Genomic DNA, 144,179 nt, shown 5'->3' on the forward strand with positions numbered 1-144,179 from the left:
ACCACTCATGTACACATATATTCATACATAAATCAACTTTAAAAAAAAAAAAAGATGATTTGAAAAGCTGTCAATGCTTGACCACAATTGATTCTTAAATTTTTTCTTAAAGTACTGATTTTATGATTAATAGTCGTCAAGTATAGAAAAGGCTTAAGCATGTGCAGCATGTGTTCTAATCAACCAGTTGTCTCATCAATAAGGAATCCTCCTATGCAGGAATCTTAAGTACCTGACACTCTGATGGCCAAGCAATACTTCTGCTTCCAGAACTCACCCCTCCCGTCCAGGGCACCTCTCCTCAGTGTAGCATTACACACTGGCTGTTCCACAAGCTGGCCTACTGCAGCTATGCAAGGAGCCAGATAGCACATTTCACTTTATTAAACATTAAAGTACAAATGGATATTCCCTGTAAAAGAGGGCTGAAGGATACCACAGGAGCAGAAAGTGACACTCAGAAACAGAACCACACAACAGAGACCAACTTCACAAAAAGGGCTCAATATTGATTTCCAGAGAGGAACAGGGCATGGTCAACTCAAATTTGGTGATAACATCAGGATGAAGGACGCCTAGCTTCCCAATGCTTTGACCCCGGACAAAGATCTCTGCACACCGCCCAGGAAAGAATGCAGAACCTGAAACAGAGAGTGAGAGAAAAATCAATGTTTCTGCTGGGGGAGGGGTAAGTCAATAACCATTTAACATAAGGCCTACAAGTGTCCTTTTAAAAAGAACCGTTCTTCTTTAAGGCACTGGTGTGGCTTTGGAAGCGCAGCCTCGCACTTACTGTTACACCAAGAAACAAATATGCTCACAGAGGCTGAGCTGGAAGGAGGCTGCAGGAGTGTCATCAGAGTCTCGGGGAACTAAGTCCCAAAAAGGACACAAGGAAAAAAGTGAAACCAATGAGTCTGCATGGACAGAACATGAATAGAAACAGGCTCTCCTACATCAGTACTTGCTGGATAAGAAGTTTACTGGGGCTCCACTCACTCCTTACCATGCCGCACTTTACCTTACTACACAAGAAACCCACACTGAAATACCACAGCCACAGGGATATGCACATGTAATTACAGAATGCAACCTGTGTCCCTACCTGAAAGGGGCACCTAAGCAGGTTGGGTGCATCATCTGTAAAGTCCCAGTGAAGGCCCACCCAACTCCAGACCCACATCAGATCTACACCAGTCCTAGCTGATTCCTGCTTCACTTCAAGGCAGGCAGCGAGCTCTCTTCATCTGCTGCCAGAGCACTGCCCCCTCTCCCCCCCTAACCATTCTTGAGACTTAACCAGCAGCCTGGAGGCCCACCCACACCCTAGCCACTAAATTACTAGTGCCACAGGCTTATCAGCATGCTGGACTGCTGTAGTTTAAAAAACAATGCTGATTCATTTCTCTCAACACCCACTTGAAACGGGATCAGGCCCACAGCTCCTGAAGGATTCAAGCAAAATGTTTACTGGCTTGAACTATAAATACCAGCAGAGCTGGGCCTCGGCCTGCAGGCTGCCACTCTGAGTGAGTGCATAATTTATGGAGGAGCAAACTGCTGAGTCTCTAAGAGCTCCAAGGTCAGCATAATTGAGAACACAGGGCAGGATGGCTGGATAGGGGACTCTCCTACTGTTGAGTTGATACCACAGAGCCACAGACTGCCCAATCAATGTACTGAGATACTTGTTTCTATTCTCGGAAAAACATTTTTGTTATTCTTAACCCAAAAGCAACATGGCTGAAGTATTTTTCTTTCACATCTCATCAAGCAAGTGATTCTGCTCCACAGTCAAAGCAAGCCATCCAGTGAACACCATTTAAGTGTGCTGTTGGCTCTGTGCCCCAATCACATTCAGAAAAGGGGTGAGGAAAAGAATTCTATAAAACAACTCAGAAACCAAACTGGATAGATAGTAAAGAGCCTAGCTAGGATAGTAATTATGATTAAATCTGATAAAGATGGCACACCCTCATCCTGTGAAAATAAAAATATAACTTAAAAGACAACACTACCCATTACTAAAAACATAAAGACAAGACTGTCAATTACATCCCCACCAACAGGAAAAGCAAGGAGGGAGGAAGGGAGGATTGGCTGTCTTCAAGGCAGAATGAAAAGAACTTTTCAAATGACAAGCCAAGGAAGCTTTTATTGAGTGCACTCAGTGTCACCAGAACTGGGGTGTGCCCACACCCCAGCCCTCTCTGTAGACTGAGCGCTAAGGGAGCACACACATAGCACCTGGCAAGGATACTGGCCTGCTCTGAAAGGCCACCGGGAGAGGAAAAGCTCAAGACCTTCCTGACAGCCTTGCTGTACGAAAGCTTTCCTTTGATCTCTTTTCAATTCCAATTTGATTGGATTCATTTTTACTGAAGCATAAAACCAAACTATTTTAGAATCTAAGCCAGATGTGCTAGTTCTGACAATGTTGGCAAAATAAAGCCTAAGATAAAAAAAAAAATCAGAAATTTTTATTCATATAACATTTTGATTCAGCATTTTTTAGTAAAATTCAGTTATATTCTTCTTCAGTTACCATGTTTACCTTGCCTATAAATTTGGACCAAACTTTGCTTTAGTTCATTAATCAGCTAGTTATACCAGTAAACACAATTTTCTCTTTCCAGAGAAAAACAAAGAAAATTCCTATTCAACATGTTCCTATTTAACATGTTGCAAAGTAAAAGAGTATTAAAAATGATTAAAATGTCAAAAGTTCACACCTTCACATGGGCCCATCCAAAGTCACAGCTGCTGCCCAAAGGCTCTTCACTCACTTGCAAACAGCCCAATATGGGATCCCTGTGCTGATCACTCTAAAATCCAAACTGCATGCCTGGACTTGTGGTGACAACTTTACCTTTCACTGCCATTATTCATATTTTCATTTCTAATAAGCTCACATGATGGCATAAACGTCTATGAGGCTCCTATTTCCTGTTCAATTAGAGCAAGCTGAGGCTCTGTTCTCCAAATGTACAACCTGAGGAGCAGGTGGGCTTCCTGATATCAAGGGCAGGAAGAACTTTAAGAAACAAACACTCCTCTTGGCTGCTGTCACAGGTGAACTAAAAATTTGTGTGTGTGTGTGTGTGTGTGTGTGTGTGTGTAGGGGGGGTAGTAAATTTACAAGAACAGAAGCATTCTTAGTACTTATAAAGCAAACCAAACTCCACAGGCAGGACTGCCTCATTAACAACACAAGGCCTTCTAGATGAGAGTTGCTGTCAATGGAAAAGATCACAGCTCTAAGCTTAAAATTAATAAGAGAGTTTATTTTGGAGCATTTTGAGTGAACATAGATTTAGGTTACCCCAAATTCCATGTTTCGACGTAGATGCAGTTTCACAGGGTTTTTGTAGTTTTACAGAACAAAGTAATAAATCAAGGCAAGTTTAAAATACCTTGGTGGGTATACTAGAGGGGCAGATACACTGAGATTGCATGCTTTTCTATGGGCCTAAAATATTATCTGATGACATTCTTAGTTCACGGATGGGTGGAAACTAGGAGTCTGTTAATAGCTTCTATGAGGTTTTTATTTATTACCACGAGGTGTTTTTTCAGATAAACAGTGGGGCACTGAATAGCTGTTCCAGAAGGCTAAATATAGCACAAGCTAAAGTAACTAATTAGCCTCTGAACCTACGAAGTTCCAACCTCTCCACAGTACTGAAATTTCAATCAGTCTCTGCAGAAACTCCTTTTCAGAGGTTTTGTTTACAGCCAGACACAGTTTCCTTTCAGGAATTTTCATTCACAATGTCTGCTGTTGGCCAAATGAGGGTAGCTCAGCTTAGTACCCAGGATGTGACGCAATAGCTCCATCTGGAACTGATGCATCATAAAGTCTGTCTGAAAACACATGAAGTCACTTCTGAGGGCCACGCCTAGGCTTTCAGAAAGTCACACACAGACCTAAGCCAAAGCTGACTTTATCAAGTCACACTGGAGAAAAGACCACAAGCTGTCTACAGATAGAAGCTGCCCTCCGCCTTGTGGGTGGGAACTAGGATCAGACATTGTACCTTCGCTCTCTTCCACTGCATAAAAGCACCTAACAGTCCAGTGCACCAGCTCCCACCACATCTGCATGACCTCCTGGAGACGATAAACTCCAGGCTCTGCATTCATCTGGGACAGTTAGTGGCTTCTAAGGCAGAACATATTTTGGAAAAACGTTGCTCTCTATTGCAATACACGTGGAAGCCCAGACAAAAGAAACACTAGTTAGGCACAAAGATGAGCTTAATGTCCCAAACTTAGTGGGGTGTGAATAAAGCCCCTTAATTAAAGTCTTTGTGTCCTAGGGGTCATCCCTGGGCCCATAGTCGAGCACAGCACCCCGTCTTTAGCATGTTTTCTGGCTAACTGACCATCAAAGCGTTTGGGAGTACCTTCTCTTGCCCATTGCCAAACACTTTCACAGTTTCATTCTGCTCCATCTTTTTAGTACAATATTATAGCCTAGGGTTGGCAGAAGCTTTCCATACACTACTCGTTCCTTTAATTTCAAGAGGCGTCGGAAGTAGAAGCTTAAGGTGGTAACTGAGCAGGCCCCACATCTGAGAACACCGGAGGGTGTTATCAAGCATGAGGCTCTTAACCCTCTGCTCACACTGCCAGTGGCTAGAGCCAGGCCACTCGGAACAGCTTGGCATGCTCTGAAATATCAGCTGCTCATTCACCTTTACTCTTCCCTTTCTTAATATTGCCAATACATGTTTTGGGATTTTAACTCACAAGTGATTGTAACTGAGTACTTTATTACCCAAATCTAAAAAAAAGAGGAGGAGGAGAAGCAGCAGCAGCAGAACAACAACAAAAACAAAATTAACAGGGGCAGAGAACCTCAATAAAATACTATGTCATTGCTAAAAACAGAAATTATCCTCATTAGCTTTTCACCACATACATGTCCCCAAATTCAGGGATGAAATGGAAACTGTGTAACTATAGTACCAACTTAATATATCTTCAGTTTGTTCAAAATGACTGATGTTATCAAATGGGTGAAAGAAAAAAATGTTAATAGGCTAACTTTAGTGTTGGTACCTACCTAAACCCTTCTCAAAGGGTAAACTAAATAAGTAAACAAACCAACACAGTAAGTCCTACTCAGACAGACTCTCATTGTGTGTATGATTTCACTCTTATGGGGCCATTGTTCACAGGTTTTAAAACAAGCAGATTTTTGAGGACACAAGGGGAAAGAAGTTCATTAGAGGTAAAGCATTAATGTGTAAAAAGAAAGGCTTTAGGGTACTAAAGAACCAAAGCATCACAACCAAGATATGAACACAAAACCACCTTTTTTTATTTTCTGATCTCAGTGCACTTAAGAGAAAATGCCTCTGCAAAGACCATTTAATTTGTAAGAGGAGACTGAATAATTTCCAACTGGTAATATAAAACATCCATTTTCTCCCAGATGTATAATTCTTCACCTTGCATTTGAAGTGAATATTTATGGTACCTAAAGTCTATAAAGAGAGAGACCTAATCCTCTGAATTTAATGACCATCTTTCATCCCTTTCTGAAGATCAAAAGAAAGAAAAACCCCTTACACAACTTTACAGTGCTAATCCCAACACACCTGCAGATACCATTAACTCTTACGGGGACGCAGTAGGACTAGGGAGAATTGGAACCTATCAATCCATGGCTGTGGAGTTCCTGAGACCTTATTCTTACAAGAAGAAATCAGCAAAGCCCAGATGTCCTCGTCTCATAGAGAATGTCTTCAACACAGAACCATCTTTCGTCAGGCATGATGGTTCGCACCTGTCCTCTAGCACTCAGGACGCAAAAGACTGCCAGGCTGTGACTCCCACTGGACAGTGTCAGAGAAACACACCCCCTTTCACTCACTTTGATTCCATCACTTCTTAACAATTTAATTAACAGAGATCATGCTATGGAAACCTAAGACAGATTTTACAAGTCCAGCCCTCACCATGCAGCTCACATACATGCATTATTTCACAACCTAAAGGAAACCAGGACAGTGGCAAAGGCTTAAAGGTGATCCACCTAATTGCAATTTAAACTAGCCTCAAAATAAGTTGTATAAAATCAAGGGAGGTTTTAGCTGTAAGTTAACAAGGATTCACTTGAAAATTCCTTAAAAAATGCCATCATCTAACTCTTATTTCCACAAGTCATTTTCTAAATCTTTCCTTTTTATAAATACTTGCAGAGCATACTAAGAATAACAACTCAAAGACAAGATATGGATTGCCTGGACTTCCTGAGCCATCAGCTCCTTTTCTAGTTTTCTGCTTGACCTAGGACTGTTTATCAAGCCAAGCCTGAGCAATGCGTGATTTCCTGCACAGGCTCAGCGAGTGTGACAATACTTATGGTAGTGCTAGTAAAGCTAAGAGGAGAATGCAGAGTCTGTGAGACAGCCACAATTCCACACACAATCAACAGACCTGTGGCTAACTTAGAGCAAACACAACTTCAAACATGTAATTATAATAGGTATGTTAGGGCTTCAGAATCAGATTTCAGGTGACAGGGCATGTAGGAAAAAAAAAAAACTAAAAAAGAAAAGATATTCAAAACTGTGGGAGAAAGGTGCTGTATCCTCCTTTCTGCTCAACTACTTCTATCCCCAGTGAGAGTGAGTCAAGCCCTTTGAGCAACAGTATGTTACAGATGGGAAGAATAGAAGCACAAGGAGATTAGGAACCTTGCCCAAGGCAAGCAATAAAATAGGCTAGAGAGCAAGTCAAAGGTGAAGAAGGGCCAGCAAAACAGCCCTCCTGCATGGGGCCCACGGGTACATGAAGGCCTGCAGCATGATGCTTTTAAGCTGCTGGCCAAGCTGTCCACCACTTCATGTTTGCAAGCTTCCTCTGTTTTACAACAAACAAAATTTAAAGAAGGAATAGCGCAGACTGACAGTTTGTCACTTCTAACCTTAGCATATACCCAGATACACTCTGGGATGCTATTAATACAACAGAATACTGGCACTACCCACAGCATTCACTTGGGGAAACAAAATTACATTTAAAAATTATTTTTAAAATTTGTAAATGAGTGTTTTGTCTGCATATATGTTGGGACACCACATACATGCCTCAGAGGTCAGAGAAGTTACAGAGGGTTATGAGCTACCTTGTAGGTGCTAGGAATCAAACCCAGGTCCCCTACAAGAGCAGAGCACTTAACCATTGTGCTGTCTCTCCTGCCCTAGAATGACATTTTTAAAGGTCCACATATCAAAGCATTTTTAACGAATAAATTCTAGATTTTTAAAACAAGACTTGAATTATCTGGGCAGATAAATAAGTACCACAGTAACATCATGTAAAAGTCGGGGCAGGTAAAACAGGAGCAGGTGCATCAGAACCTACAGCAGAGGCTACTTCTGAACTGAACCACAGACCTTGTCATTAGAAACAACCTTGCAGACACCCCTGTCCATCCACTAGCTGACATGAGAGAAGAGAATCCTGAGGCAGGTAAACAGCAGCGTTGAGACTAGAATCCAGGTCCTAACCCCTGGCTGGGAGCTCTCTCACCCGGAGCCACTTTTTCTGGTGGCAGGCTGAAAATCTCTAAGTTCATTCAGGAGTGATTTAGCCACATCTTATTTTCCCAGTAAAATTATCTATGGTGCGGACAGCACACACACACACTTCCTCTCATCTTACAACAAAGAGACTAACAGAATCATTTTAATTCAACAGCACCTGTGGGGATTACTGGACACAGAGGACAGCTTGCAGGGCAGGCTCTCTACTGCTACCATGTGGTTCCTGGGGATGGACTGTAGGCTTTTCCACTGCCCCAAGCAACGTGTTACTATCTTCACAGTTAGCATTTACATCATCTTGGGATCTACTTCTCCAATGTTGTTTATAGTCAAATGTTTAAAGGCATTTTTGTCATGTTCCATTATGTTTACATGCCGTAGTTTGCCAAATACTTTATATTAAGTACTATATATTCAGTTCTTTATATTAAGTTTTTATTTACTATTTTAAGTAGGCTTCTGTAAACATGTAACACTCGTCTTTTAGTTTCCCAAAAGTAGCAGAATACAAGTAAAAGAAAAAAATCAAAACAAAAGATGAATCCACTCCCCCCAAATGCACAATATACATTTCTAAATTTAAACAAAGCAGAATATGAATTAATATATTCTTAAATATCAGAGTAAAAGCAGTTACAAAAATTCTACAATGTAGTTTGTTAAAAAAATATGGAAAAAAATTAAAAAAAAAAACACTTCTGAAGGTAGAGGCAGGAGGATCAGGAGTTTGAAGGCCAGCCTCATCTACTAGCAAGGCTGAGGCCACCCTGGGCTTCAAAGGCTATACAATACCCCATCTTGGAGTCTTTTAAAAACAATGTGGTGAAAAGTGATCTTTAACAACTTTCTAGCTCCCTAAATAAACTGTACCAGACACACTACTAGCTTCTGGCCGGTGAGATAACTAAAGCAATTCCTTTGGGTTCAAACTGAGCAAGGAGGAAACAAAACAGAAGTGCTGGAAACAGCCGAAGGACTTCCCTCTGCTGAGGGGAAATGGCAGAGGCAACATCAGGAGAATGCTGAAACAAAAGTCTTGCTCTCATCAACCCCCTGGATGAGGAGCTGGTCTGCTGGCAAAGTGCTCTGGAAAGGAGGTGACGAAGGCTAACCTGAGGACAGGCTGCCACCTGGATGCATCCTATTCTCGTGAATCTGCTACAGAACTCGCAGCACAGAAGAGATCCTCAGGTCAGCCTGTTAGCCCCCTTGGCTACAGTGTAAGCACTATTTCAGAGTCTTTCTAAATCTTATACTGGCTACATACTACATATGTGAAAAATCTGGCAGTCATAGATTAAATGTGTAACTTTGAAAAATAAGGTCCCTGCTCATAGTCCACTTTAATTATAGATAAATTTGCTTTTAACGCTGGGAAAGGTGACTTCCAGTGTTCTGAGATTTGGCTGATTGAGGAGACCATGATACTAACTCTGACATATATTTCAAAGTTTCTTAAAATACTTCACAAGAAAGAGGCTGAATACTGGAGGACTTCAGAAATGAACAAGGGGCCCCTGACAAGCTATGTAACATTGGGGATCTGTGCCCTTTACCCTGGTACGAGTCAGGTCTTTATTCTAATTTTTACCTACTTTCAGTATAATCATATTTCCTGTTGTACCTAACCAGTTTGACCTATGAAACAAGACCTATGAAAGTTATTTTATCTTTTAAATATACAAATTGAATGTGATCATTAGCTATTTTGTGATCATTAGAAATGTCTTCATAAATTTCAAAAGGTATTTATAACAAAACAAGGTAAGTTTTGAAAATTAATCAGTACAATTTAACAAAAGTCAGTAACAACTGCAAAACAGTAAGTACAAATAAGCTATGAAGCACTCTGTAAGAAAGATGGAAGCCTATCTTCACTACTGTGGTCAGATCAAATAGCAACTGTCTGGGAGCCTGGAATATGATGCTAAGGGGAGTAGGGGAACTCCTTTCTGGTCTCAGTGTGAGAACCTTTCCAGCTAAGAAAGTCAAATTCCAGAAGGAAAGACATGAATAACTTACTACATGATGTTTAAAAATCTACATAGCAAAAGCCATAAAATCAAAGAGTTAACAAATTAGGAAAGTACAGTATTTATCACAAATGGTTAACAATCATAAAGCATGAAAGGTTCCAGGACCAATGAGTCTAAAGAAATAAATGAACAAGAGCCTCAGAGAAAAGAAAATAAAAATGTACTACAAATGAGAAAATATGCTCACAATCGTTCAGACAAGGAAGAGAGGGGCAAGTGTCAGTGCAATGCCATTTCCCACCATGAGACTGAAAACAGACAGGAAAGAACAAGCAAACCATAGACCCTACAATTTTCCATAAGCAGGGTCCTTTCATCTCCTGCAGTGTTACAACTGGAGGTCTAACAGATGGATGTCTATCCATACCGAGTGTAATACTAGTGTACCCTTTGTCCCAATAACCTCATGCTTCTAGGAATTTCTTCCAAAAATATGCTGACAAGAGCACCAAATAACATGAGCACCGGTCTGCAGTGCTCTACTACTGACAAGCCAAAGTTTGCTGACAGAGAAGTGATCCAACTCTGGGGTTCCACACAAAGGAACAGTCCTCTTGGGCCAAAGGAAAAAGGCCCCACATGCTGCCTCTGTGTAGGCTGCTGCGACAAGAAGCCAATTACCCAGCAGTGCCCACAGCATTGCCCACAAAGTTGAGAAGGCAGAGAGTGTACGAGCATACACGTACATCTAAAAACAAACCAGAGAAGGAGGTCAGTGGTGCACACCTGTCATCCCAGCACCTGGGAGGTGAAGGCAAAGAGATCAAGGCCAGTTGTGGCTACACAGACGCCCTGTCTCAAAAGAGAGAACAAAAGCCCACAAAACACACCCATACACAAACACAAACACACAAGCCCACAGCCTCAGAAGGCTGCAAAGGAATGGCATCGAAGATGAAATTATCTGAATGTAGTTACTCAGTAGGTCAGAGTCTATAGATAAAAAGAAGTGACTGTAGCTCTTAAATTATTTTCAGCAGCCATACAGTTAATGATATTGGAATTCTCATTTTGAAACTCTGATGACATACACGGCCTGAGGAGCATAAGCAAACAACAACGGGTATGTGTTCAGAACCCCGCATTTCAGTGTAAACAAAGAGAACTATAAAGTCCATTATGTAAATATCCTCTCAAGTTCTGAATATGAACTGAAAACATTCCTGTTGAGGTGGAGATGTAGCTCAGTGGTAGAGCACTTGCCTAACAGGCAGGAAGTCCTAGGTTCAAGCCCCATCACTAAATGGCAAACAAAATAAAACAAGGAAAGTGTTTGATTTGAAAAAAAAAAAAAAAATCAGCACTAAAAAGAACAGGGTATTTTCTGAATCACCATAATCTTTGTCTACTACAAAGCACAAAAACACAGCTGCAAGCAGCAATGAACGTCCTTACTGAGCAGACTGTCATCTAACTCTGATTCCTCACTAAGAGAACCAGGATTCCTTGGACATATGGCTGACTTTAGTGCTGGGTAATGCAGACTCTATGGGAGAGCAGAGCATTTACACAGAAAGTGTAAATGCTGAAGAAGAGCATTTACACAGAAAGTGCTGATCTCAAAGAAGTTAAGAAGAAAGAGGGCCAGGTTCCCTCAGGTCTTCAAAGCTAAGCTGCACTTGACATAAATCTGACTCCGTGTTCAGTTTCTCTCATGTATTTTCACACAAGTAATACTGACATGGAACACAGCAGAATGGCAGTAGTTGTGTTGCAGAATTCAGTGATATGTGGCTATAATGGAAAAACTCTACCAAACTACCAAAGCTACACTGAGCTGCCCATGGTAGCACGGGTCAGTGATCCCAACTCTCAGGAAGCTGAGAAGGACAGCCTGGTCTACCCAGCAAGACTTTGTCTTGAAATACAAAACAAGACAAGAAAAAAGGCACAGTGAGAGGTAGCTTAAATGCACCCAGGGCGACTGTACTTCCTGTGTGTGTTGCTCATGTTTCCTCCTGAAGTCATTTGTGTGCAGCTTAGGCTTTGAGATCTAAACAAAAAAGTTCACATTTTAGCACTTAATTTAAAAGGTTCTGAATTTATCTTTGTCAAATGTTAAAAGCATAAAATTTTAATTATCTGTCAACTAGTTCAATTACTTTCTCATTTATTATCATGAAGACATTAATACTTTTATCAACTGCTAACTGACATATGTAACTTGACATACTACTATTTACATATGTAAATAAGTAACATTTAAAATTTTCAGAAGGGGTCTGAAGACATAGCTCAGTTGGAAGAGTCCTCGCCAACCATGCAGAACACTACATAAACAAACTATGGTGACACATGCCTGTAATCCTGGCACTCCAGAGGTTCTAGCAGAAGAATCAGGATTTTGGCAGTTAATTAGCTCAGCAGAGAACGGGTACTTATCACCAAGCCTAGTGACCTGAGTCTCATCCCCAGGACCCACACAGTGGAAAGAGAACTGATTGCTACAAGTTGTCCTCTGACCTCCAAAATATACACTATGGTATGTATGCCCCAGACCTCCCATAAAAAAACTAAATAAAAAAATGTAGTAAAATGAGCAATAGTTTAAGATTATCAGTCTTTGTAGCAAGTTCAAGGCTAATCTAGGCTATATGATACCTGTCTCAAAAAAGCAAAACCAAACCAACATTAAACAAAACAAAAACAGAGCCTAACTTTTTCAGCAGATATAAACCTAAAAGCAAACAGTTCTTAAATTAAACTTCCAAATTACAAGGTTAGCTTGGTATGGAATATTATCTATCCATGAAGAATGAAATTGAGTTTTTGCTAGAAAATGTATGAAACCTCATTTTAAGTGAAACAAGTCAGACTTAGTAAGAGGGATGCTGCATGTTTTCTCATACACAAAATCTAGCTTTTTAAAGATATAAGATCAAAGAGGTTTGCATACTGTGCATATATCAAATGTCAGAAGAAGTTATCCTATATTGTATAAATAACAAACACAATTTTAAAAGCTAAAATTTGTTTGGCCAATGTTAAGCTTCACTGAAAAATTAAAAGTATGTTTTATAGAGCACTTGCTTAGTATGTACAATGCTATAGGTTTGATCCTAGGGATGCATGTACCCACACACATGAAATTACTAAGTTTTATAGATTCTACATACACAGCTATACATATAGCACATGAGCAGTATGCGTGTGTGTGTGTGTGTGTATATATATATATATATATATATATATAAATAAAATATCTGTAGAAATAATATTTACTCAAAGGGCAATTAAGGGGAAAATGTCTGGCTGGTAACTAGAGAGGCTAGAAGGAATTCCTGAAGCAGAGAACTGCCTGCCATGAGGTTGGGGAGTCAGTCCTGGGTAGGTCTGAACAGACCACTTCCTTCTCTCAAGCTGGGGTATAGTCATTCTCTTCTTCATCTGTGGATAGAACCAGCTTCCTCCTGAGAGCCTAAGACATGTTCAAGGAAGGCTTTTAACATCTCCAAGAAGAACATGTCTGACAAAGGCCTGAGAGGAACCTCTCTGTTAACATAAAAAGGCTAAGTACCTCTGTGCCATCCACAGGAGCTGGCCTAAGCAGTGGGTAAATAAGTATCAGAACAGTGAACTAAGCCATTCAGAGTAAAATTTGTGACTATAACAATTTGAGAACAAAAACACATTGAAAGAAAGCTAAGTGCCCGTGAGTAGACCTTTACCTTATGCACAGGAGTGAAGTAGAAACAATGACCCCATATTCACAAGTAAGACAGGCTGAATGAATCACAAGGCAGGCTCTAGGGCTTCCAGGAGCCTGCCGCCTGCTGTCCTGGCCCCAGTCTTCCACCACATTGAAGCAAATGGACAGTGTTGGGAAGCCTCAGCCACAAGCCGTAGACTACTGCAGAACACGTTCTCTTTGCAGAGTCCTAAGGTCCTAAGCTCCCAAACTTTCTACCAAAGCCAAAGCCTTAGCAGAATAGTCTTTGCTGAGGGTACAGTGTGGCCGTGCTCGTTAGACGCCCTGCGTCATACTCCAGGATGCTCTGTGTAAGGCAAACCGTAAGCTGAACACCTTTACTTCAACAAGCTGTTCAACAGATACTTTCCCAACGAGTTTTCAAGCTCATATTACACTACGGCAGAGTGACAAGGGAAACAGCACCATCTCACCCACATATTTCAGCATCTGAGATCTTTCACAGGTGTCCTGAAAAGGGAATAAAGTCATGACCTCAGGTCAGGCCAATGATCACTAGGTGTGACTGTAACAGAAGGTACCTAATAACCAGGGTGAGTACATATGGTGTTGGGCTAAATGTGGTCATTACAAAGTCATTTTTCATTTCCTGAAATGAATGCTGAGCAGCATGAAAACCCAAGACTGTCAAAACTAAAGCTCTGAAACCTGTCTGTTCATCAAGGATCTTGTCTCAAGTTAAACTGAACTTTCTGTAGAACTTAAAAAAAAAAAAAAAAAAAAGCAAAACTGAACTAGGTAACAAGCTAAGTAGAAAAACCACAGGCTGGAGTCAATGTAGCCAGTCACAAACAAAGCCCACCACATTCTACAAGAAATTATTTTTGCCACTGATTTGCCCAGCAACCACATTACTGTTCTAAACACAAAAATGTTGAGAATTTTCCTTGCCCAGAAGTGGTTTTGTTAAAAGGCTAAGTGCATCTTAACATACATAATTTAGTTTGCAACAAACCACAGAAATGAAGGGAAAGAAGCCTGAAAAAAAAAAAAAAAACATATATTTGCTATAATGATCTGATCATATGCCTCTAAAACACTCTCTGCTGAACTTTTGAAACCTTTAAAAAATGTTCTGCAGTCTGCTAACAAGTTAAAGATTCTCCCCTTCCTTTACTTTCTTTTTTTTTTTCACTCAACTTGACCCCATTCTATCATCAACTTGACAGTCTACATCACTATCACTTTATGTCTTAAATTGCAAAGGTGCTCAGAAAATAAAAACTATGTGTTACTAGTGATCATGGGTTTCCCCTCTGGCTGCAGTTTCCTCATGCTGCTGCAGAAGTCCACAAGCTGTAGAAAGCTGCTGCCTTGCCATCAGTTCCCACTCAACACGTTCCTTGGGACCCATGTGATGATCAAATGAACTTCCAGCTTTCTCTCCCAATGGGTAGGGCCAAGTTCTCAGAGGAAGATTAAGGTCTACTCTACTTATTCTCCCAGCAAAGCAGCACAAAAGAAAGCACGCTAGCATGCATTAAGAGACAGAAAGACACAAGGCCCAACTGACATGAGAATCTCTACTAAACAGACTAAGCTAAAGTGTAACTGCAAAGCCACTAAGGATGTTTAATTATTAAAAAGGAAACCATATGCTGGAGTAATAGAAGACAGCTCAGTAATCAAAAATGGAATGAAATAATAGTTCTTATTTTGGTTCTACTTGCCCTACTCTGAAGATCTTTTCCATATATATATGCAAAATCACAGTAACCCTGAAGAAAAGGTACAGCTACAAACACTCCAACAACTAAATTCCTGTGTTGACAAAGTGTCTCAGGAGTCTAGAAAACAGGTTTTGGTTTTCGTTCCTTAGTTATGGTAGATGTACATACACATCACAACAAGAATGAATACTGGCTTTGTTGCTGACTTATTCTGACAAGCCATTTATTTAGACCTTGATTTTTCTGACCATAAAAAAGATAATTCTATTTGTCATTAGAGAATCAAAACAGACTGAGAAAATCCTATGAAAAATGAAGAATCATAATTTATAAATGATACTAATTGTCTTTGGTTTGATGTTTTTTACAAAAAGCATCCTAAGAGAAAAGTACCGAGGGACTAGGCACATACCCCAGAGTCTAGGGAGCCAGTTGTGGCCACTAATGGTGATGGGAAACTGATGGTGGAAAATGAAAGTAACTTCCCTACTCTTTGCAAGGAAAGCCAGTTAGACATATTAGATAATACTAATCCAGGCCACCCATGTGTAGAAGTTATGGCAAAGCTTTTTAAAGTCATAAAAATTTTAGCACTATGGTATTCTGAGAGCCAAATGTAGACTCAAAAGGAGAAATAAGTCTGAGCCCTTAAATACTTATATCAAATAAAAGAAGTAAGCTAGGTATGGTGGCTCCTGTACTCGGGAGGCAAAAGAAAGAGGATTGAAAATTGAATGCAAGCTTAGACTAAGCAGCCAGATCCTGCATCAAAAAAACATGGGCTGGGGGCATAGCTCAGGGGCAGCAGGATTGCTTAGACTGCCCAAGGCCCTGGCTACAATCTCTAGCACTGAAAAGAAAAGGAAAAAATAAAAATAAAAAAGGAACAATTATCCTAACCAAAAGAAACATAAAGATTTACAAGTAATTAAGAATCAATAGGCATGGTGCAGATACTTTTAATCCTAGATCCAGGAGGCAGAAGCAGGCCAATCTCTGTGAGTTCAAAGCCAGACTGGTCAACATAGTGAGTTCCAGGACAGCCAGAGTTACAGTGAGACTCTGTCTCAAAACAATGAAAAAAAGCCAAGCGGTAGTGGCAAATATGTTTAATCCCAGCAATCAGGAAGCAGGGGCAGGTGGATATCTGAGTTTGAGACCAGCCTTATCTACAGAGCTAGGTCCAGGGGGGAAAAAGGGGGTGAGGTGGAGAGATATAGTTATAACTTATGGATGTATTTTGTAATTTAAAAGCAACTCTGGGCCAAAATACCAGATACTTGCTATTAGGAAAATTAGATGCTAATAAATTCCCTATTGCTTTGAACTTTAATATCCACATGATTCAAATTATGTACGTTTGTAATTACAAAAATGTAATTTTTAAGATCAACACCTACTGTTTCTAATACAAGGCTCTAAGTGGTATGGACTAGAAAAATTTCCAAATACTGGATACTGCTGTTTTTATCTTCCAGTGGCTTCTTAAAACCAATCTTCTTGGACAGTCACAATGAAGTACTCGTTCTCACTGCTCCACAGTACACTGCAATGCCTTTCCATCATTTATTCACCACTGCTCCCAGCCTACTGACCCCCATTCACTGCTGCCACATTAATCCCACTGATGTACAGACCACTTATCAGTCACTTGTTTCAAAAGGAGCAGCAGCTTCAACACTTTCCCTCTAACTAGCTGACACCCTTGCCAGCATTCAAAACTCCTTCCACAGCTTGTAGCCAAAGGGCCATCTACTCCACACACACACACACACACACACACACACACACACAAACACACACACACGGTAGTACATGAGTAACCAGGCCCAACTCCTACAACTTGCCTCCCCTTAATTGCTTCACTTGTAAAGCCCAAATAGTACACTATACAGATGCAAAGACCCAGTTTCAGCAATGGAGTCTGTTATGCAAGCAAAACACATCTTCACTGGATTATATCCTATGAGAAACATATGAAAATGCCCTATTCCTTCTACTATTAAACATCACACTATTATTTGAGCAAATAACCCAACAGAGCTCTCTCTCTCTCTCTCTCTCCCTCAAAATGGTTTAAAATAAAAAAGAAAACATGCCACAATAAAAATAAATTAAAAAATGCAAAAAATCTCTCAGGATTAAGAAAAATAAATGTAAAATCCCCAAAATATTTCCTCTCCAAATCTCACTATACATAACCACTAGATAACACTTTCAAAATGAAAGTTCTGGTGGAAATTCCGGATACTGAATGCAGCCCTAGACACAGCAAGGTTAACAGGAGGCGTGAGTGGTAAGAAATACCTTGTTTCAATTGTTTCTAGGCTTCTTGTGAAAGAAAATAAATCTAGGTTCAAACTGCAGGAGAACAAACAGCAAAAGCCTCAGAAGCCCTGCCACAAGGAAAACCAGCGCATTAGGAGCGCACACGTGGCATTTAGTCAGCCTGAATTAAAGCCAGAGACTGGACTAGGCTTTTGGCAGTGGGTCCCACCTTGCTCCCTGATTAGCAAGTGAAGTTTGCACAATGGCATGAGTGCAAGCTGCACTTCAGGTCTTCGGAGCATGCAGTCTGAGCTCTCCCGGTCACCAGTGCTGGTGGCACAACACAGCCACAGGGATTACCACAGCTCAGCTACTGCAAAAGCGACACCGCACCGCAGCTCCTAACCACTGTGGAAAGCAATCTCTTGGGGTGCTGGAGGGAAAGGGAATGCTATTTTCTAGGAAATGCTAACAATTGAAATAAAGTTTCCTTCCCTTTACTGCCCACATTCTCTAAATCAAAAGCAAAATGAAATGAAACAGGACTTTATCAAAAACAGGATGTGGCCTTTCATCACATTTCAGCAACTCTGGCATCTTACCTGCTGATGCTTTGATCATGTAGCCCCCCTTTTCCTCACCGGGAGGCACATCAAGCAGCTGCATAATTCTGTCCAGCAGCCCATGAATGATCTCAAACCCAGGATTCTTGTTGTAATAAACAGCACAGAGATGCCTGCAGTTTTTTGCACCCACATCTAGAAAAGCAAAAACAATTGGTCATCATGTCACATTAGCCATTTATTTAAGCAACTTGACAAAGTTAACAGGAAGAGATAACAGATTATTTGACACACATAGTGAAACAGTCAGCCTCATAAATTCATGAAAGAAAATCAAACTTTTCAGCCACCGAATTCTCAAAGGTTTTTACTTTGATGGGGAGGCCTGACTAGCTCTTAGTGCTGGCCCAGGTCCAAAGGCTTCACTACAAAACCTGCTTGTAAAACTTGCTGTAAACACTCTAGCAAAAAGTACCAGTTGATGAGTTATATTCATGATACTACCCAAATAATAACACTAAAGACCAACAGGGGTTTCTGCAGAACTATGTTATTTCCAATAGAGAATGAGAAACACAGACAGGAATGAAGTGCAACATCACTGCTTCTCAGAGCACACTGGTGGCTGTGAGAATGTGTTCTGTGCAGGCTTACATTAATGAAAAGAGCAAACACAATAAGACAAGCAAAAAAGTGGGGATAGTGCTGTGCACTGAGCTGAGGAACTTGCTCTACACTTAGATCCCTTTTTAAAAAAGGAGGCCAACAAGTTAAGAAAGAGACCAAACTAAATTGTTATTAAAATAGCCTGCATAGGTTGGAAAACTGTGAAGCAAAGCAAAGAAGTAACTATCACCAAAGTTAGAGAGAGGTTGCCCCAGGACTGGGAAGGCACTGGAGCAGAAGCATCACATCAGACACTGCAGATCCCAGCAGCACTCCATCACTTAGCCAGGCTGTAGTTACAGTATGGTTTGCTTTATACTTTTCAAAAAGCTGGATGTTATATATGTGAGGCGTGTGTGTGTGTGTGTGTGTGTGTGTGTGTGTGTGTGTGTGTATGGTTATACATAGACACAATTAAAATCTGGAATGAGGGGGCTGGACAACTGACTCAGTAGTTAAGAGCACTTGTTGCTCTTGTAGAGGAAGAAGGTTTGATTCCTAGCACCCACACATATGTCAGTTTACAACCATCCATAACACCAGTTCCTGCCAATCTGACCCCATCTTCTGAACTCCAAAGGCACCAGGCATGCATGTGATGCACAGACATATATGTAAGCAAAATGCTCATACACATAAAACCTAAAAAATACTTTTTTTAAATGGAAGAAGTAAAACAAAGAATATGAATCAATCCCAAAGACATTATGCCAGGAGAAATAAGCTAGTCAATCGTGTAGGTCAAGCCTCCATGATTCCATATACGAGGTATTGAAAGCTTTTGCTTTTTGATATGATTGAAAACAGAACCATGTGTGTACAATGGAAGGACATTACTGTGAGCTATACTCTCACCCATACCTCACAGAAAAAGAAATGGGAGGGTGGCTGTCAGAGCTGATAGGAAGGAAAGTGGAGAAATGCCATTCATTGGTCACAGGATTACAGCCATGTATGATAAAAAAGTTCTAGTGATCTACACAGAATGCATAGAGGTGCTGCTGTGCTGTACATATAACAGCTTACTAAGAAGATAGCTTGTATCTGTGTTTTAAACCACCACAATAATTTGTTACCATGTGTAAAGAATCAGAACTATATAATTTAGCCATAATCAGAACCTCCATGCATGGGGGAAAGGACTCACAGAAACAGATTAATGTTAACTGGTTATGTTTGAATACAGTAATGTTTCTACTTTTGACTATTTCAAAATCTTTCAATGATTAATATATATTATAGTCTATAAAAATAAGACAAACTACAAGGGAGCGGCAGCGCACATCTTTAACCCCAGTACTCAGGAGGCATTGGCAGGACGGTCTCTGCGAGTTTGAGGGCAGCCTGGTCTACAGAACAAGTTCCAGGACAGTCAGGTCTACACAGAGAAACCTTGTCTCAATGGCCTGCCAAAAAAAAAAAAAAAAAAAAAAAAAGTAAGACCCACCACCTGAGATAAACCCCAGTGAATACCTGGATAATAAACCAGGATATAAACAGGGAGACACTACTCACAGATCAAACCTTCGCAAACTGTCAACGATTTTTAACAAGCAAAAGATTCTCAGAGGTACTATACTGAATGAAAGAGGCTAGCTGCAGAAGGCTCCATTCTTGCCATGGTGGAAAAAGCAGATTTTAAGTAACTCAGACTAGATGGTAGTTGTATAAAGTAAAATGTAGGAGAAATGTGACTAAAATGGGAAAATATGGAGGATTTTCAGGGTGATGCTGTTAGGGATTTCAGGGTGGTAGTTTAAAAAGTACATGGCAATTAAAGGAAGATTTAAAGTCAACAGCATCACTTAACTTTAAAACTAGCATATAACTTAAGTATGCCACGACCCTTAAACTAGAGACATAGAGCTCTAATACAAATTCTGAATGCATTTGGCCTCACTCTGCTTTTTAAATTAGTAGAAAAGAGAGAAGATAATGCCTATCTTGGGAAATAAAGTGAAAACGGCAAGCTGCTTCCTACGCCCGTGGACTGAACAAAAGCTGTGGAGGCACAGCTTTTCCATACGTAAGAGCTACTAGCCACGGCTGGCACAAATGGCTTTTTATCATCCAGATAGCCAAATAATGTGGCATTCATACTACTGGTAAGCTCTGATCAGGTACTGGTTACGTATCAGGCAACCACCGGTGCCATTTTTTAGCTCGAGACGTTATGCAGCAAGGATTACTACTGCTATGAAACAGACAGAGAAGCCAAACCTCAAGGCAGTTAAGTAAAGTTGCCCGAAGTCAAGCTAACTTGCTTGGGCTAATTGCTATCAACTCCACAGCTGTGAGGTCACAAACCAGGACTTGCTCAAGACTGACTAACCCCACCCTCTCTCCACCACCCTACAGTGTCCATCAAAGACTCAGAAGGGAAACAGTCTAGGGGTAAACTCATGCACGGCCACAGAGCGGCTTCGTACAGTCAAAGATGTGCATTCCTGAAACATTTTTGCTACAAAGAACAGATGTTTTACTTCTCCAAAGTTTTGTGATTTTTAAACTTTTCATTTAAGGCACTGAAATAAATTATTTTTTAAAATCTGGAATTTGTGTCCATCAACAGTATTTATGGAGGGTATATTCTGAGTAAACTTGTAACTAAATGTTCTCTCCATTTAACACTTCTTCATGCGTGCTGTGCTTGAGGCACACCAGTTTTCCTGAGACAGTAATGGTCAACGGCACTAGAGAGCTCACAAAAACTAAACACTTATTTTCTGGAAAAAGAAGTAAGCACATGGAAGCAACTACCATGCCAGGCCGGGAGCACAGAGTGGACCACATTCCAAGGCAACATAAGGGATGGCTGAGGATGATGTGCTCAGGATGGTGTGAGGCTGCTGTGCTGCTACCCCATGCCATTGTTTCTGTCTTCAAGGACCAAGAACTCTGCTATCTGAAGTCTATAATCAAAGGTGCAAGGGTAAGAATCAATATTAAAGTCAGGCAGGCATAAATGCCGGGTGAAACGGCAGCATGCATAAACGAAAATGAGAAGCCTAATTCTGCTGCAAAAATATGAACACACACACACACACACACACACACACACACACACACTGTCTTTCTCCTGAAGGGAAAAAAATTAAATGAAACAGAACTAAATTATCCCTTTCATACTACTGACTTGCTTCTGGGTATTCCTGCCATGTGGTACCCATTTGTTGGTGTCACATGCTTCCACTTTAACACACAGGCACGTATTGAAACTACTTTGTAGTTCCATATTCACTGTGAGAGAACAGGCCAAGAGTAAGGCCACCATTCAGAGAGCTTACCGATGCAAATGAGAAGCCGCTTTATTTTACTAACCTTTGCCTTGGACTACTTTTTCCTAATCTCCAAATTGTTTAAAGTACACCTTTCTGATAACAGTAAAATATCTAGATCACAATCAGAGGATATTTTTAAAGCAAACAATGTGCTTTGAGTGGTTATAGCAAAAACATTTACAGTTAAAAATAAAAATAAAAAATTAGTAGAGCTGGGGACATGGCTCAGCTGAGAGGGCTTGCCTAACTCTGCATGGTAGCACATGCCTGACTGAAGATCAGAAGCTCAAGGTTATCATTGGCTACACAGTGAGTTTGAAGCTATCCTAGGCGATGTGAGACCTTGTCTCCAAAAAGATAAAAATTACAATTACAGTTTATTTCATTTAAGAAAGGCTTCAGGATGTGTATAGCATATATGAGAAACAATAAGCTAATCTGTAGGTTTAATTCTGCAGTAGGCTTACGAAAGGGCACTGACTTTTAGGACTATGTATCAGCTCCTCACTTAGGTGTCTCCCCCCACCTCACCAATGCTTTTTTAACATTTACTAAGGGTACCACCCCCTCTGGATTTGTTTCTGTATATTTTTGTTAAAACATTCCTCACCCTCGATTCCCATCACCAAACAACAGAAAAATGGCCAGGTATGCTATAACTGTCATCTCCTATCCTTCTGCACAGAAAGGCCACATTACATCACAGGAAGTAAAGACTGCATGCCACAAAGTAAGAACTATTTAGATTTCATGCCAAAGCTAGGGTTTGTTGGAAATGCCTCAGTTCTTTATAACTCAGTTAACAGACCTCTTGTGTCATGCCATCAAACAATTCTGTTTTTTAAATGGGCCTGCCAAGTATGTCAGCCTAAATTATCCGTGTATTTTGCAGACTTCAAAGTACTGCCTGGAGAGAGCTGATCTAAACCACCCAAAGGAGGAGTGGATAGATGCAGCTCTGTGAGCTAAAAGTATACAACAAATGACTTTTTTTTTTTTTTTTAAGGAAAAGAAAAGGGAATGGTATATGCTGTCCCTAGCACATGACTCTTACATATACTCTAGGCTTTGGCACAGGCTCCCGAGCAGTGCAGATCCTGTTGCACCAATGATTAGAGGGGAATTAGTGGTTTCTGGTGATAATTTCACCCAGGGCACAGAGTCTTCTGTATGCTCACATGCACCCAGATGTTTAAATAAAGATGCTGTCAGAACAAAAGTGGATGGAGAGAACAAAAAAGCTTCTAGAATAATCAAGGTCTGATACTGTGCTCCGACTGGAGATATTACCAATCAGCCGGACTCAGAAAACCAGGCACATCACCTTCGCTTCTAAATCTACCCTATCCGGCAGTGTTTTTAACACTAGCACCCACAAAACCATAACTCAAGCTGCAAACCCGTCTCTTAAAGAATTGTAGCACACTCTAAATGGCTCACAAAAGTGCCAAGAAGCCCACGAAAACAAAGCACCTTGAAAAACCACAGCTAATGTGGAAACAAGAACCCTGATATACTCCTGATAGAACTGTAAGCTAGTACAGCAAAAATAAATAAAACACACACACAAAAAGACATGGAAACGGAAGACAGACTTGACCGGGAGATCAGCAGCAATGAGATAGGGACAAGAATTAGTGGTATGAAGATAACAAAAGCACATTACACACGCATGAAGATGGCATGAAAGTCAACAGGGTGCCTTTCATCCCAGCACTTAGGAGGCAAAGGCAGTCAGATTTGAGGACAGCCTGGTCTACATAGCAAGTTCCAACCAAGCCAGAGGTACTTATTTCAAGAAAAAGAAAGAAGACAACAAAATCGCATAGTGAAGTCTACTTTATAGGCCTAATTAATATATGCAATGTAGTAACATATGAAATGCATATTTATACGTATGTATATATAACTATATGGTGGCTCACGTGAACATTTACTCCTACCCCTCAGGAGGTAGAAGCAGGAAGTGAGTTTGAAGTCAGTCAAGGTCACACAGCACAACCTGTCTCAAAACCAACCAAAACTAAACAAAACAAAAAGTCAAAAATTGTAGAAAATAATTCACTAAATTATCAAATATTTAAATGTGTACACCTAGGGACTGGCACGTTGTTATTTCTAAAAATGTGTTTATACAAGGGAAAATTATACTAATTGCAAGACATACTTTAGGAAAGGTCTCATAACAATTCATCCTCATTGTGTTTCCATATGGTAAAATATTATGTAGCGGTTAAAGATGAGATCAAAAGTATTCATTCATATAGACTAGGCCAAGTGGAACCACATCTGTGCAAGCTATAAAACATCACCTTTCTCTACAGCTGCACACGGACGGATAAACTACAGCTGCAGACACACACAGCACCGGCAGTGAATTCTAGGTGTGGGATGAGGGAGAAGTTAAAGATCTTTTTTTAATCAAATAAAAAGAACAAAATTCTTACATCACCACACATTTTCATGAAAGCTTAAGAATATTATAAATAGATGTTCAATCATAAAAAAATCAACAACTTTCCTAAAATAGTTCTATATTGCAGCACTAAAGTAAACAATTTTCTTCTAAAATGATGATGAAAAGCCAAGAAACAAATGTGAAATGAAATCTCTAAAATTCTCAATGCATTCAGGGAAAAAAATTATATTTCTGAGGGTTGGCTTTTATTTAGTTAATATAAACCTGGAATGGATTTTTATCTATTAAAAAAATACAGAACTGGATGCATGACAAGGCACATTATACTCACGTTAGCAGATCTTAACTATGTGGAACCAAGCACACTAAAATAACTTTTTATATTAAAAATGATATATTTACACAGCTAAGATGCCATCTCATATGCGAAGGATGCTACTTCAAAAACTGTTAACGTCAGTCTCCTTACACCCATGTTTTTTGAATTATTAATTGGAAATTCTACATGCCAAAAATATGAAATGTTGAAATTAAATTAATCCAGACTGATGACATAAGCCCTCTTCAGAAAATCTCATTCCACATGTGGATGCTGAATAATATTCCATTATCTGAGGCTCCAGAATTGATGGACAATGTCTCAGAAGATAGGTATTCACAAGCCTATAATAAAATGCTTTTCTTGAGTCTTTATCAAGCACATAAGTATACCAAAATTTATAGAGACCCAATTCCTTATTTTATTCATTTATGTCTATTTTTTGTCATGCTGGGTATTGAACCCAAGGCCATATGCATACTCCAATACTGAATATTCTCTAGCACAAGTGAGATAAACACTAACAAACCCACACACAAAGACCAAACAATTATGTTCTATGGCAGCCATGGTGCTCTAGGGAGGAAGAAGAAACAAGAACTCTGAAACAGATCTTGCAATTAAAGGCTTAAAACCCAAATTCTTTTATTTCCACATCCATTTAGGAAGAGTAAGGAGAAACAGACCATCCTCTCTCAGAGACTTAGAGACTTGTCTGGGACAATGTGAAAGTTTGGGAACTATTTAACTGTAACCTGGAGGCAGGGGGGGATTGGAGTTCAAAGGAGCCGCTCTGGAGGACAGAGGAAGGTCTGCGCAAGTCAAAGCTCAGAGTGGTCATGCTTCAAGAAACCACCTTAGCCCCGTGTGAGTGTTCTAACCCACTCCACTCAGCATAGCAATGACTGAAGTTCTGAAATGCTGTTGCTGAAACCAAGTGTGGGACTCTAAGAGTTGGCCACAGATGCACGTCGGCTGATCTCACCCTGCTGATAGAAATCACCCAAAACCCTTCACTAAGCCAGGCTCATGCAGGTCCTTAGACTCTTGCTCCTTTAACCATCTTTGTCCCAGAGATCTGTTCTCTCTGCCATCTCAGTGAGATTCTAGGTATGCTGGTGGCTTCCATGAGCACTGAGAAAAGAACCCTGATTGCAGAATTCAATTGTGTTTAAAAAGTGGGAAGGCTGGATTGTGCAGAATGAGCTAGCTTTTCCAGGCAGGCAGTCTTTTGCTCATTCCTGTAGTTTTTCTAGCTTTTAAAAACATTTTATTTACAGTTTGGCTATTCCTGACATTGAAATGAATGAGCTATTAACGTCTGAAACCAACCAGTAACATACACAGCGGCCTTGCATGCTCTCACTGCTACCCTCCCTGCTACAAAACTGAAAAACTTACCCTACGGCGGAGTCTGTACTCAGTTTCTTGTTCCAAAAACACATGCCACTCTGTCCAACAAAAGGGATAAATCAGCTTCGTCCCCTGAGTCATGACTAATTTTTAAAAGTGTTACAGCAACTTCGGATCTTGAGGCTTAACAAATGTAGTGCTGGCGCAGCCTCAAACAGGCCGAATGTGGCTGATTTACAGTGGACGTCTTAATGCTTGGAAAGTGTGCCTGACTCAGTTTCAAAACTGGCAGCCAACAGCCTCATTCGTCATGATGGGCAGTGAGAGCAGCCCATGCTAGAATGAAATGTCCGAGTAGGTCAAGCAGGAAACTGGGCGCTGTCTTTTGTCTGCTCTCAGAGGAACTCAGGAAAACACGAAAATCCACAGAAGATTCCATTTTCATTTTTATTCTGGAAGCTATTTTTGCCAAGAAGATACTAATATGAGGTTTAGGAGTGCCAGGGTTTTCTCAAAATTGCTGGCATTTTCTGCATTCCCAGGGCATTTTGCACATTCCCTCCAAACGGAACATGGCTAAGCTGGGTGGGCCAGGGAGTTCTGCCAGTCTCTGCTTCCTAGCCTTGATATGACAGGCAAATGTTGCCACGCTTGGTTGTTCACGTGGGTGCTGAGGAGCGAAGTAGTTTCTTCGTTTCTATCACATAATGAATGAGACCACCTGTTGTGCTTGCCACACATCTCCACTCTCTTGAACCCCGTAATTTGGGGATTGCTCACTAAGGAGAATTTGGGGAAATTTAAAAAGTTTCACTTAAGAACACATGGCCAGCAGCAGTCATCACTTACTGTGTGGCTGACACTTCCCAAATGCAGTTTCATTGGAGCCTTACTACAACTAATAAAGTAAGTGGTGTCATTACCCCATTGTACAGATGAGAAAACAGCCACCGAGTTCAAAACCATGATTAAAACTCAAACCTTGTGGCTATAGTCTGCAGAACCTGACCTCCCTGCTGCCTCCCCTACAAATGCTGTAGACCCTTTCCTGTAGGCCAGATAACTAGGAGGGAGACAATATGCACTGATTTAGAATACTGCATCAGAAAAGGTTTTATTATGCAATAAGACCCAGGCCTACCTAAACAGAAAACATACTCCATCTTAACGAAAGGAAACAGTTTCCTGATTGTAGATTCAGTGAGCAATTTACTTCCCTTCGTTTTTCAAATGCTATTGATACAATAGAAAATGCTAAAGAAATAAGAACAAGCAAATGCAAGGCAATGGGTAAATGTTTTCAGACAAAAACAAACCATGGATGGTTTCAACTAAGACAGACACAACAGAGGTCGGCTATAGAGAAGTTCTCCCTGATGAGAAAAAGCACAACAGAAGTACAAATGTCTGAGCTAAAACAAACAACAACAAAATCCACCTCAGACACAAACACCTAGAGTTGAAACACAAACATGTATTATTCCATGGCCATAGCCAAACTTCGCAGCAAGTGTGGGACCCACAGCTGTCCCTCACTCTCACCTCCCAGACCGTGAGTACACCCAGGCCTGCAGAGCCATTAGGGAGCCCTGTCAGTTGCTGAAAAGGCCCAATGCTGAAAAAGCATTACAAAACTTTTGAGGAAACACAGCGTGATGACCTTACTCCTATACTTGTAATGATGAGCACACCACAGAGGATCAAGACAATATGAAGCTCAAAGAACAAATGTGGAAGGAAACAAAGAACTAGGTCAGCGTCAACCTACACTCTCAGTATCTACACCGGTGCAAAAACTGAGCAAATCCTCAAACTCTTTGCAGCTGACACTAAAAACTGTTTTCTACTTTTTAGTATAGATTTGCCACCTCAAGAAAATTCTCCAGACTACAGCCTGGAGTTAAGAACCACTCATAACCATAAGGACTGATGTATGAGATCAAAAGACCAATAAGGGCTGTCAGCAAAGTGGTCTCACTGAGGCACTGCTCACTCAGGGGCCACAGCACTTACAGGTCTAGACAATCAATTGAACCCGAGTTTGCATTAAAAAGACAGACTTCCAGAAACACCAGGCTTCCAAAACTCCTAAATTTGTATTTATTAAATAACCACGCACTCCAAGTGTTAGACCAAAACCCTGCTATACTATAATAAGTACTTTGAACTTAAGTACCTTAAAAGGAAAAACTGTAAAACACATTCACAATCACCATCACAAGTGCTGGGCAATCAAAGCCCGAACACAATGCCATACCACGAATATCACAGTGTATAGAAAAAATTTTTCCAAGTGCTATTATTATTCTGCTTCTGTTTCCTCCTCCTCCTCTTCTTCCTCTCTCCTTCTTCCCCATCCCCAGAGGGTTGGAACTGGGATGAGCTCAGGGAGCCATGCATGCCCATGTCATGAGCTACCACTGAACTATATTTCCTGCCCTCTATGGTGCTTTTTAAGGTGAAGCTTCAACAGGGCTCCTAATAATTACTAAATTCTTGATGAAAATATGTTTTCCATTCCAGGAAACAAAAGACACAGCAATCAAAGCCTAGGCTCTGCTAGGATGCAGATTCAAATAAGTTAGTCATTAAAAGAAATTTACTACGGGAAGGGGCCTGGGATATTTAATACCCTTAAATAGGATATTTGATAAGAAGTATGACAATGATTTTATTTAACAACAAACAACAGAGCTGTGGTGGGGTTTAGTTTTAGAATTACCAAATCAAGGGTGTGCTGACAATGATGTAGTAACTCAGATTTACCCTAAAATTCTATGAGGAGGGTGGTAGTAATTTGGAAGAAACATAGCTGTGAGTACAGATGTAAGCATGTTAGCTTCTCTAAACAGAGCTGAAATTCATACAAGAAAAAAATGCACTTGCAAATTGGAGGTGGCTCACTCTTACCTTTGCTAGAATCTTTCACTACAATATCGGAGATTTCAAACAGTTTGAGAGGAAGGGGCATCTTCCTGTTTGCTGCAATGGTCTTCAGAAGGCCAGGAAGGAGGGTAGTGCGCGCCACCTACAGGAAAGATGGGAATTCACACTGATGCAAGAACAACCAGCAAACCCAGTTAAACACAAAGCAAGACTGAGAATCTTACCCAGGGTCCTCCTTCTTACTTAGCTTCTTTAGGTGTACAGATTTTAGTATGTTTATCCTATATTGTATATCTAATATCCTCTTAGAAGTGAGTATATACCATGTGTCTTTCTGCTTCTGGGATAACTCACTCAGGATGATCTTTTCTAGATCCCACCATTTGCCTGCAAATTTCATGATTTCCTTGTTTTTAATTGCTAAGCAGTATTCCATTGTGTAAATGTACCACAATTTCTGTATACATTCCTCAACTGAGGGACATCTGGGTTGCTTCCAGATTCTGGCTATTATGAATACAGCTGCTATGAACATGGTTGAGCAAGTGTCCTTGTTGTGTACTTGAGCATCTTTTGCATAGGATAATCATACTCAAATCTGTATACCTCAAGAAGCTAAGCAAGGAGGAGGACCCTAGATAAGATGCTCAATCCTCATTCAGAAAGGCAAACGGGATAGACATAGGAAGAAGAAGAAAAGCAGAGAACAGGACAGGAGCCTACCACAGAGGGCCTCTGAAAGACTCTACCTAGAAGGGTATTAAAAGCAGATGCTGAAACTATTGGGAGAAGGGTATGGGAGGAAAAGAGGGAGGGAGGGCACGTTTGGGAGGGGATAAGAGAGGGAGATACAGTTGGGATACAAAACGAACAAACTGTAATAAATAAAAAATAAATTTAAAAAAAAGAACACAAAGCAGACCCAAGCCAACTCCCTGGTTTCAAAGGAAAACACTTTTAGAAATGGCTACACCTTAAATGTCCGAGTCATTTTAAATTTTCAAATCCAATTCACTAAAAGAGCTGAAAATATTCTCCATTCCAAATTAACAAAATAAATACCAATAAATATTATTAAAAATAAAGTGAGAAACAACTCAATGATTGGTTGCTTCATTATAGTTTTTAAAACTAAACTGGGTTTTCAAGGTTACATGTATGCAAATTTTTATAGCCTGTCTTCTTCCACAAAGTAATTTAAGTAGCCCAGGCTGGACTTCCAAATGCTCACATTCAGCCTATAACTGGTTCTTACATGCTTTGAGCTAGCTGGCTCAATTACTCTTACTGAATTTTCCACTGCATAATTAAATTTTTCTTACCAGTCTCAGCTTCTTCTCTTTCTCATCCATTTTTAGTAAATGTAAAATAAATACATAAATGGAGTTTTCTGATCCTGACATGGTTGAAAGGCATATAATCCCAGCACTTGGAAGGCTAGATAGTGAGATTGTGAGTTCAAGGCTAGCTTGAGCAACATCATTTAAGCCAGTCAGAGCTGTCTAGCTTCCAGCTCGCCACGGTGGCGCACATGGAATCCCAGCACTTGGGAAGCTGGGGATGAAGACTATCACAAGCTCATGATCAGTCTGGGATGTTTAGGGAGTACTGGGCCAGCAAGTCTCTCTCCCAAATAGAGCAGCAAAATGGTTTCCTTACATGTAGCTGCTAAACCTTCCTATCTCTCACACTCTAGTTCTCTCCTTTCTACCGAGGATGTGTTCCAAGATGCTGTAGTAATATCGGAAACCAAGCTCCATTCATATGTACCTATGATAACAGTGTACATGCTGGGCACAGTAAGAGACCAGTTGTGACTAACAACATACTGTAATGATAGCTAGTCAACACAATCTCTTTTCAAGATATCTTAGTGATCTCATTATATTATCTTTGGGATCTTGGATTTGTTTGTTTGTTTTTAACCCCATACATTAGAAATTTTTATCTTTTAAAGGAAGTATTTACTGTTTGACCTATCACCCATGTGAGGTCCAGGGATCAGACTGAGGTTGTCAAGCTTGCTGGAAAACAACCATTGAGCCAACTGCCAGCTCAAGCAACTACTTTTAAAGATAACTTTTCTCTAAGTAAATGTGCTGGTACATGTCTGTAATCCCAGCCCCTGGAGGTAGAAGCATGAGGATCAAGAATTTTCAAGGTCATCATCAGCTTCATAACAGATAAAGGCCTAAGCTAAATAAGCTTCTTAGTCAGGGTTTCTATTGCTCTAGTAAACACCATGACCAAAAGCAACTTGGGAAGGAAAGGGTTTATTTCATTTTAGAATTCCAGTTAATAGCCCATTGCTGAGGGAAATCAGAACAGGAACTCAAGCACAGCAGGAACCTGGAGGCAGGAGCTGAAGCAGAAGCCATTGATGGAGGAAAGCTGCTTACTAGCATGTTCCTCATGGCTTGCTCAACCTGCCTTTCTATAGCACCTAGAACCAGGAGTGACACCACCCACAGAGAAATGGGCCCTCCCCCATCAATCACCAATCAAGAAAAAGCACCATAGGCCATTCTGACAGGAGCATTTTCTCCACTGAAGATCCAAAACAAACAAACAAAAAAACTTCCCTCAATTTTTTAAAGTTCTTTCAACTTTTTTAATTTTTTAAGTTTGTCACCCTCCTTAGTATAATAATAAATATCCCCCCTTTGTACAGATAACCCCTACTTGTTTAGTTAAAAAACATTAGCAATATAAAATTTTAAAACCTAAATCTGGTCAAACTTCTAGATCTAACTATTAATTTATGATAAATATAGTTGATCACTGAGATAAATTCAGCAAAATCCTAAATGTGGACCACCTACAGAACAAACGCCCCATGTTTTTGTTTTGTTTTTTTTAACAAATAAAGCGAAAGAAAGGAGGTGCATGTAAAAGACTATGGGATGTGGAGTGAATTATGGACTAATAACCTATAGAGTAAGCTTAGGCAATCCATCAACTTTAATGTATAGCCTCAAGTGAATCCCAAATTAAAAAGAAAAACTACAGCTGGGCAGACTTACACAGTGACAACCATTTGATGACTTACTTAATATTACTGTTAACCTGGGAACAAGTGAAAATACTCTGTAACCTTGTTTATAAATTGCAATAAAAATTTACACATTATTTTCTAAATAATTTTCTCTTGCCCATTCTATAATACATCCACTGTCAGAGAAAAATTACATAGGGAAAGAACAGGCTTATATCCAAATTACAAGCCACTTTACATTTAATTTACTTTAACCATAAATAAGTACAAATCTGTCCTCTGCAGCAGTAAGGCAGAATGATTAGATAAAGCAGAAGCTGCCAAGTCTAAAGGACACTGTGTTATCTCCAATATACTTATGAAGAAATACGGACTCTTAAGTATGCTACGCCACAGCTATGTGCAGCAACAGCTAAGGCATTTCTGATCTGCTTTTTCTCTGTTTATATAAAGCTGAGCAGACAGGACACAAACTCTGAAGAATATTAACAGTTACAGAAATCTTGAGAAATACAAAATTTGTGTCACACTTGATAAAAGAAACTGGGGAAGGGGAGATACTTAGCATAAACAAGTAAAATATATTCAGATTCAATGAAAATGTGCTACGAGTAAACATTAGTATAGCTCATTTTCCACAGTGGGTAGTTCTAGAGATAAAATTCAGAGTTTTTAAGTGTAAACATCTCCAGGACTTATAAGATTTTCTAAAAACTAACCCAGAGACTAACTTTTATACAATTGAGAACCAAGGTCCAAGGAAACTGCCACGGACCACAGCTGAAGTGTGCTCTACCCTACTGTTAAGTTTCCTAAACGCAGAGCATTCGGTTCTAAGATCTTGCAAGCACACAAGGCCGTATATGCAAGAAAGCAGGATTTTACATGCCTAGAGCATGTGATGAATGCGCCTAGAGCATGTGATGGATGCCTACAGCCATTTATTAGCAAAGTTGTCATAACTTGAAATGCACTTCTTTAGCTAATCCAGCTTCAGAATCATTTAACACTGACTACTACAATAGTATCATTCTCATTTACCTCTTCCTAAACTCTATAGAAACTGCCAATAAACTTAGATGACAATAAAAGACACAGAAAACATAGTCCAAAACTGGCACAATGGCTTATGGAGATTCAAGAAATACATCTTAATTCATTTACTACAGACAAATGAAAAGAGAGGAAGCTGAGAACAGTAAGTGAATGTCAATAATGAAACAGAAGATTCAGGTAAGGTTGCTGAGCCAGCTAGCTCAAAGAATGTAAGAACAAAGAACAGCCTGAATTTGAGCACTTGGGAGTCCAGCCTAGGCTATGCAGTGAGTTCCAGGCCAGTCTAAGCTGCAGTGGAAGACATCGTCCCAAAGACAGGAATAATAATTAATATTATATATTTTTAAACAAGCCAACTGCATTATCTGGTTAGTAGCTAATTTGCCTACCAAGCACAAGGCTTGGGGTTCAATACTAATACATACACAGAGAAAGAAAGAGACAGAGGGGCTGACAAGCTAACTGCAAATTATATAAGGCAAGTCATTAAAATGTTCTAAGCACTCACTCCCAAGATATAATAACTGGAGAGTATTTTCCTAAGTCATTTACCACAAACTCAGCTTTTACCCCAATTCTCACCCACTTAGTTCTTACCTGGAACTCAGCAGTTTTGGGATTACTTATGTGGACTGCCTGGGTTGCAGAGATATCCAAGCCAAGCTTATCAGCAATATCTTCTTGGGAACACTGACAACATGTAACACAGATTAGTGCAGGGCAGTGCCTACCTCAAAAGGTAAGCGTGCTCAACGCTGTTGTTCAGTTGACAGTAGTCTCTTAGCAATGCACAGGCTCTATACAAATCAGTAAATGAATAATAAACTAAAAATTTTACCTAATAAGTTTAACAGTTCATAATTCTTCACTCGTAATTCACCTAGTTCAGGCCCACACAAGATGCAATTAACCATGAATTGCTCTCTATGATGAGCTGTAGCCACAACAGGGAACTAGTTTGTTTCCTGCAGAGATGGGAGTTTAACCCACACCAGGTCCTTTTTGTACTAGGTCCATATTTACCTTCCCAGTCTAATCTCCTGATTCCTCTGTGTGTTTTCTGAACATTTTATTTTTACCTGCCTTTACCTAAAACACTATCCCAGTAACACACAGCCAAATCCAAAGCTCCATTAGGTGACTTCTCTTGCACCTCTTCAAAAAAAGTATCCCTAGTGGGACCACTAAAAGAGTTCCCAGGGCTTTCTGATTACAAACTCAATCTCAGGTAAGTCTGCCCTGATGTAGGGCAAAACCGTCAAGTGGGGGAGTCACACGCTGACTGCTGCCCCCTGTTCTTTGACACACTAGCATTTAACTTCCCTTGCACATGACCCATGTAGCATCTGGGAACAAATAAACTACTCAATTCTTAACCCCTACAGAAGCTAGAACAGAACTCATTATTAGATTCAACAAACCTAACAGGATCAAGATTTAGAGAAAATATATCTGTAATGCCAGGGTCCCCTGCAAGAGTAGTCAGTACTCTAAACCTCCGACTCATCTCTCCAGCCCCCATGACTTTCAATAGGAACTTTTAATAGGAAGCTATGTGAACCTATCCGCTCTAGCCCCTCACTCCTTTTCTCCCAGACAATGAACATAAATGTGTGACTGACAGCTGAGTGGCCTACTCAACATTACATTCTAGTTACAAGCTCTGGCTCCTAACTGTCCTGGGCTGGAATCTTGGGACTGTGGCTGCATGGGAGATGGAGGGACTGATAGAGAAGTTATCCTGTGCAGGGCAGAGGACTGCTGTGGAGGTCAGGAACACTGCTGAGAAGACCTGGTACCACGTGCACACTGCTATCAGTGTTAAGAAAACCCTCCCCGCAGAGCAGGCCGTGGCATGAGGCAAATTATATGCTCCTGCAGGATGCATGGGACTTAGCTACAAAACCAAAAAGCACTGATAGGCAGTGAGAACTACAAGCCAATGTTGTAACTACAGTCAGTTTGGGGAAGAAAAACAGGATCACAAGTGGTGAAGCGGAACTTAAGGGGTTACTTTGTATTTTATAAAGTTGAAATAATTCAACTTTCCTATGTCACTTATATACTTTAAAAAAACAAACACATTTCTCAATGCTAAGTTTTACATTTCAACTTGCATAAAATGGTGACTGCTCACAAATGGAAATGAATGTCTACCTATGAACGATACGGCACTCTAAGCCCAGTGTACATGAGATAAGGCCAGGGTCAAACACTAGACACCCAAAGCCCTGATTCCCATGACTGCTGTGTGCGGTGTCAGCTTCCCAGCTTCCCTCAGTCCCAAGCTTCCTCATGGGTGCAATGCATGCCAACAACAGTGCTTACTAGGAACAGGCCCTTAACTGCTCTAAAGACTGAGGACTTCAGGGCTGGGGCTGGGGACTGGGTAGACAGGCAGCTACCTCAGCCACAGGTTGTTAAATCAAGCTATCTAGGATATCCGAGCCCTATGTTATGGGTACATGGACACCCTCGGCCAGAGGAAGCCACACAAACTGCAAGCATACTTCTTTCAGTGGTCAGCCTGAGGAGGGGGAGGGGGAGTCCTTCTGATTCTGTAATAACATTCATTTCCTGATGTAGGCCTTTTATGTCAGCTTTTCAACTCAAAGCAAATGTTTGTGAACATGTTCAAAGACAAAGAAATAAGTCTAATGTGGAACAGTTCTCACGACCTTAACCAGGGCGGCATCTAGTGGGTACAGCCACAAGCAAATTAAGACCAAATATTCTAACCTAACAAAACTTCTTATGAAATTCATTGCGCACCTTCTACCCTTACATCAAATATAAAGCACGTGGCTATGTGTCACCAGGACTTTTTGTTTCTATGACCACAAAAAGAAACACTCCCAACTTTTCTTAACTAGAAATTGTATGATCTCAAGTAACACAGTTTCTCTTTAGAACCTGAAAATTTCAGCAGTCTAGACTTTATAGATTCACATAATCACAGAACAAACAATTCAGGGATTCCTAGGAAACGCTCAGCCAGACGGAAGTGAGCTGAAGACGTACCAGAGCAAAAGTAAGCGCTTCAGTGAAGCCAGCAGCAGCCATGTCAAGTCTCAGGAGTTCTGTGAGCTTGTTGAGAGGAAACTGGGGAAAAGCAACACACCACGACATTTCAGTCAAATCTGCTTTGTTTTCTTCAACAGATTTCTACAGAGCATACCATTACAAGAAAAACTTCCCTCTCACTGGCACATTGCAAATATCACCACCACAGCTATCCAAGAGCCTCCCACCCCACCTCCCCACACGGCTTCAGGCCCAAGCTGAGCAAATGAATCTTTCAGTTAAAGAGTCAACAAGAGCGCCACACTCGAAACCTGTCTTTCTTCAAAGAACTAGTCATCACGGGTTCTCAAAACTCAATCTAATCATTTGGGCATCTGTTTTGTATCCTTTCCCCTAGCAAATGCCTCTCATAGCAAAGCACAGCCAAATGCTATTTAATTCCCAGGTTCTGTTTGTCTCGAAGCCTTCCTGGCATCCAATAATCGGTCGCTAACAATAGGAGTGTTTATGCAAGGGTGCAATCTTACCTGATTAGCTATGGTGTATGTTTTGGGCAGAGTCATCTGAATGTTGTTATAGCCATAAGCTATAGCTGCGTCCTCCACAATGTCACATGCATGGATGACGTCGGCTCTGGTTGGAGGAATTTCAACCTCAATCTGATTACCATCACCTATGACTTCTGACTTCAGATACATCCTGGTCAGGAGCTTGGCAAGATTTGCAGGAGTTTCTCTAAAAAAAAAAAAAACAATGCACAAACCATAAGCTTCACTAGAGTATGTAAATCGTACTTATATTGTTTCAAGATAGATTTCTACCTGAAATACCATTACAAGGAAAGGTTTCTGAATTCTGTTAAGTATTGAGTATCCTTGCTTACTATCAAACACTCTTACAAAAAAAACCCAAGCAAACCTCAATATATGCTTTATGCTTGAATTCTCTCCTCTCCCACATATCTAAGCATATCAAAGCGTATCTAATACCAACTTTCTTGTTAATTAAAAAATAAGTTTCAAAGCATACCTGATACCAACTTTCTTGTTAATTAAATCAGCTCTCACCATCTCCTTTCTGTAAGCCAGCTCCTGAGAGAAAGTTTGAAACGGTCAATCATCCCTCATCAAATGATGCTTTCTAGTCTTTCTCATTCCATCAGTTGTTGCAGCTTTATTACCCAGCCAAGAGACTGTTCTTAGAGCCACACACGGAAATAAACCTGAGGTTTTTAAATATTATAGAATCAATTTGTTACACTTGCTCATATATGAACAGTTTACGTCCTAACTTACTTTCTTACTGCTTGGAAATAGTATAAATCGCAAACAATTTTCTTTTATAACGTCATCCCCACTCCTACAGTACAACACCAACATACCGTGCTTTTTCTAAAAAATTTACAAATGTTCAGTCTTATGCAAGCAAAGAATATGACCAAGGGACAATAATCCAAATGTCACAATGTACCATTCACTGTACCAATGAGACTTAGGAGCACATTTCTTGGGTCAGACAGATGGCTCGGTGAGTAAAGGAGCTGCCAAGCCTGGTGAACTGAGTTCAGTCCGAAGGATCCACTTGATAAGAGAGTGACTTTCACTTGGGTGCTGTAGCTCACACACCCTATCTATTTATTTATTCATTTATTATTTTTTATTTACTTTTTTTTTCTGTAGCTGAGGACTAAACCCAAGCACTCTACCACTGAACTAAATCCCCAACCTCTGCAATTACATCTTTAGGAAAGAACAAATTCCTCTGTTACCATTTCCCACGTAAAAAAATACTATGATCTGCACCGGGAGACAGTAAGACTGGGTGGGAACATTCCTTAAGCGGGCATTCTACTCCTTCAAATGGCACATAATCTTACTATCTTAAGTGAAAACACACATACATACAAGCTGGGCTCTCCACCGCCTTTGGAAACAGCTTATGAACACTTATTCTAAATTACCTTCAACATGTATACAGTTAATGAATGTGTGCACGCATGAAATAATGGAGAGACAGAGAGAGCCCAACTCTAAAGCTGACACTATTAGTCGGCTATCTTCAAAACTTTGCTCCTTTCTATAATATAACAAGGCTAGTGAAAAACAGCAAACAAACAATCTTGACAGTGTTTGAGAAAATCCTGTATTCCCTTTAAGAAAGAAGTACTCTCTACCTTGGAGCTATTCTAGGATAAGTTTAAGAGAAAAAAATAAAAAATGCCCAGTACTCCTTTTCAGAATGCCCACTACTTTAAATTTCAAAAGTACTCTGTCACACATAAATGCTTTCATGAGGCTATCTACACAAGGAAAAAGCAAACAAAAACTTGAAGCAAATTTTCCCTTCTCTTTACAAAAAAATACATTGTTTTATTAAAACTTGACAGTTCCTCATATTAGAAAGAAATAAAGCAAGAGAGAGGAAAAAAGAAAGAAAGAAAAAGAAAAGAAAGAAAGAAAGAAAGAAAGAAAGAAAGAAAGAAAGCGAAAGAAAGAACAGAAATTTCAATTGAGAGATCAATTCCCAGGATCTACATACAACTATAATCACAAACAACTATAATTGCAGTTCCAAGAGAGCTGATGTCCTCTTCTGGCCACTACAGGCACTGCACACATATAGTGCATAGACATACTGGCAGACAGAATATCCATACACATTAAATACTTAGACTATCAAAAAAAAAAGAAGAAGAAGTTTCTTCAAATCGGACATTTAAAAACTCATTATGTAGTTGTGCACACTGGGTCACAGCACTGAGGGTGAAGTAGGAGGCTCAAGAGTTTGATACCAGCCTGGGTACCTTCATGTTTTGATCTCAGAAAAAAAAAAAAAAAACAAACAAAAACAAAATAAAAAGCAACCACAAATTCTTCCTTTGTCCACATGCATGCCTTTGGAATGCAGCACTGCAGTTTTCCTACCAGATAGATGGATGGTACCTGTTTCTCCACCTCACAAACACCTCAAATCCAGCCATAGTGCTGGATATCCTGCTGGGAGGCACTGGACTTGCTCCCTTAGTGAAGGTAGCCCTGAAACATTACCTTTAAAGAAACCTAAGCCCTTTTCTGTCTCTGGTCTTAGCAACACTTGCCGTAGTTGTTGCTTCCTGAGCTCCTTCTTGACACCCATGAGGCCATGTCCCAGTAAAATCCTGGGCTTTCCTTTCTTTCTTTCTTTCTTTCTTTCTTTCTTTCTTTCTTTCTTTCTTTCTTTCCTTCTTTCTTTCTTTTTCTTTCTTTCTTTCTTTCCTTCTTTCTTTCTTTTTCTTTCTTTCTTTCTTTCTTTCTTTCTTTCCTTCTTTCTCTTTCTCTCTCTCTCTCTCTCTCTCTCTCTCTCTCCTTCCTTCCTTGTTTTGACTTGTTGAAAAAATTAATTAAAAAACACTATTAAAATGCTAATAAAGTAAAAGTGTAGTTTACTAGTATAGTCCTTGTCTCTATCTGTGGTACCCTGGGTTCTATCCCCAACATTACAAAAAACCCAAACATAAAGTACAAAATCTCTAAATTGGTAAAAGCTGATACTATAATTTCAGCTAAACAGTCACACACCCATTTCTCCACGATAATCTAGAATAGGATGCCAGGGCAAGGAGATAGCTCTGTGGGCTGAGGTGCTTGCTGCACAAGCCTGACAAGTCGAGGTCTATCCCAGAATCCACATAAAGCAGATGCAAAGAATGACTCCCCATAGTTGTCCTCTGGCCTCCAGAGGTACACCAGACATCATTCACAAGCACACACACACTGGTACATCAAAAATCTTAAAAAGAACAGCATGTTAAACACTAATGTTTTTGGAACGGGTAATATACTTTTACAATGATTTTACTGACTGGGAGGGAGTGGAGAAAGGCTTCCCACCAAGTCTAAGGACTTAAGTTCCAGCTCTGAAACCCATATAGTAGGAGAGAATCAACCTCTACAAATTGTGGGGACATACTCATACACAAATAAATGTAACTCAGGCGCTGGAGAGGTGCCCAGGGGTTAAGAGCACTGGGAGCTCTTCAAGAAGACCTGGATTTTGTTCCCAGCACCCACATGGCAGCTCACAACCATCTGTAACTCCAGATCCAGGGATCATGCACTCTCTTCTGGCGTCCATGAGCACCAGACCTAAAACACACATGACGCATAAACAAGCATACGGGCAAAATACTCACATACATAAAAACATTTTTTAACTAGTTAAAAAAAACAACTTGGGGGCTAGAGAGATGGCTCAGCAGTTAAAAGCACTGCCTGCTCTTCCAGAGGTACTGAGTTCAATTCCTGGCAAACACATGGTGGCTCACAACATCTACAATGAGATCTGGTGCCCTCTTCTGGTGTGCAGGTGTATATGCAGATAGAGCACTCATATACATAGAATAAATTTTTTAAAAATTTATGTTCTGGTTCACTTCATATGTGACAAAAGAACAGAAAGGAAAAAAGAAAAGAAACACAAGCTGATCAGAGCATGATCTCACTGAGCAGAACCACAACTAAATGATTTGATACTGTCACATTTTAGAATGAGCACCTTACGGTGGATGTGGTGGCAAACTTTAGGTCTTGGGGAGGGAGGCAGAAGGATCATGAATTTAAAAACTAGCTTTAGCTGCATCGTGAATGCTGGGCCAGCCTCAGTTACAAAGACCCTGTCTTAAAAGCAACCAAAATAAATTTTTCTATTAAGACATCATATTGAACATCCACTGTGCTTACTTCTAAACCATTATGACAGTGACAGCCTTCAGCAATTACAGATTGAAATGTGAACTCACTAACTAGATTTGCTAATCATAAAAGGGATGAGACTATAAATCGCTCAGCTAATAAAAGGATAGATCAGAATTATGTTACTATATAATACACTGTGATGACAGCTACAATCAGGCACCTGCACTTAAATCCTTGCTGCAACACTTAGAGTAACACACAACCTATTAAACATTTCCCAGGCCTCACATCTCCCCACAGAATGGCAGCACACCACCCACCCTCTCAAGGCTACTGAGAACTGCATCCGTGAGGCACAGTACAAAGTGCGGCAAGGCTAGGAGTGTGCAAAGATGGGAACTAATCAGCAGCGAGAACCAAACCCCCACAACCACAGCTGGCGGTACAGTCAGTACTACCATCAACATCTTTTAAGAACTTACTGGGTAGGTGCTTGATTTTCCATTAGGGGAAACTACTTCAGCTGCTTCAACTCTAAACAGAAAAGAAAAGAGTCAGAAATAAAAGGCTTCTGCAGACAAATAACATCATTGTTTTGACCAATCTTCCTCTATACACTATTACTCTACCATTCCGGGTCCCAAAGCTCCCTCCCATGTCCCTTTAGGCAGTGGCCACCTACAAATCTTTTTTTCCGGTGGGTAAAGCATGCATTCTACGCGGACTCTTTAACAATGCTGATATATACCCCAAGCTTTACGAGGATGTTACGTTGAAAGAAGATGTTAACACATAAACCCCTAAACATATCCTATGTAACTTCAGTCATTTTTATTCTTTTGTGTTTACTGTGAATTATAACTGAGAGTCTAGAATAAGCTGATGCTACCACACATTAAGGATATGTAGCTTTGTCATATGTTTGTATATCTCTGTATTCCTCCATCTGTACATCCTTATACCTACTGCTCGTTAAATACCACTTACACTTCACTGGCTCCGTGAAGCCTTGCCAGATTGGCCTTACCAAGAGCAGAGAACTGCCAAAAGATTGAACACTTTCTACTTTGCATATTATTTAGAACTATGTCATCTCCTGAGATGTGTTCTAGCTACAGGAACCACATCTAAATTCACGCACTGACAGACCTGAGCTTATGTCCAAGCTAAGCAGAGGAATAAAGCATTATGTCCCAATAAGGATTTTTTAAGATTTATTCTTTTGTCTGCGTTCTGCCTGCATGTATATATGTATACTACAAACATTGCTATCGTTAGTACAGGGAGGCCTTAGAGCCTTGGCTTCAGAGCTTATGCCAATGATGGTGCTGAGTGACTTACGTAAACTGATTTTCACAGTATTCACTGAACATGGTGACAATAATGTCAAGCACAATTTTTGCCTGCAAAAAAAAAAAAATACAAATATCATGGTAATTTATAAGTATATTCTCATTCAGTTCTGATGTAATGAATATCTTTTATAACTCAGTCTTCAAACACCTAAAAATGAACCCTTACATACACATTCTAAGAAAGGAAGTAGAATAAAAACTTAGGAGCAGGCTTGTTCTTATCTTCAGGTGTTCTCTATTTATGCAGCTCTCTGAGAGTTACAATCCATGACTGAGACAAATCGTTTAGTTCCCCCACCCCAACCCTGGATTATGGGGTTTCAAGAGAGACAAATGGCTAGTTACTACATTAAATGTTATCAATTTCATAAGTCTCTGAAGCCAGACTGCTGGAATCCTGGCTCAGGCACTTACTAACGCTATGAGTTTGGATGATCTACTTTATTCTCTCTGTATCTCACTTCTCTCAATGGTTAAGTGGAGGTACTAAAAATGTCTACCTTTGGTAACTATGAGAATGAGCGCACACACACAACGCACATGGAACATCCCTAATATGTAGAAAGGGCTGTCTAAGTTCTAGGGTAAACCGATTCCTTACTGGGGGACTGGAGAGATAGCTCAGTGGCTAAGAGCAAGCACCTCTACTACAGCGCAGCCAAGTTCAGTTCCCAGCACCCACGTGGCAATTCACAACTGTTGAAGGCAACTCCAATTCCAGGGAATTTGGCACCATTTTCCGGCATCTACAACCACCAGAAATGTATGTACTGCACATACATGTAGGCAAAACACTCATATACATACATAAATAAATAAATCTTTAAGAAAAGTAATCCTTATTGGGACATATGTTTTACTTGTGTGTGTTTAGCTCAGATGTTAGCTTCTAGGAATACAGCTAAGGTCTGTCAGGGCATGGATTTCAATGAAAACTGTAGCACTGACAATATTTCTAAAGGCAAATACCACAGATAAGAAGTACAAATCAAGTGCCTAAGCCAGTCGGTCTCCAATACTGCAGACCTAGGGGAGAGTCTCTGAAGGGTCCCACTTCCACATGCCAACCTCCTGTTGTTGTTGTAGGTTCTCCCTTAGTTTGACTACCTGCCTAGTCTCTTGGCTTTACTTACCACGTGTAAAGCCATCAAGTGTCATAGAACAAGCTTTCCTAGCAATCAAACCCAACATTTGTAGTAACTGAAAGTGAGTGTATAACTAGTAAGCTATGGTAGTAAGCTAGTCTAGATACCTTCACAAACATACACTGTCAAGTAACTAAAAATAACAGTTCTTTTTACTCAGCTCTGCTGGCTGCTTGTTTGTTTGTTTGTTTGTTTGTTTAGTACAATGTCTCAAGTAGCTCAGCTTTGAACTTATGTAGCCAAAGAGGACCCTGAACTCCTCATCTTCCTGGCCCTCCCAAGCACTGAGATTCTGGACACACCACTCTACCATACCCAGCATAGCCAGTTCTTTTTGGGGAATGAATGAATGAATGAATGAATGAATATAAATAACTTCCCAAGTGCACAGATATAAATAAATAAATTTCCAAGTACACAAAAGTGCCAGACTATTCACTTAAATTCAGCCAATGAGGTGACACAATTCTAATTTCTACAATCACATACCTATCTGGATAAGTCAAGAAGCATGTGTTCGGGCTGGAGAGACAGCTCAATGATGAAGAGCACTAGCTGCTCTCCCAGAGGTCTTGAGTTCAATTCCCAGCAACCACATGGTAGCTCACAACTATCTATACTGTGATCTGATGCCCTCTTCTGACATGCAGGCAAAAAGAGTACTCATATATATAAAATAACTAAATAAAATCTTTTAAGAAGCAGCAGCAGCATGTACTCATTAAGTTTCTGGCACAGGAAAGACACTGAGTGCTTAGCAAACATTTATAAATTAATGAAGTAATTTGTTTATTAATTACTATAAACAAACAGTATATTATCCACATCATTTTAATTTTCTGTCTACAATATGCTCCCATGTACGACAACAATTTATAGTTTAAAATCCATCTTGGCCCCCAAGTAAACTGCATCTTGTCTGACAGTATAAAAGTTGACCAAAGCTTTTATTTACCTTAGTGAGGTCAGTCCCTGTGCATTCAATAAATATATTCCTAGTATTCTCTGTTATTTTTGAATGATTCCCTATAAACAATAATAAAAATAATTTCAGAGATGACAAAATACAAACCTCAATTTACAAAAAGTCACATTTCAAACTTAGAAAACAACCTAAAAACCTCAGAAGTAAGAGGATTTACATTTTTTTCCTTTGATTTTTTTGTAGATAGGGTATCATTAGCCCAGGTTAACCCAGAATTTACTGCATAGCTCGGGTCACAGTGATCCTCCTGCCTCAGCCTCTCAAGTGCTGGGATTAAAGACGTGAGCCAACCATGCCTGGCTATAGGGCATGCAACATTTTCCTTTTTACAGTTATTTATTTAGTATGCATGCCAGGGACATGTATGAAGGTCAGAGGAGAACTTGCAGAGGAGTTGATTCTCTCTCCCAGGAATCAAACACAGCTCAGTAGGTGTGAAGTCAAGTGCCTTTACCCTCCATAGAACCATGCCACCAGACCTGAGACATGAGATCTTTAAGCTCCCACTCTAAATTGGAAAATACAGATAATCTTTACCATCTTAGGACATAATTGCAAACAATCCCATCACTGAGGAATGAGAGGCAGATGGACCTCTGTGAGTTCAAAACAAGCCTGGTCTAGACACACATTCCAGGACATCCAGGGCTACACGGAGAAATCCTATCTTGAAATATAAAACAAGCAACAGCGAAAAGATAACTAAGGCTTAGGAAGATTAAACTAGCTGATCATGACCACTAACTATAAAGCAACAGGTTAAGATCAACTTGGACCTACTGTACTTGGAGATCCACATTCTTGAGTCAACCTCCAGGCACGTGCAATCTCAAGATTTTCTTTTTATCCCGTGTAGGTTAAACCTTCTCATCTCCCCCCACACACACATCTATGGCTCAGACATCATTAAACTAAGTAAACACACTTAAATTGTTTCATAAACACTTCCTCCATAAAGGAATTAAGAGTAAAATGTAAATAAGTAAGAGTAAAAAAAAAAATGTAAATAAAAGTTTAGTTTATAAAATTATAAATTAGAGGTTGAGTTCAACAAAGAGATTTGCTGTTAATACCAAAATATCTAAATAAAGGTTAAAAAAAAAAGGAATAGAGGAAAAAAGACATCTCCCCCACCTCCCTCAAAGGCCAATGCACTTGCCACTTGAGCCAGCAGCCAGAGTTCAATCCCTGGAAGCCACATGGTGGAAGAAGAGAACCGACCCTGGAAAGCTGTCCTCAGACCTCCACACATGCATGGCGGGCATGCTCCCACACAAGACCAGGCACACACACTAACCAGACACTAAAGCACCTAACCCCTGAAGAAAGAGACAGATCCACAGGCTAGTGTCAGAATATACTTAACACAAGCATAACTATTATATAATTATGAATTAAATGTATAGTTCATATAAATATGGATAAAAGATTATTAAATAAAAATCAGCAGTTAAAGCTAAGGGTTTTCAGAAATATATAAAAATAACTATTAAAATAATATCTATTAGGCTATAGAGATGGCTCAGTGGCTTAGAACACTTGTTGCTCTTGCAAGGATCTGGGTTCAAGTCTCAGAACCCACATGGTAGTTCATAACCATCTGTAACTCCCATTCCAGAAGATTCAATATTCTCTTCTGGCCCACAAAGGTACCAGTCACACACATGGTACACAGACACACATGCAGGTAAAACATTCATGCACATAAAAAATAAAGTTAAAAATTTTTTGAATAACAAAATCTGCAAAAGACTTGAGATTCAGATCTAAAGTTAATGACTCAGTCACCCTACTGAGATTTCTGCAAAAGCACTAATAAGAAAACACTGCAAAGATCCACACTCTTCACAAAGTAACTTACCATTTATAATTGGAGGCATCGAGAGGACCACACCATTACTGTCATAGATAACTGGATACAGGGGCTTATTTTCAATGATATGTAAATAATGCTTAAGGTGGTTGTCAGTCTAAAATATTAAGTCAAACAAAAGTAGTTATTTATTTCTCCTATAATCAGCTAACACAAATTTGATATTTTTTAAAAAGTCAGGAAAAACACCAAAAATGTCCTAAATGACAGGAAGCTATAACCTGATAAACTTCACAGTGTCTACCTACAGTTTCTCCTACTGGGACAAGATGAGAAACTTTTCCTAGAGTGAAAAGAGATTTTTCACTGGCACTGCCATGTCACTGCAAACAAAATACTGCCATTACAAAATTCAGCTTAAAGTAGAACAGATTCCCAAATATTTCTAAAATGGTCTGAAACACTCGTGTCTTTCTGTGCTCTATATGATAAGAAGCACTAATTATTATAAATCAAAATACCAATTAACCCTGAAAAGCACTAAGATGGTCCATACCCTCTACAGTATCAAATACTCATCAAGGATTTCATTCTTTATGCAAAAAGCTCATTAGTATGCAATTTCCTCTCACCTTTAATAAATGTATACACATACCACAAACTGTTTTAAAATAAGTTCCTTCGTGATTTTCAGCAAATACCTGACTTCTGCACCTATCTGCTCTACCTGTACCTACAGTCACATGAGAAGAGTCCTGAGCGGGGAAGCTCGAGATGCTCTGATGCGGACCCCTTTCTAAACCAGGTGAAACTATGAGCCCAGACACTCTTCTTTTTTAGAAAGGCATTCGCTAACTTTTCCTAATCCAAGACTCAACATTAAAGGCATTTTCATAATTTATACAAAGCATGATAATATTAACAACTTTATTTGTAAGATAAGGATAGGGACTCCCTCAAAACCATATTGTAAACCATGCATGCTAACTGCAAATTGAGAAGGAAACAAATAAATATCCAATTTATTTTGTTAAAAAAAAAAAAAAAAAAAAAGAATGCCAAGCAAGTGAGGTAGCTTAGCTGGTAAAGGTGCTTTCCTCCTACAAGCACCTGGGTTCAATCCTAAGAATCCATTCTGGAAGGAGAGAACCAATTTCCAATAGTCCTCTGATTGATATGCTCCAGCTACAGCGCATTAAAGTGATCTCTTTCTCTCTCAATCTCTCTCTCTCAGACACACACACTCATACATTCACACACAAATAAATAAAACAGAAGACTTCTTTACCTTGTATATGTTCATTAGTTCACAAGCTGTATACTCCTTAGTCTTATTCAGAGGCTTGAATCTGATATCTGAAGGACGCTTTGCAGTGAAAGTAAATGGGCCTGATAAAGTGTCCAAGTCATGAGTGCCAATAGCAACCAATGCTCTTTTCCTAAATGATAAAAGAGGAAGAAAAGGGAAATGAGAGCAAGATACTAATTTTTGGAAGGTAACAGAGGCCATATGTTTTTAATTTTTATTCTAAATACTACGTTAAAACAGCCATGTCTACTATAACATCTTTATTGTAATATAGCAAATTCTCACAATCATTAAGCTAGCGAGAACAAAATGTTAAACATTATTACAATAGCAGGAGCAAATGCTTTCCTAAGTATTGTGTTCTTATGATTCCTTAAAATTAGTTCAACATGGAGGTGCACACATATTTACATATAACCACACACATATATTCATCAGATAAAATGTATTATATTAGATGAAGCTGGGATGTAGCACATTGCTATGGTAGAGCTCTTGTTTTGCATTACAAGGCCCTGGGCTGGAGTCCCAGGACTGAATCAAAAAAAAGTATAGGTGAATAAAAACTGAAACAACTATGGCTGAACTGGACTGAATTCCTAGCAAGCAGAAAAGATGTGTTATTCAATGAGTTAGATATAAACACAGAATTATCATACAATGAAATACATGATTCAGTGAGCTTAGATAAATGAACAACTGCCAAACCCATGGGTAAGAAGGTGGACACCAATCATCCCTAAAAAAGAAAGAGTAGGGAGGAAAAAAGGGAGGGAGGGAAAAAAGGAGGGAGGGAAGAAGGAAGGGAGGAAAAAGGGAGGGAGAAAAAGAAGGAAGAAAGGAAGGAAGGAGGGAGGAAGGGAATATTTGATTGATGAAAACAAAAAGAAAAAAAAATAAAGGAAACAAAGAAACAAAACAAATCCCAAGTAAACTACAAGTGTATTCTTTGAAAGACTAATACAACCATTAAGCTCCTACACTGACCAGCCTGAGCTACAGGAAGGAGGGAAGGAAGGAGAGAGGGAGGGGAGGAAGGAGGGAGGGAAGAACTTTATAATAAATATGTCCAAATAGATAACATGCCAATCACTTCTCAGTTTTCACTGCTTGTCAAACCCTGTACCTTATTCTTTTAAAAACATTCTACTTTGCTGCAGGCCAGTTGCTCCCACTTTATTGCCCTTGCCCACAGCACTCTTACAACGTACAATAAACATTTTCTTCAAAATCAATTTATAGTTCATTTCTTAATATTTTCTTAGTAATGACATACGTCAGCTTGCTAATACACAGAGACTGTTACTTGAAGTCCTAGGGACATGCATGAGGCACCGGGTTTGGCACATAGCACCACTGAAGACAAAATAAGCAAAATTCAGCCATTTAAGTTCAGGTTGCTTCTATTTATTAACTTTTTCAAGTGTTGTGATCAAGCCTGGGCCCACACTACATGTTAGGTGTATGTCTACCCCTGCTTGAGTTTATGTGTTAAAATTTAATTATACTTCTTCAAAAAAATGGATCAAGTAAGGAAACTTTTCAAGCTTGGTCCTCAGGTAGTGAAACTACTTGGGAAATGAAAGTCTTTGTTGGAGGAGGTGTGACTCTGGGGATGGGCACTGAGTTTTCAAAAACTCATGTCACACTCAGTGCCTCTCCCCACTTGCTGCCTCCAGATCTGGATATAGCGCTTTCAGCACCATGCCTGCCACCACGTTCCCACAATGACCACTAACCCTCTAAGATGGGGAGCAAGCCCCCAACCACACACTTTCTTTTGTAGGGTGTCTGAGGTACGCGGTCTCTTCAGCAACAGAGCAGTAACTCGGGCAGGCAGGTACCTGGGACAAGGAGATGTGAAGCAGAAGGGGTGGAAATGAAGCAGGAGGAGAAAGGGCAGACGAGGAACAGGACGAAGCCAGACAAACCTGCAAATATTCTGGTGTAGTTTCTCCTGAAGTTCAATGAAGCTATCGTACCGATCCTTAGTGAACTTGATATTCCGGAGAACTGCTGCTACAGCGAAAGGGCGTACTTTAGCTGTCTGGAAGTCAACAACACCATCACCACGGTTAGCGTCATGGCTTTCCTTTGTCAAAACATTTTAACACAGAAAAGTGGCTGCACTCCTGGGAGGGTCACAAATTTTGATTCAAACAGGCATATATTCATGTCAATCAACAAGAAGTAAGTGATAAGCAGGAGATACATGACTTATACAAAAATAATTTATATTTCAGTAAGATTTCTGCAAATATACTAAAAAAGGAAAAATTTCAAATAATTTGCTTACAGGCCTTACTTTTTAAAAAATTTATTTATTTATGTATATGAGTGCTTTATTTGCATGTGTGCCTGCATGACAGAGGAGGGCGTTAGATCCCATCATAGATGGTTGTAAGCCACCATGTGGTTGCTGGGAAATGAACTCAGGACATCTGGAAAAGCAGCTGCTCTTCGCTGCTGAGCCATCTCTCTAGCTCCAAGGCCTTTTTTACCAATAGAATCCCTGTTTTACCTTTATAAATTTTATTAGTGTACCACAATTTAGTAAACCATATCTCGATTACATCTTATTTATTTCATCAATTTTTTTGGTAGCAGGCATTGAATAGGGGTCCTCCCTCAGACTAAACTGGTGCTCTACCACTGAACTATACCTCAGTTCTTAAGCTTTTTCTTGGTTTTGGTTTGGACTTATTAAAACAGGATCTCTCTCTCTCATGTACTCCAGGCTAGTCTCAAGATCACCGCATGATGGTACTGGCCTTGAACAACTGATCTTCCTGCCTCAACCTCCCAATTTCTGTGAAGAGGTCCCTGCAGGTGTCAGACAGGGAAGCAAACCTCGTGAAGAGATAACAATGAAAACCTAGTGCAGAGTGACCTGTCAACCTGGCTCACACTTCAGGCCAGGCAATTAATTGTCTGCATATTTAAAATATGGTACAATTTGGGGAAAGGTTTCCAGCAACAATCAGTCCAATTCCAGGTGTACAATAAAACTTGAGGTGTGACTACATAAAAACTCCATTACAAAGTACATGTGAATATGATGGTGAGTTCTATAGCTAAAAGGTCTAGAATCTACTGTGGTCAGCAGGCCATAAAAAACATGTGACATCTCCAGTAAGGATGGGTAATGATCTAGAAAGGGAAAGAGTCTGGGATAATCATCTGGGGAATTTGGGTAAGGTCTGCCTCCACAGATAGCAAAAGGTCACCAGGTCCATAACTAAATCCACTCTCAGCTTTTTGGATGGAATGTAGATTTTTATCTCCTCCACTGAGAAGACTCCCCTACACCATCAACATTCCTGGTTCTTTCAGGGCTTCTCTGTGAGTACAACGACCTCTGTGCCCCCAACAGTTCTGGAATTGCAAGCTTGTACCACCATGCCTGGCTTAAATGTGTTTTATAAAAGCAATTGATACTTTCAAAAATTACCTACTGAAAGCAGATGTTTTGTTTTCCTTCATATCTTAGTAATAACCAGACAACCTTCTGAAACTACTATTTTACATGTTTTTGCCTTGCACACATACGTATACATCACACGTGTGCTTGTGCCCACAGAGGCCAGAATAGAGCATCAGGTCCCCTGCAAATCGAGTTACAGATGGTGGAGAGGTGCTGGGAATGGAACCCAGGTCCTCTGGAAGAATAGCCAGTGCTCTTAACTGCTGAGCCATCTCTTTGTTCCCACAGACTGACCATTTTTAAGGGTGAGACACTAAAAGCACACCTGTCCTTAACACATGACCAGAGGAAACACACTTGGTGGAACGGTTGGCCTTGTTGCTCTCTCCGCCTCCTTCTCTAATACATGCAATAAAAGAGGGGTTTTAAGGGAAAAATAAGAACTATTTTATTACCTCTTCTGTGATAATCAATTTTTGGACTTCTCCCTTAGGCATTACTCGTTTATATACTGGAGCTTTTATCCTAAAATAATATTGAAACAAAGTTATTCAAAATAGTAAGACTATCTGTAATGGCATCTTATGTTTATAAATATAGAGTACACATATATAAAATCAATAGAATTAGGGAAATGTGTTAACCAACAGTAAGTCAGCTTCCACTGAATGTTAAAAATAAAGACAAAAAAACTGCAAGCTTCATAACATTTAAAATTGTCCAATAACACACAGAATACCTTATGGTAATGAGTCTCTCACTCGAGTTCCAGCAAGCCCACAAAGCCATTAACAGAGCATCTGTTCAAGGCCCTGGATTCAATAGTGTTTAAGTTTCTTTGCAACATAAGATTTTAAACATCTAAAAATAAAGTTTATTGAAATTGAAAATATAGCTTCCCCTGGTTCTATCTAAAGTTACTGCATCAGATAAGGCAGTAGGAAATCTTGGTAACTGCTGCAGTTTGAAGGGATTTCTTGGCAACTCTCATCACCTGAAGCCAGGAACTGCTGTTTCAAGTCAGTACTTCTCACTTGCATGGCAGACAGCTCACTGCGACGTCTGTTGAAGCTCAGATGGTCCCTGAGGCTGAGCTCTCTTGCAATTCAGATACTACTGGCTTATGAGCAACAATTGTAATTGCAAAGACTGAAATAAATTCCTAATTTTATCTAGACATAAACATTAACAATGTATTTATTGAAAATATAGATCCTAGAAAGAAATGTGCTATAATCCTACCTCCCAGAAGGCAGGGACTACCACAGGTCTAAAGCCAGTTTGGTATACATACTAAGTTCCAGGCTAGCAAGGGATATATAAGAAGGCCTCCTTTTTACAAACACACACACAAACACCTATATCCAAGAATTTCGAAAAATTAAAGTACAGATCCCGACCCATGGTCCTAAAATTCAGTCCCTTAATCTTCAAGTATGAATGCAAGTAAATAAACTTAACTAATCACCATTTCAAATATCTACATTCACCCAAAGATTTTAGAATTTTATGATCTAGCCCAGCAACCAAAGGCACATACTCTTTTGCAATTGACCAGATGATGTGTAAGTAAATAAAAACAAAAATAATTAATTCTGATAGCTCGTTTTTTTCACCTTACGTATTTATTGCCTTCTACATTTATAGCATACCTTGAAAATCTTCATTACACATCAGAAGGCTGAGACTAGAAAAGGCAATTAGCATGCCCAGGACCATACACAGATAGTCAAGATTTCCACAAGAGCTTTCTACCCCATGCTTCTTGCGATTGTTAACATAAAGGCAAATAAAGTCCATTGTCACTTCTACTTTTCCCTCATGCTTTAACAAATCTACAAACAATCCACCACACTGGGATTCCTGAGGAAAACCAGACCCTGCTGAAGGATTTTTATGGTAACCCTAAGATCATGTGTTCCCATGTTCCCCCAATTTTGAAATGGCTACAATCCACATGACTCTTATCTTCCAATCAGCATTTATGCAAACCTAAAGCTGTGTTACCCATATGATATTTCTCTTAGAAATTTAAACTCGATTGTTGATAGCAACAGGGAGAAAAGAGTCAAGTCAGCAATGTGCGCAGTTCTTTACCTTTCTTTGAAGACCTGAAGTCCCCGGGCCAATCCTTCCAGACACAGGAGATCATATCTGTTGGCAGGGACGTCAATCTTGTAAAGCACAACATCAGAGGCCCCCTGTGCCTTCACATTTCCTTGTTCCTTGCTTATGATCTGCTTCTCAGAAGTCTAAAACAAGCCAAAAAAAGTTTAATAAACTGCCAAATATATTTCTTTTCTGCAATAAAAACAACACAAAAATGTTACATGTGTTATAGCATAGCAGACAGAAAAGTACTGTCTTTCATCCCAGAACATTATAACCCATCTAAAGCAACGTCAGCAAACACTGGCCCACCAGCCAAATCACACACCTAACTGTTTTTGCAAATAATGCTTTACTGGAACACAGATAAACACACCTTATACATGTTATTATCTACTGTCATACACTGAGAATTGAGTTATGACAGAGGCAATATAATAAGCTCCAAAGCCTAAAACACTTACTATCTGTCACTTTAGGAAACTGAAGACATCATCAAGAACACAGAGGACAACAAAGGTGTCAAAAAGGTACAGATAAGTCACCACATCAAAGAAACAGCACGGAAATACAGCAACCCTGGCAAGCAGTCCCATGGACCATGAGGACTAGAATGACAGTACAAAGGCAACTCCCTGAGAGCAGAGCTGTGCTGAGAATGTGGGACAACAGAGAGAACAGGAAGCCAGAGAAAGACAGCAAACTGACGGAGCCACCACAGTGGCGATTCTAGTGCAACAGCAGAGCTTAGAAGACCTTGAGTATGCCTGAGGTAACAGGTTACAACAGAGAATAAGCCATTTTTGAAAAAGATAACCATGGCCAAAAAAGTTAAGTTTACCTCCTATTTTTTATATTTATGATTTAAAATATTAGGACACTATAAATACATTTAAGAAATGTTCAATCAATCCCAGTGACTAAAAGTTATATTCCACATTTGACCTTAGGCAAAGGTTGAACTGTGATGAAAGTTCAATTCCAAGTATGATTGTTACCCTGTGGAAATGCTACTTAATGGGAACTCCACCAATGACCTGCTAAAGCACCAGAGGGAGCTCTGACATACCTTCCTGTGCACACTGACCACTCAAGGCCCTGTCCACAGTAAGAATTACAATTCTCGGGGGAAAGGAAGATCATCAGAAGATGGGCAGAGGAGGTCAGAAAGGCAATGTACAATGAGACATGTGCATAAAAATGTCACTCTGATGGGGCTAGAGAGTTGGCTCAAAGGTTAGGGAGCACTGGCTACTCTTCCTAGAGGTCCTGAGTTCAATTCCCAGCAACCACATGGTGGCTCGCAACCATCTCTTAGGAGATCAGGTGCCCTCTCCTGGTGTTTGGGTGTGCAGAACATTGTGTACATAATAAATAAATAAATCTTTTAAAAAAAAATGTCACTCTGAAACCCATTTCTTCATATGCTGATCAAAAACTGAGGTGGGGAAAAGGGGAGAGGAGAGAAAAGAGAGGAAAATTACAGTGTTCATTTGTATGGAAGGGGGCCACTTTGGTCACTGGCCACTGTGGGCCCAGTCATCCTTGAGAAAGCCATAGGTCCACAGTGTTGGGACTGTTCAAGGCTGTTACAGGCCCTTAAAACACATCTAACCTGGTCCTCAAACTTGAGAGGCAAAACTTAAAATCAGAGAAAATTATAAAATTGAGGAAGGGCAGAACGGGAAAGGAAAAATAAGATGGAGAGAAATGTAAGAAAAAGAATTTAAACTGAAATAGTGTTCAAATGAAGCAATAATAAGATTCATGTTTCTCAGTGAAGAAAGCTAAGATGATTTCTGCTGGGATGGCAGAAATCAGAAGAGTTCTAAATAAAGAAGTGGAGATTACATGGTAACCACAGAAATGAAAGAAATGAATTGAAACTAGCTGATACTTATGGGGGCATCACTGTCATCTGCAGACTCAGTTCATGAAGCCCGTGTGTGAAGGCTGAGCTTAAAGTATTTATAGTTAGCTTAAAACCTTACAGAAATCAAAGCACATGAATTTCAAAGCCAGAAGGCATGTGTGATCATAGAAAGCAAATAATTTGTTTCTCAAAAAAATGAGGTCTGACAAGACAACTTATGAGAAAGACAAGTACTCTTTCCCAGAACATAGTACAGGAATCACCAAATTAACTGCTAGAATGTAACTATCAATTATTAACAATACAACACAGCAAACTCTTAAAAAAAAAGGGGGGGGGCTAACTGGTTATCTAATACCAAATGGTCAGCCCTGGAACAATATACATTCAAGTAACACTACACAGAGTAAACAGGTTATATTTATGTATTTGGAAATATGTGTGTATTTGTGGCCTACACACACACATATATGTTACATATATATCTATATATAAAACAACAATTAAAGAAGAAAGAAGCTTTGTATTTGAAAGAAAGGAAGAATGGGCACATGGAAGGATATGAAGAGAGAAAAGAGAAGAGGAAAATTATTTAATTATATCCTATACTCAAAAATTAAAAATTGTTTTAAATAAAGCATTTTTAATGGAAAGAATATGCAACACAAATTTGTCAAACAGGAATACCCCAGGGCTTATCTATTTGCAGTATGAAAATATTTTTTTAAATGAGCTCACAGACATAATAGCTTTAAAAAAAAAAAAAAAAGTCTGATACATACAATTTCATCAAGTTCCAGGCCAAATTCAAAACACAGTTCATCAAATTCTTCATCAGCTAGGAGAGAAAAAGAATGTTATTTTAATATGTTCAGCACAAATGAAAACTGCATATGACCCTATGAATCTCACCTATTGTTTAATTTCCTAACCTTGACAGTCTATCATGCATCAGCTATCTCTATAAAAGTAAAAAGGTTTGCCAGGGTTTTGTTTTGTTTTTTAAAGCTAAGAAACATGACCTAACAGCCTGAAACATGGTGGGTGGGTATAAACTGACAAAATTCTCTTATCTGCTCTGTTACCTGATGGGGCATCTCTAGGGTTTGCACATTATCAAACACTGAACACAACCATCAAAGCCACGTATGCTAGTGAAAAGCTTGACAGATGTCCTATGTTCCAAGGTAAAGGGTCAGACTTAGTATGTCAGAAGGTAGGAGCTCGATCTCTAGCACCAAAACAGTAACAAGAAAAGATCCGCCTGACATAGACATCAAGCAAAGCAATTCAAGAACTGATTACTCTTTACTAATACCAACTAGAGAATGTGGTTAGCAGTGCTGAAATGTCTCTACAGACTCACCAGAAGAATCATTCAGTAGAGATCCAATGAGAAAGCAGGCTCAAAATTACAGGTTCTATACAAAGGAGTGCCACTAAGTCTTTGTATTTATTTAAAATTCTTTCCTGTGGCCTGATCATTGTTTTTGAATCCACATAAATAGGGTTTGGACTTCTACCTCACTCATTCTGAGGACTCAACACCTTATATAAACTTCACCAACACCCTCATCTGGAAACAAGCTTTTTTTTTAATTTATTTATTTTTTATATTAATCACAGGTTATTTACTTTGTATCCTAGCCGTAGACCCCTCCCTCATTCCCTCCCTCCCTTATCTTCTCCCTGCCCCTTTCCAAGTCCACTAATAGGGGAGGACCTCCTCCCCTCCATCTGACCCTAGCTTATCAAGTCTCTTCAGGACTGGCTGCAATGTCCTCTTCTGTGGCCTAGCAAGGCTGCTCCTCCCTCATGAGGGGGCAGGTGGAAGAGCTCGCCCTTAAGTCCATGTTAGAAATAGTCACTGTTCCCCTTATTAGAGAACCCATTTGAACACTGAGCTACCATGGGCTATATCCAAGCAGGGGTTCTAGATTATACCCATACATGGTCCTTGGTTGGAGAAACTGTCTCATGAAAGACCCCTGTGCCCTGATATATTTGGTCCTTGTGGCGCAACTGTACTCTCCAGGTCTTACTAACTCCCCCTTCTTTCATATGATTCCCTGCACTCTGCTGAAGGTTTGGTTATGAGTCTTAATATCTGCTTTGATACACTGCTAGGTAGAGTCTTTCAGAGGCCCTCTGTGGTAGGCTCCTGTCCTGTTAGTTGTTTTCTCCTACATCTAATATCCATCCCATTTGTCTTTCTAAGTGAGGATTGGTCCTCTTACCCCGAGTTCTCTTTCTTGTTTATCTTCTTTAGGTGTATAGATTTCAGTATATTTATCCTATCTTATAGGTCTATATAAGTGAGTATATACCATGTGTGTCTTTCTGTTTTGGGGATACATCACGCAGGATGATCGTTCCATTTTTAGCATGGAACCTTAAAAAGATATAAATGGACCTGGCATGATACCCTGAAACACAGTAGGTCCACAGAAACTAATAGTTATCCCTTATTTCACTTGGCTTTGTTACCTAACAGCATTTTCAAGGTTTTCATTTATCAAACATTGGACACATAACACAGTTACCACTATATTCTAGTAAAGAACCAGACGTCTTGTGTTTCCTGGTCCAGGGTGAAGGGCCTCATGAAGAATGCATGCTTAGCATGTCACAAGCCCTACGTTCAATTCCCAACCTCAAAATAAAACAACAGAAGACTCCTCTGATCTAGATATCAAACGTCAATTCAATTTAATATTTACTACATTATGTGCCAAGCAACAGTACTAAATGCCAGGGCTACAAAGATAAATAAATTACTCTTCCTGCCTGAACTACTTCCTTCTCAAGCAAAGAAATCATAAACATGAGTAAACGTATTCCGTATAAAGTTCAGGGTAGCACAAAGCTCCTCTCAGGTTCACTAAAAGCTACATAAAGGATGCTTCATTAGTCAAAGATTGGAGGGAGTGAACCAAGTGCTTGGCAAAGCTGGGAATTCCTAAGTAGTTCAGTATGGATAAAGAAGAAGGGCTGTGTTAGGGAGAAATAGGATACAAGTAGAAAAAGGGTAGCCCATGACACGCCAAGGGATTTGCCCTCTATCCTACCTACAGGCAATGGGAGCTGCATTTTTCAGCTAAGCAAAACATGATTAGATTTGGGGTTTTTTTTTTTGTTTTGTTTTGTTTTTCTTCTTAGCTCCAAATCTTTATTTTGTTTTGTTTTGTTATATTTCTGAAACAAGGCCTCATGAGTAGACCAGGCCAGCCTGCAACTTACATACGAAGACTAGGATAGCTCCAGATCTCCTGTCTCCGGCACCCATGTGTTTCCATCAGTCATGAGGCACCAAGCTTTGTTCCCTACACCTGAACTTTTAAACCTGGTGGCAGGGTGGAGGATAACTGAAGAAGGGAGCCTCCTACAGTAGAGGTGATACAGAGTATGGGGAAGAAGGGACATGAGAAATGCCAGAAGCAAACTGCGTAAGGCTCAATGACCGGCTAATTACAGGAGGAACAGTAAGAATAGCATGGCTCCTAGGTCTCTGGCTCAAGTGTATATAAAGGGGGAGGGGTAGTGCCACCATTAACTTGGGCATGTAGTAACTGAGGTTCCTAGCCTTCAATATGGCCTGCAATGATCCTGTATAATGCAATCACATGAGTGAGCTAGGAAGCTCAGCCAATTCGCGAGGTGACTGTAGCTCTAGATGATAGCTTGCTTGCAACCTAGTACGATCGCTAGAGCCAGAACCATCCAGCTATCCCCTTCCAGTTCCTGTCACTCAGATACTCTGTGAAATAACAAAGGCATATCATTTCCTCCTCCCGAGAACCAGGGTAATCTGTAAAGTGGCAACAGATTACTAACACAAACCTTACGCTCTGTGAAGGGAGTGGCTGCATACTCACAGCTGTGGGGATGACTTTGGAAATCAGAAGGCAGGCTTTGAGGACTGTAAAAGAAAACTCAAGGGCCTCAAAACACTATTGGCTTGAAGCCTCATGGCCTTGAAGCAGAATTCAGGCAAAGGCCGACAGGGAAGTAAGGTAGTACTGAGGAATGTTCAAGGGCATCCTTGTTACATAAGGAGGAAACTTGATCGATACCATACCTGCAGGTCCTCAGACTGCAGAAATGTTCTCACCTGATGTAACTAAAGACTTCGACCAGCTCAAAGAGCAGCTTGTCGTTTTGTTTTCTTTTTACCATGTATGTAAGAAGAGATAAACATAGGAAAAGAAATTAAACAACAAAAAAATAAATAAATAAAGCCAGGATGTTGTTGACTTAAATAAGAAAATTGGCCTTCCAAATGTAAAGTGATGCTGAGATTAAGTAAGTTCTGGGCAAACACCAAATCCGAGGTGTAAAATAGAAGCAAGGGTATGACTGAAAACCTTCAGTCAGATCAAAGGCATAACTCATTCAAACAAAAGGTGTAATAAAGAAATTAAGGGTGTGCCTCACAAATCCAATTAATCAAACAATAAAGCCTAATTAAGAGTCTAAGGTACTGAAACAGTTCATTTCAGAGGATTTTGGAGTCGGTGGTTTTTAACTAATGAAAAGGAATCTAGAAAAAATAATTTCACCAAAGACCCAGAAAGTTTTTAGAAAAAAACACTTCGCCAGACACAGCCTGCTTGAACTGAAAAGGGCGGAAGCAAGACAAAAGGAAGTCTTTGAGCCCCTAAAATTCTATTAACAGGAAGTAGAATGAGAAAACTAATCAGCTGTGAAGCACACGCTTTCTGGGGATCACTCAGAGGGGGGAAGCAGAGCCTAGAGGGCAAGGCGCAGAGCCATGGAGAATTATCCCAGGCCAGGGACCTAATCAAGACCATCCAGCGTTTGCCATTCAATTTCACAACTGCCATGGACCAATGGCTCTTTTGTGAGTTCCATTTCCTCCCCTTTAGTAGTTATCCCAGGCCCGTCTCTCTATGGCATCTTAGATGTATGGGAGACATCCTATTGCTTGAGCCTCACAGGTAGCTATTTAACTCATCACAAGATGCTAAACACCCCAAGACCCTCACCAACATCAGAACCAAATTCAGATGATGTGATTGTGGACTCTGAGCTGCTGCCGAAAGATGACACTTTTGGGGCAAATATATTTTGCATGTGGATGAACATGAACCATTTGGTGGCTGGAAGGAGACAAGACACCAATGATACCTAACTACTTATCTAGTCCCCTTCCACAAGGTCAGGACTGGTCTGTGTGACCAAGAGAATACGGAAAAGGAGGGAAGAGCACTTCCAAGCAATTCTAAAACACTAAGGATACTGCCAGAGCGCTCCCGTTTACCTGGTCTCTCAGAATTCTCCTTCTGGACAAATTAGCAAAAGCCAAGGTAGAAGGAACTGAAAAAAAGCCAGCCAGTAAACAAGGTCTGCTGATAACACTTAAGAAAACTCAGCAGGGGAGATGGCCCAGTTTAGAGCACTTGCTGCTCTTGCAGAGGGCCCAGGTTTGATTCACAGAACCCACATAGTGGTTTACAACCATCTATAACTCAAGTCTAGGGGGATCTAATGCCCTTTTCTGACCTCCACAGGGACCAGACATGAACATGGTACACAGCAAAATTCTTATACTTATAAAATAAAATGCGTTAGTCTAAATAATAATGATGACGATGACGATTTAAAAAGCAGATTCTCCAGCTCTTGAGTTGAGATCTGCAACCTGGAGTAAGATTTAGAGCCAGGACCACCAAACCTTGACTCTTAACCACCAGAAACTAAACAGCAAACAATTATTGTTACAGTTTACAAACATTTTGTCAACTAACTGGCAATGAACCGAATTGTATGGAATTATTAAAATATACTGAATCTTATTCCTTAAAGCTATATGTTTTTGAATTTAGATAAAAGAAAGACCCAGAAATAAAACCATGAATAATTTCCTACAAGAAAATGGCAGGCCTAAAAAAACTATCTGTTTGTGTGGCACACAAACGGCTCTGCAGTGCTTACTGTACCAGACTAGAACAGGGCCAGACTGAAGAGCAACGGTAAGAAGTCAGTTCACAGGAAAATAAATTTCAGAAGAAGACAACTGAACAGAAAGGCAATCAAAAGAGGGGCTAAGAAGAGCTGCTCCAAGGGAAGCAAATGCCCTGAGCAGCAAAACCTGGAAAGAGAAATGTTCTCCGTAAGAAAAGGCATGGAAGGTGACAACTGGGAATAACAATGGAATTCAAATGGACAGCAACCCTAGGAAAGCAAATGTGTGAGCACAAATGAGACATCATCTGAAAAGAAAAAGAGACAAATGAGAACGAAGCAAGTGGGATCCACACTTCACTTGGAAACTACATGCTTTGGTGAATAAGCTTTTCCAATTCCAACCACAACTGAACTGACATTTAAGAAAACATTCAAGAAAAAAGACAACAGAAGCCAATGAAGAGTATTACTAACCCTTCTGATGCATACCTCATAAATAATTTCCAGAGCCTACAGTTAATAATCTGGGGGGGGGGATCAAGCTTATTTGATCACTCAGCAGGGTGATTAAAGAAGAGCAAAAAAGGAGAAGCTAGAACGTATTAAAATAGTCTCTGATATCATCAATCGGGTTATAAGTCTTATCTTTTAAAATTCAGACAATTTCTTAATTTTCCAGAGATAAGGCGCTGACTACGAACCGACTCTAAACGTGTTAATCTTGCCACCCACCCTCTTGTGCAGCTCAGAGACAGCAACCAACAGTAGAGAGAATATGGTTTCGGATAATAGAATAAGTAACATAGATAAGCATATTATTAATGAATATTGGGTAAGAAATTAGGGTCACATCCCAAAGGCAAAAATTTGCCATCTATTTCTATTGATGTGGGGCCGTTCCTGCTCACAACTATTTTATCACTTCGGAGACTAAGTCAGGAGGATACCCACAAGTTTAGAGACAGGCTGGACTTCGGAATAAGGTTCTGTCTCAAAAAGAACAGTAATAAAGACCTACAAACATGCAAGCAAAGATTAACAGGAAACGGTAAGAGTTTATTTGCATGACATACAAATTACGTTATTATGAACGGCTGTACCTCTTGTTCCATTTAGCTTTGTTACCATTTCGGCCTCTAACACTCAAACGGAAAGGGGAGGGGGGGTCCAATAAATCACCTGCTTGTTATGACCTTTACACAAGCTGATAATTACGAAAGAGGGCGGATATCATTTCAATCACTACATCTGTGTGGAAAATGATAATTTGCTTAATATTTACCTCTCTTTCCCGCCAACAGTTTAGTTTTAGAACTGAGGAAGCGATGAAGTGAATCGTGAATACAGAAGAGACTCTATTCGGGTCTTAGATCAACGGTTACCGATCAACCGCTGCTTCTGCCCACCATCTGGTTTTCTTTCCTAGAAACATTTCGTATTTCCAAGGAATCGTCTGACCAACGTCATGGTTTGTTACCGTCTCGTTTACCTGGCATGTGCCTAGCTCTGCTCTCAAACACTGCCTGACACACAACTGGAGCCCGGTCAACACTACATAAAGCGAAGGCCAGGGTTGGTGGCACACGGCTGTTATCCCAGCACTCAGGAAGCTGGGGCAGGAAGACGGCGGGTTCGAAGGCAGTTGGGGCTGCACGGTGAGACCCACGCCTTTCTCAAACGTCTCCGCTTCACTGTCAATCTGGTTCCACAGAGCAGCCTACGCTCGTGTTGTAACCCAGGGCAGGGCATCCTTCCCACTCTGTGTCCCGACACCCAAGTCGGGGCTAGGCATGCAGTAGGAGCTCAGACTCTGAATGAATGACCCTGAGAGCCCGACACGCGCCTATGATGCAACGGCAGGCGCCGCAGAGCTGGTTCCGAGAAGCCCAGCCCAGCCTCTAGCCGGTCGGAGCGCCCCTGCGGACTACAGTAGCCGTGCGGGGCCAAACCCCGCCAGCATGCCCTTCTGTAAGGAGAGCCTGGCTCCCCCAGACACCGAGCCCAGGCCACGGGGCGGCCACTCACTGTAGGTCCGGCCCAGGGCTTGGAAGAGCAGGTCTCGCTTCACACTGACAGTCGGCATGGCGAGTATTGAACACTGCGCCTGCGCCGCGCTCAGGTCCTCAGCGACCCTAGTGCGAAGGCCCCTCCGCTCCGCCTTTGGGCTGTCTCACGTAATGCCTGTCTAGATGCATAAATTTCCACTCCCGTTTTTCACCCCAATGCAAGAAAAATACCATTATCTGGTTTATGTAATATGTCTGTGTTGTGTTAACAACAGAAAGTCTTGGAAAATATATACAACCGTGTGAAATTGTCTCTATTTTGACAGGAAACGGTGCGGACAGACCGCAGAGGCCCCGTGCTCTCAGGGTAGCGTATTCGGTTGAAGCCAAGTTGTCTGGGCGGAGTCCTAGAGGTGCGGGTACAGAGGCGGGAAGTCTTTCCAGGTAAAGTCTTCCCTGAGGTGTTGAAAAGCAAGTTAACCTGGTGCCCGGCTTCCTGGAAAGATGAATGTGTAAATACTAACAGCAAGTTCTGTTAACAGACCAAGGTTTTTACTTGAGTAGCTCTGGCTGTCCTGGAACTCGCTCTATAGACCAGGCTGACGTTGACCTCACAGAGATCCACCCCCTACCCCTACCTCTGCCCCTGCCCCTTGCCCCTCCCTCTCTGAAAGTCTGTGTGGAAAAAATTAAGGGTTTTAAGATGGAATTTAACAAAGGTTGTTAGGATGGGCCCTAAGTGCGATTGTTTTTACCCATAGTAAGTGGAAGGCAGTGGCTTGAGTAAGGTCACTACCAAAAAAAAAAAACGGTCAGTGGTCATCGGAAACTGGAGGAAACAAGGAGAGAATTCTCTCCTGGCCTATGGGGCAGCCCCCGAAACACTTGGACTTGAACCAATGAAACCGCTTTTGGATTTGTGGCCTCCAGAACCAAAATGCAACAAATTTCTGTTTCATTTTATTACTGTTTTTGTTTTGAGATAAGAGTCTCAACTCTGTAGTTGGAGAGGCCTGGAACTCATCCTGTAGCCCTGGCCAGAGATTTTAGAGATTCCTCTGCTTCAAGAGTCACCTCACCAGGCTCAAGTTTCTGTTTGAAATCAAAAGTTTGTGGTGCTTTCTTTCGGCAGCCGTGAAAAAAATTAATACACCAAAGGAAAGTGCTATTTATAACCCCTTTAAGAGATTTAAAAAAGAAAGAGGGAGAGAGAGAAAAGAAAAGAAAGAAGACTATGGAGCTCGCCAGTCTGTTGGGCAGAGCAGAAACATTGCTTCCTCAAGGAAACACTACCCTTCACTCCATTGAAGCAGAAGTGGGGCCAGGTTTAGGCCACCTTGACTCTCAATGAGTTTTTCATGGCACTAATCTCCACTTATGGTAAGTCTTACGTGTAGTTTTCTGCCCCCCAAATTACTGCATGTTGATATGCTGACACCCAAGGGCGCTCACTGCAGAATTTTCCATGGCCATGACCTCCGTTTTCTCATCTCTAAAATAGAGATGATTATACATACCTTAGAATAATCAGTGGAAGGGTTAGAAAGGATTCTCTTAATTAACTAGCACAGTTCTAACATCATTGGTCCTGGAAATGGGGCAGGTATCATCATTTTTCTCTTATCAGTTTCCTGCTCAGAATGTCAGTGATACATTGTTTCCATCTGTCATCTCTCCCAAATAATACATATTTTTGCTCATACATACAACTGCTGTGTGCCTTCTTTGTGACTAAAAGAGGCTATTAGAAGACACTAGAGGAGTAAAGAAAAGTAGGGCGTGAGTATTCATCACAAATGGCATTAGCTGACTGATAGAAAAGATACTTAGAAAAAACCCAAAGCAGTACATCCCAAAATACAAATAGGTGTCTTTTTTTTTTTTTTTTTTGTCAAGTTTAGGGCTAACCTGAGAGCTGAAATATTGTTACGGTAACAGGAAGTGGATGCTGTACTCACATGAAGGTCATATTTGCAGGCATCCATAAATGGTGGAACTAGAAGACGAAATAAAATCCTTACAGCAACAAATGCAAACGTGTTAGTTCTGAGTGTGAGGGAAGGAATGCAACCTGGGAGAGTGAGCGTTAGTGCTCCCCCAGAGAAACTGAGTGAGCAGACAGGTGAGTAGGGTAGAGAGACAGGTAATGAAGCAGTGGCCCATGCAAATGGAGAAAACTGAGAAGTTATGCAATCTGTTGTCTACAGACTGGACACCAGAAAAATGAGTAAGCTGGCTTGAAGGTCTGAAAGTGCAAGCCTCTCTGAGGGTCTGAATACCAGGAACACTGAGGGCAGGAAAAGATCAGTGTCTTCACTCAGCTGACAAAGATCAACTTCACACTCAACCCTTTTGCTCTATCTCAAGCGTGTGAGTGGTTCCCACTCAAAAGAGAGAATGCATCGAACTTAGTTCATCCACTCAAATGCGCATCCCTCAGAGACACACAACGAACAATATTTGAACAGTCATCTAGGGATCCTTTAACTCAAGCATTTGACCATAAAATTAACCCTCATAATTCATAAGAGGCTTTAAAATACTGTTTTTTAACCTGATATGTCACTATACCTGTGTTTTTAGAAAAGATATAGATATGGAAAACAAAGAATGTAAATAATGCTATTTGGGGAGGAAAAGAGAACTAGTTCTTGATTTTTTACTTTTAAGGTTTGTCCCCCACAGAGATTTTTAAAGTTTCAGCCCAATTTAAATAATTTTTCTTGATTCTGGATTTTAGGTTGTATTTTTTTAAAGATTAACTTATTTATTTAATGGATGTTCTGTCTGTGTGTACACTTGTGTGCCAGAACAGCATCAGATCTCAGATGGTTGTGAGCCACCGTGTGGTTCCTGGGAATTGAACTGAGGACCTGTAGAAGAGCAGACAGTGCTCTTAACCCCTGTGCTACCTCTCCAGCTCTTTAGGTCGTGTTTTTAAAACTCTTCCTCCACGCATTTTTTTAAAATCATGTTTTCCTCTTTGAGTACATCAGTAGAATTCTTTTACATTTAAATCTCATATCTTTTTTTGAAATTTGTTTTGGTTTTTGGAGTTAACAAGCAAGCTAGTTTTATTTTCTTCTCAAACAGCAAAGCCAATACCATTTATTAAAAAAGCTTCTTTTCCTCATCCAGTTTGTAATATCATATATTAAATTTCCACATATATTTGGATCTACTGCCAACATGTCTGTTTCAGTGCCAGTACCAAGCTATTTTAATGATTATGGGTGCTGGTTTCCAAATCCCTCCTGGAAATCAGTTCCAAATACCGAAGAACCACATTGTCAAGTTTAGTTACACCGATGACCGTTCTTCTCTAGTTACTTTTTACATTGCTGTGACCAAAAATACCCAACAGAAATAATTCAAGGGAAAAAATTTTATTTCTGGCATGCTTTCAGAGGGTTCAGTCATGGTGGGCAAGACATGGAGAGGCGGCTCAGTTCACGTCACAGAGGGCCATGGAGTCTCTTCACAGAAACAGAATAATAATTAAGACAGTCCCTTGCATAGGTTTACATTAGCTCACAACTCCAGAGCGTGAAGCTTAAGATCCAGCAGCCCCATTTGCTTTCTGGGAAGGGTGGCAATTCATTGGGAAGATGACAGGAGTCTACATTGAGGTCAGCAGTCAAATCACATCTGGAGTCAGAACAGTGAGAAAATAGGTGAAAACGTCACAAAGGGCACTGCTGTTTAAATTTGAAATATCATCCAAAGGTTTATATTTTGAGCACTAGATCACTAGTTTATAACATTAGTTTAGAAGGTGGAGCCTTCACAAAATGGGACCTAGCTGGTTTGAAATAGGACCCTCACCCTGGTTAGAACCTGTGCTTTCTGCTTCCTTTTCTGCAGCCTTGTGAACAACCATTCCAAAAACTGTTTGTGGCGGGGGGGGGGGGGTACACTGAGCTTTATTGATAGTATTCAAGAGAATGGGGCTCCCTGGGCCTCTCCCACTATTCTGGGGGTCTGGGATAGAAACTGAGGGAGATGCTCAGTGTCAGGGGCGGAGTTGGGACAGGGACTCCTCAGGAGCCATAGGGCCTCTCTCTTGCTCTTCTGTCCTTGCTGGGGTGGGTGGTCCAGGGCTTCTTCCTCCTTGGAGGCCATATAGGCCGTGAGGTCCACCACCTTGTGGTCAGGTTTTTATCTATAGTTACAATAGCTGCATAGTGGCATGACACTGTGGCTCCAGTTGGCATGCCCAGTGTTGTTCCAAATCTTCATGCTCATTTGCTACCCATGCAGTCTTTACTGAAGCATCTGTTCCAATCCCTCGCACATTTTTTATGGGATGGCTCATTCTTGTTACCAAACAGTCTCTTTTGAAGAGCAGAAATGTTTAATGTTGATGAATTCTAAGTTATCAATTTGTGGGTGTGAGAGAGAGGGAGAGTATATGTGTGTACATGCTTATTTGTGTGTGGAGTGCAAGTCCAAACATGTCCCAGCAGAAAGTAGAGTCCAGAGGACAACCTTTGGGTGTTAATATGTACCTTTCCACCATGCTTGAGAGAGCTCTTTGCTGCTCTGTGAGTCAGGCTAGCTGGCCTGAGAGCTTCAGGGAGATTCTCTTGTCTCTGCCTCCCGTCTTGCTGTGGAGGGCTAGGATGGCAGGTGATTGAGGTATTGCATCTGGCTTCTACTTGTGTTTTGGGAATATAATTAGAGTGTGTACCTGCCAAGCCATCCTCTCAGCCCTAAATTATCAGTTTTGTATAGATTATATCTGAGTGAAATGAGTGCTGTGAAAAAAAAAAAAAAAAAAAAAAAAAACTTTCACTCTACAGGTGAAAAAGAAAAAGCTTATCCTAAACCTCCAAGGCGAACAAGCAGAGAGAAGCAATGGTGGGCTGGGGTGGAGGTTTTCCAGTTTTAAGGGACCCGGTACCTGGGAGGAGGGGAGCCTGTGAGTTGGAATGAAAGGTTTTAAAGTGTATAACAGGTACTTGTGTATAGGGACTGAAGGCGCCCAGAAGCTAGTCTAGACCCTAATGGGCAGAGGTCCCTCCTGTCAGATAGCAATAATACTTCCTTTTAGCAGGTAATGACTTATTTCTCAGGTCCCTGCGGAAATGCTTGCTTTTGTCAAACTTTGAGAAAAGATATTTTGGGGGTACCAAACAGTATCTTTGACTTCATATCTAATGAATCTTTTCATAATCCATTGTTGGGTGTTTGTTTCAGGTTTTTGTTTGTTTGTTTTTCTTTTTGAGGCATGGTCTCATTCTAGCTCAGGCTGACCTGAACTTTACTCTGTAGCCCAGGCTAGTCTTGAAGAACTCATAGCAGTCCTCCTACCTCAGCATCCTGAGTGCTGGAATTTCAAGTGTTAGCCAGGTCAGTGTTTCTCTTTTATCTCAGGCTTATTTGGGATAATCTAGGTCCTTGCCTTTTCTATTTGTCTTTTATCGTCTTTATGTTTTTACAATTTTTTCCTGGAAAAAAAAAAAAAAACTCTGCTGGCATTTGATTAAGACACCTCTTGGTTGCAATTGAAATTACTTATGGGTTTTCTTGGGAAGTACAAAAGCTCAACGCTTGGATTTTTCCACTGTGTTGATTTATCCTAGAAGTTTGCAGATTTCAGAATCTAACTGAGAATCCCTGAGAGCCAGGTGCGGGAATGTGTGCGTGCCTACAATCCCAGACCTTAGGGGGAGGTTGAGGAAAGAAGGTTATAAGACTCTGTCAGAAAGAAAAGGAAGGAAGGAGGGAAGGAAGGAAGGAAGGAAGGAAGGAAGGAAGGAAGGAAGGAGAGAGAAAGAAGATAGATCCTGGAAGAGCACTGCCTAGGGATTTTTGTTAAAACGCAGATTTCCAGAGGTTTGAGCTTGTGAATCTGAGGAAACCATTTCAGAAGTAACAGTTTTAGAAAAACTTTTAAAATCCCATATTTCCTATTCTAAAATACTCTAAATGTTAGTGTTTTTGCTACATTCCCTCTTCCAGTCTCCCTTTGTTTACCTCTCACCAGCTCTCTCACTCTCCTTTTCATTTCTCCTCCTATCCCTAGTCCTTCTTCCTCACATGCATATTATCATGTTTCTGAACACTTTTTAAGAGTAACTTGGAGGTATGGCTGCTCTTACCTCTGAAGGCTTTAGCATATATTACCAATTTTATATGTATAGGAAATCAAGGGTATTCTTTTACAAGGTGAAACACAGATCTTGTCCCAAAGGGATAAATATCATTTATTCTGAGCTAATTAATATACATGACCTAGGAATGGTGAAGAGCACAGATTCAGGATTTCAGTATGTTTCACCGTGGAAGGTGATTAAAAGGAAAAAAGAAGGAAGGCAGTGCTGATGGCTCCTGGTATAGGGTACCACTTACGATTGCTAGCAGGGAGAGACCAGTGCTGATAGTTCCCAGTGAGATTGCCACTGATAACCGTCGGTGGGCCACTGGTGATGGCCAGACAGTAGAGAAAGAAAAGGAGAAAAAAAATCACACACAGAGAATGGAGCAAAGGCAGGCTCCAAAACCAACACTTTACTTTTTTCTCTTGGCACTTTTATACCTCCTAAAACAAAGTTCTTTCTCTACATAAGAATTAAAATTACCTCATGGCCATAGGTTACATATTGTCTAAAAGTAATCACAAAAACATAATTTTTTTTCAAAAACAGATAAAGTCGATACACAAGAGGGAGTTACCACAAGATTATTTCTATGAAAACTCGCACCTAACTAAGCAGTCTTTATCTTTATTCCACAAGTTCATTATAAGTTCAGAGCAATACTTTTTTGTCATAGGTTAACAAGGATTTTACCAAGAAACAGGTCATCTATCTTATACCTTATTTTTGAAATCTTGTATGAAGTCTAGTTAAGTCTAGTTGAAGTCTAGTTACACTAGCTAATCGTCCATTCTTTGTTCTTATCCTCACAATAGAACTACCCACTCCTCGTTCGCAGCTTTTTAGCACGGTGCACACCAAGACTTCTGACCTCATCCTTGGATCTAACCTAGAACGAATGCTTTCCTTGACCATTAACTTGTCCTATTTTTCTTCCTAGTGCAAATTACATGCTTGGAATGCGTGAAAGCTCACTGAACTCCTTTTGTAGTCTTTACTATTGTATGAGGAGGCACATTTACTTTTCCAAGACAGGGTTTCTGTGTGTAGCCTTGGCTATCCTGGACTCCCTTTGTAGACCAGGCTGGCCTCGAACTCACAGAAATCCACCTGCCTCTACCTCCCTGAGTGTTGGGATAATAGGTGTGCACCACCAACTTCCTAGATGTATCTTAACTTTTTAACTTCTTAAAATTACTTAAATCAAATCAGCAATTCTATAACATTATTATCAGGAATTATAAAGCCATCAATTTATCTAAAGAGCACTGTTTCATGAAAGTACGTCTTCATATCTATCTGAAGGAAATCTTTTCAGCAGAGTACGCTAACAGCCAGGAAGCAGTCACACCAGACTACAGGCAGTGAGGGTCTCCCCATATCTAATCACACCAGGCCAGATATATGAGGAGTACAGCAATGACACACGCAGGCACAGCAGCAGCAAGAAGCAATCTGGAGATGAAAGCCCCGGGGCCATGCCTCTCCAAGGTACACCCATCGCAGCCATGCAAAATAGTGGGCAGTGGCTAGGCAAGTGGTGGCACACACCTTTGATCCCAGAACTTGGGAGGTGGAGGCGGAGGCAGGTGAAGCTCTATGAGTTCGAGGCCAGCCTGATCTAAGAGTTCTTGGACAGCCAAGGCTACACAGAGAAACCCTGTCTCAGAACAAACAAACAGAAAACAGTGGGCTGTCTCCAGGAAGCTCACTTGCCTACTGTTGCTCTTCCTGCATGGCACCTGCCAGAGCTCTTTGTATGTGTGTGTGGGGGGGGGGGTGGTACTTTAACACTTACGTGAATGATTTGTATGAGTTCTTAGACATCTCTGAACACTGTCATACCTCTTTTCTATAATATATAAGTCAAACATTTAAAAATGTATTTTTTGAAGCTGGGTGCAGCGGTACACACCTGTAATCTCAGCACCCCTCCAATTATGAGGTTGTAGGTGCTCACTTCCGTGCCTGTGAAGCTATGGAATAGTCTTTAATTACTAATTCTGAGAACAGGATCAGCCTGAAGATGCATATGCGTATACACATATATAAGCCTATGCTCTTGCCAATAACCTGCATTTCAACTCGAGACCCTATTTGGTTTTCCAACTTGATCAACTCTTTGACCATATGCTTCTGTAGCTTACGAAGTATTTTGTGCTTGTCAAAGTTGTCAGTTATGGAGGGTGGTTATACTTGCCGTTGGAGCTCCTGAGTATAAAGAAAAATGAGTAACCTTTTTCAAAAAAATTCTAACTTCAGTATCGATTTGTGACAGTTAAGGACAGATTTTTCTGTTACCTTCCAGGTTGTCATGGCTTCCCAGATAGTCACTTCTGTTGTTTTGTGTCAATTTGAAAATCACTCCAATCCAAAGCTGGCAAAGATCCACGCTGGCTTTGCAGAGTCTGCGCCTTTCACCACCTCAAATGCCGAACTCAGTCCAGTAAGTACTGTCGGGAACAGTAGAGGGCGCCCTAACCCCACGCAATACCGTGTTATCTGCTATCTGGCCTCTAGAGGGTGCACTAACACCTCAAACTACCAAAGAAAATAATCCCCTTGCTCCTCATCTTGTAGACATTGGGTTAGAGTTTTATAAAAGGAAAATATATATAAAGATAAAATTTTAATTTCCAAAAAAAGTCACAGAAATAGGTTTTAAATTTACTTTTTTGCTGAATGAAAGTAAAATCATTCGTAAATTTGAGTAGCTGAGAACAGGTGAGGCTGAGACAGCAAGCTACTCCCCTCTTCATGGCCATGTCAGTCAGTCCCAGAGTCTTTCTTAACATAGTGATCACAGCCATTCCTGTTTGCTAGAGCTGATACTCAGATTAAATCTGTGTGTTGTGTGCCTTCATTGGCTTATTTATTTACTTACTTATTTGTTTGTTTGTTTGTTTGTTTGTTTGTTGGAGCTTTTGAGATTGGGTCTCTCTGTAACCACAGCTAGCTTGTTACTTGTTGTATAGACCAGATTGGTCTCAAAATCACAGAGACCCATCTGCCTGGGTATGCACCACCACACTGACCATTACTGGTTTATACTATTGTAAAATGGTTCCTTTTGAGGCAGCCTTCATGCCTTAAATGCTAAATAAGAACACCTAAATTTGTAACCAGTGATAACCTGGGCTGTTACTCTCTCTGAGTCCTTAGTAGCATCTCCCGGTACTGGTTTCCTGGGAAATTCTGCAGTTCCAGGCTTCCTCCTGTGACTTACCCAACACACAGGAAATTTCTGTGACTCCAGATTCTCTTAAACCCATACTACAACCCACTCCACTTGGCCGGTTTTGGAGAATTTGAAACCACCAAATGACAGACAGAACAGTATGGGTTTCAAGGCTTATTTGCTTTCTGTCTCCCTGGTATTTGCTAGAGAAGGTAGCAGGGATCTAGCTACAGCAGCCTCTTGCGTCATGCAGAGCACCTTAGATTGTACTCCATGGGGAAAGCCACAGGGAACTCGTCAGGAGCTCTGAACAAAAGCGCTATCTGTTCATTCGTTTAGTAGTAGAAAGATAATTCACGTAGTGGCACAGAGGCGGGCTAGATGGGTGGAGTCTGAACACTAGAACGATGGGACAGGCATCCGGCAGTGGTCAGGGAGACCTGATGAGGGCTACCCTGGCACAGTGCTCTGATTATAGAAATCCAGAAGATAGAAATCAAATCCTTGTTTGATTGAGTAACAAGACTTAGTGAATGATTCATCTTCCGGTAGCCAGCAGCTGTGTATTATCATTATTTACCAATACTGTGAGCAGCTCTCCAATAAATGGCTTTGGAATGAAATGAGTCCTGAGTCAACTGGTGGCCAGCAGAGGGGAATTTGCACAACAGACTGATATTTCTAACTGGATGACTGGACGGGTGATGGAATCCTTTGTCTTGATGTTGGAACAGGACCTGCTCTGAGGAATAATTTGATACATTAGATTTGGAGATACGAGCTTGAGGTGTCTTTGAGCTGTCAAAGTGGAGATTTCCATTTGGCCATTTGGTGATGTGGCCAAGGAAGCTGAGGAATATATTCCAGGAAATAGGTTTGGTAGAATTCAGCACACATAAGTCGTAGTTGAGTTCATGGGTGTGGATGAGGTTAGAAGACAATAGAAATAATGAAGGGACGCTCAGAAATACCGTCTTACAGGATGGGCTAGAACTAGAACCTAGCAGGCTTGAGAATCAGCCAGAAGAAAGCTAGAAGGATTGTGTGTCAAGGAACTGTCTTTGCAAGAGAACCAATGCCTTATTTCTCACTAAGGCTGCTCAGAATTAAATGTCATGTCTTGAACTCAGGGTAAGTTCAAAGCCATCACGATCAGGTTCTCCCATCTGTTGTTGATTATTAATATTTATTACTGATTTATGTTTTAGTCAAATAGTGGTTATTCCTAAACCAGCTGTATACCCAAATCGCCACACAGAGACTGGGATGTATTTAATTAACCTCGTGCACAACACTGGGCAATAGTTACTCCATCCTAAGCCTCTTAGCCCGCATAGTTTCCTGCCATTCAGTTTCCTACCATTCAGATTTCACCCATTATACCTGCTTTTAGTCATATCTTAGGTCCAGTTCATCTCTGCTGGTGGTTCCAAGTCCTCTCCTCCCCTATCTCTCTTCCTGAGTCCCTCCCACTCGCTTCTTTCTCCTTCCCTTCAGACCAGGATGTCCCACCCTATTCTCTTCATTGCTCAGCACTGACTGGTTGTTTTATTGATACAGAGAACAAATGGTGGCATGTTTACACAAGCTGTGACAGGTGATGCTTAGAATAAAGATCACAATGCAATGTCCAGATTGAAACTAGATAGTGGGGTAGAGAAATCAGCATGTGAAAGACCAAGGGTAAATTATATACATTCCACAAGAATGTTATAACCACACTCATCCATCAGTGCCTGCCTTTTTTCTCAAGAGAACAGGCCCATCAAAGCCAGGTTTGACCTGTGACCTAGTGTACTGAAGGCTGAGGTAGGATGATTGCCATGAGTTTAATGCACACTTAGGCTAGTGACCTGAGGGCCAGCAGGTGTGACCTTGTAGAGAAAAAGAGAGGAGAGAGAGAATCATTCAGAATCATTACATTTCTTTAATGGTAAGAATCATAATGAAATCATCGCCATTGCTATAAAACGTTACCTTAAAAAAATAATTCTTCAGAAAGAATGGCTAGTTATACACTTTGTTTGACTCACTACGGGCCAGTTTCAGTTTCTCAGAAGAGCTTGGACCATGTGTTGAGCAAGAATGGAAGCAAGCGTATTTTCAGTCATTGTCGCTGGGGCAGCAAAGGAGTCACTGTATGCCCAACCCGGAAAATCCACCGTGTTCATTCATCCACCAGAGCAAAGGATTTGTTATGGTGGCCTTGACCCGTGAGCAAGTGGCCTTTTTTTTTCTTCAGTTTTCTTGGAGACAGGATCTTGATATGTAGTCCAGGCTGGACCGAAACTACTGTATAGTCCAAGCTGCCCTCAGACTTGTGGTGACCCTTCCACTGAGCCTGCCAAGTCCTGGGATTACGTGGGGTGAGCCACCCTGCCTGGCCTAGTTAAGTGGCTATTGGTTTAGGGTGAGAGTGCTTTAAAAGGAGGAGATGTTAAATGAGCACAAAGAATGCTCATAACTTTCCTAGTCCTTAAGGAACATTCTCCAAGTCAATGGGAATGGGGTATGAGCTTTCTACCATACAGCAATTTAAAACAACAGCAATAACAACAGTTGACACAAATTTTTACATATGCAACAAAATGAACAGAAGCCAGGAAGGGTGTGGTGGGGGCTTCCCTATATCCCTGAGGATACATTTCATTTTGCTGTGGAAAGCAGGAAGCCACTGATTATGTTCCCCCACAGCCTACAGGCAGAGAGTGGTGAATGATGGGACTCAGCTCACTTCTGCCTTCTCTCCCCTTTGTTTATAGACTGTGGCCCATGGATGTTTACAGCTTATACTCAGGGGTCCTCATGCCCTCTTCACTCAAAACCTCTCTAAAAACACTGTTACAGACACACCCAGAGGTGTGTCTCCTAGGAGATTCCAAATCTAGTCGTTGACGACAAAGATTCAATGTCAGTGGCACATTTGGGAGGTGTTCTTAAAAAAATCCGGATGAAAGTAAATTATTTAAGTTCATATCCTAGAGACTGGGGGGGGGGGCTTAATGGCTCAGCGATTGAACTGTGCAATTTTGAAGACTGGGGTTTGGATCCCAGCACCCACATAGCAAGCCCAGCATCCTGCAGACACACATAGCTCCATCTCTGAGGGAGGGAAACTTTCTTCTAGCCTCAGTGCCTTACACAGGGGTGTGCACCTGCAGACGTATTTGTGCATACATTTATACAACCAAAAAAGACCAAACATGTTGCGTTTACTTGTAAAATCTGTGTCCTTCCTCTCTGTTGTTTGCAGTGCCAGTGCCACTTTCTTTTGGTGAAAGTGAACTACTTAAACAAATTAGCAACCCTGAAGGCTCATGCTTCCAACTGTACCAGACTGAATGCTGAAATTAATGGGGTTAGCTGTACCATTATTCTATGCCAGAGGAATTTTCCAGTACAGCTTTGGCCTGATACCCTATTGGAAACCCATCTACGCTGTTGGTTTGTACATGAAATATAGAAAATGATCCTACTTCATACAGTGGTTACTGTTATTTGCTAGGTGCTAATAATTCTAGAGAAGTGGTCTTGAGTTTGGAGTTGCTAATGTCTCAATCTTCCTAATGCTATGGCCCTTTAATATAGTTCCTCATATTGTGGTGATCCCAACCATAAATTTTTGTTGCTACTTCATAACTGTAATTTTGCTACTGTTAGGAATTGTGATGTAAATATCTGAAGTATAGGATATCTGATATGTGACCCCTGTGAAAGGGTCATTCAGCCCCCAAGGGGTTGTGACCCACAGTTAGACTTTAACTGAACTTTAACCATAGTATGCATGTTTAATGAACTATCTCTATTTCACTTTTGAGAGGCAGTTGATTACCATGCAGTACACCACTGCGGAACTAGAATGCAAGTTTAGACATGAAGTTTCTAATGCTCATTAGTGGACCTGTTTCTCTGTACTTGCCTGTAACAGTGGTGGACTGATAGACAGATGACCTCAGAGGCTGAACACCGGAACATTTCTATATTTGTCTTCACAGCCACACACCCCCTGGCATGCTTTGTTCCACTAATTATACTTATATGTATTCTAGCATCAAATTATTTCATTTATAAAAAGTCGGTGGGTGGCTAGAGATGGGGAGAAGAGAAAAAGGAAAGGGGCAGGCCCAACCTGGTGATGTGCCTATATTTTCACCTGCTTAAGATTCGGAGGCAGGGGGAACCCTGGGTCAAGGCCAGCCTGAGCAACATGCAAAGCTCTGTCTCAAGTAGACCATGTTTTTGTCTCAAAGTAGACAAAAAACAAATGGCAGGAGTGAAATAATTTCCTTCTGCAGCTTGGAAGAGACTAGGAAGTTGAAAATGAGAAAGTGCCAAAACCACAGCTTTGCATGTTGTTTAAATGGAAATAGTATCTTTACCGCAATAACCTAATAACTAAAATATGAATGTAATGACTTTTTTAAAGATCTGTTTCACTAATTAATAATAAAAAAATTTAAAAAAAAAGATCTGTTTCACTAGGATTTCCTTCCTTCTTCTCCTCCTTCTCCCTTCCTCCCCTTTCTCTTTCAGGGTCTCAGGTAGCCCAGGCTAGCCTGGAACTCACTATATAGCCAGGTGATCTTGAACTTCTAATCCTTATGCTTCCACTGGAACCACTCCTGCTGGGATTCCACAATGCATGTGTGCACACACAGCATCTTCAGTTTGTGTGAGCCCTGCAGTTCAGATGTAGTCACGTGGTGCTATTTTTAGCTGCCATATTTAACTCAGGTGGAATGTAGCCACCTGTTGGTTAGTTATTGGGGGAGCACTGGGGTACTTTTCAGAGTACAGCTGTACCTCAGCTCATTTCTTTGGCATGATATTACTCGTCATTTTTGCTCCATTATGCAATGCTGTTGGTCTGGGGAAAGAAATATAATGGAAATGACAAGTTATGATTTGGGGGGATAAGTTTAATTAGCTATAGTGCATATACTCATATAAAATTGTAAATGCTGAAAATGGAGGGCATTCTGTTGTGTTAAAGGATTGTAGTTATTACCTCATTGCATGGACTTTTTTTTTTTCTTTTTAAGTAGAGTGGCTTGGTGTCTGATGTAGTTAAATTATGCCTTTTCTGACAAAACCAGTCAAATGAAGTTGCTAAATGTGGCCTAGACATCAAGATGTATTTTCATTCATGATGTGCATTGTGCTTCTTTTGAAACTCAGAAAAAGGGGACATTCCATTGGCTCATCAATCTGCTTACTCCCAATGGTTCTTAGTCTGTAGCATCTCACGCAGCCTGATATCATCTGAAATTTTTAAATGAAGCTAATAATATGAACATTTCATAAAGGCCCAGCTGTCATAATCTTAGGACAACAGAGGGGAAGTCAAAGTTTCCAAACAGCCCAACTTGTGGGAAGCAGACCAAACACAGACCCATAATCCCTATTACTAGGTAGCTGAGACAGGAAGATAACAAGTTTAAAGCTGGCCTGGGCTTCGGAGTGAGTTCAAGGCCAGCCTGGACATAAGCTACATAGTTAGACACTGTTTAGCTTAGTGATAGAGGACTCAGCTAGCACATGAAAGATATATTCAGTTCTCAGTTCTGCAAGAAGGAAGGCTAAGACAGATGGAGAGAAGGTAGGAAGAAAGAAAGAAGGAGGAAGAGAGAGGAGGCAGGATTGGTTCTGGTTTGTGTGTCAGAATGGCTTGTGGCTCACATGGCCCCAGCTGTGCACAGGTTGATATGAACATTAAGAACCAGGCGACAGGCTGAGGGAAGCAGTGAGGCCTAAGATCAGACCCTGAGTGACTAGAAGTGTTTTCTTTCCTCTCAGTCTTAGATTTCCCAGTTCTAAGCAAGAAGGTAACCGTAACTGAAGGATCCTCTCTTGGGCCTCCCCAGGGATCACGTGTCACGATGCCTGCAAAGCTCTGCTGCCCACGTGCTGGGAGGGTGCAGCAGACACGCAGGGCAGAAGCCCTCCTCGCCAGCTTGCTGAGAGCGTCGACTGTACCGAGCTTTCCCTGAGCAGGGATTCCCGCCACAATGTTAACCCGATTAAATTGTGAGAAAATAGACAAATGGCTCATTAAAAAAAAAAAAAAATCTCAGTTTCTGGAAGGACAGAGAGGAGGAGGCACACAGCTGTCGAGCGAGGGTTAGAGAAGCAAATACAGGCATGGCTAATGAAGCCCTTGACAGAGTTTGAATGTGGATCTTGTGCAAAATGTCGAACGATGGTCTGACTCTGTGGGTGTGATTGTGGTGGTATGCATGACACTTTCCCTCATTCTCTAGAAAATAAAATAGTTAGGGTGAGTCACATGACTAAGTTAGTGCCATCCATGCCCTACTTTCAGATGTATTTAGAGATGAGTGATATCATGCCTGTCATGGTGCTGCATGTCTTCAGCCCCAGCACGCAGGAGGCAGAGGCAGGAAGACTGTTTCAAGTTTAAGGCTAGCCAGGCCTACCCATTAGGTCTGGCCTCAGAACCAAACAGACAAATGAACAAACAGACAACGGCCCTAATCAGGAACTAGTTGGGTAACTTTGATAGATGGAATGCTCGTCTAGGAAGCACAAACGCTAGATTTGATCCCCAGCATAAAACAGGTAGGGTAGATGAACACCTGTAAGCCCAGCAGTTGGAAGTTAGAAGTAAGAGGATCCAAAGTCCATAGCCATTCTTGGCTACATAATGAGTTCCGGGCCAGCCTGGGCTACATGAGACCTTGTCTCAAAAAAAAAAAAAAAATTAAAAAGATAGTAATCCCTGTGTATGCTGCCGTGCACACAAAGCCCAGGGGAAGGGCTGAATGTCGCTGAGGGGGTGCAAGTACGTATGGTATTCTTTCTAAACAAAAAAGATAAGGAAGTGTGTTTTCTTTTAATGAAACTGAGTCCAACCCACAGAAGGGCAAAAATAGTTCACTTTGTCTAAAATCATCACCATGTACTGGAGAGTGAGGCACAGGCCAAAAGATTTCAGAAATAGAAGAAAAGGAAGGAATTCAATTTAAATTTTATTTATAAGACAGCAGATATTAAAGGAAGGAGTGATGTCAGGAGGACTCAGAGCAGACGTGGAGGAGACACGTTCCTATGTTGGGTTGACCAACGGCAGGCAGTTGTGGGAAAGTAGCTAAGATGTATGCAGAGACTAAAGACAGGAAAGCATTATTGTAGCACAGTTTGCAAGGATTTCTCTTGGCTACTTCCCCTGTCTGTTGAAAAGACGGTTTCTTTCCAGTATAAAGAAGAACATCATTTACATGGGACTTGTAGTTCCTTCTATCAGGAAGAAAAGGGAAGTCTGCAATGCCCTCCTCACACCATAAAAGTACAACCTGCAGTGTTTTAGGTTCCTTTAGCTCAGGATAATCCCTGTGCCGAAGCGGTAAACCACACGGTGTACTTACGGCACTTCGGCACCTAGTGTGACATGCTAACTGCTCATTGAAGGCTCATAAGTGAGTGTCTGTACTGCCATGGACCAGAGTACTCATGCATGTACACACACAGACTGCCTTTTGAACTTTCCATCAGAGACTGGATCTGGACTCAGGGTGCTCCCGGACCCCAAGTGTCTCCCCAGTCCCATGGACACTCACCTGTTATTTCTCTGGCAGTGCACCTTAAGAAGGGGCTTTCTGCATGAGACTAGGAGAGTCTCCCTGGTGTAGTGACACAAGTTTGTAACCCCAGTGCTTGAGAGGCCCAGACAGCTTGAGGCCAGCCTGGGGTACTTAATGAGTGACCACACAGGAACACTATCCAAAAGAAAAGAAAAATGGAGGGCTGTAACCCCGATGGAATCTTTCTACCTACAGACAAGCAGAATAAAGGTACTTTTTATTTTGAAAGATCGATTCTTTACTTCCCTGAGAAAAGTGTTAGCGTCCGTTTCCAATCCTCATGTACTAGTTCACAAAACTAGTGGCAGCATGATAGGCATCCTTGGAGGCAATGTCCTTTCACTGTGCTTTTCCCATTCTCCATCCCAGATAAACTTAGCACAGCACATGGAGATGAGCAGGACTGCTGTGAAAGGCCAGAGATGAGCAGCCAAATTGGAATAGTTGTGCAAAAGCTGAATTGAAAGCCGAAACACTGGAGCATGTCAGCCATGATGTGATGAAAACCCAGAATACACCAGGTGGTTTTGGCTATGGCCCAGCTAGCTTGGATCTTGAGCCTTTCTTACCTGTGAATGAGAGGCAGTTGTGGTAACCTCCCTACTTTGTTCTAGCATTTGATTTAATCACATCTGATAGATACCCATAAGCATTAATGTTTCCAGTAAAGGCTCACTGCAATTCCAAGATGCAAGAGTTGAACTGAACCCACACAGGGCCTTGTCCCCACTGCTCCCAGTTGTGTGGTTTTTGCCTCAGAGCTGATAGATGAGCTTGAGTTTTTTAGTCTAAGTATGGTCTCAATGGTCAAATTTTTGCTCTGTTACCTCTAGCTCATCCCTGAAAAACAACTGAGACTTTCTTACCTTCTAACTCAGTTTGGGAACCACTTAGGAACAGAAAGAAGGAGTGCTAGGCTTAAACATTAACTTCCTAGCGGAGGGGTGAGGGTGAGGATTGGAACCTTTATCATCTCAGAGAAAGACAAGGGGGCAATGGGCATAGTGCAAGGAGAGGTTCTTCTGATGAATTCACCAGAAAAGGGAACTCCGGGAAGAACCCACTGAAATGCAGTGAAACTTAGAAAGGGGGTAGGGCTGAACTTAGCCACAGTGTCGTTCCTAGGAGAGAAGATGCTCCAACCGAGAGGTCGCACTTCCTCCGACAGTAAGCTTGGCACGGCACACTCGCTCTCGGAGAGCACTGCCTCTCCGTCAGGCCCCACCGCATCTTGCACCTTTCGCATTGGCCTCTGTCACTGTCTTACTAGAGACCCCAGTTCTTTCTGTGAGACTCCGAGTTTGCTGGTCATCCCTGCTACAGATTTCTCAGTTGTCCTTCCCCAAAGTTTAGAACCACGAGGCAGCGTTGAGAAGATCGAGCTGTACCCTGTCAGCCCGCACCCAGGAAAAAGTAGTGCAGAGAGAAAGCTTAGAACGATCCAGGCTGCGCACTGTGTAGCCGAGGTTGGCCTGGGACTCGTGGTCCTCCGGCCTCTGCCTCCCGAGTGCTGAAACTACAGGCACACAGCAGCACCCCCGGTTTATTCCCACCAGTTCTCTCTGCTGTGTGTCAAAGGACTGATGTCCGCTGTGCATAAACTTGACTTCCAAAAAGCCAGGCGAGGTAGCGCACACCTCTAATCTCAGCACTCGGGAGCACTCGGCTCTGTGAGTTTGATGTCAGCCTGGTCTACAAAGCAAGTCCAGAACAGCCAAGTTTACACAGAGAAACCCTGTCTCGAAAACAAACAAACAAACAAAAAAGATCAAAGAAAACTACACACGAGCGTTTGGAGGCTCTGTCTGATGAAACACTCAGCAATTGAGGATGTGGGCGTGTCACTCCCTTCTCTGTGCCCCTCAATTCCCACATCCATGCTCTTTATCACTTGCTGCCACTTTATTCCTTCACGGTTGCTTAGTTCTTTCTTAAATAACTACCTCTGTTCCTGGCACAAGTTCACCATTGTATGTAGCTTGGAGAAAGAAAGCTTCCCCTCCCCCCCCCATAGCAGTTTACTGGCCTCAAGCTCAAGCTAACGACTTGAAGAAACAGTTTGCATCAAGGTTTGATGTTACGCATCCCGGCCATGGGCGCAGTGGCAGCATCCGGCCAGCAGGGGGTGCAGTGTATACAGGTCACAAAGACTTGTATTTCCAAACTCCCTAAAATTCTGAGATGACTTATTATATAAACGTTTTTTAAAATATGCACAGAAGCCGAGAGATTTATTTACAACTAATCAGCATTTTTTAAAATTATGCAGGTGAAATAAATTATTTTTTTCTTTGCGGAGCATTCATATGATACAGATAAAATTAACCTTTTCCCATCCCAGACTCTGTCCCCAGAGGGAAATGTTGATCATTCCAGATTTTTCCTGCGCACTGAAAATACTGGTGCACCTAAAAAATATAATTTTTTATAGATAATATCATACTTCATTTTGCAACTTTCCTTGGACATTTTAGACATCCTGTGTGACACATTGTTTGTTCTTGCTTTTGGAAAGATAGCTGCCCAGGACTGCAGTGAATAACGTGGCTCAGCTTATGTAACTGTTTTCCTAATGAGCTGTGGTTGCTTTCAGTTTTGTCATTTTTATGACTTTCTCTCGAACAGAGGCTTCACTGTAAAGAAACGTGACACTTTCAATTGATTCGAAAGTTTTTTTTTTAAAAGAGTCAGAATAGAGGGATGCCACGTGACCCGAGCATTTCACAGTCAGTCACAGTAAGAACACTGTGATCTGGCTGTCAGCTCTGCCCGGGGGAGAAGGAGGGTGACGTGGCGCAGCACCGCCCACCCCGCACACAGCTGCAGCCGGCACAGCAGCGCGTTTGACTCACAAGTCAAACCCCCGGGAGAGTGACAGCCCAGTGTCTGCTGAGGAGGGGAACTCTCTCTCTGTTGTCAAGTGCGATGGTGTGACTGAGTTAGGCAGCCAGTGAGCTGAGGAGAACGCTGGAGCCAGCTGGCTGGAGGAATGCCGATTGGCAGCCCCGGCCCTCAGCTGCCCACGGGAGACACAGGCTGCCGTGGAGGGGCGGCTGCTTGGAGGGTGATGCTTGCTCTGTTTTCCACAGTTGGCCGCCCCATCCCCGCTCAACAGACCCTGCACCCGACCCCGCAGCCCACTGAGGAGCTGCCCCAGACCTCCATGAGGGAGCTGAGGGACTATTCAATGAGCACAAACGGAAGTATGGTATTCCAGAGCCCCAAACTCTGGTTTTTAAATGACCGCTGCCCCGGAGGCACAAAATAAGTTCTCTGTGGCGTTTTTTTGTTTGTTTGTTTTGCCTATAGAATCAAATTGCAGCTGAAAGGTGTTAGTGATGGAGATCGCGGCTGGTATTTTGTACTGTGGTAAATAAAAGTACAGTAAATGGAGAGCCGAGGTTGTAGCCCAGTGCTAGCATGCTTGCCCAGAGTGGCTAAGGCCCCAAGTTGAATCCTAACACTGGAAAATAAAAATACACCAAATGATTACGGGGCTGAAGATGACTAAGACTTAAGACTCTTCTGAATTCAGGGAGACTAGTTAGTTCTTCAGTTTCCTAAAAGGTTTCTAATTACTCACGTGCTCAGAGCAAAAGCAAAATGCCAACTCCAGAGCGCCTCTGGGCTCTGAGCACGAGGTGGCTTAGTTAGGGTGGCGTCCTCACTGGCCAGGGCAGCTGTTCAGCACAGCTGAACATTCAGAGACCAACCGTGTAACTTGCCATGTAGAAATCGGAAGAGACGGGCTCCGCTTACTGAATAAAGTCAGTTTTAACACGAGGTCCTTTACGTCACAACAATTCCTATTTATTTTATTTTTTTAATAGATCAGTGCAGAATTGTTGTGCTGTTTTTGAAGCAGGATTGGTCTGCCGCTTGGGATCCCATATGGACAAGAGCCAGTGTCGTCTCTCTTTACACCCAGAAACAGGCATATTTGCAACGAAAAAGCAAGTCTATTTGGAAGATGGTGTCGCATGGTGGGCATGCTGTAGGGTGTTGGAGATACGGTATGCAATAGAAGGCCTTGTAATTCCTCTCCCTTCTCACTTAAGACAAACTCTGAAAGAAAACGAAACAAACAAACAAACAAAATGCCCTCTCCGCTTGGTACTGTCCAGGCCACAGTTCGGCAGAGCTGGGCCTCTGCTCGCTAGTATGTTCCTGGTGCCCAGTGCAGCTTGGGGCAATCAGAGGGCATAAAATAAGTACTTGCCCAGTGGGTGTAACAGATACCTGCTAGAATGTGAAGGTTTTGTTTTTTTTTTTTTAAGGCTGTTTCATAATAACGAAACCTGTTATAAGCCAAGACCCAATGAAACAGGAAGTCTTCTTATTATCTACTTGGCCCACACCGATAATCAACAATCCTACGCATTGCTGTAGGCAAGTCAGGTTTCGGCTGTTTACTCACTGCACCTTAGGTGAGAAGAATGGGACTGAAAACAATGTCCTTTCCAAACGCCCCCTTGGCTGGGTGCTTGCTTCTTCATCCCTGCACTTTAGCTACTTGGGAGGAAGTCCATCCAATTGCAGTTCATTCCTCTGCCTTGAGGCTTCAGGTTCTGAAATGTAAAGTCCTGGGAAGGAGCGAGCCTGGAATATGTCCAGCAACAATAACACAGTGCCATAGGAGGGCTGCAGAGACAGCCTTTCAAGTGTGAGGGCTCGAGCGGCAGCACCTAGGACCTACATAAAAAGCAAGGCCTGGTGGTGTGTGTCCTTAGAATCCCAGCCCTGAGGAGATAAGACAAATAGACCTCAGGAGCTCCCAGGCAAGGCAGACTAGTAAGAGACCTCAGCTTGGAAAACATGGAGGACAGCACCTGTGGAAGGACAGCAGAGACTATCGTCTGGCCTCCATGCACATGTGTCTGCATGCATATATGCATACTACACACACACACACACACACACACACACACAAAACATGCTACATAGCAGCAAGAGCAGGAACATTTTTCACACAGGAGCTCATAATCCTTCCCAGCTGTTCCATTGCCCCAAAGCTTTGGAATCCATTATTTTGCCAATGGATTCTATAAGAAAGCAGGCTGAGCAAGCCATGGGAAGCAAGCCAGTAAGCAGCACCCCTCCATGGCCTCTGCATCAGCTGTGGCCTCCAGGTTCCAGCTTGAGTTACTGTCCTGATTTCCTTTCTTGACAAACTGTGATGTGGAAGTATAATCCATTATTTTGCTGCTTACTGGCTTGCTTCCCATGGCTTGCTCAGCCTGCTTTCTTATAGAATCCAAGACCACCAGCCCAGGGATGGCCCCACCCACAATGGGCTGGGCCCTTTCCCACCAATCACTAATTAAGCTGTTATAGACCCATGAATCCATCCTTTAAAGAAGTTTCTCGAAAGCCCAGCATTGTGATTTCTTGATTTCACAGGGGCCTGAATCATAACAGCACCTTTCATGAGGAGGCCAGGCTGGCCACCCATCGTCGGCTGGATTCCCCAGTAGGCAGATGAAGCACAGGCTTGGCAAAGCAGAGTCTGCAAATTGAGAAAAATTCTCTACGTCAATTTATACAAATTTTGATCTTAAAAAAAAATGTAGACATAAGTGACTTGAAACTTGGTGCGTGGAATGTTATTTCCAGTATCTGCAGAAGAGGGTAGGCTTACTCCTTAACTTCTTGGGGTCACCTGAAGGCTAAATTAAGCCTTGCCAGTCATCTTTCAGATTCGCAGAGCACAGCTGTAAATCCCACGTGGTCCTACAGGTGGCAAGTGAAGGTTTTGTAAGGAATTTTACCATCATGCAAATGCCATGTTAGTTAGTTAGTTAGTTAGTTAGTTAGTTAGTTCACTAGCATGGTTTCACAGAGGTCTCTCCAGTTGTCAAGGCTCTGTTTACCGTACAATCACACGTAGAGTTTAAACAGCAAGGGAAACCAAACAGAACGGACAAAAATCACCTCAGGGCCACAAATAGCCACCAGAGGGTTGCCTTGGGGAAAATGTATGTGTGTGTTGTTTGGCTTGTGCATTTGTTTCCCCTAAGTGTTCCTTGCATGCCAAGTGGAGCTTGAGTCATTCATTTCCTTTGCTTACAGCTAGAAGTTTGTAGAACTGTCAATTCCTCCTATTCCTGCTTCCCTAAAAGGGTGCAGCTTCTAGGCTTCAGGAGGCCAGGCAGCTTCGCTCTCTCCCAGGGGAACCACTGTGAGGCTGTAGTCCAGTGAAAGCCTTCGGACACTGCCTTGAAAATAGAAGACTGGAGTGACCCCTTGTCATAGGTAGCAACTTCAAAGTGAGGTCATCACTCTTCATTTCTGTGGAGACGAAATCCAGCTGTTACATCTCCAGCCTCGCCTCTCTTGCTGCAGGCTGCAAAAGAGGGCCATGAGGGTGAGGACAGCGTGGCATGCACTCTGTATTCTTTCCTAAGAGAGGGCTAGGCTGGGCATGGTGCCAGATGCCTCTAATCTTAGCAGTCAGGAGGCTGCTGCAGGATAATCACTGTGAGTTCCAGACCAGCCTGGGCTACACAGTAAGTCTCAGACCATTCTGGGCTACAGAGTGAGATGAGGAAAGGAAGGTAAGAGAGAGGAAGGGAGAAAGGTTACTTACTCTGACTGTCTCTGGGATTTGCTGGTCAGTTATTTGTAACCAAAAGTGGCTAGTTGTTATATTTGTACTCTGTGTGTGTGTGTGTGTGTGTGTGTGTGTGTGTGTGTGTGTATGCATTTCATCAGACTAACTGGCCAGTCAGCTCCCAGCCACCTCCTGTCTCTACCTGCCCGATGTCGGCACAGCAGCCATACCATCACACCCCGTTTTTTGTGTGGGTGTCAGGGATCATAGCTCAGTGCTCATGCTACAAAATATGTGTAAAAGGGTAGGGCATGAAGCCAAGAGTGCTGGCTCATTCCTATAATCCCAACACAAGACGACTGCTGTGACATCATTTATTACTTGTTAAAATTCTTTTTTTAGGAGTGATGAACTTTTATATTACCTACATTGCATATGCTCCTGGGTGTTTCTAAATAGCTCTCTGATTAAGAGCTTAAGTAACAAATGTGCTTTTATGTCCAAGTGATAAATGTGTTTGTATCAGTTTGGGGGTTGGTTTTATAATCGTTTTTAAAGACTTGTTTTTATTTTTATTTATGTGTTGATCTATCTCTCTCTCTCTCTCTCTCTCTCTCTCTCTGTGTGTGTGTGTGTGTGTGTGTGTGTATGAGTGCAGTGCCTGTGGAGTCCAGACAGTGTTGGACCCCTGAAACAAGTTACAAGTATTTGAGAGCCACCTATCAAACTCAGGTCTGCTGGAAGAGCAGTAAGGCTCTTAAATGATGAGCCATACAGAGAGCATTTCAGAAGAGGGACAGGAAGGTTGTAAGAGCCAGAGGATGAGGGAGTTTACTGAGAATGTGTCTCCTAGAGATGTTAGAAGCAACACCCATAAAGTCTCAGCAAACCACTCAACGTGAGCTGAATGAGGACAACATTAGACATGGTAAGGCGGGCAAGGGAAAGCCCCTGAGGCCTCAACTCTACACAAAGAACTACAGGAAACTAAAGAAGACTGAGAATGGAAGAAATAATCTTCCCCAGGGAGGAGCATATCAATTGGTCATCCAATACCAAATGGTCACCCTGAAAACATATGTACAAGTAACATGATACAGACTGAGCAGGGCATATGTATGTATTAAGGAATACATATACAAATATGAATACAGCAACAAGTAATGGGAAAAAAGGCCATGAATTTGAAAGAGGGGTCTCTGGGAGAGTTTAGAAGGATGGGACAAATGTTGTAATTGTAACATAATCTCTAAAATAATAATGAAATATTCAACAATTTTAAAGATAAAAAAACGATGAGCTGTCTTAGAGTTACTATTGCTGTGATGAAACACCATGATCCAAAGCAAGCTGGGGGGAGGGGAGCTAGAGAGATGGCTCAGAGGTTAAGAGTATTGACTGTTCTTCCATAAGACTCTGAGTTCAATACCCAGAAACCGCATGTTGGCTCATAACCTTCTATAATGAGATAGGATGCCCTCTTCTGGCATGCAGGCAGAATACTTTATAAATAATAAAGAAATCTTTAAAAAAAAAAAAGTAAACTGGGGAGGAAAGCATTTATTTGGCTTATACTTCCACATCACAGTTTGTCAAGAAAGGAAAGCAGGACAGTAACTCAAGCTGGAACCTGGAGGCCACAGCTGATGCAGAGGCCATGGAGGGGTGCTGCTTACTGGCTTGCTTCCCATGGCTTGCTCAGCCTGCTTTCTTATAGAATCCAAGACCACCAGCCCAGGGATGGCCCCACCCACAATGGGCTGGGCCCTTCCCCACCAATCACTAATTAAAATAATGTTCTACAGTCAGATCTTATGGAAGTGTTTTCTCAGTTGAAGTTCACTCCTTATAGATGTCTCTAGCTTGTGTCAAGTTGACATGAAACTAGGCAGCACATGAACTATCTCTCTAACACCCTTGTCGGTTTGTTGGTTTGTTTTTAGTGTTTAGTGTGTGTGTGTTATACTAGTTTGCATGGGTGTGGGCAGGCATTCGTGCATGTAGCTGCTCATATGTGTGGAGGCCTTCGGGCATCTTTCCAACCTCACTCTCATTTTCTGAGACAGGGTCTCTCACTGACTGTGAAGCCCATCTATTTACCGAGGCTATCTTCACCTGCCAGGCTGGGTTATATGAGTAGGCTGCCGCCCATGGGTTTTCGAAGGGTCCTGGGAATCTAAACTCAGATCCTCATTGTTTTACTTAGGGTTTCTGTTGCTGTGATGAAACACCATGGCCAAAAAAGCAAGCTGGGGAGGAAAGGGCTTATTCTGCTTGCACTTCCACGTCTCTGAAGAAAGTCAGAGCAGGAACTCAAACAAGGTAGGAACCTGGAGCAGACGCTGGTGCAGACAGCCTGGAGGAATGTTTGCTGTCTTGTTAGGATAATCTCTTTTGCACTGGGTAAATGTTGTCTTTGTATTATGCAAATGCTGATTCAGAGAGTTGAGAACAGGCCAGGTTTTGGTATTGTTATTTGTAGGAAGCATCACCTGTCTCAAAGGTTTGTAAGCATCTTCTCCGTCACCTCCTGATTGGTTTAATAAATTGCTGAATGACCTATAGCAGGCAGGAGAGGATAGGTGGGATTTCTGGGCAAATATAGAGATGCCACAAAAGAATCAGGTGTGGGGGTGTGGGGTTCACCAGCCAGATGACAAGGAAGAAACAGGGGAGAGACCGGGGAAGGGTAAGGAGCCATGTGGTAGTACATAGATGACTATAAACAGGTTAATTTAAGTTATACAAGCCAGTTGGGAACAAGCCTAAGCTAAGGCCAAGCTTTCATATATAAATAAAAAGTCTCCACGTCACTACGGGGGCAGCTGGCGGGTCAAGAAAGTCCAGTGATACTGGCTTGCTCAGCCTGCTTTTTTATAGACTCCAAAGCTACCAGCCCAGGGATAGCACCACTCACGATGGGCTGGACACTTCCGAATGGATCACTAATTAAGAAAATTCCCTACAGGCTTGCATATAGCCCAATCCTTTTTTGTTGGTGGTGGTGGTATGTTTTTCTGTTTTGATTTGGTTTGGTTTGGTTTGATTCTGTTTCTCAAGACAGGGTTTCTCTGTGTAGACCTGGGTGTTCTTGAACTTGCTCTGTAGACCAGGCTGGCCTTGAACTCACAGAGATACCCCTGCCTCTGCCTCCCAAGTGCTGGGATTAAAGGCATGCACCACACCACTAGTTACATACAGCCCAATCTTATGGAAGCACTTTATTTATTGAGGTTCCCTCCTATCAGGTGACTCTAGCTTGTGTCACGTTGACCTAAAACTAGCCAGCACACTCATGCTTTCACAGTAGGCACTTTACCAACAAAGGCTTCTGCCCAACGCCCGCTTTGTTTTTTGAGTCTCGTGTATTTCAGGATGGGCTTGATCTTGCTGTGTAGCTAAGAATGACCTTACACCTACGATCCTCCTATAGCTACCTGAGTACTAGTTGGCCAAGCACTCAACTATGTGGGCCCCAGCTGGATAAGATACTGGACAGTCTGGGCTGGCGCTCAATTGATAGAAAGCTTACCTAACGATCCTCTTTCTAAGATTTCTGCGTGGTTAATAGCTGGTTTTAGAAAAGCTATAGAAATTAGCAGTTATTCCCATGAAAACCATCACTTGGGGACATGGATGGAGCTCAGTTAGTGGAGTATTTTCCTGGCATACACAAAGCTCTACATCCCATCCCCAGCTCTCACACAAACCATTAAAGGTGGTGCATGCCTGTAGTCCTGGCATTCAGAAGGTGGGGGAAAACGATCAGAAGTTTAAGGTCATCCACAACTACAGTGAGGAGTTTGAAGCCAGCCTGGGATATGAGAAGCCCAGTCTCAAAGCAAACAAACAAAAAGAATAAAAGGTCATTTATAGTTTTCAGAATTAGTTCATAAGGGGAGATCCACTAGCTTGTTCATCTTAATTATTCTTTAAAAAAATCAAACACATTACTTGCAAGGAAATGTATGGGTTTTACTGTTTTATAGATTAAACACACATTTATTTATTATCCATTTATTTGTGGGGAAGGGCCAGACAGAATAAGGGACAGCAGCAGGTACTTGGAATGAATATGGAGGTCATGGAACACATGGGTAGGGAGCAGAGAACAGCCTGCAGAAGTCAGTTCTCTTCTGTGGGGACCAAACTCTTTGGGTCACTAGTCTTGGCAGGAAGCTCCTTTCCCCCTGAATCATTCTTTTGGCCTCTCTAGAGAACTTTAAATAAAAAGGGAAGATACACCCCCAATGTGGGTCAGACCATCCCGTGGGCTGGGATCCTGGACTGAATAGAGAGGGGAAGAGAAGAAAAGTGGTCTTAAAACCAGCTGGCTTGGAGCTCACCATCCTCCAGCTCTACCTCTGGAGTGGTGGGATTGTAGTCGTGAGCTGCTACTCCTTGGCTGAAATCAGCTTTTCGGTGTTTTACGTATGTGTGAGATTACACAGCGATTGTCCTATGCCTGGCTATTCCTGTCACGTTTCTGAACCCCTCCCACACCAGGAACCCCATGGACATGGCAGCCACCCTCTGCTCTGGGAACAGCACCTGGGCATTCATTTGGGGAGCAAAATGTTATGTTCACCACTAAAAGGGGGAAGTGTGAGAAAATTTCATAAGTGGACCAATTTGTTGATAAAGCTGAATCTGTAGAAGGTAAACACCTCTTTGGTTGAAAGTCTTGATTTTCCCTATAGCGAATCTTACACAGGGCATTAGCTAAGGATAGTCATTTTCCCGAACCATATCTTAAAGTTCATTTTATTTCCCCCACGTGTATGTGTACTCCTGCAATTACCTGTCAGCATTTTCTTTCCACAAAGCAGTTGCTCTGTGTTCTGGTTTTTCAAAAAGAATTCCCTTGTTTCATACTTCCTTCCTTGCTTTCCAGTGAAAGTCCTAGAATCTTTGTAGCAGGGAAGCTCATCCTTCAATGAATCCACAAGTATAGAACTTAGTGGGATGACAGTTTTTAGCAGGATTTTCATAAAGATTTTTACATTAAATATATACCAATGGAGACTGGAGAGATGGTTCGGCAGTTAAGATCACATACTGCTCTTACAGAGGACTAGAGCCCAATTCCCAGCACCCAGAGGATCTAATGTCCTCTTCTGCCCTTTGTGCACATCTGCTCATGCACAAACCTACACTTAGACACACACAGAGACACAATTAAAATAAAACAAACCTCCAAATGCATACATATGTATACATTCTGTACATAAGAATTAATGCTTTGTATATTTATACAGTATGTGTGCTTTTGTGTGATGATATATTGTTATTATATATTTAAAAATAGGCCACTCATACGACAAATCTGGTATGAAAGATATTTATTTGGGGGAAGGGAATCACAAAAGAGTTAGGGCCTGAGTGAGCCATGAGGGCAGAGACAGAGAGAGGCAGAGGGACAGAGAAACAAAAACAGAGAGTAAGAGTGAGAAGTAAGCCCCTGTGGATGGCGACCAATGATGACATCACAGGTGCCTAAGCAACCTGGAAGTGGGCCAGAATACACTTTTAAACATCTTTGAAAGCCAATCATGATGGCACATACCTGTAATTCAACCCTCAGGAGATTGGAGCAGAGAAACTGTAGATTTAAGGCCAGCCTGGGCTACATAGAAAGATGAGGAAGAAGGAAGAGCCGAGAGAGTAAAAGAAGGGAAAAAGAGCATTGAGGGAGAAAGGGAAAGGGGAAAGGATGAAGAAAAGATAGAAAGGAGCTAGGGAAAGAGGTGAGAGGTTGATTTCTAGTTTAGGCCGGAGGCAACGTTTCTCTTTATCTTTCCTCATGACACGGCTCGCTGTGCCTGGACAAAGCTTTAGCCAGAGACAGTGGGTGAACGTGCCATCCAGGGAGGACTTTGACGAACAGCGCACCTACCCTGCATCCACTTTTCAGCCTCCTTTTTCTTCTTATTTTTGTTCTTTTCACGTTGCTGTCTGCTCTGTCCACAGTCTCGGGTAAAGGGAAATGAAAGGATGACAAAGGGAGAGAGGACAGCAGAATTGCAAATGCTATTGACTGACAGGTGCAAAGCCAAGGACGATGAAGGTGAGGATGAGGGCAAAGGACGCATGGTGAGGAGCAGAAGGTTTCCCGGCTCTGTGCACGTTCTACATTAAAGAATCTAACACATCCCTCTCCACGGCGCCCTGGTCCCAAAGACCTTCCTTTCAGCCACGCATGACAGGAGCACACTTGGTGCTGCCTGTGTGAAATGTTATTCCAGTTTTATTTTTTTAATTTTCTCTTTTAAAATTTAATATTTTTGTCACCATTACTAATCATGCTTGGAAATTGAACCCCAGAGCCTGGAATATGCTAGACACTCGCCCTACCACCGAGGTGTAACTTATTCAGATGTTTCTTCAGAAATGGTTCCCTGCTGGCCCTTTCCCGGAAGGACCCAGGAGCCATGTAGGTCACTATAGCAAAGGGCATTTGCTACTCGTCTTAGGGTTTCATTGCTATGAAGAGACACTATGACCAAGGCAACTCTTAGAAAGGAAAACATTTAATTGAGGCTGGCTTACAGTTTCAGAGGTTTAGTCCATTATCATCATGGCAGGAAGTGTCCAGGCAGACATGGTGCTGGAAAACAAACTGAGAGTTTTACATCTTGATCCAAAGGCAGCAGTGGGTACTGTATTCCCTACTGGGCAGAGCTTGAGCTGAGGAGACCTCAAAGCCTGCCCCACACAGTGACATACTTCCTCCAACAAGGCCACACCTCTTAAGAGTTCCACTCCGCATGGGGCCACGCATTCAAACATACGAGTCTATGGGGGCCATACCTATTCAAACCACTACAATGCTCATCTGATTTTTTTTTTTAAAATTCCGCTTTGCACTACTGTAATGAAACACGTGAGAGCTATGGGAAATCCTTAAAGACCCTCTTCTCCAAACTGGCAAGTGACACAGGGTACAAGACCAAACAGTCAAATGAATGCAAACAGAAAGGAAAGTTGTCCAGATACCCACAAGCAATGTGCTTTTTACAGCTCTGATCCAAGAGGAATGGCTGGGTTTAAACTGAGAGCCTTAAGCTTCCTCAGGCAACATGTCCCAGTGGCCTTTTGTGGCCAGAGAAAGCACTTCATAAGTGGCCACTGATGGGCTTTGAGACATATCGGAAGCGCTTACCACATCCTCCCTACCTGTCCTCACTGAAGAGTAATTTCCCTTGCCATACCTTGAGAGGTTTAGAAGCTGCCTCTGGAACTATATTTCAAAGGAGTTTCTCTTTCACCTGAAATCTTTTCATGCTTTTGTGGCACACAAAGTTGTGGTGGCTTCCCTCTGATCCCTCTCCCCTAATATGAAGCATGTAATGTGTTTTCTAATGATTTGGGGTGCCATTGGTGATGCCTGAGGGGAGGCGGACGGGGGAGGAACTGGCTGAAGAATTACTTTCAGCCATGTTTGCAGTTCCTGGCTTCAATGAGAACTTCCTACGCTCCAGGGCATTCGGAGGTATGTGCTCCCAGATGGCTGAGGCCGAGCTGTGAGTGAGAATAGCCTAGTAGGGCATGGCGCAGACATCTAGGGCAGACCTATTGCTCCACGAAAAGAACCGAGGAGTGGCACAGTGAGCCCAGGGACATGGGAGCTGCCTTCTGGGGCTACTGCATAGAAAAGGATCTCAGGTGTCGGTGAGCAGGATGGTATTAGTTACTCTTCTCAAATACCTGACGCAAGCAACTTAAACAAGGGAGGGCTCCTGTTGGTTCACAGTTTGAGGGTGTCCATGTCTTAAGCCAGTCCTCTATTGCTGTAAAGATACACCATGACCATGGCAACCCTTATAAAATAAACCATTTAATTGGGGCTCAATTTCAGAGATGTAGTCCATTATCACCAGAACAGAAAGCATGGCAGCAGGCAGGCAGACAGGGTGCTGGAGAAGTAGCTGAGAATTCTACATCCAGATCTTCAGGCAGCAGGAAGAGAGCGCCGCTGGGCCTGGCTTGGGCTTCTGAAACCTCAAAGCCCACCCCCAGTGACACACTTCCTCCAACAAGGCACATTTTCTAGTCCTTTCAAATAGTGCCACTCCCTAAAGCAGTTAAATATGTAAACCTTTGGGAACCATTTTATTCAAACCACCACAGTCCATAGGTGGGAGAGGTCATGAAAACTTCACGGAAGCAGAAGCATGTAATTGAGACACTGCACATCTTGATGGATCATGAAACCATGAGCTGTCAGGAATCAGGCTGGGCTATGAACAGTCAAGGTGACTCACCTATGCCAGCAAGGTTCCCTCTTTGGCTCCCCTCCCCCACCCTAGCAGTGCAACAGACTGCAACCCAAGTATCTAAGGATATGAGCTTATGGGGGACATTTCGTATTGAAAACAATGACAAGAACTATCTAGTGCTTTGGGTATATGGTGAGATTCATTGTAGCTGGGGAGGGTGTTCAAGAGGGAGTTATGGAGGGAATTGATGGACTTGGCATGGCAAGGAATGGAAACTATCTCCTATAATAGATAATTTTAGTAATTGGTTCTTTCCCTCTACCTTTTTGAGGCAGGGTCTCTCAAAAAATTTATTCATGAACCTTTGTGTGTGTGTGTGTGAATTTCATACATGAGTATACCCTGCATTGATATAATTTTCAACCTTCCCTATTTCCTTCCATCTTTTGTGTTCCCTCTCCACATCTCTCACTTGAATTCATGTCTTCTTCTATAATTATCATATGGCTGGAAATTCAAAGGGAGTCATGGAAAAGGTGTATACATACATTCATATTATATGTATTTATATAATATGTGTATATTTATGTACACACATAAATACATATGCACACAATCCAATGAGTCCAGTTAGTGTTACCCACAGGTTTAGGACTGACCACTTAGTCTTGGGTGACCTATCAGGTGACTCATCCCTGAAGAAATCTGACTTTCCCTCAGCAGCCATTGACTGGCTGTAACTCTTTCACCTAGTGGTGAGCCTTTGGACCCTTTCCCCTATCTATGTTGGCATGTTGACTGGGGTGGTCTTGTGCAGGCAGCCATATTGTCGAGAGGTCCTGGGTGGGTGAAGGATCCCTGCCACTTCCAGAAGATGATCTCTCTGGACAGAGCCTCTCTTATCACAGTGTATCTGCCATCATGCTCCAGGCTGGTCTGTGAGCTTCTGGAGACTTCCCGTCTTGCTCTCCCCCAAGAGTGCTAGGAACACAGCTGAGTACTACTGCGTCTTGCTTCTCACCTGAGTTCCAGCGACTGAAACTCAGGCTATCAAGATTGTGTGGCAAACACTTTTTACCCACTGAGCCATTTTCCCGGGTGTCTAACCTACTTTTAATGACACAGTGCCTAAGCCTTGTGACTTTTGAAACTTAGAATCCACTTAGAGAGCTGATATTTTTTAGGACATGCCCTACACTTTATCCAGTAGCATTTATTCTAAGATTTTTTTTTTCCTGAGGATTGTTTTTTGAACATTAAAATATGTATATTTAAATCTTACATATTTATACTTTGTTCCCCAAAGCGCTGTAGTTGATCGCTAATTAGGAGACTTCATGAAAGTTGTAATTGAACATAAGAATATCAAATTCCAATTGAGTATTCAATAATAAAATTATCTCCTACTCAGGCAGGGGGGTCAGGAATTCAAGGTCACGTGACCTTGGGCGATATGAGATGCTGCCCCAAAAGAAACAAACAAAAAAACCAAAACCCTAGTATCCCCTTTACAGAAAGTTCACTGCACATAGGGACAAGCCACCACTGACATGTCTACATCACAGCAAATGAGCACAATTAGCCTTGAAGTACAGCGCCTTTAACATCCTCCCATTCCTCACACTCCACACAGCCTGGAGTATTTAGTTTAGGCTGAGGCTGAAATCCCTTGAACTGCAAATTTTTAATTTCACACAGTTTTCATAAAATATTCTTTTTGTTCTTTGTTTAGTTACTTAAAACTGTATAAAAAATTCTTAGCTCATAAGCTCTACAAAACCCAGCAGGCTGCTGGACTGGGCCTGTTGATTGCCTTCACAGACATTATGTGTAGGAATAACTTCCAGGCATAACTCATGGTGTTAGATTGGATATTGTATTTTGAATGTGGAATGATAGAAGCCAGGTGGGGAGCATGCTTGTAATTGCAGCACTTGAGAGACAGAAGCAGAAAGGTCAGGAGCTCAAGGTCATCCTCAGCTATATATGTCAAATCCAAGGTCATCCTGAACTACTGGAGACCATGTCTCAAGAACACAAAATAAATAAATTCATACAGAATATCATAGAGTGGGGCTAGAGAGTGGGCTCAATGGTTTAGAGCATTGGCTGTTCTTCCAGAAGACCCGAGTTCAATTCCCATCACCCACATGGTAGCTCACAACTGTCTTTAACTCTAGGTCTAAGGGTTACAATGCCCTGCCTGCATGTATGTATATGTGTTCTGTGTGTGTGTGCAGGTGTGCCAACAGAGATCAGAAGAGGGTGTTGAATGCCCTAGAACAATAATTACAGATTGTTGTAAGCTTCCATGTAGGTGCTGAGAATTGAACCCAGGTCCTCTGGAAGTGAAGCCATTGCTCTTGACCACTGAGCCTTCTCTCCAGCCCTGGCACGCATTATCTTTTAAAGGGACAACTAGATGCTTTGCAGAGCCTTACTTCATAGTCTACTGACAGGCTTTGCAAAGAGCCCTTCCTGAGATAGCATTCCATTAAATGGGCCAGACACTTGCTTTTCCGGTCCTCTTTGTTAACAGTGCCTTTGCACCCTAGTTCTTGCCAATGAGAGTTGAGGATGTCCATGTATGGCCTTCTGGGGCCTTATGTAGTCTTGGAACTTTCTGTGACCATCTTACAAACCACAACATTCGTAATCCAACATTCATAAATCCCAAACAAAAACTATGACAGGTCTTATGTAAGAACAATAAATCCAAGATCAATCTAGTTTTCTGACTATTTATTTATTTGTGTGTGTATGTGTTTGTGTGTTTAGTGTGCACATGTGTACCAAAGTGTGCAATAACTTGTGAGAGTCAGTTCTCTCCTTCCACTGTGTGGGAGCAAATTCAGGTTGTAAGGCTTGGTGGTGTGGGCAGATACTCATTGGGCAATCTTACTGGCCCAGTGAGGCTGTTCTCAATCATAATCAGTCTACTTTGATCATTGGTCAACCATGTCATTGTTTTTATAAATGCTATGATGGTCTTGGCAGTTTGGTATTGCCCCTACAGCAAGTGGGTGAAGGGAAGTTGATTTATTTTCATTAACATGACCAATTCATTCTATTTGTATCTAAGGGGTGTACCTTGACACACAGATATGTGATAAATTTTGATCCCTTGTCTCTGGGAGTTGGGCACCAAAGGATTGCTGGATCTCTTCTTTTCCTGTGTAACCCCATGGCACTAATATAACCCCATTTTATTATTTTATTTTATGTTCTGTACTGTATTGCATTGTATTGTATTTGCTAGCAGGTAAAAACACACCAAGAGCACGCTAAAGAAATGATTCAGTGGTTAAAAGCTTGCTCTCCTCCAGAGGATCCAAGCTATGTTTTTAGCATCTCAGTCAGTGGCTAACAATTGCCGCTAACTCCAGTTCCAGGGGATTTTCCTGGTCTCTGAAGGTACCTGAAGACACCCACACAGGTGCATACATGTATATTGTATGTCTGTACATTTTAAAACACACCAAGAAGCCAGGCTTTGGGACTTAGAGTGTTTATGTGCACTGTCATTCTCCAGCATCACAGGGGCATTCTAAAGTTATTATTAATCTCACATTCCAACATAGAAAGGAAGCCTTAGGTGAGGGAGGGTCCTGATCTGCATAACCATTAGATGGTAGAGACAGAATTTGGAAGTCAGTTTCCTGCTGCGGGGAGAACCCTCCTCATTGAGCTGACAATGGTGGACTTTCATTGCCAAGAGAAGCTAGTGGGAGGAGGAAGTGAATGAGGCGATGTGATGTATGATGCTCGGACCAGCAGAGAGCCAAGAGCAATAGGGTAGCTCAGCCAATCTCTTTTTTTCTATGGTCTCTAAAGATGTGACAAGACCAGAGAACCCAGCAAGAAGACAGTGGCCACATTGTCCTGCTGGACTGAGGTCGAATGTACTTCCTCTCCTCTTGTTTCTTTAGCCTCCTGAACTCCACTGTGTGGCATTGTGCTGATCCCCTGTGCCAGCTGCTCCTGGTGGGGAAAGTGGGGAGGAAGGGATTGCTGGGAGGATGCTGAGCAGCTTGCAAGCCTGTGTGGCATTTCTACTTGAATTTTTCTTTGGTTTGGTTGTTGTTGTGAAATTCTGGCCTCTTTGTTAGCGACTCAGCTCTAAGGTTACTGAGTCAGGACATTTTAGCCACTGCTGTGAGAGCTCTGGTGGGGTAGCTGTTGGAATCAGAGGCATCTGGGGGACTAGGCAGCTGTCCCAGCTTTCTCTTTAAACAGATAAGAAAGATGAAGCCTGTGACAGTATTAATGGACAACTTAACAGGATCTGGAATAATGTGGAAGGTGGCACTTCGGGTAATGCCCATGGAGGATTATCTCAATAGCATTAATTGATGTGGAAGACCCGTCTTAATTGTGGTTTTGACCATTCTCTGGGTAATGGGTCCTGGACTGTATAAATGGACAGAGGGAACTCCGGGACAGCTTGTGTTCATATTTTAATTTCCTAAGCATGGGTGTGCTGTGATCAGCAGCTTCAAGCTCCTGCTGCCTTGTCTCCCCCCTTCTCCCCCACTCCCCATGAAGAACTGCAGCCTTGAACTGTGAGCCAAAATAAACTCTCTCCCTTAAGGTTCTTTTGTTAGGTGTGTTTTATCTTAGCAACAGGGAAAGACACTAGGATAAAGCTCTGCCTGGCTGAATGAATTTCCCAAGTCACAGCATTAGCTTCTGTTGGAGATAGGAGAGGCAGAGTCTCTTCCTCCTGGGTAGCTGAGCCTCCTGACTGACAGTCCAGCAGGGAGCTCGATGCTTCTGATGTAAGACCCTGGCCCAGAGACTTGTCTCTCCAAGCTGGAGACTCCTCATTGATAACGTAGGGATTATCTGAGTCTTTCTCTCTCTCTCTCTCTCTCTCTCTCTCTCTCTCTCTCTCTACAAATGGGAGTAGTTGAGAATATTCATGTCAGGGGTGAATTCTTTTGCAATATTTGTCCTGTGGTACTGTTTGCTCCTCACCATTCTCTGTTCAGCCCACACCCCATACAGCATTCTAATAGCTAACTGTGGGAACTGCAATAAAACTTACAATGAAAAGCCTTCAGCCTTTCAAAACTCATAGAATTGTGTACCTTGAAAGTGGGCATTTTGTTGTATTGGTGTTATGTACCTGTAATCCCAGCATTCAAGCAGCTAAAGCAGAAGGATTTTCCATGAGTTCAGTTCAGAACCAGCCAAATTACTTATATATATATATATATATATATATATATATATATATATATAGTCTCAAGTAAAGAAATAAATTAACATTTACTGTCTGTTATTTTAAGTAGATCTCAATTTTGTCTTCTTTTTAAGTATCTATTTACTGAAAACCATCAGGCCTCAATAAATCAAACAGCTTTACCATTTTAATAGATATTTACATGGCTCCAGCTGCCAACTTAAAACATGAGGGAAAAAGAGTTAGTCTAAAGAAAATGAGCTTTCAAAAAAATGCTTTGACTTTATTCTAAGTGTAGACAGAACCAAGGTCAAAGTGGGTGCTTTTATAGATATTTACTCATTGTTGACTAAAAAGATCCCAAAAGACTTTCTCCCAATTAAAAAACAAGTAGACTGGGGTTTTAAAAGGAAATTGCTGCCTTCCCTGGTAGCTTATATTTTTTTTTTATTGCCAAAAGACTTAAATGCATTCTCATTTTTTTTATCTTTTGTTTATCTATCTATCTGTCTGTCTGTCTGTCTGTCTGTCTGTCTATCTATCTCACCCTATGCAGCCAGCACCTTCCCAATCCCCAGACACCAACCCCAAATCCTCCAACCAAGGCATCTCAGAAGGCAATCTACATCTTTCCCAGTCTCCAGCCCAGGGCTGTATGGTACATACTGTCCCACATCAGACACACAACCAGCAAAAGAACGTCGCATGTCCAGGTCTCATCACAAAAGCAATGTGACAGGTCAGGACAGTATGTCACCCACAAATTCCACCCGGAATTTGTACTCTCCAAAGAGAAATACTATGAACCCCAGAACACAGAACTTAAAAGAACAACCATCAACATCATCAGTGTATCCAGTATCCAAAGTATACTGGAAGGAGCTTTTTTTTTTTCTTAAATGCAAACAAACAGCTCAATGAACTTAAAGAGAATAGATGCCTGACTGATGTCCAAGAAAACAGAAAGATAAGACTGAATGAAGTAATAAAGACAGTCCAGGTTCTGAAAATGTAATTCAACAGAGATCTCAAAAAGAACTCAAGCTGAAATAAAGATGGAACTGAAAAACTCCGTAACCCCAGTAGAAAACTCAGCGGGAAACCATTACAAGTAGACTGGATCAAGTAAAGCACAGAATATCAAGACTCAAAGATAAAGTAAAATAATTAAACCACACTAGTAAAGAATATAAAAAACACGAGTAAAAAACAAAAAAATACTGCAGGAAAAGAGCAAGTAAGAACCCTGGGATAGGGTCAACCTGTGGTGGCACAAGCCCCCTGCAGGCAGAGGCAGGCAGATCTATGAGTTCACAGCCAGCCTGATCTACAGAGTGAGTTCTAGGTCAGCCAAGGCAATACAGGGAAACTGAGTCTTGGGGAAAAAAATTGTTTTGAATTATAGAAATAGATAATGGAGAAGAATCTCAGGCCAATGGCACAGACCAGACCTTCAACCAGATCACGAAAGAAAACTTCCCCAAACTAGAGAAAGACATAATCATACAGATATAAGAAGCACACAGAGCACTAATTACACAAGACTAGAAAAGAAACTCCCCCTGCATATCATAGTTCAAACACTAAATATGCAGAGCAAAGAAAGAATATTGAAAGCTTCAAGAGGAAAAACAGAAGCCACCTACAAAAGAAAACCCATCAGAGTAACAGCTGACTTCCCAGTCGACACTATGAAAGCCCAACAAGCATTCTAAAAGACCACAGCTGTCAACCTTTACTACTGTATCCAGTAAAATCTATCTACCATGGTCAAAGGGCAAAACAAAACAAAAACCCTCTCCATGATACAGTCAGGCTAAAAGAATTCATGATGACCAGGCCAGCTCTACAGAGGATAGCAGAAGTGATAATTTACACCAGTGGTTCTCAACATTTTTAATGCTACAGCCCCTTAAAATACAGTTCCTCATGTTGTGTTGGTGACTCTCAACCATAAAACCAATTCACTGCGATTTTAGAACTATAATTTTGTTACTGTTATGATTGGTAATGTAAATATCTGATATGCAAGTTATCTGATATGTGACCCCAAAGGGGTTGTGGCCCACAGGTTGAGAACCACTCTTTTAGTCAGAAGCAAAGAATAAGCATTACCAGGAGACTCTAGAAAGAAAACAAAGGAAGCTATAATTACTGAACACAAACTATGACCTTGAACATAAATAACAAAATGACTGTCATCAAGTCATGAAATGACTTTCATCAGTAGCTTTAAATACAAATGACCTCAACTCTCCAAACAAAAGACACATGTTGGATGAATAGAGAGCAAAAGTCATCTTTCTGTTGCTAGGAAACCCATCTTTAAACACAGCTACCACATTAAAGTGAAAGGATAGCAACAGGTATTCCAAGGAAATGGGACCAAGAAGCAAGCAGGCTATCATAATGTCTGACTTTGAACTATAACTAAACGAGATGTTTTAAAAAGACATAATCAAATGAAAAATTAATAAAAAAGATATTACTATCCTAAAATATATGTACCACACTCTCCACTTTCTCCAAAAGGCAAACCATTTGAGCAAACTTAAACAGGGAAATGCCAGAATTAAATGACATCATCCTGGGTGTGATGATGCTTGCCTTTAATCCCAGGACTTGAGAGGCAGAGACAAAGCTTTGTGAGTTCAAAGCCAGCTGGGACTACATAGTAAAACCTCTAAAAAAAATGTTTAAAAATTTAGAAGTTTTAAAGTTTATAAGGCAAAGTGTTAACTAGTAAATAGCCAAACATACTGGACCTTATTAAACTTTTTATTTTATTTTGTACAATTATTTTATTTTGTAAAAATATTTTATTTTGTACATTAATTTCATTTTGTATATGAAATAGATAGTGTATTCCTAACATTCAGAAATGTTAAAGGTTAAAAGATGGACAGTGAACACTATCCCTGCCTGTCTTAGACTTTTATTGCTGTGATAAAAAAAGACCAAGAGCCACTTGGGGGAAAGGGTATTTTTAGCCTATATGTCCCAGTCACAGTCCATCATTTAAAAAAAAAAAAAAAAAAGTCAGAGCAGAAACTTGAGACAGGAGGCAGGAACTGAAGCAGAAGCACGGAAGAATGCATCATGCTGCTTGTTTCCCCATGGCTTGCTCAGCCTGCTTGTTTGCTTGCTTGCTTTTGCTTTTTAAAATTATTATTTTTTTTTTGACAAGGTCTCTTTATTATGTAGCTCTGGCTATCCTGGAGCTCTTTCTGTAGACCAGGCTAGCCTCAAATTCCCAGAGATTCATCTGCTTCTGCCTCTTGAGTTCTAGGATTAAAGTCACGTGCCGTATTCCCTAGCCAGCCTGCTTTCTTACATTACTCAGGACCAACTTCCCAATGATGACACTGCCTCCAGTGGGCTGAGCCTTGCCACATCACCCTTTCATCGAGAACATGCCTCACGGGCTTGCCTACAGCTTCATCTTATGAGAGCCTTTTTTCAAATGAAGTTCCCTCTTCCCAGATGACCCTGGCTTTTTTCATGTTGATAAAATAACCAGCACGCCCCAACATGCACTGTTGTCTTAGTTCGTTTTCCTGTAGCTGTGACAAAATATCTGTTGGAAGATGGGTAGGTTTATTTTAGTTCACTGTTCAAGAGGGAGTGCTTCCTTCTCGTTAGAAAAGGCATGGCCGCCGGGACCTTAGATGGTGGGTCGCACTGTATCTACAGTCAGGAAGCAGAGACAGGTGAGTGCTGACACTCTGACTTTCTCCATTTCATTAAGCCCAGGACCGCTCTCATTCAGGTAGGTCATCCCGCTTCAACTAAACATCCTGGAAAGACCCTTATAAACACAACTGGAGGCTCTCCACCTAGATTCCCAATCCTATCAACTAACTTGTCAAAGGACACCCTCCCCAGAACACGTACACACTCAAATACAGCCCTTCGTATGCACAGGTTTTACATCTACCAGTTCCCATAAACATGGGTCAACATGCTTGAAAAGTAAAACAAACAAACAAAACAAACAAAAAAAGCACATGTCTATGAATTGTGGCTTGTTTTATGTTAACATGACACAAAGTAGAGTCATCTGAAAGGAACGAACCTCAGTTGAGAAAATGCCACCATAAAATCAAGCCGTAGGGCATTTTCTTAGTTAGTGAATGACGGGGGAGGACACAGCCCATTGTGGTTGTCCTGGGTTCTATAAAAAAGCAGGCTGAGCAAGCCATGATGAGCAAGCCAGTAAACAGCACCCTCTCCCCCCATGGCCTCTGCTTCAGCTCCTGCCTCCAGGTTTCTGCCCTGCTTGAGTTCCTGTTGACATCCTCCAATGACGGATGACCATGTGGAAGTATAAACCAAATAAAACCCTTTTCTCCCCAGCTTGCTTTTGCTCATGGTGTTTCATCACAGCGGCAGAAAGCCTAACTAAGACAATGAACATGTATACGTCTTTGTTGTTATTCTCTAAATAAGACATTTAATAAGAATTTACACAACATTTTAATTGTATTGGCACTACATTTAATCGACAAAGGACATAAAGCATATCTCTTAGATCAAAAGTACCATATCTATTAGGAAGATCAAATGAGTGTATCACTTTAAGATAGTGGTTCTCAACCTTCCTAACGCCGTGACCCTTTAATACAGTTCCTCATGTTATGGTGACCCCCAACCATAAAATTATTTTGTTGCTCCTTCATAAATGTAATTTAGCTATTGTTATGAATTGTAATGTAAATATCTGACATGCAGGATATCTGACATGCAACCCCAGTGAAAGGGTCAACCCACCAAAGGGGTCAGAAACAGGTTGAGAGCTGCTGCTTTAGGAGGTTATAAAAGGAAATGTCTGCTTTATATGTGCATGCACATGTAAAAAAGTATGGTACTTGTAAACATGAGAAAAGTTTTCCTATCTATTTTTTTGGGTGTGTGTAATTATGAGGTGTGTGGTAAATGCTGCCCTCTAAGCACAACCATACCATTTTAATCAAAGCGGCTGTTGACAGTCACACGTAGCAAGGAGGAGTGGGGAAAGGGGGTAGGGAGAGTCACTATATCCTCACCTGGGATTTTAGCCACTCTCTCCTGCCTCTCCTACCTGTACACAGTTCTGCCCTAATTTCACTCGATGCCTAGAGGTGCCAGAGTGTATAGGAAGCTGAGAATTAACTAAAAGGTGACCCCGTCTACATAAGTCTGTAGCTCTGGAGGTCAAGATGGAATTTTTTGTGGTGATGCCGCTGTTTGGGGATCGCCCTCACTCTGATAAGCCAAATAAACTCATTGGTTCACTGAGCTAGATCCAGGTAGTCATTACTTCGTCACAGGTACCCTCTCGGAGGTGAACAGACATTTGCTCAGATCTCCTCAGAAAGGGTTGACGTAACAGTGTAGTGTGTCCCAAGAGGCTCCTGTCATTTCAAAACGGCACTTGAAGATCATTCCTCATTGATGTTTTTTGTAATCCTTCCAGTGTCCTGGTATAGTAGATAGTGGTGCCTATCTGTTGGATGGAGATTTTGGGGCTCAAACCTAAAAGTTTTACTCAAAGTTGGTGAGTTCATTTTCCTGTGGCTACCAAAACAAAGCACCATTACTGAATGGCTCCAACCAATGGACATTTATTGTGTCATAGTTCTGGTGTTTCAAAGAGTAAACTCAATGCGTTGGCTACTCTGAAATCTGCAGGGAAATGCTTCCTTGCCTTTTCCAGCTATGTATCCTTAGTCTTCCTGGGCCTGTAGGTGCTTGGCTCAACTTCTGTCACCTGGTACTATGTTCTTACTGAATATCTCAGTCCTAAGTTCCCACCAGAAATGATAGATTAGGCATTGTTATGGAAAACCTTCATTGTTATCTTGATTGGATTAAGATTGGATTAAAATATTAGTGTTTGCTTATGAGGCCATTTCTAGAGAACATTAACTAGGAAGAACCCCTGCCCAAAATGTGGCTGGCACCATTCTGTGGGTTAGGGTACTAGGCTAAATAAAAAAGGAAAGGGCAGAATGTGAACTGAGTCTCAGAATTCACTTTCCCTGCTTCTTAATCTCCTGAGAGGTGAAGCATCTCAGCTACAGCTCCTGGCTACCACTAACCTTCTCTGATATGACAAATTATAGTCATGTGAGAAGAGGAAACTTCAATTGAGAAACTGCCTCCAGAAGACTGAGCTATACAGGTAAGCCTGTGGAACATTTTAACTACTGATTGATGTGGAAGGGCCCAGTCCTTAGTGAGTGGTGCCATCCCTGAGCTGGTGATTCTGGGTTCTATAACAAAGCAGGCTGAGCAAGCCATGGGGAGCATGCCACTAACAGCATTCCTCCATGTCCTCCGCATCAGCTCCTGCCTCCAGGTTTCTGTTTAGTTTGAGCTCCTGTTCTGTCTTCCTCTGATGAACAGTCATATGGATGCATAAGCCAAATAAGCTCTTTCCTCCCCAAGTTGCTTTGTGAAAGTGAGGGTGAAATGAAACTACCAAACTAGACTACTTTATGGATAGAAAACTTTATTGGAGATCAAATTACCTAGGCTATCCATTGCGAGGAAGAGTGAAAGAAAATGGTGAAAAAGCAATAGGATTTTATATGACTGCAGAATGGGACCTTTGATCTGATACAGGCTGTTCCAATTAACCAGGAACTAGATGCTCTTGTGTTAGTTGACATTTGAGGATGGATTAAGGGAGGTCCTGGTAAACAGAAACCCGCTCTATAAGATCTGAGATCTGCTTTCCTGGTAAATAGAAACTCACTTTATATCCCTGATGAAAGCAGAATTTAGGCCTCTGTTTACCCAATAACAATCCTTCAGCTTACCTGGTCAGAGTTCTTCTATTTGGGATATTGTAACCAGCACTGACATTTTTGGGGGTCTGCTTTGGACCTATTACTTTGGTCATAGTGTTTCAACACAGCAGTAGTAACTCTAAGACACAGGGCCATGTTGATTTAATTTATTCTTAGCTTGATTATGTCTTCTTAAACATTTTTTCCAAATTAGGGCAATTTTCACAGATACTTGGTATAAGGTAGCATATTCTTTGGGGGAAGAGAATAAGCAGTTGTATAGAAATTCTAGTCTAAAACTGGGGAGGCAATCGTTGCCAAGCTTCTGTTTCTCAAATAAAGTGCACATCCCAGTGTCCTGGCTATCTTGTTAAAATGCAGTTTATAATCAATCCAGTTAGTCTAGAGTTGGGGCAAACAGCAAGGAACCAGTCCTAGGCTGTCTAAGACTGAAACCAGGAGCCACATGTGGCTCTTTAAATATAAATTTAAATCAATAAAAGTTAAGCATCTTAAACTGTTTGTTTTACTAGCCTTATTTCAAGTGTTTTGCAGACAACCATGACTAGAGGCCGCCATATTGCATGGTCAGATGTAGACTAATGCCACCATCACAGAAAGTCCTGTTGGATGGCGCTGTTTAGACCAGTGGTTCTCACAAGGGATCCCCAGACCAGGGGCACCAGCATTGCCTGAGAGCTTGTCATAGAGCCCAGATCAGCGGAATCAGATGCTTTGGAGCCTTTGGAGCGATGAGAACGAGCTCACCAAGTGACCTTAACGCATAAGCAAGTTTGAGAATTGTTGTTTTTTTTTTTTTTGGTTTTTTTTTTTTTTTTTTTTTTTTTTTAGTAATTTCCCCCACTCCCCTCCCATCTCTCTTTATGATCATACTATAAATGTAATTTACTTGACCATGACTTCAAAAGTGCCAATTAGTGCAATCACAAAGGTGCTCCTGGGGGGTCATTGCCCACGTTTAATATCAGTTGTGAATAACGAAGGCAGTAATTAGAGCATGTTCCAGCCTTCCCCTTCCCAAAAGCGTTGGAGAGAAGAACAAGTATAAAGATAGTACGTTTGGGGATATGACCTCAGGGAATAGGAATGTGACATCTGGGAGAAAAAATAAAATAGAAAGAAGAAGTTAATGTAAGGAGGAGGTTTGTAGACTGGGTTTCAGCACTGCCCAGCTGATAAAGGGAAGGGCCAAGATCTCCCATTGGCGTTAACATCCTCACACTTGCAGGTCTTATTCATGCACTAAAACTCCAGAGTGAACCTCAGCATGGGTCCTGTGCAGCTAGAACAAGAGCTGTGGGGAGAAAGCAGCTTAGGCCCTCTCAGGGTGTGCGAGTAACAGGAAATCGGGAGATGCGATGGGCCACGGAAGGTGTCCAACGTCCTCTCTGAAAATGGGCTTCTTGTCACACTCTGGTAAAGATGACTAAAACAGGGAGAGAGTAAACGAAAGTATTTAATGTAACTGGAGGAAAGGAATTAAATCAGCTTCAGAAGGACAAACATAACCTTTCCCTTCATTTGTAGGTCTTAGACTCCATAAATACATAAAAATCATGGGCATGCCAATAATGACATGCACATAGGAGCAAAACTAGGGAGCAAAGGGAACTGATGGGAGGAAGAGGGGGTGAAAGGAGAGGGTAATAGGGGATGAGGAGAATACGCTCAATGTACTTTACATAATGGAATAAAAATGCCCTTATGTAACCCTGCATAATAAAAACATATAAGGTAAAATTTAAAAAGAAAGTGTTTTCTTTGCTGTCAGTATAATCAGTCAAGAATAACTTGGTCTGGAAGACAGGTATTTGCAGTCTTCAATAATGCCAGGCATTTAGCAGACACTGGAGTGATAGATGCAATTATCCCTTTTCATTCTCTGTCCCCATCTTCATTCTGAGTCAAACACTAAGAGATTAAAGTTCATTGTATGTGTGTGCCTAATGCGGTCCTGTGGCAATATCACAAGGAATTCCTTGGAAGCCTCTAGGTGGAAGAAAGGGGAAACCAGTGTGATTTTGAGGCACTGTGTGTGCGGCCACAGCCCCCTGCCATCCTGCTGAGGAATCCTGCACAGCCTTGTGAAATCGAAGTCCTTCCCAGTTCACACTGTGTGTTCTGAGTCCAAAGCTTCTTTGAATCCAGACTTCCTGTACAGCACACACACACACACACATACACACACAGGCAGAGAAGCTCACGGTGGAGAATTGAAACCCAGGGTGGGAAAGTCAAGGGCCTTTGCCGTGTAGACAATAAAAACAGAGGCTGACAGCGTTGTTCTCCCAGCTTCTTTCCCCCAGACTTCCCTCTTCTCTTGCTCTTCTACTCAGAGTGGAGCATGAAAGTGCATGGATCTGGGAGCCAAGCCGGCCTGTGCTATGTCTCTGATGCTTGCCTCCTAAGTACGGGACCGTAAGGCTGCAGCTCACACTCAGGCTCACCTACTCTGTGTGCATTCCGGTGTGATCAGTCTCCTTCACAGCCGAGAGACCACAAAGGGAGAGGGATTTAGCCTGCAGCCTCCAGCGGCATGCTGAGGCTTCATCAGGCTGTACTGTTCCGGTTCTTCTACTTTCTTTTTCTACCTCCCCCTCTTCCTTGCTCTCTTCTCTCCACTCCTCCACACACTCTCTGAATTCTCTTGGGTTTTCCTCCCCTCTGACCTCTTCTCCAGAGGACCTCTCGCTTTTGTCCTCTATTTGGTATTCTGATGTGGCAGTTGCAGGTCCCTGGTCAAAAAAGATGGGAAACCAAACAAGTTACTCATTATCCTGTTTGGTTGGCTTTTTGTATACACATGGAGGCCAGAGGCTAACCTCAGAGATCAGTCCCTCAAGACTCAGTTTCACTTCTACCTGCAGCTCACCAGTTAGGCAGACTGCCAGCACACAGCAGGGAGCCACCCATCTGTCTCCCCAGTGCTGAGATTACAGGCATGGGTCTTTGTGCTTTCAAGGCCAGACTGACCTTTACAGGCTATGCTGTCTGCACAGTGCTTTGCTTGGTTAACTCCAGAAAAACACGTTGTCCTGGATCTGACAGTCAACTACTGCAAGCATGTAAGCCTGAGGAAGCTGGGGACCAGGTCAGTGGGCAGAAAACCAGAAGAATAAACAAATGGCCTCTATCCACACCACCCCGTGGATACATTTTAAATGGTGCAGGGATTGAAAATGGAAATGTTTTCACATTAGTGCTAATTTTTGGTCTGGAAACTAGGGATGTGGTAGGTAAGTGTTCTACCAACTGATCTGCATCCCCAGCCTTCTTTCTCTCTCTACATATATATATTAAAAGTATATTTTTAACCATTTTTAAGAGTATAGTTTGATGACACTTATGAAGTCTTATGTAGCTTGGACTGGTCTCAAACTCCCTCCATAGCTGAGGTTGACCTTGAACTCCTGATTCTCCCAGTCCAAATCCCAAGTACTGGGATTACAGATCTGTGCCACATTGCCTGGCTTTGCTATTTCATATCCATCACCTCTACAGGTAAAACATTTTCACTGCTCTAACAGAAGCTATAACCACTAAACAGTAATTCCACATTTCTCCCTCTCATTTTACCCTCTGGTAACCACTAGTACGCTTTATGAATTTGATTATTATAGGAATTTCATGTGGCAGAACCCCACAATATTTGTCTCTTTGTTCTTGGGTTATTCCACTTGATACACTATTAAATGGATTCATCCATGCTGCAGCTTATATTAGAGCTTCCTTTTATGGTTGAATTACAGTCCAGTATGTCAGAGGATACATTTGTCCATCCATCAGTAGACACTGAGGTTATTTCCATCTTTTGTTTATTGTGACAAATGCTGCTCTATCTCCTGCCTCTGCCTCCCTGGTGCTAGGATTATAAGCACGCACCACCACACCAGGCTTTTTTTTTTTTTTTTTTTGGTGTGGGTTCTGGCAATCTAATTTAGGTGCTCATGTTTGCATAGCAAGCCCTTTACCAACTGAACCATCTCTCCCATCTCAACATTTAGCCTTTTAAGGGACCACAAACTATTTCCACATTCCTACCTGTAGGTTTTAAAAGCAACCAGCTATTTCTATCATGGGAGACAGTTGTGTTTATTTCATTATTTTTTTCCCAGTTTTCAAAAAACAAAAACAAAACGAAAAAAACACAGATCCACCATTGGCACTTCAAAGGATCATCAGAAAAACTTGCTGATCAGATTATTAGGCCTGCTGCAGAGAGAAGAGGGAATGAGGGAGGAAGGGAGGGAAAGGACAAGGGAAAGAGGAAAGGAAGGATAGAGGGAGGAAAAGAGGGAGGGGAGAGAGGGAGGAGCATAGGAGAGGGAGAGAGAGAGTCTCTGAAGGTAAAGGTCAAGGGAGGTTTTTGTGGCATTTGGGGGCATGGCCCAGTAATTTGAAGGCATGTCTGAGGGATAGTTGATGCAGGGCCAAGTTTATAACCTAATATCTATGGGGTTTGTGGGTTCAGCAGAGCAGGAGTCCCAAGCCACTCTATGGGCAAACCGTTTGTCTTACCTATCAGATGCAAATGTTTACTTCCCAGGAGCAAATAGGCAAGTTCCCTTTGACACTTAACAAAAGTATGATAGTATTGTTTTGCCCAGACACAAAACATTGTGTGGGCTTCCATCCTCAAGCAAGAGAAACATACCATTATTTCTTTATTTATTTGTATTTTTTAGCTGTTGTCGGTGGTGGTAGTGGTGTGTGTGTGTTTTGAAACAGGGCCTTATGCAGAAATCCCCCATCCATCCACAGTCTCCTGAATGCTAGGAATACAGGTGTAAGCCACTTACATCAAGGTGTAAGCTTGCATCATTGTGTTGCTATCAGAGATTCATAGAGGGCTACAGCAAGGTGGGGGAGCAGGACCATCCATGAAGGAAGCGGGCAAGTTTTGGATGAGAATTGTGGCCTTATGGCCAGTTCGTTAAACGGTGGTTGAGCTGGTTGTCTCTATTCTTCTCTTGAGATTTTAAACTTTGCTTTCTGTGACAGGATCTCCCTCTATCCCACTGTGGGCCTCAGCTGACCTTGGACCTACAATCTTCCACCTCTGTCCTGTTATGATTATAGCCATGTCCAGCTCTTCATTTAGATTCTAACGTGTGTATGGTGTGTATGCTTTTTTTTTTTTTCCTATCTATATTTAAGTTTTATTGCCAGGAATTTCCCCAGGGTTTTTTCAGTCTTCTCAGCTTTGGAGGCAACAGGATTTATCCCAACCTACCCTCCATGCTTCTTCAATACCAGAATCTGTTTACCCACACACCATACTACAGACACAAAGGAATGCACACAGACACGCAGGAACACACACAGGCATGCAGAAAGACATGCAGGAACACACACAAATACACACGTGCGTGTGCACACGCACACAGCTCCCTTTCTCTCCCTACATCCCCTTAACACAACCTCCCCTCAGTCAAAACTTGACAAAGAGCCATGAGGAAAACCAGGCCAGCTTCACAAAACACTGCATTGTTTGGAGAAAGCAGGAGAAAATAGCCCCATTTGTTTCCTTTAGTCTGATGTGTATCTGAGTGTGTTGGTCCTTCAATACATTCTAAGCATCAAACTTCCTCATCTTTTGTGTGTGTGTGTGTGTGTGTGTGTGTGTGTGTGTGTTTTCAGAAGGCTTTATTTTATGAAAGTCTTGTCTTTTCCAAGCAAAGAAATTTAGAGTACAAAGTGAAATGAAAGAACTCAGGACAGTCTGTATCAGCGTGTATTCATGAAGAACTAACCAGGGCAACTGCTAAACACTACATTCTCTGAAAGTCTCTTATGCCCAGTAATATGTGCAAATGGTATACGAAGTTCCTTACAGCAGACCTAAACTGCTAAGGTACCAGTGCAGCAGAAGAGGCTAAAGGAGAGCATGCTCAAGGCTCTGCATCTTTTTTTTTTTAATGATTTTTAATTATACTTTATTCACTTTGTATCTCCCCTCTAGTTCCCTCCCTAAACTTCCTCATCTTAAAAATTAAAATATAAAGTTTGTGACAAAGGTCCATAACTATTGCCTGTCAAATAAAGCCTTCAAATTTTATCCCAATCAGAAGGAAGAACCAATAAAATGCTAGGAAAATTCCTGGTATCCCAGCATGGGGTGCTTATTATTGATTTGAAAGAAATATCCTAATACATCATTTGAGCTGAGAGGGTCAGATTTCAAGATCATGATTACATACTGATATGAATAATTATCTACCTAGTGAGGCCTGAACCTTTTTCTAGGAACTGTTTGTCCTGAGAGATGAGGTGTGTCCGAAAAAATGTCTGCATTCACGGTCAGATGTCTCCTGCGTGTAAAATGTGTCCTGGGGGAGAACCATTGCAGGAAACAGGAAGCTACCTGGATGAACAGTCTTACGGTAGGAAATAGAAAGCTACACAGACAAATACTCTCACAATAGGAAATAGGAATCTAGCAAGATGAACTCTCTTACAGAAGGAAATGGGAAATGACTATTGAGAAGTTATCTCTGCCAGTAAAATAAGCCAATTCCTGCCAAATTAAAAGTATATAAAGGCAAATTTATTGGGGGAGAGATGAAACACAGAGAAAAAGAGAGACAGACAGGGAGGGAAAGAGAGAGGGAGAGAGGAGAGTCAAAATGTCTGGATTATATAGTTTAGAGACTAAATGGAAGAGGAATCCCAGCCCCTGGGGCTGGAAAGTTCAGCGTAGAGGGTGGGGCATGCCTGCCACGTCCTGTAACAGGTAGGGTCTGAGGGATGCTGGGAGAACTCATAGGCTAAGCCTGCTTTCGTATGTTCAGTAGGCCCCTGGGCCTGAAACCCAACAACTGTAGCTCGTTGTTGTAGAACTTTACTTCTGTGTGTCCCTTCCCACACACTCACGTTCCTAACAAAAAGCTGACATATTTTGCAAAGAGAAAAGTAGGGAAGAGTCTGGTGTTGTGTTGCAGTAGCACATGCTTGAAACCTCAGCATTTAGGGTACACAGCAGGAAGATCAAGAGTTCGAGGCCCAGGGACTGTCTCTGACATGAACTGATTGGCCTGCTCTTTGATCACCTCCCCCTGAGTGGGGAGCAGCCTTACCAGGCCACAGAAGATGACAATGCAGCCACTCCTGATGAGACCTAATAGATTAGGATCAGAAGGAAGGAAAAGAAACTCTCCCCTACCAGTGGACTTAGGGAGGGGAGTGTGTGGAAAAGGGGAAGAAAGGGAGGGTTTGGGAGGGGAGGAGGGAGGGAACTAGAGGGGGGACACAAAGTAAAGAAAGTGTAATTAATAAAAAATTTAAAAATAAAGAAAAAACAATTGTATTCACATTCAAAGTCAGAGCAACAGTGAACATTTGAAATAATTTTTGAGTTTTATACAAAAATTACAGCTATCCCATGTGTGTTTGGGATATAACTCAAGATGAATTTAATCACCAAAATTTATCAATTTTCTGATTAAAATCCTCTCATTTTGTTTACTGTTGAAATTGTTCTTAAGTAAAAATAAAATTGTGTTGTTCAGCCACTCAAATATTTAAAAAATAAATAAAAAATAAAAAAGAGTGAGGCCATCTTGGGCTACATGAGACCCTGTCCTTTTTGTCATCGTTTGGGTTCTTGTTATTTGTTTGTTTGTTTGTTTTTTGATATTGGGTTTCTCTGCGTAGCCCTTGGTGTCCTGGAACTTGATCTGTAGACAAGGGTGGCCTCCAACTCACGGAGATCTGCCTGCCTCTGCCTCCTATGTGCTGGTGTTAAAGGTGTGTGTCACCACTGCCCTCCGGAGACCCTGTCTTAAGAAGAACTTTCCAGCATGGATTGTGGGTGTGCCAGGTTGGGGGGGGCTCCCAAGAATCTATCCACAGCAGATGACCGCTGGGGGAGTGACACTCACTTTTAAGTGAAGGTATGACCACTGGTCTGTCGCGCCTGTCTCATCCAGCAAGAAAGACGCAACCACCAGCTCTTCCTCAAGCAGTTTATTCAGGCCTTTGTAAGCTTCTTCTCCCCCATACCCTGGGTACTTCCCAATTATATAGGCAACCACATCAGCCAATCACAGCCAACCACGCTCACTCATCAGACCTGCAGCAGGCAGCCAATGGGCCAGTGCCACGCTCGCCTTGACCAAATATGGACTTGTTTATCAGCAGTCAGTACATCCGGCAGGCGCCATCTTTTAGGTGCGGCAACTTAATAGCCACGGCTGTCACACTGGTCAGTTGCCCAAGTCCCTGTGGATGATCCCGTACCCAGGCACATGGGGTGCTATACAACAGTTCCCGGGGATCCAGTCTCCTCCTCTGACTTCCATGAGCACCAGGCACTGACACGAGGCACTGATACACATATCCGCATCCTTCCTTTGCCTCGCTGTGGTGGTTTTACAGGACAATTATCCCCCATAGGCTCCGGTATTCAAGAACTTGGTCCTCACTTGGTGGTGGCGTTTGGAGAGTTTTAGAGGGAGTGGGAGAAGTATGTCCCTGAGGGCGAGCTTAGAGTGCTCAAAGCCTCACCCCACTTTCAGTGTGCTTTCTGCTTTGTGTTTGGGATTGAGGTGTGAGCTCTCAGCTTCCCACTCCTGCTGTCATGCCTGTGGCCTGCTTCCCTGACATGATGGACTCCTATCTCTCTGAAACCGTAAGCCCAAATAAACCCTTTTATAGGTTGCCTTGGTCATGGTGTTTTACCACAGCAACGGAATAGTCACCAGCCTGCATCACAGCAGGTAGTACTTTGCTTCATTTTCCCTAAGCTTATTTGTTGTGCTTTTTTTTTTTTCCTTCCAAGTTGTGTAAGTTCCTTACGTATGTGGGCATAGAACCTTTATAAACCAAGCCGACTTGCAAATGTTCTCTCCTATTCCTTTCAGGTTGCCATTTCATTGTATGGCTGTGCCTTTCAGTTTGATGTTGTTTGCTTATTCTGTCAATTGTGTTTTTGGTGACATAGCCAAAATGCTATTGCCAAAAACCACCCGGCTTTGCAGGGGTGCGGGCGCGTGTCAACACGCCTGCCTCTCCAGTTTCATTCTTTTTCTTGTGGGAGTCTAGTTCTCCCAACATGACATGTTGTCAAGACTGTTCTTCCCCCATGTATTCTTGATGCTGCCCTTAAGTGTGAGTTGGTCAGCCAGGTGTAATAGTACCTGTCATCTTGCTATACACAATGGTGGGAAGAGGGGGCCAGCCTCGATGACTGTAGTTACTGTAGGCACTCTCTGTTTTACATTGCTGTATGGTCTTTTTTTTTTATTTCCATGCTGTTTTTATTACTATAGCTTTGTAGTAGTATTTAAAATAAAAAAGGGTGATGCCTCCAGCTCTGTTCTTTCTCATTTTTTTTTTTTTTTGAATGTTTGGGATCTTTTGAGGCCCTGTATAAATTTTTTTTTAAGATTTTTATTTATTTATTTTATGTATGAGTGCTCTGTCTGCATGTACACCTGCATGCCAGAAGAGGGCGTCATATTCTAGAATAGATGGTTGTGAGCCACCCTGTAGTTGCTGGGAATTGAACTCAGGAACTCTGGAGAAGGAGACATTGCTCTCATCAGCTGAGCCATCCCTCCAGCCCCAGCTCCCCTCTCTCCCCCATAACCCTGCCAAGGGCTTTTGTGAAGCAGATAACAGAGGAAGGAGAACTTTTATTAAGCAACAGACGTCACTGCCTTCTGTAAAGAAGACTCATCTAAAAGAAAATTAACATTAACATTAAATGCTGGAGGCATGTTAATAGTGGAAACTTGCTCCAAATAGCCATTCCTGTGTTAACAGCCAGAGAAGTTAGAACTATGCAGCTAAAGTAACAGCAGCTGGATTTGTTTCAGTGAGTGTGGCTTTAGGTTTTTACACTGTTTTTAACAGGATCAAGCCCACAACTGCTTCTCTTAATGCCATAGCTTCAATAGCTTCAGAGCAAATGCAACACATGCAGGTTACCTGTTGGGTGTAAAACTCTGTAGACACACGGCAGAGGTAAGGCCCATATGTCATGCCATGTTTTCTGTGGACATGAGTCGGAGGTAGTACCCGAATGTCTTCAGTGATCAGGGCTTTTATAATTAGTTTCAATCACCAACTCGATACACTTCAGAACTGCTTAGGAAGAGATACTCAACCAGGAGTTGTCTACATCAGGTTCACCTGTGACCACATGGGGGTTGGCGGCAGGAAGATTGTCTTGTTTACTTATTAACCGATGTGAAAAGAGTCAGCCTACCCTGTGTAGCACCATTACCTAGGCAGGGAATTCTAGACTGTGTTAGTATAGAGAGCAGCTGAGCACAGACACACATGCATGCATTCATTCTCTGCCTCGACTGTGACTAACTGCTTCAAGTTTCTGCCTTCCCTTCCCTGGAGTGACAGAAGGAAGCCTGGAACTGTCAATTAAAATAAACCTTTTCTCCCCAAAGTTGCTTTTCTGTCAGAATTTCTGTCACAGCAACAGAAATGAACTGAGGACAAGGGCCCTGTGAGAGGCTTTCTCATTTAGTTCCAAATTAAATTTTCCAACATTTAGTACTAAGTTTGCTAAAAGGGTCTGCAATGCTGACACAGCACTTAAATGTGGTCATTTGCAGCCTATGTAAGGTTTTGATTTCTCTTTTTTTCTTAAAGTGTTTTGTTGGAGATTTTTAGAGTTCTCTTATAGTGAGGGTAAACAAGGTAAATAGCTTGCCTTAAAAAAAAAATTCATACGGCTTTAAGTTAAAGAGGAATCTGAATCCAGATCTCCTTGTCCCAAAGCCTATGCTACAGTCTTAAAGTTGGTTATTCCCAAATTTCATATGTTGTCACCTAACCCTCAGAGTGTTAAAATTGGACTAGAACCTGAGAGTGAAAAGGATAGGTGCCCTGCCCATCACCACTTGGGGGTACAGCTCTATGGTCCTTCCCAGACATGGATTATGTGACAGCCATGATTTTCCTCCAACCCACATCATCATGGCTAAATTAATTAAAGCAAGCAATCAACTCTAGCAAGCTTTTTTATTTGTGTACACAGGCTGTCTCTTCTAAGTTGAGGTTCAAGAGGTCAGAATTAGATGTGATAAAGACAAGATTTTTATAGCTCAGGGGTGGGTGTAGGGGCTCCAAATGTGGGATTTGGCAGGAAATTAGGTGGGCTTACAATAGCAGAACAAAAGCATAACAAGTTAGTCATAACAACCTCGTGTAAAAAAGACGTGACTGTGAAGTAATCGTAACAAGTAGTCATAACAAGGTAGTCATAACAACCTTGTGAAACAAAGGTAAAGTTCCAAGATGGTTATAACAACTTTTTGAAAGAAAGGCATCGTTGCTGTTTCCTGGAATTAGTAAAGAACAATTTGTAGTTAAGATTACAGGTGGGGCATAGCTCAGTCCTTTAGAAACACAGCTTTTGTGAGTCTAGCTTGTCTTTACCGTAAGATGGTTTCTGAGTCTAAGATGAAGGAAAACTGGTTCATCAGTTTGTAAGCCGTTGAGTTTATGGTGTTTTGTCACAGCATCCTGAACGAACTGTCTACCACCCAAGCTATTTAATCAAGCTCTACTGTCTGCATGCTTTCTTGGGATATAACTACTTCATATTTGTTTAAATAAGGCTGGGGATCTAGCTCAGTTGGTAGGGCCCTTGCCTAACATGAATGAAGCCCTAGGCTTGATTAACAGCACTGTTGTAAATTTGGCACCCTGCCAGCTCGTCTTTCAGTGACTCAGGATCATCAGCTTATGTCAACACGTGCTGCAGCCAGGTGTGGCAGGATTCATCTTCACTGTCCTACAAGTTGTGTATTTTCCTATACAGCATGTGCCTCCTTTAAATGGTCTCTCTGTCCTATGGAGCTGAAGAGATGGCTTAGTGGTTGAGTGGCTTAGTGGCTCCTCTTCCAGAAGTCGTGAGTTCAATTCCCAGCAACCACATGGTGGCTAACAACACCTATAATGTGTTCTGATGTGCTCTTCTGGCATGCAGGCATACATGCAGACAGAGCATTCATACATTAAAGATTACACAAATAAATAATTTTTTAAAAGGTCTGTCTTTTTTATTCTCTTTGTTTCCTTCTCTGTCTGCCTCTATCTTTTTCTGTGTCTCCACTCTAAGCTGCTTTTCACTCTCTCCCCTCCCCTAAGAAACCTCTTACATTAGATCTGTTGTGTGGTATGATCTTTAGCACCACCCCTTGGCCTCCAGTGTGCTTCAGGCCCAGGACAAACAGCTCCAGATTCTCCCAGCATTCCTCAGTCTCTATCTGCTGCTGAGCATGGCTGTCAACCCTACCCTCTACCCTGAACTTTGCAGAGAAAGGGCTTCTCCTTCTCCTTCACCATATAATCTGGACATTTTGTTGCTCTCTCTCTCTCTCTCTCACCCCCTTGAATGTGGCCAAGAGCTGCTTCCAGTGAACCTACATTTATATACTTTAACTTGTCTTGCATGAGAAACAATCCAGCATCTTCATTCCCACCTTGTCACCCTTCCTATATTCTCATATTTTTCAATTAAAAAAAAAAGGAGGAATGTTATGTTGTTGTGCAGGCAATTCAACTGGCCTTTCCTCAGGGTCCTTTAGGGTCCTGACAATATCCTATGTCACCACTTGCATCCTATGTCATCACCTGGGCCAGGTGCTTGAGATATAACCAGTTTGCCACTCCCACCCACTTTCTCTGCTTTGGTTTCTCTCCCCTTCCCTTCTTTCTGACTTTCTCTCTCTGGGGATCGCCCTACCATGCTCCTCTTTCTCTTTTCCTATCCTGTCTCACAATCTCACTCTGTCTGTCCCTGTCTGTTTCTCTCTCTACCCTTGTGGCCCACTCAGTCCCAAATGCCTCTCTTCTTTCCTCCCCCTAAATAAATCTCTTCATAGCAGATCTGTTTAGTGCATGACATTTAAAATATATGTATATCCTAACAGCCCCAACCCACCAAGGGTACATTTTCACTGTTTTATCTTAGCAACCACCTCATAAAACACTCAATGACATAGGTCTGTAATCTCAGAATTTCCAAGGTGGAAATATGAAGATCAAGAATTCAGTATTATCTTCTTATTTCAGCTACTTAGTAAGTTCAAGGCCAGTGTATGCTGCCTGCCTGATAGCCTATCCCAGAAAAGAGAGTGAAGAACGGGGTTGGGGTGGGGGAGGCTGTTTATTGGGCTCCATTTTCTGCATCCCTTCTGGCCTGCTGTCAACACTGTGAAGGTGAAGAGGATCCCCTGATCTGTGTCACTCAAAACATCAGTGTATCTAGTTTCATCTAGTTCCAGTTGAGAGATGCTGTAAAATACTCATGAGATATTGAAGAGCTGATCAAAAGTAGGTGCCACAAAATAGCTCACTAGCCAAAAAAAAATGGTAATAGTATGTATGCATTAGGGGAAAAATAAAACATTAATTCAAATTAATTTCGTGCGCTTCTTTTTTCTTGCTTGAGAGGACTAGTGGAAATTTAGAATAACCCTGTGGCTCACATTCTATTCTAAGGTATGCTGTTCTCTCAAAGGCACCGGCTATGCTTAGCCCCTCTCCTTTGTTGTTTCCTCCACAGATTACGTTGCTATTTGGGGGTTTAGGAAGGATTTCCCAGCAGGATGGAGGAGGTGTCTCAGCAGGCCTGGGTATTATACCAGACCCTAATGCCAATGACTTAACTGGGCTAATCTGCTTGAGCTGGAATTTAGCGGCTTTGGTCATTAGCAGAACCTTGGCCTTTGCAAACCCTACCTGTGTCTTTGGATTATATTTTAGGGGAATTAAAAAAGGATGGGAGAATGAAAGGAAGAAAACCAGATCCTCACTTCAGATGCAGGGACGATGGTCCAAGTTACAAGGTTTCTAAATTTGTCTTGAGTTTACCTGGATAGCAAGCTGAGAGCTATTTTGGTGCTTGCCTTTGTCTATAAAGGAAATGTCGGTGGCTACAATCTTCTATTTTTTTACTGCTGCAGTTGAAAGAGCTGGAAAAGTACATTTGCTTTGGAGAGGCTGAGAGATCGAAACCCTGCAGGGAGTATCCCATTACCTCCTCCAGCTGGAAAAAAGACTGCTGGCCCAGGATGGGATTTCAACCCTTGTAGTTTCTTAAGCAAAAAGTCTATCCATACAATGATAATTATACAAAGGGGCTAGATAGATCCAGGTCATCTCCTTGCTAGAGATGCAGAGGCAGTGGGGCTCTGAGCTGAGGGAGGTCACTGTCCTTTTTCAGCAGTTGGTAGCGTGGGACAAAGCTTTACAGATAATCTAGCCCAGGGCCCCCATGTGCTGTGGGTATTAGAATCACCTGGGGACTGTTGACAATCTCCAGGTTTAAAGCTGAACTCCAGACCAGTGAAGTCATCGGTGTTTGGAAAGATTCCCAGGTCATTCCAATGCTCGGCCAAGTTCGGAAACCACAGATCTAGGCCACCCCATTGTTTTTGTGACAGAGATACAAAAGATCAGGGGCCACTGCTTCAAGTTCCTCCCGCTGGCATTGGCTGAGCAGGGACAAGTCTCTTTCCTTGGCTTTGACTTTACACTCTTCCTTTCCCCTGGTCCCATCTCACCACCCTTCCATGATATTGACAGTCTCCTGCTTCCCTTTGAAATGTCCCTTCTCCCAGATCTTTGCAGAGCCATCTCATGTTCCACTCTATACTTCTTGAGGTCGGTGCCAACTGCAAGCCCTGTCAAAAAGCACGTCACTGTCTTTCTTTGGGGCACTTTTTATGCTCTAAAAGCAAGGGTATGTGGGCTGGCTGTATTCCCTCATCTTAGCTGCCAGATCTCTGCTCTCCTGGAAGGACCCACAAATATTTGTAGACAGGGTGGGTAGATTTTGAACAGTGACACTGAGTAACTTCTGAGGGCAGTATAGCTAGCTCTGTGTTATCCACAGGGTCTACCTCCACACAGCCAATTTACACGGTAATACACATCTGTAATCCCAGCACTCAGAAGACTAAATCAGGAGGATTATGGACAGGAAGTTGAGGCTAGCCTGGGCTACAGAGCAAGTCTAAGGCAAGTCTGGTCTGTTATGTTGTGCAGGCAATTCAACTGGCTGTCCCTTAGGAACTGTTAGGGTGCTGACAATGTCCTATGTCAGTGTCTGCGTCCTATGACATCATCTGGGCCAGGTACATAGCGACCTGTTGGCCATGCCCCCTCTCTCTTACTCTCTTGCTCTTCCCCTCTCTCTGTCTGGGAGCTCCCTCCCCCTACCATATCTCTCTCTTTCTCTCTCTCCATCCAATAAACCTCTTCCATATAATACCTGTTCCTGTCGTGTGCGTGGTATCATTTTTATATAAATACTAACATGGTCTACATATGCTGAGCTACATACTGAATCTCAAAAGAAAACTAACCCCCCAAAAAAAACCTTACAAAAATTTATCTGTATGTAACATTTACAAATGTTTTTTTTTCTTTTAAAAAAATGTGCAAGTACGTATTGTATTTCGACTATACATTCTCCCTTCCCTCCATTTCCTCTCCCCTCCCCCTCCCAGTAGTCCCCTCTGGTATCCCAGTTTGCCTATCTACTTTCATGTCACATACTCATACATGAATATATGTATTTACATAAAATCAAAAAACCATAAATGAGGCTAGATTATATGATTCTCTCCAGTCCCACTTACTTTCCTGCAAATGGCATAATTTCGTTCTTCTTTACGACTTACAAGATTTCCATTGTATATAGCAGAGTTTTCCTAGCCATTATCCTCTAAGTAGCCTGGCTTACTCTCTTATGTTGCATTAACATTTACACTCCACAAAATACCTAGAGTATTTTAAGTACTCTAGGTACAACTTAGAGGGAAGATGAGCATAAATTATGTGCAAATAGTTTCCCATTTTCATATAGGGGACTTGAGCACCAACAAGTTTAAGAATTTGCAGTCCTAAACTCAGTCACTCTCAGGTAACGAGCGATAGCTGTGGTCTGGTCATATAGGTTAAAGAGCAATGCATTCGCTGATTTTGAGAAGTAAGATTTCCAGTTCACTCTATTCTCATACACAAGACTCACTGGCTGAAAGCGTGACTCTGTACTAAAGGGGCAACAATTTTTGTCATGCTCCAAAACGTCCTTCGGATAGATGACATAGTGTGATTATATTAAGAAAGCATCCCATGACAAAATACAAGAATTTGCTGCCAATAAAGATCAAATTGCAATTGTTCTTCTTATGGCTGAAAAGATTAATGATGTGTCCATTAAAGAAAAGGATTTCCAAGTGAATGGTACTGCATACACAAATCAATGCAGCAGGAGCTCCTGGCTAGGATTATAGTGGCCATTGTAACTGTTGGCTTCTATAGGAAGTGACCCTGTAAATAATCAGAGGTCACGGCCATTCTTAAGTGCCTGCATAGAAAATTGTAATACAAAATCAGTACTAATGCTGGTGCTGGCTGTATGCAAGGACTAGAATCTACTTATTGGAGGATTTTTTTTTTTTTTGATTAGGAGTATCTACATTAACTTGAATCTTGTAATAAGGACAAGCTCACACATTCCGTAGCCCAGGCTTGCTATGAAAGCTTCATAGGCATGAACCTGAATTTTAACAAGATCCTTGGGGAATTCAAATGCACATCATTGGAAGAATTTGTGTCATCTTCAGTTTTCTATAGCTATAACAGAATAATTTAAAAGAACTTTCTCAGAGTTTCTGGAGACAGGGCAGTTCCAGAGCAGGGTATCTGTATCTTTGTTACATGCTGGGAGGCAAATGGAAGGGCAGGGAACTTCAGAGCAAGAGAGACAATAGGGCTTGGGGCTGGACTTATCCTGTCATCAGAAGTCTGCTCCCACGATAATCAGTTCCTCTGGGTAATGGTATGAATTCATCCATGAAAGCAGAACCCTGACTCCCTAGTCACATCTCTAAGGTCCACTCAATAGTGTTTCCTGTGGATTATATTTCAACATCAGTGTTGGGGATTTAGCTCAGTTGTAGAGTACCTGCCCAGGCACAAAGCCTTGAGTTTAATCTCTAGTACACATAAAAGCAGGTGTGTTGGTTCATGAATGTCCATAATCCCTACCTTTGGGTAGTGGTGAAAGGAGGATTAGGAATTCAAGGTTATCCTTAGCAAGCTGAAGACTAACCTGGGACACTTGAGCCCCTATCTCAACAAACAAACAAATGAACAACTACAAACCCACAATCTTTTGACATAATTTTGGGAGGAATCCTTGAAGTCACAGCAATTTGGTCTGGCCTGAGACCCTAGATCTCTAGATTCCAGGTTCACAATTGAGGATGAGTTTGTCCCCAAGTCAAGGGATTCACAAGTGACTTTTCATTACCCTTTGGCTTCTTTGGCTGGGGTATGCATTAAATGTACATAAGACATATTAACAGGAGAAAAGCCATATTGAATTACATTTGTATGCTCAGGAATCCATGGCCACAGGAGAGCAGCAGGAGGGTCCGATGACAGAAGCTGAGACAGCTGGCTGAGCTACAGAAAGGAAGGGAGGTGGGGGCTTCTTGGGGTGGTGACCATATATGCCAGCCTTCGTGTCTCCTCTGCTGTGACTGGATTCTGGAAACTCATGGCCCTTAAGTTCCTTTAGGAGAGCCCTCTTTAGGCAGGTGAGGAGCTTGGAGAAACCTTCCCAAGAGCAACTGCTCTGCCGGCTGTACATGTCAGGATGTCATTTCCTGAGCTCACACTGCCCCCAAGGGTGGTGATGGTTCTGAGCTCCCCAGGCCGGGTTACAGACCTCCGCTCCTGAGACGGCCCTAAGCTCGACCTGTCTATGGAGCAGGACAGGGATTTGAATGAGAAACAGCCCACAGAGCTCCACCCACATCTCCATTCTGGTTCTGGGAACACTGTGCTGTCATTTCCCTCCAGGGGTTGAACAGCCTGAGGGCACAGAGGTGCGCCCTTCTCATTTGCTTGTTTTGACTTTTGGGGACAGAATCTCAGTGTGTAGGCCAGGTTAGCTTTGAACTTACAGTCTCAAGTGCTGCAGTTACAGGCATGAGACGTGACAAGCCTATGGATTTTCTTCTCTGTGCTCTTTGCTTAATTTCTGACACAGTCCAGCACTCAGATGGGAGACAGATGCCAGAGCTGCTTCCTGACATGCTGAATTGGCTTCCACAAGGAAAACGGAAAACAAAATGTGGTCCTTGGTGAAGGCGGTCTAGACACTGGCATCGCAGTGATCTCTGGTAGCCTATTGCTTTTTGCTTTTTCCAGATTACTTTATTTCTTGTTATGCTCAGCGCTAGCCACTGTTCTTTGCTCCTGGGTGACTTGAGAGTTTTATTTTGATAGAGATCAAAATGGCAGAGCACAGTGAATTTCCTCTTATCTTCAGGCTGTGAGGAACTGACCCTGTGGGAAAGGGTAGATGGATCAAAAGAGGCACAGACAGAGCAGCTTTGCTTTTAAAGAAGGAAAACACACAGTGGGAGCTGCCACCCCTAACCCAACCCAGGGATGGCATTTGGCAGGTAGTCTTTTAATCCACATACTTGGGAGCGATGCTTTGCCTGGATTACATAGAGTGGAGATAGGAGGATGCACAAGCTCCAAATGAGCCAGCAATGACTTCAAGTAAAGCATCAACAATGAGTCTGGGGAGATGGATAAGACAATTGCTGTCCAAGTGTTAGAACGTGATCTGAAGGACCTGAGTTGAATCCCCGGCATCTGCATTGCAAGTGTAGGTGCCTGTTACCCCAACATTGTAGGGTGGAGATTTCGGAGCTCTCTGGTCAGCCAGCCTTTCCAAACAGCAAGCTTCAGTTCAGTGAGAGATCCTGTCTCAAAAACCAAGGTAAATCAATTACCTGAATAGTGTAATAAAACCCTGAGCGGCAATAGTGGAAATTCGTATTTTAAATCGACTATTCAATGTGCCTAAAAAGCAAATCTTAAAACACCGAGGGGACAAAAGAGGTGCTTCACAACTTCAAAAAAGAAAACAAATGCTGAATTCTGAGAAGGCCTTGTCCTCACCTGAACTCATTATCCTTATTAGCAATTAGGAAAGGGAGGCTGGTAACTAAAACCCCCTCCTGCTTTCATTACATCTTATTGTCACACAGACTCTGCACCCATTGTGTAGGAGCTGTTTTCAGCTGTCTGCAGACAATTTGTTTGTTCACAGGGAACTGGGTTTTAAAAACAACAATGAAGCATTTCAATTGCATTTCAACAAAAGTAGGACAGCACAGTTTGCCTCTCCCTCCAAGCCAGACTTGAGGTGACATCACAACTCACAGTTGTATACAAGCAGAATGAAGCCTGGTGTTTGATTCTATCATAGGAGAAGGTTGTTCTTAGGTCATACTTAGCTATCTAACTTAAAAAAAAAATTAGCTTTGGAGTCAAACAGATCCCTTTATGTGGCTGCAATGAGGCTGTGCCTTTCAGAATCTTCATCTCTTATTCTGTTAAATAAGACATGTGACCCAAACCCCTTCCCAATGTCTTGAGATCATGTACGAACGATTAGCACAATGCCCGCACATAGCAAGGTCTCAAAAACATTGACAGTTATGACAGCTCCGCATCACAATATATGTGTGAAAGTCCAGAGTATTCGGAGTTTTAGTATGACCCTCGTCCACAGGTGGACCTGCTTGGTTCCTTTCTCGTGTCTGGAGCCGGGTTGTAAAGAAATTCAGAAGCCCTGTATGGTACCAAGTGAGAAGGAGGATCATTGCAAGACAGTAAGCTGAGCTATATGGTAAGTTCCAGGGCAGCTAGGGCTACAGCATGAGATTCTGTTTCCAACCTAACAAAACATTTTACCTAGGAAAGTAAAATGCAGGGATGGAGAGATGGCTCAGCAGATAAGACACCGTACTGCTCTAGCAGAGGACCCCAGTTCAGTTCCCATCACCCCAAATCAGGTAGCTCACAACAACTTACTAACTCCAGCTTGAGACCCTCAGTTGAGAAAATGCCTCCGTGAGATCCAGCTGTGAGGTGTTTTCTCAATTAGTGAACAATAGCGGAGGGCTCAGCTTATTGTGGGTGGCGCCATCTCTGGATCCCTGGTTCTATAAGAAAGCAGGCTGAGTAAGCCATTTTAAGCAAACCAGTACGCAGCACCCTCCATGGCTTCTGCATCAGTTCCTGCCTTCAGGTTCCAGTCCGCTTGAGTTACTGCCCTGACTTCCTCCAATGATGGACTATGATCTGGAAGCGGAAGGTGACTAGACCCTTTCCTCCCCAACTTGCTTTTTGGTCGTGGTGTTTTGTTGCAGCAATAGAAATCCTAAGACACACACACACACACACACACACACACACACACACACACACTCACACGGGGTGGGAGGAAGCATAGAGACAGGCCCATAGAACATCTCTTCCTATTACAGGACAGACTATTTTATCAGTTTGCAGCTCAGAGGAAGAAGCTCTCATACCTAACCTGTTGCTGAAGGATGGGGATGGTACAATTGAGAAGTTTCTGTGCTCTCATATCCCCCCTTTTCTTCCTACCTGTCCCTCATACTATGCCTGAGTACATTCTGATTGTCAAACAATATATTCTCCACCTCCCTTGAGGTTTTTCTTCCCACAAACCAAAACAACACGGCAGAGCTCTGGCAGACGAGAAGTGCCAGACTGTGTCACGATGTTTCTCTACCTGAAATTCGGAATGAATGTCAATGTTTTCATTTCAAGCCACAGTAGCAGTGTCTACAAGCCTTCGTTAACTCACCTGACAATTTTAATCCCATTACAGTCTAGTCCTTTCTGTGAGGCCCAAATAGACATCTATCCCAAAGGCCACACATCTCACCGGCCTTGTTTCTATTTCTTGCTTCTCAAGGAACACTGCTCAAGAAAGTTCCAGAAAGATCTTGATTCCTGCTCTGATCTGGCTCCACATTATAAGATGCTGGTCTTGCTGAGGTCCGTAGAGATATAGAACGAGCTACCCCCCGCCCCTTGTAGGGCTGCTTGCTTTCCTATGCAGTGCACAGCAGCCCTTAACCTTAATCTCAAAAGTTCCCTCCGAAAATCAGTTCTTTGGCTTCAAATACCCATTGCTCTGAGGGCTGGAGTGTTGAGGGTTGGTCTGGTGCACTGTGTATTCAGATGTTGATTTCTATGCCCCGAAATCTGGTTGCAGTCTGGACATGAGCTTTGTCACATTCAGCGATCAAGGCTGTGTAAATTATCTGTGATTGGTAATGAAGAAGCTGACAGCCAATGGCTGGGCAGAGGAAACAGTAGGAGGGACTTCAATCTCCAGTCAAAGGGTTTCGTATAGGGATCACGAGGAGAGGGGAAAAGAAGTGGTAGAACCGAAAAGAAAGAAGATGTAGAGAAAGGCGTGGCCTGATGGAGCAGAAATAGCCCAGGCAGGACCAATATGGCAAGTAACTCTCAGTGCATGGCTGGGAAATGGCAAGACTAGAGGATTAATATAAATGAATATCTGCCCAATTACTGAACCTAACGCTTATTAATAAATCTCATAAGTCTATGTGCCGTTTATTTGGGAGCTAGAGCAGGTGAATAGGGAAGTACCTCTCAACCCCCACCCCCAACCACCAATAACATCTTTACGATGGAGCCCAGCAGAAGAAGATGCACTGTCTTCCTCAGAGACAATGAGACAGAGAGGCCTCACACTGTACCTCAGGCTATCTTCTTGCCTCAGCCTCCCTCTTAAGCGCTGGTTAGAAAAATTTGGTTTTTGTTTGTTTGTGTCCTCCTGTTTATTGAGACAGAGTTTCATGTAGCCCAGGCTAGCCTCAAGACTCAGTATGTAGTGGAAGATGACCCTGAACTTCTCATCTTCCCATGCCCAGCTCCTGAGTTCTGGGGTTCTGGGTATCCACTACCACACCCAAATCAGTAGTATATCTCTATACAAAGACTTCACAGACATGGATATCACCCTTATCTTGGGTACTGACCCAAGGGACAGAATCATTCAGACTGTAGCTACGTCCTTGTTTTTTACTTTCTCCTGGACTCTGGCTATGTTTAGCCCTGTATCCTCACTTTTGATTCTTCCTTTAGGAGCTTCAAGTTTTACTGATTCATTTCGGACACATCACTGTTGCTTGCTCGAAGACAGCCATGTTTTCACATGCTATGCCACAGACACTCTTAAGACCCTTCTCCTAATCCTGACCTTGCTTTTCATCTGAGCTTGTGTATGCAGATTAGAGGGAGAAGAGCCAATAGCAAATGGAGTCCCATCATAGACAAAAACCATAGCCAGGTAAGTGAGAGCCAGGGTTGTGGCAAAGAAAATAAGGAAGACATGAGAAAGAGAAGACAGGCCAAAAGGGTCACAAAGAGGTCTATGAGCCACATATGACTGAACAGAAGCTAAATATCCTCTGCTGTATGAAAGGCACCCATCAACCTCTGATGTCCTACAGCAAACTCAACTGTTTTTGACATTTCAAACAAAATATCTTTCTCCCATCGGGCAAGATCATGAGCTACTTTGCATATTTGAGTGTATCCTACTTGGGTATGTGTGTGCCCCAAGCATTTCAATATTGGAAATTATTCCCAAATTCATATAGCAATAACATTTGGAGCTGGGGCATTTTGGGAGGTAAGTAGGACTGCTCTGATCTTGGGGTTGGAGATCCAGAAATGATATTTGTGGCTTTATAAGAAGAGGAAGAGAGATGTGAAATGGAAGTTTTTTTGGTTTCTTTGAAGACTTGGTTTTGTCATGTGATGTTTTGCTACAAGCTGGGCACATGACAGATGTTGGCTTGGGAGAGGGTATGTGATGTTTTGCTGTGAGCGCCCTCTCACTAGAGCTGTGGATTTGGCCAGCTGAAAACATCCATGGGTGGACTTTGAGGAGAAGAGAAATAAAGAGGACTGCTCACAGTGAGGCTGGGCTTTTTAGATCAACATTGCTGCGCTGACCTTCATGCTTGGACACTTGACTTCCCAGAGAGAAATGTTCCAGCTTGCTTCTTGGGGCAATCCAAGTGAGTTTTGCAGCTTTCGCTGACTTCGTGTTGCTGCGTGGTGTTGGCCTTTGACTGGACTGCTTGTATCCTGACGACTGAGTTTGGAAATCCTTTAAAGACCCATTGACCCTAATCAGCAGGAAGTAGATAAAAGAAGTCTTCAGTCTTTTCCCCTACTAATCTCCTATCTAAGGTAGCAGTGGTGGGGTGAGGGTAGATGGGGAGGTTGGGGGAAAGGAGAGGTGGGAGGTTGGGAGTAATGGGATGGAAGGGAGGTAAAGGTGTTTAAGAACCCTAAATAAAGTAGGTTTGGTGAAAAATGTAAGCCTACAGAGATGAGCTGGTACACATGTACTCTGTCTTCCCATGTGTTGTTCTCTGCCATGATGATGTAGCAAGGAGGACATGCCCAGATGTCAGCACCTCAATATTGCACTTCTCAGTCTCTGGAACCTTGAACTAAAGAAACCTCTACTCTTCGTAAATGACTAAGTATATGACATCCCATTATGGCAACAGGACTAAGCAACCTGCTATTTTTTTCCTGCTGAAAAGGAGTTGGATTTGCTGTCAGTTCTTTCTCACGCCTTCAGCAAAGCTGCTGCCACTCCTCCACAGCGTAACACTAGGTGAATCACCTCAGGGGCTGGAAGAGACATCCTCAAGATTCCCAGGACTGGGACAGCAATGACACACCCATGACTGATGAATTCGTTCATTCATCTTCAGCTCAGCTTACTCTCGGGAGAACCCTTCCTTACCTGACTCCGGCCACATTCAGCCACTCATACTTTGGAGGAGCTTTGATGATCTGGAATGTGAAGACACAGGGGACTCAACCAATTGCAGTTATGCTCTCTTCTATTTGGAGTTTTACAAAACCACATGACCATGCAAATACGCTAGAACATTCTCTGCCTCCCTCTCCCTGCCACCAAGGCTTGGAAGGTGCTAGCATAAATGAAAGTCACTTGCTCTGCAGTAAGCCCAGATCTGGTTGTCACAATGGGAAACAATGGCAGGCCAGAAAGGAGAGAAATGAGGCTATGCTTCCTCCCTGCAGCCTTACAGCAGAACAGATTTGTCCTCCAAGTTCATAGCTCCTGTTTTGTCTCTGCAGAGAGATCACCATGGAGTCCAGGTTCTGTTTCCGGTTCCCTCCTCTTGCTCCTTCAGGGCTGGTAGCCGTGTCACACTGTGTCACATCTTCTGGTTTTTTCCCACACCTTACCTGAAGCTTTCTTACATCTTTTGTTTTTTAACTGATAATTTTAGTTTAGGATCTTTTTGGTTTTTTTAAAAAAGATTTTATTATTTTAAATGATGTCTATGTGTTTATGTGTATGTGTATGTGTATACATGTGAGAGCAGGTATGCCCAGAAGCCAGAGGTGTCAGATCCCCCGGAGCTGGAGTTAGGCACTTTGTCATCTGACTAGCGTGGGTGATGGGAACCCAAGAAGGGTCCTCTGAAAGGACAGTGTGTCCTCTTCACCACTGAGCCATCTCTCTAGCTCCTTGTCTTTGTTTTAAGGTACCATCTTGCTACGCATCCCCGACCGGCATGAAGGTCACTTGTTGAATCTGGATGTGTGGGATTTTGGAGGCGGCAGAAAGAGACCAAAGTCTGAGCTTCCACATTGGGCCCTTCTTATTAGTGCATACAGAGAGGGGCAGCCTCTCTCCTGTGGGAAATTGAGGGGTATGTCAGGGCGGGGAAGCTGCCTGAGACTTTTTATGGGGGTGAGGGGAGGAGTTTGAGAATGAGAAAATTACTGCAACCTTGTCTCTCCTGCAGTCTCTCCTTCCTGAAATTGCTTGCCCAAGGCAAAATAATCTTGGAAGACTGGCTGTTTCTTATCTGGGCTGACAGATAAGGCTGAGGGTAGTCATCTGTAATCTCACAGGATTCCTGTTTGTACAACTGAGGCACTTCATCAGGCCGGCCTCAAATTCCCTGACATCCTGTTGCCTCAGTCTCCAGAGTACTAGGATTGCAAGCTACCGTACCCAGCCATAGTTTAGTGTTTGAGCCAAAACATAACTATGTAACCCAGGATGGCCCTGCCTACTCACAGCTGCAGTCTCCCAAGGGCTGTGACGACAGGTACATATCCAGTTTCTCTTGAGCTTTTAAAACAGTGTTTTCCTAAACTGCCTTCAAATTATCCATTTAATTGTTCCTTCTGCTTCGATACCAGTATATGGAAAGAATTGAATTGTCATTGAGTTGATGTCAATGAACGAATGACTTTACAGGTGGCTAGTTTAAAACTAGCTTCTGTGGGGAATGTTGAAGAAAGCCTTTTGGAGGCCCATGGGGAATGGGGAGTGAAGCATCAGCAACTCCTACCAACTCCTCAAAAGGTCCTGCTCCTAGGGACTCCTAGTACACCAGTGAAGTCTCAAAATGGATCCGAGGCGAGAACAGTGACTGCTTTCCCCTTCTTTATGGAAGTCTCCTAGGGTGACCCTGACCCCATCTCTTCCACATTTCTTTACAGGTGCACCAACCTGACTAATTGTTCCTGGAATGGTCTGATTGGCCTTTCAATCATTTAGAGGCTGTTACACTAGAAAGTAAAGTTAGATCTGCACCTTTAAGTCTGGTCTCTGGAGTATGATTCCCGGGATTCTGCATGGACTCCGTTGCCACTCACCTCCCCTCTCCTCAAGCCTCCTGATCCCCATAAGCCTCAGAAGATAGAGTTAAGGGGAGCCCACATATGTCCTACCATTCCTCTCAACCTCTATGAAATCTCGAGGTGCAGAATAATACAACAGTCTATCAGGCAGAACAAAAGGAGGATCGGAGAAGACCAGTGTGATATTCCTCACTTGGAATCCAGCAGCACGCCAGAGGTGGAGGCACGAGGACTGAGAGTTCGAAGGCCAGCCTTTGCTACAAGTTTGAGGCTATCCTGTGCTACATGAGACCTTGTTGATACTGAGAAACAGGATTCTCTCTTTGGTTCTTAGTCTCATTCACAAAAGAATTTAAGAACAGACTGAAACAGATGCTCCAGCACCATTTTTCTTTCTTTCTTTCTTTTTCTTTCTTTCTTTCTTTCTTTCTTTCTTTCTTTCTTTCTTTCTTTCTTTCTTTCTTTCTCTTTCTTTCTCTCTTTCTTTCTTTCTCTTTCTTTCTCTTTCTTTCTCTCTTTCTTTCTTTCTTTCTTTTTTTCTTTCTTCCCCCCCTCTCTCTTTTAAAGATAAGGTCTTTCTGTGTATCCTTGGCTGTCCTGAACTTGCTTTGTAGACCAGGCTGGCTACAAACCCAAAGATATCCATCTGCCTTTACATCCAAAGTGCTGGGAATACCAACCTTCTACAACCATGTTAAATATTAGAAGAAAAACCCCAGGGCAGGCAAGCTATAAATCTAAGCAACTGCCCCAAGGAGAGCAGAGAAGGAGAAAAAAAGTCAAGCCGTGGAGTTCAGCCAGTATGGAAGTTAGGCTTGTGGTGGTTGAATAGCTACATGGCAGGAAGGGGAGCGTTAGCAAAAGAGTGTACAAGTGTACAGGTACCAGAGAGGCCAGCTTCCAAAAAAGAAAGACAGAAGAGAAGAACAAAAGGAACAGTTAGGCCTTTCTGAGTCAGAATTCAGAGAGGCTGGCAGATCCAGTGGATCTCAAGGTAGATCATAGAGCTGCCACAGGGCAGAACTGCAGTCCCCTTCCAGGAGTAATTCAACCACCTCTCATTTAGCATAGCTTAAGGTGGGCCTGCTTCTCTGAGGGGTAGTCTCTTCCGCTGGGTGTTGACCTGGCCAACTGGACTAACTCTTGAGGGAGGAGACCATGGCAGGTCTCCATCCCAAGGTAGATTCCATTCTTTCGTGTAACACTGTTACAAAATAAAAGAAAAAAAATTATAAGGACTTACCAAAGGGATGTGGGATGATGGACCAGGTGAACTGGGAAACTAAAGTCACAGAAAAGACTGGAGGCAGCTGGCGAGTTAGGAACCTTTTCAAATTAAACTCCTCTAGGTGGTGACCTTGGGAATGTTTGCATATTTATTGTTGAGGTAGTTTCTTCCACCAGCTCTAAACACTGACCTAGTTTTCTGCAACTTCTCCTGTTACAAGCTCCTTTATTCTTCTCTGGCTAGCAACCTTCAAGGTCACAGTCATGAATATTCACCTTGTCAAGATTCAGGTTAAGAGATTTTCATGAAGCCAACAGGCAGTATTTCTCAAAGACTCACGAGAAACTTAGAGTCCTTCAGATTTTAATCTTGGTATCACCAGCAAGAAAACATTAGACCAAAATACACTTCCATGTTTGAAACTGTCCAGGGGAAGAGAATTTGTCTCCAAATGAGAACCAGAAAGGATGCTTATGTCATCAAAGCAGTGACTGCTGTTGCAGAAAATATGACAGCCTAATGTGAAGAAACGCTGATCTGTTATCAGTGTGGGGATGTTGCTATTTTAACATAGCCCATTTATTTACAGAAAAAAATCTCCTAGCCTGGCTAGCTCACACCTGTCCATCAGCCCTGCAGCCTACATCATTCCATTTTGATGTCCATTGCTGCTCATGGGGATTTATTTTAATTCTGTTATAGCCACAATTTCTGATCCTCACAGATGAGATGGTATCGGGAACCTGACAAAGGTGAGGGGTACACTGGTTTCCAGTGGTAAGAAAGGCCTCCATGAAGGTCAGATGCTTGGGGTTCAGTATATGGATCTAGGGATAGATTTTCCTCCTTCAGCTTTTTATCCATTCAGTCATTTTTACAAACCACCATCTGTAAGCTAAACAAATCTTGCCTCAGGCCACTGGATATTCTCCAAGGCTATTGTGTTAGCTTACATGTGTACCCATGTGCATGGCTGCTTAGGCCAGAGCAGGACCTCAATTGTCTTCCTCAATGGACTTTCACCTTATTTCCTTGAGACTGTCTCTCGATGAACTGGAAGTTTTGGCCTGGGCTAACTGGCCAGTGACCTCTCCCGATTCATCCATCTCTGTCCTACAAGTTTACAGTTAAAGGCCTGTACAGCCATGCATACCCAGCTTATCACATGGGCGCTGGGATTTGAAAGAAGGCCCGCACATTTGCAGAGCAAATTTTCTTGCCCAATGGTCTTAGGCAACCCCTGTGAAAGGGTCATTTGCCGGTCCTCCCCTTCAAAGGGTCACAACCACAGGTTGAGAAACACTAGTCTGACCACATCTTAATGATCTTCCTTGAAATCTTCCTTCTGATTCATTACTGGTTATTTGTCAAGGGTCTGTCCTTCCTCTGTTCCTGCATTACACTGTCTCTACCTTTTTTTTTTTTTCCGTCTCTGCAGGAAACTGAATCCAGAGTCTTTATGCATGCCAGGCAAGAGCTTTGCCACTGACTTGTATCCCCAGCCCAAGGTTTTGTTATTCTCTGCTACAACAAGTCTAATAAAATTAGCTTTGGGGGAATCAAGAGTCAATAGCAGGAAGAAAAATAGCTAATATTTATTGAGTGTTGTGTCGCTGCTCATTATGTATCAAGTGTTCTGGGCTGTGATTCATGCCACAGGAAACACTTTGGCGAGTAGCCAGCACACTGAGCTGCATTGACATTTAGAGTTGACAGAGCATGATCTGTCTGTTTATTCTGATGTCTAAGAGCCAACGTGATTTATAAACTAGTAGGGCACGTAAAGCTTGCGTATGTTTTTGTTTGTTTCATTTTTGTTTTCGGAGATAGGATCTTACTCTGTAGCTTAGGCTAACTTGGAACTCACTATGTAGCCCAGGCTGGGACTGAATTCTGGGTGAATGCCTGTCTCAGTAGCCAAGTGCTGGGGTTGCAGATGTGAGTCACCATGCCTGGCTTCTTCAGTTTTAAAGGTTCTAAACATAGCAGCTGAACAATGGGGGTGCACACCTTTAATCCCAACATTTGGGAAACAGAGGCAGGCAGATCTCCGAGTTCAAGACCAGCCTGGTCTACAGAGTGAGCTCCAGGGCAGTATATGGAGAAAGCCCTGTCTCCAAAAAGAGAGAGAAAGAGAGACTAAATATAGTGAGATATTAAAGTCTTATTAATGCTGTCACTGCTGTGTGCTTCAGGCTTCCTCAAATGTAGTGTTGGTTGGTAGGAATGGCTATGGAAAAAACCTTCCTTGCCTTTTCCCTCTTCTGTACAAGCCTCACTGCATCTTGAGGGTGGCTTTTGTGACCATTTTTTTTTTCCTCTGCTATCTTAGGATGGCCTCATAATTTTGTCCAAACTTAGGGACAGGAGATGAACTATGTCTCTCAGGAAATCTTAACACCCAGTACCTCAGGATAAAACAAATTAGAAACAGGGTTTCTACAGAGTTGGTCTTTTAAAAACGACATCACAGGGGTTTGAGTCCCAATTCAACAATGACAATCTCTTAATAAGAGGAAGAGATTCAGATACAAGGACACACAGAGAGAAAGCTTCACTCTGGAGACACAGACAGAGAAACCAGTTATGTGGCTGGAACCATGTATTTTAAAGGAACATCAAGACCATGTAAAAGATGGAAGGGAAACACTAACTCTGCAGTTGTCCTATGCCATTCATAAGTATGTTGTGGCATGAGACCTCCCCCATCTATCAGCACACACACACACACACACACACACGCTAAATAATAATAGTAATGAAGAGTGAAATTAAAGAGAGAATGATTCAAATGAAGCCAACACAAACCATACATACTAAAAGGCAGGAATACTTCAGAATTCTTCACTTTTCTGTCATTCACCCCAAGAGATGATTTGATGAAATAGTTTAACTATTTAGTGACAGACACCTGTTTGAACCTTTAGCTTTGCAATTCTCTTTGGCCACTGAGTAGAGGTTTACTATACTATTACTATTGTTGCTGAGCATAGTAGTACAAAATTGTAACCATCACTAGAGAAGCAGAGAGGCAGGAGGATCGCAAGTTCACAGGTTCCAGTATAGTCTAGTCTACAGAGTAACTTCCAGGCCAGACAGGGCTGTATAAAGAAAGCTTGTCTCGATAAACAAAACAAATCAGAATAGACTAGACAAAAAGATTGCCAATGGCACAGCATAACTGATGTGTTTGTGAGTCATTAAGGAAATTTTCAAAGATCCCTGAAATTATACATAATTTCTACTTTTGTGCTAACCTCAGCTTAATGTGCAATTTCATAACTATTTGTGTGATTCAGCTCCAAATTTTATCTCGGGTTTACTGTTCGAAGGGCAGCGGGGTCACAAAAAGTGGTAATTTGAAGAACACAGAGGACGACTTTCCTCCTCTCTCTCTCTCTCTCTCTCTCTCTCTCTCGCAGTCTCTCTCTTTCTCTTTTCTCCTCCTCCTCCTTCTTCTTATTCAACATACAATAAACAGATAGGTAGCCCAGGCTGGCCTAGACTGGCTTCAAATTCATAACCCCCTTGCCTCTGCTTTGATTACAGGCAGGTGACAGGGATGGACCTGATCCTCTTCCCCTTTTCTCCTCCCCTCCCCACCTGCAACCATATTGCACCCAGGTTCCCAAGTACTGATATTAGCACCATCTACATAGAGCCTCCTCCTCATCTGAATTCGGGATTGAAGGGGACTGAGAGGGGCTCTCACGGTGTCCTAGGACAAGGGTGGAGTGAGAGCATGTAAGCCAGGTCATGAGGCAGATTTGTCTAGTGTTGATGTACTTAATGACAAACTGCCTACCTTCATTTTATAAAGAGGTCGTCAGGGAACAGGCTGGAAGACTCTGTGACTTTCTTATTGAAAGTGTTCACTGACTCTGGGTGTGGCGGTGCCCACCTATAGTGACAGGACTAAGTAAGCAGAAGCAGGAGGCTCAGGAGATCTAGGTTATCCTGGGCTACAAAGACAGTTAATGGCCAACCAGAGCAAGAAAAGGACACTCTGCCTCATAAAATCAAACAACAATACCAATGTTGAAAGCTGACAATTTATACAGATTTATACAGAGCATGCATTAGTCACATTTGCAGATAATATCAACTTGGAAGGAACAACTCACACTTTGGAAAATATAATTAAAATCTGAAAATAGGGCCATAAGATGAGTCAGCAGGTAATTTTGCTTACTGCCAAGCCTGATGACTCAAGTTCAACCCCCAAAACCTATTTCCACCCAAATGCTGTGGCAAATGTTCCCCCAATAAAGGAATATTTAAAAAATAAGGATAAATAATCTGAAAATAACTCAGTAAACTAGACACATAAATCAAGCCTAACAATATAGAATATACTACTAAGAGCTGGGTAAGGTAGCCCATACCCATAATTCCACCTGTTGGAGGTAAAGGCAAGAGAATTGGGAGTCCAAAGCCATCTTTGACTACGTATGGACTTTAAGGCCATCCTGAGCCACACAAATCTCTGTCTCAAAAAATTTAAAAAACAAACAAACAAAAACAAGACTGGTCATGGTAGCACAGGCCTTTAATCTCAGTACCTAGGAGACAGAGGTAGGCAGATCTCTGTGAGTCTGAGATCAGCCTGATCTACATATTGGGGTCTAGGCCAGCCAAGGCTACATAGTAAAACCCTCTTCAAAAAAAATTTAAGCCATTCATGAGGGCAGATGTCTGTGTAGCTCAGCACTTGGAAGGCAGAGACAGGTGGATCTCTGTGAGTTCGAGGCCAGCCTAGTCTATATAGTGAGTTCCAAGATAGCCAGGACTATGTAGAAACCCTGCCTATAAACAATGTTTTATATATAGAATGTTTTATATATGTATGACAAATTTGTGCAGCAAGTACATATATCAAGTACATAAGTAGAGATTGATAAAGATGTTGAGATTTATTGCCTTTAGAAGCCAGATCATCGATAGCAAATGCATAGAGGGCAATGCCATCAAACAAGCCAATACCCTCCCAGAGCAATGGTAATCAGCATCGGACTTCTCTGGCTTCGCTCTACACCTGTTGACCAGAGGTGTCAACTGGGGTACTGGAGTCTAATTGGCAGGTTGCTCAACAAACATCCAGCAGGGAGCAAATCCATAGGGGAGAATCCTGGACATCCCATCAGACAAGGACCCAACTAGAGATGCTTCTTGTGTTTAAGAGAAGATTCATAGGAGCCATGGTCAATGTCTTCAAGTATTTGTACATCTCTTAGCAAGAAGTAAACTAAACAAATATATGTACGAAATTGCCACAGGACACAACCAGAAGCCACAGGGACCAGTCCGGGGGGAGGCTGAACCCGGCTCCAAACAAAAGCATCTTTCTGGAGCTGCCAGACCTGGAACAAGCCGTTCCTCTGCCCTGAAGAGTTTCAAGCTCGTATGAATGCCCCCGACTGAAGAAATCTGGCTGGCCTTTGCAAAGGCCTACTTAATATTCACTCTCTCCTTTCTGTCCTTCCACACCTCGGTTTTACACAGTGGTCAACAGATGACCCAGTGAGAACCTTACATCTTGGGGAAATTCTCTGCTGAGCCAGTTGGGTGAATATTGGGACTGATTTATTGGGTGGCTTCTGTCCCCTTTATTTTGACAAATATGTGACCCTGAGGATGGCAGAAGGTATCTTCATAGCAGGAGGAAAATGCCAAGAGGGCCAATGCTGACATCACTGAGTGGTGGCTTCACCCATCCATTAGCTTTTTCCCCTAAGACTCCTTCCTGTGTAAGAAACTACTGCCCTATTTGTCTGAGTCACTGCACTCAGTCATTCTGTTATTTCAAAACAAACACATCACTAATCCAGGAAAGTAGAATGCAAAGGGCTAGATGACAACAGACTAGATTAACTCTACAGCCCCGAATCCTAAAATGTTTTAGCTCCTGGTCTAAGTTAATGTGTTTAAAACTCCCTCTACTGAAGCACCAAGTATTCTAAGCACCTACTTTGTAGACAGCAATGAACCAACAATAGTAATTCCTCCCTTGCAAATGTACATTACCAAAGCTTCTTGTTTTTTGGCTGAGAGTTCAAGAGGAGTCTAGAAAACCACAGGGATGTCAGTGTAAGGACAGTTGACTGTAATCAGGGGGTGAGGTCTCTTGTTTTGTTTTTCAGTACTGTACACAGAACCCAGAGACAGTCAGGGCTCTACCCTTGAACTGTACTCTCCAGCCCAAGAGTGAGTTTTACCTAGCACTTATTGTAATTATGTAACCTGCAGCCACTGCTTTACATTCATATGTTTCATAGAGCTTATGGCCTTAAGTCCAGGGCCTGTGAAGACAGTACTGGGGTGATTTAAGCCATCATTTCACCTTCCTCCATGACCACTACCAGGGAGAGAGCAATAATGCCACATGAAGACTGCTGAGGAGTATGTTCTGGGAAAATGGAGTGGATTCCCAAGCCAGAAAGAACTCTGTGGTCACGGCTCTGAAATTCAGCCCCAGCAATTTGGGTAAAGGACCTCACCACTACCACCGCATGCTGATCAGATGCCTTAGACTGCGCATAAGCTTGGAGAGAGCAGGCAGGGCCCCAGGAGCAAGGGTTTTCAGAGCCACCTGTGCAAGACTGCAGAAAAGCTGCCTTCAGAGGAAGTCTAACAGGTGCAGTGCTGACATCAGAGAGCAGAGGTGCCAAGGCCAGCTGAGGAGGGAGCTAAGTCTAGCAGGCAACAAGACTTTGACCATCCTGGTGCATCAGTCGAGTCCAAATACAACACCACTGATGGTCCATCTTGATTGCCAAGTTGCTGGGATTTAGAGTTACCATGGAAACAAATTAAGACCCATTCGAAACGGTACCCATGGTACCGTTCCACGGGCTGGGGTCTGGCATCCAATGAAGAGGAGAAGGCCAGCTGAGCTCAGGCACTCATACCTCTCCAGTCCTGATGGACACTTTGAACTGTAAGCTAAAATAAAACCTTCCTTAAATCTTCTCTTTGTCAGGTATTTTATCAGAGCAATGATACAAGTAAGTACTACAACCACCAAGTCTGAGGCGAGGGAGCCACTGTCCTGAACTCCCTGCCCTGTTTGGCCCAGAACATGGCTTTCCCAGGCAATTTAGAGAAGGGACAGAAACCACATCCCCCTGAGAGGGGATAAAACCTCTGGAAGCCTGCTAGAAAGGGTACTTCACATTCCAGGAACTCTGGTTATAGGTTTGAGATGAAGAAAGCCTCCTTTGTAACCCAGGGACAAGCTTTTTCTGAAGAACCAGAGCAGGTGCCTTCGATGGTGATATTTAGGAAGCTAAGACAAGAGGGTAAAGAGTTCAAACACAGCCTGAGTTGTACAGAGAGACATTATGTCAGGAAACAAAATATTTTTCAAAGTGTGAACTCTAACCCACTAGAAAGTGCCTGAGACGTGTAACTTCTGTGTGTGTGTGTGTGTGTGTGTGTGTGTGTGTACTAGATTTTGATGTAACATACATTTCTTCTGGGCTGGCAAGCTGGTTCAGAAGGTAAAATCTCCTGAGTTCAATCCCTAGGACCTCTATGTTAAAAGCAAAGAACCACATGTTGTCCTCTGACCTCCACATGCATGACTCCCTCAACATATGTACACACAAATAAATTAATTAAAAATATTTCTTCTACAGTCAGGCACAAGGGCACACACCTGTAATCCCTGCAAGTTCAAGGTCAGTGTGGTCTACAAAGTAAGTCCAGGGCAGCAAAGGCTACACAGAGAAACCCTATCTTGAAAAACCTAAAAAACTAGACAAATAAACACACACACACACACTCACACACAGAACCAGGGATGTTGGCTCATGCCTGTAATCCCAGAATTTAGGAAGTTTGAGCAAGAGGATCATCACAGGTTCAAGACTAGATTGGGCTACAGAGTGAGATTGTATTATAAAACAAGACAACAATACTGTTTAGCCAACCCAATCCAAGTGAGAGGCCCCATCTCAAAAAACAAGGTGGCAGCTACTGAGGAGCTACACTCAGACTGATCTTTGACTCCACATACATGCTTACGTGAGCACTCATACTCAGCAAACACGAACATTTGTACTCACTAAAAACACAGGTACACTTGCGTTGGACCAAGAATGACTGTGAATTTCTGATCCTCTTGCCTGTACCATCACAGTTTCTGGATAATAGGCTTAAACTTCCACAGCCGGATTATGTGGCGTCAGGGACCGAGCCCCCAGGATCTGTGCATGTTGGGTAAGTACTCTACCAACAGAGCTACCTGTCCTATGGTAGACAGGATGTCTTGAAAGAGATAACTGAGTTAAAATGTAACCTGTAGGGTGGGTTTCTCTCCAGTCTGATAGCAACTGTTAATATAAATAGCCACTGTTTGAGCAACATTCTGTGGGTCTTTGTCACAATCGCTGTGTAGGCTTTACTGCCACTCTTTTTCCAAGGCTGGCCTTGACAGTAGGAGAAGCAAAAGACCTTAGAAAACAGACAGACAAACAAACAAAACAAAGCTGTCTTTTCTTTGAGCTTGTTCAAATCATTTACAAAATTTTTTTTACAATAAAAATTCCGGCACCCAAGAGGTGGGGAAAGAAGGGTATGAAACTCTCAGACCAGTCTGGGCTATAGGAGATTCTGTTAAAACAAACAAACAAATGAAACAGCTCCACCCCCAACCCTGAGAACAACAAACCAACCAACAAACAAATAAACACAAACCCAACTAATTAAGTAAATGAAATAAAAATAAAATGGAGGCATCTGACATCAGTTTTAGAACCTTGCCCCTACAATTGATTCTTGAGTGCATTTGCTCCTGTTTTCTGGTCCACAGGTCTATTTTTATATGTTAGATTAAAAGCAGAAATGCAGAACTTTCTCATGCGTCTTTCTCAACAGGAACATTCTTTGAGCAGAAATGGCCAAACAAATGGGGTCCTTGATTAGGGCCACCCTTTGTCTTTGTTCAGGCTGGGACCTTTCTCTTCACTGTAAATAGGGTGGACAATTAGCCAATTGCCTCATTTAAGCTGAATTGCACAGAATAAAGACCCTGTCTCTGGCCAGGAACACACAGTTTGGACTCTGTGTGCCCTGACTGTGCCATCTCTATCTGGTATCCAAGGGAGAGCTTCTCCAGGTCTTCAGCAGTCACAACTGATTAGGCACAATCTCTTAACATTCATGGCTTCCTTTCTGACTCACTTATTTAATCCCAGGCAGTTTCTGACAAACGTTAGGATCAAGGCCAGACTGTGTTTTGTAGCTGAAGAGTTCCTGAGGAGGGACTCTGGAGGACCTACACACAGTCAAAGGTTGATGAGGAAGGGAGACATTTTTTTCAGTGGTGTAGCCACTGAGGTGCCATTGTTCTTGTAAGCAACCGTTTATCTAAACAGTCCTAATGAAACTCATGACACACGCTGTAGGTGGAAATGGGGCTAATTGGGAAAACGGGTCAGCAGAAGTGAATGGCACAAGAGAGGGTAGCGAGACTAAGACTCAAACACATTGTGAACATGTATGAAAATGTCAGAATGAAACCCATCATTGTCTACAATTAGTATGTACTAATAAAAACATTTTCTAAAAAGAGAGAGTTCTGAAGCCCTTGCTCCTTCCCCACAGAACAAGGTTCCCTTTTCTCCAAGGAACCTAAATGCAGGAAGCTGGGCCATGGCTTTGACTGAGTGGTTTCCTGGTGGTCAGTCACTCAGCCTTGAGCTGTAGAGTGAGGCTCCACTGGTGTAGCTCAAGTCTCCCTAGAGACGGGAAAATACCAGGAAAGAATGGGCTCTTGCACAGGAAGTGTCAAAACAACGAAGATGGTGAAAGGATGCATGAAGGGTTATCAAGCTGAGGCACTTTTCAGAGTGGCAAAAAAAGCTGGTCATCCCAGGCTCATCCAGGCAGCTGCTTCCTTCTTCTTTCTAAACTTATCCTCTTCCCAAAAAAGTGCCACATTTGAACCCATGATAGAAACTGCTGAGCCACTTTATTTATCTTCTATTTTTAGGAAATACTTTTAATCTTTATTTCCAAAATTGACCCCTCTTTTTTCTCCTCCTCTTTCTTCAATAAGATGTTATTTCTGGACATGTCTGAAAATCAAGATCATATCAATAAGAAATAACCATAAGGGGCTGGAGAGATGGCTCAGTGATTAAGAGTATTGACTGCTCCTCCAGAGGACCCAGGCTCAATTCCCAGCACCCACATGGCAGCTCACAACTGTCTGCAACTCCAGTTCTAGAAAATCTGACACCCTCAAACAGGTATACATGCACTCAAAACACCAATAAATAAAAAATAAATTATACAAAAAAAAAGAAATAAGCATAAAGTAGAACTTCTTTTTTGGTGCAGTATATAGTTGGGTTGGTTTTTTTTTTTAACTGGAAAGTAATTGGAATATTGAAAACTAATTCTATCCTATTTCCAATTCCTCCTGAAGATAGTTCCTATGGCTAGCTTCTTGTGTGTATGTCTAGGTGGTTTATATAGAAGTGCTTCCTGACATGTTAGCTTGAATCTCACAAAGATGACAAAAGTTGTACTTCAAAGAAAACGTGTCCTACTGTTCCCAGGAGGAGGGAAGGTCATGATGTGGCTTGTCCACCATCATGAAGATCCCAGGCTATGATTCATATAAATAAGCTTCACTCCAGAGAGGCCCCCTGGGTCTGTATCCGTAAGTCTGAAGACATCTCATTCTTGGTTATGTTAGGCACAGTTCTAAACCATGGGGCACAAGCTGGTTGTTTTGGGGGACTCCAGCTCTACTCTACAAATATAAATCAATAAAGCATCTATCACCTTACCTAAGGAAATATTGTAAACTAAGTGATATGATTTTTTAAAAAAAATATTTATTCTTATTTTATGTATGTACATGGATGAAGATGTTGGATCCCCTGGAACTGGAGAGACAGACAGGTGTGAGCTGCCATGTGGGCACTGGGAATTGATACTGGATCCTCTGGAAGAGCATCCAGAGCTCTTAACTGCTAAGTCATCTCTCTAGCCCCCTAATATGATTTTTAAAATGATACTTATTTATTAATTTTGTACCTGTGTTTGGGTGCGTCTGTGGTCCAAGCATGCCATGCATCAATGTGGAAGTCAGACAACAACTTGGAAGAGTTGTTCTTTCCTTCCATCACATAGGTCCCAGGGATCAAATTCAGGTCATTAGGACTGAATCCCCATTAGGGGTCGTGATCTTTACCTATCTTTTCAAGCTGAGCCTCTTGATGGTGCTAGACTAGATAATTTAAACAGGAGATTTCTTTCCTCCAAGGCCTGGATTTTGGAAAAGTCCAAGATTAAAGTGCCCAAAATCTCTGGTAAGGGAGGCT

At 42.0% G+C, this 144,179-nt stretch overlaps 2 protein-coding genes across 4 annotated transcripts; one reads left to right on the plus strand and one right to left on the minus strand.

The window, feature by feature from the left end:
- Positions 1 to 360: 360 nt before the first annotated feature.
- On the minus strand, positions 361 to 62,538 carry Farsb (phenylalanyl-tRNA synthetase subunit beta). Of its 3 annotated transcripts, XM_060368683.1 has the most exons (18): positions 62,444 to 62,538; positions 55,273 to 55,328; positions 52,606 to 52,760; positions 50,964 to 51,033; positions 49,016 to 49,131; positions 47,064 to 47,214; positions 45,824 to 45,932; positions 43,933 to 44,003; positions 41,819 to 41,880; positions 40,960 to 41,011; positions 36,834 to 36,895; positions 36,332 to 36,539; positions 35,802 to 35,882; positions 33,378 to 33,470; positions 28,754 to 28,871; positions 25,892 to 25,941; positions 17,845 to 18,000; positions 489 to 641 (listed from the first exon to the last, which is right to left on the minus strand). In XM_060368683.1, the coding sequence occupies exons 1-17, from the start codon at positions 62,499 to 62,501 to the stop codon at positions 17,860 to 17,862; spliced, it is 1,653 nt and encodes a 550-aa protein (XP_060224666.1). In that variant the 5' UTR covers positions 62,502 to 62,538; the 3' UTR covers positions 489 to 641; positions 17,845 to 17,859. The 3 variants fall into 3 exon arrangements, with proteins under 3 accessions (XP_021494277.1, XP_060224667.1, XP_060224666.1); XM_021638602.2 differs by lacking the exon at positions 25,892 to 25,941 and having other exon boundaries at positions 361 to 641; XM_060368684.1 differs by lacking the exons at positions 25,892 to 25,941; positions 62,444 to 62,538 and adding an exon at positions 61,701 to 61,848 and having other exon boundaries at positions 361 to 641.
- An 11,168-nt stretch (positions 62,539 to 73,706) lies between these two features.
- Positions 73,707 to 82,547, plus strand: Mogat1 (monoacylglycerol O-acyltransferase 1). The gene is given in 7 exon segments (XM_021638597.2): positions 73,707 to 73,805; positions 73,807 to 73,869; positions 73,871 to 73,916; positions 74,957 to 75,019; positions 75,022 to 75,147; positions 82,394 to 82,480; positions 82,483 to 82,547. Coding segments are annotated over 7 exon segments (549 nt in total).
- The last annotated feature ends 61,632 nt before the right edge of the window (positions 82,548 to 144,179 follow it).

Source organism: Meriones unguiculatus, chromosome 15 (assembly GCF_030254825.1).
Source record: "Meriones unguiculatus strain TT.TT164.6M chromosome 15, Bangor_MerUng_6.1, whole genome shotgun sequence".
NCBI lineage: Eukaryota > Metazoa > Chordata > Mammalia > Rodentia > Muridae > Meriones > Meriones unguiculatus.

Coding starts and splice junctions, on each gene's coding strand:
- Farsb (XM_021638602.2), bottom strand. CDS start 62,501: ATGCCGACTGTCAGTGTGAAGCGAGACCTGCTCTTCCAAGCCCTGGGC. Junction 41,881..43,932: donor CAGGGACTGACCTCACTAAG/GTAAATAAAAGC, acceptor TTTTTTTTGCAG/GCAAAAATTGTGCTTGACAT. Junction 642..17,844: donor CATGATCAAAGCATCAGCAG/GTAAGATGCCAG, acceptor TCTCTGTTTCAG/GTTCTGCATTCTTTCCTGGG.